This window comes from Takifugu rubripes, chromosome 2 (genome assembly GCF_901000725.2).
Source record: "Takifugu rubripes chromosome 2, fTakRub1.2, whole genome shotgun sequence".
Lineage (NCBI taxonomy): Eukaryota > Metazoa > Chordata > Actinopteri > Tetraodontiformes > Tetraodontidae > Takifugu > Takifugu rubripes.
In genome coordinates this window covers 9,000,246-9,136,819 of record NC_042286.1, presented here as the reverse complement: position 1 = coordinate 9,136,819, position 136,574 = coordinate 9,000,246, and the positions used below count along the sequence as shown (strand labels likewise).

General features: G+C 47.0%; 13 protein-coding genes and 1 pseudogene across 25 annotated transcripts; 8 read left to right on the top strand and 6 right to left on the bottom strand.

The window, feature by feature from the left end:
- Positions 1-33,032: 33,032 nt before the first annotated feature.
- Positions 33,033-46,759, top strand: c2h14orf180 (chromosome 2 C14orf180 homolog). 2 transcript variants are annotated; one of them, XM_029832635.1, is made up of 11 exons: positions 33,033-33,199; positions 37,213-37,310; positions 37,405-37,681; positions 38,121-38,151; positions 40,518-40,604; positions 41,500-41,620; positions 43,015-43,045; positions 43,118-43,226; positions 44,269-44,429; positions 44,509-44,641; positions 45,278-46,759. In XM_029832635.1, exons 1-11 carry the CDS (start codon positions 33,179-33,181, stop codon positions 45,481-45,483), a joined length of 1,275 nt encoding a protein of 424 aa, XP_029688495.1. In that variant the 5' UTR covers positions 33,033-33,178; the 3' UTR covers positions 45,484-46,759. The 2 variants fall into 2 exon arrangements, with proteins under 2 accessions (XP_029688495.1, XP_029688494.1); XM_029832634.1 differs by having other exon boundaries at positions 41,497-41,620.
- A 124-nt stretch (positions 46,760-46,883) lies between these two features.
- Positions 46,884-48,872, bottom strand: tmem179ab (transmembrane protein 179a, genome duplicate B). Its single transcript, XM_003962650.3, has 4 exons — positions 48,425-48,872; positions 47,993-48,130; positions 47,841-47,919; positions 46,884-47,758 (listed from the first exon to the last, which is right to left on the bottom strand). The coding sequence occupies exons 1-4, from the start codon at positions 48,724-48,726 to the stop codon at positions 47,585-47,587; spliced, it is 693 nt and encodes a 230-aa protein (XP_003962699.1). The 5' UTR covers positions 48,727-48,872; the 3' UTR covers positions 46,884-47,584.
- Positions 48,873-52,102: 3,230 nt separating this feature from the next.
- prph2la (peripherin 2-like a) lies at positions 52,103-56,745 on the top strand. Of its 2 annotated transcripts, none has more exons than XM_029832934.1 (4): positions 52,103-52,157; positions 54,183-54,969; positions 55,107-55,353; positions 55,844-56,745. In XM_029832934.1, exons 2-4 carry the CDS (start codon positions 54,389-54,391, stop codon positions 56,114-56,116), a joined length of 1,101 nt encoding a protein of 366 aa, XP_029688794.1. In that variant the 5' UTR covers positions 52,103-52,157; positions 54,183-54,388; the 3' UTR covers positions 56,117-56,745. The 2 variants fall into 2 exon arrangements, with proteins under 2 accessions (XP_029688794.1, XP_003962700.1); XM_003962651.2 differs by lacking the exon at positions 52,103-52,157 and adding an exon at positions 53,897-54,013.
- Positions 56,746-56,797: 52 nt separating this feature from the next.
- ubr1 (ubiquitin protein ligase E3 component n-recognin 1) lies at positions 56,798-70,437 on the bottom strand. Its single transcript, XM_011617306.2, has 47 exons — positions 70,137-70,437; positions 67,821-68,080; positions 67,652-67,730; positions 67,319-67,429; positions 66,204-66,331; positions 65,981-66,119; positions 65,807-65,869; positions 65,601-65,724; positions 65,395-65,502; positions 65,231-65,319; positions 65,058-65,156; positions 64,802-64,959; positions 64,624-64,723; positions 64,415-64,543; positions 64,111-64,291; positions 63,981-64,027; positions 63,800-63,910; positions 63,636-63,701; positions 63,451-63,552; positions 63,304-63,367; positions 63,096-63,220; positions 62,971-63,023; positions 62,788-62,890; positions 62,643-62,691; positions 62,408-62,550; positions 62,231-62,330; positions 62,032-62,135; positions 61,879-61,959; positions 61,565-61,746; positions 61,262-61,470; positions 61,087-61,183; positions 60,861-61,013; positions 60,669-60,769; positions 60,402-60,501; positions 60,163-60,311; positions 60,028-60,083; positions 59,846-59,942; positions 59,643-59,710; positions 59,363-59,510; positions 59,149-59,236; positions 58,902-59,038; positions 58,717-58,825; positions 58,578-58,634; positions 58,413-58,490; positions 58,165-58,335; positions 57,964-58,065; positions 56,798-57,674 (listed from the first exon to the last, which is right to left on the bottom strand). Exons 1-47 carry the CDS (start codon positions 70,179-70,181, stop codon positions 57,533-57,535), a joined length of 5,205 nt encoding a protein of 1,734 aa, XP_011615608.2. The 5' UTR covers positions 70,182-70,437; the 3' UTR covers positions 56,798-57,532.
- Positions 70,438-70,474: 37 nt separating this feature from the next.
- atxn3 (ataxin 3) lies at positions 70,475-74,684 on the top strand. The gene is made up of 11 exons (XM_011617294.2): positions 70,475-70,613; positions 71,080-71,244; positions 71,319-71,363; positions 71,447-71,532; positions 71,622-71,688; positions 71,756-71,843; positions 71,919-72,048; positions 72,182-72,345; positions 72,532-72,688; positions 72,890-72,951; positions 73,090-74,684. Exons 1-11 carry the CDS (start codon positions 70,590-70,592, stop codon positions 73,134-73,136), a joined length of 1,035 nt encoding a protein of 344 aa, XP_011615596.1. The 5' UTR covers positions 70,475-70,589; the 3' UTR covers positions 73,137-74,684.
- Positions 74,685-74,738: 54 nt separating this feature from the next.
- On the top strand, positions 74,739-76,987 carry LOC101073953 (protein Z-dependent protease inhibitor). 2 transcript variants are annotated; one of them, XM_011617288.2, is made up of 5 exons: positions 74,739-74,878; positions 75,014-75,646; positions 75,733-76,006; positions 76,239-76,386; positions 76,459-76,987. In XM_011617288.2, the coding sequence occupies exons 2-5, from the start codon at positions 75,046-75,048 to the stop codon at positions 76,648-76,650; spliced, it is 1,215 nt and encodes a 404-aa protein (XP_011615590.2). In that variant the 5' UTR covers positions 74,739-74,878; positions 75,014-75,045; the 3' UTR covers positions 76,651-76,987. The 2 variants fall into 2 exon arrangements, with proteins under 2 accessions (XP_011615590.2, XP_003962703.3); XM_003962654.3 differs by having other exon boundaries at positions 74,852-74,939.
- A 78-nt stretch (positions 76,988-77,065) lies between these two features.
- Positions 77,066-80,983, top strand: ddx24 (DEAD (Asp-Glu-Ala-Asp) box helicase 24). Of its 2 annotated transcripts, XM_011617317.2 has the most exons (9): positions 77,069-77,177; positions 77,264-78,185; positions 78,271-78,597; positions 78,685-78,838; positions 79,121-79,627; positions 79,933-80,008; positions 80,115-80,303; positions 80,379-80,508; positions 80,588-80,983. In XM_011617317.2, the coding sequence occupies exons 2-9, from the start codon at positions 77,324-77,326 to the stop codon at positions 80,851-80,853; spliced, it is 2,511 nt and encodes an 836-aa protein (XP_011615619.2). In that variant the 5' UTR covers positions 77,069-77,177; positions 77,264-77,323; the 3' UTR covers positions 80,854-80,983. The 2 variants fall into 2 exon arrangements, with proteins under 2 accessions (XP_011615613.2, XP_011615619.2); XM_011617311.2 differs by having other exon boundaries at positions 77,066-78,185.
- LOC101068966 (ubiquitin thioesterase OTUB2) lies at positions 80,976-82,259 on the bottom strand. The gene is made up of 5 exons (XM_003962465.3): positions 82,036-82,259; positions 81,832-81,950; positions 81,668-81,752; positions 81,300-81,488; positions 80,976-81,221 (listed from the first exon to the last, which is right to left on the bottom strand). Exons 1-5 carry the CDS (start codon positions 82,114-82,116, stop codon positions 81,015-81,017), a joined length of 681 nt encoding a protein of 226 aa, XP_003962514.1. The 5' UTR covers positions 82,117-82,259; the 3' UTR covers positions 80,976-81,014.
- A 490-nt stretch (positions 82,260-82,749) lies between these two features.
- Positions 82,750-85,478, top strand: LOC101074396 (intraflagellar transport protein 140 homolog pseudogene; annotated as a pseudogene).
- Positions 85,479-85,617: 139 nt separating this feature from the next.
- On the bottom strand, positions 85,618-87,670 carry ccdc197 (coiled-coil domain containing 197). Its single transcript, XM_029832933.1, has 9 exons — positions 87,539-87,670; positions 87,426-87,471; positions 87,146-87,322; positions 86,913-87,070; positions 86,733-86,815; positions 86,490-86,662; positions 86,252-86,362; positions 86,061-86,177; positions 85,618-85,987 (listed from the first exon to the last, which is right to left on the bottom strand). The coding sequence occupies exons 1-9, from the start codon at positions 87,640-87,642 to the stop codon at positions 85,844-85,846; spliced, it is 1,113 nt and encodes a 370-aa protein (XP_029688793.1). The 5' UTR covers positions 87,643-87,670; the 3' UTR covers positions 85,618-85,843.
- On the top strand, positions 86,541-93,736 carry LOC101074622 (ankyrin repeat and SOCS box protein 2-like). 4 transcript variants are annotated; one of them, XM_029832932.1, is made up of 9 exons: positions 86,541-86,657; positions 90,100-90,307; positions 91,380-91,552; positions 91,634-91,789; positions 91,872-92,117; positions 92,192-92,363; positions 92,446-93,028; positions 93,108-93,261; positions 93,345-93,736. In XM_029832932.1, exons 2-9 carry the CDS (start codon positions 90,192-90,194, stop codon positions 93,473-93,475), a joined length of 1,731 nt encoding a protein of 576 aa, XP_029688792.1. In that variant the 5' UTR covers positions 86,541-86,657; positions 90,100-90,191; the 3' UTR covers positions 93,476-93,736. The 4 variants fall into 4 exon arrangements, with proteins under 4 accessions (XP_029688792.1, XP_011615634.2, XP_029688790.1 ...); XM_011617332.2 differs by lacking the exon at positions 86,541-86,657 and adding an exon at positions 89,430-89,780; XM_029832930.1 differs by lacking the exon at positions 86,541-86,657 and adding an exon at positions 89,802-90,017.
- Positions 93,688-95,127, bottom strand: LOC101074845 (protein FAM181A-like). Its single transcript, XM_003962657.2, has 2 exons — positions 94,974-95,127; positions 93,688-94,898 (listed from the first exon to the last, which is right to left on the bottom strand). Exon 2 carries the CDS (start codon positions 94,842-94,844, stop codon positions 94,083-94,085), a length of 762 nt encoding a protein of 253 aa, XP_003962706.1. The 5' UTR covers positions 94,845-94,898; positions 94,974-95,127; the 3' UTR covers positions 93,688-94,082.
- Positions 95,128-98,913: 3,786 nt separating this feature from the next.
- On the top strand, positions 98,914-109,482 carry prima1 (proline rich membrane anchor 1). 4 transcript variants are annotated; one of them, XM_029832946.1, is made up of 5 exons: positions 98,914-99,240; positions 100,494-100,635; positions 102,676-102,802; positions 107,346-107,462; positions 107,574-109,482. In XM_029832946.1, the coding sequence occupies exons 1-4, from the start codon at positions 99,214-99,216 to the stop codon at positions 107,443-107,445; spliced, it is 396 nt and encodes a 131-aa protein (XP_029688806.1). In that variant the 5' UTR covers positions 98,914-99,213; the 3' UTR covers positions 107,446-107,462; positions 107,574-109,482. The 4 variants fall into 4 exon arrangements, with proteins under 4 accessions (XP_029688806.1, XP_029688805.1, XP_029688804.1 ...); XM_029832945.1 differs by having other exon boundaries at positions 98,914-99,473; XM_029832944.1 differs by having other exon boundaries at positions 98,914-99,653; positions 108,505-109,482.
- Positions 109,483-111,672: 2,190 nt separating this feature from the next.
- Positions 111,673-136,358, bottom strand: LOC101075065 (protein unc-79 homolog). Of its 3 annotated transcripts, none has more exons than XM_029832889.1 (50): positions 136,218-136,358; positions 134,963-135,083; positions 131,952-132,265; positions 131,079-131,249; positions 130,831-130,982; positions 130,522-130,651; positions 130,332-130,396; positions 129,664-129,752; positions 129,288-129,328; positions 129,114-129,142; positions 128,209-128,438; positions 127,935-128,106; positions 127,568-127,798; positions 127,293-127,483; positions 127,061-127,184; positions 126,424-126,564; positions 125,869-126,084; positions 125,386-125,613; positions 125,062-125,206; positions 124,539-124,618; positions 124,313-124,461; positions 124,073-124,230; positions 123,102-123,283; positions 122,741-122,942; positions 122,483-122,665; positions 121,880-121,948; positions 121,194-121,531; positions 120,931-121,113; positions 120,638-120,800; positions 120,264-120,413; positions 118,853-120,130; positions 118,008-118,109; positions 117,438-117,554; positions 117,266-117,368; positions 117,049-117,189; positions 116,898-116,936; positions 116,675-116,787; positions 116,497-116,582; positions 115,985-116,158; positions 115,624-115,692; positions 115,426-115,536; positions 114,102-114,206; positions 113,915-113,992; positions 113,704-113,793; positions 113,440-113,615; positions 113,059-113,242; positions 112,752-112,952; positions 112,504-112,581; positions 112,378-112,419; positions 111,673-112,273 (listed from the first exon to the last, which is right to left on the bottom strand). In XM_029832889.1, the coding sequence occupies exons 1-50, from the start codon at positions 136,237-136,239 to the stop codon at positions 112,088-112,090; spliced, it is 8,142 nt and encodes a 2,713-aa protein (XP_029688749.1). In that variant the 5' UTR covers positions 136,240-136,358; the 3' UTR covers positions 111,673-112,087. The 3 variants fall into 3 exon arrangements, with proteins under 3 accessions (XP_029688749.1, XP_029688748.1, XP_029688750.1); XM_029832888.1 differs by having other exon boundaries at positions 112,088-112,273; positions 112,749-112,952; XM_029832890.1 differs by lacking the exon at positions 118,008-118,109 and having other exon boundaries at positions 112,088-112,273; positions 112,749-112,952.
- Between the last annotated feature and the right edge of the window lie 216 nt (positions 136,359-136,574).

The window sequence follows — 136,574 nt, the reverse complement described above, 5'->3', positions numbered from 1 at the left end:
ACGTGTCCGTTACCGTCCGCTGAGTCTGAGCAGACGCCACGCTGGTGAGAAGTGCATCATGGGAGATTTGTCTCCTTACAGGCAGCTGGATACGAGCCTCTCTCTCAACCCAACAGTCCCACTTTGGCTGCTGGTGCAGTTTAAGACTTTGATAACTGATCAATTAGCAGCGGAATTAACAGATTGATGCAAACCCATCGTATCAGGTTGTGTTTCCCCATATCAGAAAAGGATGCTGGGAACAGGCTCCCAGTGGCCCCAGGGTGAACCGGTCCACAGTCCTGATTCAGCGGCTATAAACAGGGACGAGGCTGATTACACGCTACCTTCAGGTGGGGTGAGAAGCATCTGCATGTCGTGAAAGGATCTTCTCACAGGAGACGCGTACCAACACCCCCCCAAACTGCGGTGCGAGAGACGCTGCATGATCCAACAAGATCGGCGTTTACAGGCTACGCAAGCAACCTAACAATATGGGACATTTGTAATTATTGTTCACGACTATCATTATCTGCTGCGTGAGCTCTGTTCTTTTCTAGGCTGTCACACATTTTTGTATCTCAGCAGGTATTTTTATGAGGCGTATACACACTCTATAAAAGGGTGAAGTGTTTCTCCAGGGCATGGAGGGAAAACTATACCCCCTTTTGTTCCTTTTTTTCCCCGCAAGTGAACCCTCTGACCTGTAATTGTACCAGAAGCAGCATTTAACTCACTAAACAAAACTAAAAAGAATTGCCTGCAGGAAAAACAGGATTGCTTTCAAATTGCTGGAGAGTTTAGTTTATTCAAGTCAACCTCAGGTCTTCTCTGTCTGTTTAAGTCACATATTAACTCTTTTCTCTGGAAAAATTATCCAGTTTGCAGGATTTATAAGCAAAATCATGTGCAGACATTCACAAGGGATGAAGTGCCATGACTTTATAAAATATCTGGGGGTTTCATCTGCACGGGATTCGGACATGTATTTTGGACCAAAAGGGAGATTTAAGGCATTCCTCAGTGAAAAATGTGCACATACCTATAATAACCCTTTTAGTTTTCTGCTACTTTCTTTCTGATGACATCTTCAAACTTGAATTCGCAGTCTGAATTCACACAGCTTCCACTTAGCGTTACATAAAGACACACGACGGTTGTATAAACATGAAAGCTCAACGTGATCGCAGCGTGTGTTAGCATTCGTTAGCATGTGTCTTTCTGTAAACACAATGCCATCACCGCGCACAGGTGACCTAAATAAGCTGCTGGGAATGATGACAGAATCATAAAGGAATCACATTTGTGATAGACAATGACCCCATCCTCTGTTTTACAACCTCAGTCCTTGCGGTCTTACAGTGGATGTCAGCCATCAATGTTGCTGCTAAACAACATGCAGGCGTGAGCGTGCGGCGGTGGAGCTACTGCCTTTATCTCCTTTATGCGCTCGCTTCTCTCCCTGGGATATGATTGCTGAGACGGAGGCATGAGGACCATCGGTGTGTGTCTGGAGGTGACCTCTGTGCAGGAGGGGCTGTTTGTTGACAGGTCCTGGTTGAGGGAGGAGTGAGCAGTGATAAGAGCCAGGACGAGCGCACAGGCTCTGCCATCAAGACGGAGCAGAGAATTCTCCATCTCAAAGACACATTTCCTGTCTCATAATGTTTACTGAAGGAGGCTGATATCTTATTTAACTTAAAACTGGGCACTCTCGCGGTGACCAGTGCTGCCTCTGCTGGTGCTCTCTTATCTGCTGGAGTCAAGGGTGCGATAAGGGGGAAATTACACGCTGATGTGTTTGCGGCCAGAAACAAACACTTAGCACAAGTTATAACTCTCCCGGTCGGGCCTTTGTTCCCCAGCAGAGGACGACGCACGCATCGCTCCGCGGCGCTGTCTCTTTTGGCAGTCGCCGGAGTGAAAGATCACAACATAATTTCCAGGCAGGAAGGAACACGCTGGTGGAACATGCATGAGGCAGAAGGCCACCGAACAGGCGTGAACATTTACACAAGCGCTGCCAGTCAAAATGACTGATTACCACAGAGGACGTGCTGTGAAAAGTCAATTCAGCTTTCAGGCCCCCTCCTGCCCCCCCTCCCAGCCTTTAAAACCCAGCCCACAAGCCTTTGTGTGCGCGTCCCTGGAGTATTCAAAATGTATAATCATTACAACACAACCAGTGGCTGCCTTCATTGTGATTTCCAAGCAGTGTGGACCAAAACTCCTTCTGCTGATGCATCTGCTCTTGTGTTATGATACTAAACCTCTTTTCAATGACCCTCGTGTAGGTCTTGACTTAAAAATGAATGGAGCATTTGTCCAAAAAAATGGATCACGGTGAAATTATAGCACCAAACGATATATAAAAGCACTTCGAAGGGCACAATCCCAACAACGTTAGCGAACAATATGGCGACTTTTCCCCTCAGAGCTGCAGCCTGCATGTCAATTTAACTGTAAGTGCTCGGCTACAAGTTGAGCATCACTCCCGCTGGACCTGCTCAGGGCCTCTGTTGCCTGGTCTGTATTTATAGACTGTTTTCTAGCCGTCCTCAAAATGCCCTTCATATCTGCAGAAACTCTAAACTTGTCCCGCGGTTGCAGCGTGGACCCTGGTGTATCACGTTCTCGTCTGTGAACTCGCTGACACTTGCAGCCATTTTAATCTTACAAGAATACTGAGCCGCCTCCTTTTGAATAAGAAGTGAACAGGGAGAGAGGGACTGTGGATTAGCCAGTAGAAATACTGTCTGTGTGTTAGCTTTGATGCTATATGTTTTTGTCCTCGACCGATGATGAAAAAAGGATTTGCCACTTTTGGACTGACCAAAGACCAAGGCCAGGGGAGTCGCGCAACAAGCATAAATGGCCGGCAGTCAATCAATATCCTCCATCAGGAACGCTCGGGTGCATTGATTGTCGTTGCTTGGATGAGTTTGTTTTGAGAGAAGGGAACTATGGTGGAGCCGAGCTTGTTTCAGACGGGAGACACTCTGAGTAATGGTCACTGTAATGTCACCAGATGTGCATCGGATCAGGATGAAACACACATTTATGGCCGACCTGTTTCATCCAGCAGCTTTTTTGCGTATACACTCTAATTGAGGAGTTCCTTCTCAGAGCAGAAAGGGAAAAAAAATACAATCTCATTTCTATTACGGTCCCCGTTGTAAATGCAAAAGAATTCTTTAACTTCTTGCCCATACGGCTTCTCTTAGCAATTTCCTGCCTGGAGCCTTTTGCCAGTGATGGTGTCAAACTGCCGTCTGTGGATCGGGCCCTTTGACAGGAGAATAGATTGCATGTATTTATATTTCACAGGAAAAAGCTGCTCTTGCCCGAGGGTTCGCTTGCCTGTCAACGTCCTTCACGATTGTTGGAGAGGGAATGTGTCACACTTTCATATGTCAGCGTGGACAGGAAAAATGTTGTTTCAGGTTTCAAATGGAAGCATTCGGTAAATAAAGTCTCCAGGCCAGGGTCGTTGGTGCAGTTAGCCCATCCATCCATCCACCACATGTTCCATAATGGATAAGCATAAGCTCCTATGCTTACCTTATATATCTGCCACTTATGTGACTTATAATCCCACGTAAAATCATACAACCATTACCTCACACGTCTTCCGAGGAGCTTCGAAGTGGGACAAAAGGCATGTCCCTGTATATCTCCTTCACTGTGCATCCGCTCTCCTACACCTTGACAATGTAATCATGGACCAGGACAGCGTTTTATGGGGGCTTCTTTAATAACCGCCAGTGCCGCTTGACCTCTGTGTGTCCCCCAAATGCACCATCTTTTCCATCCATCCCCCACGGTCCCCCCAGGTTGGCCGTCCGCCTCGCGTCAACAAACATACCCCAGGAATCCATCCTCCCCTCCTGACATGCTCAGATGCTCCAGTAATGTCTTGTAGGTCGAAAGGTCATGCCTGGGCTGTCACAGTGGATCGGTGCTGCCACATAACAGCCGTCCACAGGGGACCGCCTTTCCTGCCTCCACTTACTTCTCACCAGCAAAAGATTGAGTAACCACGCGCCGCATGTGAAGTTAAAACTCCCGATTTTGCCCCCGACAGTCGTAACTAATAGCTTCCTGTTTTGAGGTTATCAATCTTAACTAATTGAACGGCAGGGGAAAGGCCCAGACATTCCCACTTGGAAATATGTCCTACATTTTGATGGATTTCTCTTAGAAATCTGAAGAGATTCCACATTTCACAACAAAGCTGTAGTGGCTGATAGAAACTAGCTGCACGGGGGACCGTTGAAAGTTGAAGTGCAGCCGGGACACATGCTGGGATGTTGTGCTGTCTTTGAAAACTACAAAGCAGCTCCCAGCTCCTCGGAGGGCGAAGATCTGACCCGGCGCAAAGCCTCTGCAAAACGTGCTCCTGGGGCGAACAACTCAGATTTGTGCGCGATGCATCCAGCCGTGTCGGGGGCAGTGATTTAGCACCTTGTTCCGGTGTTATTGTTTCCCGAATTTTTGTAAGACAGCGGTGAGTTTTGTTGTTTGCTCACGCCTTGTGCTGCTTTGGGGTTGTTTGCCTAAGATGTAGAAACACAGCAGAGACCCCTCCACCATTATGTGTGGGAGCCCAGAGCCTCTCTCAGTCAATACTCTGAATACTGACCCGAGAGCGGTTGGGAAGCAGGCGCAGCCATGCCGGACTCACACAGAATGCCTGCCTGACTACAGATGGATACAGATGTTTCCGTTTCCTCTGGATCCACTGGCAGGTCATCTATCCTCAAACAATTTGGCGGTGCCCTCAGAGCTGAAACAAACGACGGGCTCACACGGCTGACAGTAGCTTTAATGAAAGACTCATCGGAGGCTCCAGGCGGCCGGGAGCCAAATGGCTTCACTGTCAGGGACGGAGTGAACAATAACGGGCTGTCAGGTACGGGTGGTCACTGAGGTAGGAGGACATTACAAGATGTCCTTCTGCTGTCTGGGCTGGACTGCCAGTCGAGTTGTGGACGATGTCTGCGAAAGTCATATGATATGAAAGTCATCTGATATGGTCACAGCATGAAATGTAATGAGTCTTTTATTATGCTTCTGCTGATGCGGTACCACGGTTTGTATATGCAACATGTGCAAGCGGTGCATAAAACCTCCGGGTCATTGTCAGGCGTGGAGATTGATGTGGCACAGCTGCGCAAAGTTGCCTTTTGTGTCTCTGTCAGTGCTCCAGCTCTTAACGCGCGGCTAGATGTCTGATGGATTGCTGAGAGTAAATCAGGTTAAAAGTCACTTCTACTCACTCCCCGGTGGAAGCAGACGTTAATCGCAAACCTGCCTATAATACAGCCGCCCCTGCTCCTAATGAACCACACGAGGACCGTGGCTCCTGTCCACCTCCGCAGATTTCCCATCTGCCCTCTTCACGGGCAGGATACACAATCATGATCCCCGCGCCTCTCTGGTAATAACACACAAAATCACCTGTAAACGACGGAGCAAAGTCTCAGCAAGAGAATCCCAGATTTTGTTTTGATTTTCCACACTGTCGACTGTGATTTTGTGTGTGTGCAGAGACGTGGGGGGGGGGGGGGGGAGAGTAAGCCAAAGAAGACAGGTGATAAAAGCGGCATTAGAGAGCTAATTAGGCTACAAGGCTACTTGGGCAGTACAAATCATCTCATCCCATCTTTCACTGCAGGACGCCGCGGCTCTTCGGAGGAGCGGTATTTTACAGCCCCTCTCCTTCGCCTCGGCCGCGTTCACCAAATTCTGTCAATAAATCTCCTCATATCCATATTTATTGAGCTGAGAGTTGGGGCCCAGGGGTGCTGGCCTCAATAACGAGGAGACTGTTTCTGTATGAATTCAGATTCCACAGTGAGGTTCAGCTCATCCGCTCAGCGGCCTTCTACAATTGGCCGATGCATCCACAGACCCGCACAGATCTCATGTCTGCTCCCTGCCTTGCCTGGTGATTTACTTTAGGGTTTCAGGGTCGTGCATGCGTGTGTTTTCCGCGTGTTTGTGGCGGGAACATTGTCCAGGCCCCTGCGTTTAGTGCAGAAGCTGCTCTGCATTAATTCCGCCTGTGCGTGGGTGCAGTTTCTAGTGTCAGATAATGGCCTTCTTGATGAAAACCAACATACCCGTTTGCCATTACGTGCAGTAAATGCTGTGGGAGTGTTCCCATTAGAGTCTGGGATCTGCAGTCCAGCCCAGATTGAATCTAGCAGAAATCCGCTCCTCCAGTATCTTTGAGTGGAGATAACAGGTACGCTTGTGCAGCCCCTGCGCGCCCCCGGCATCCATATCCATGCGCGGGTAGGCTTGCTTTCCCTGTGAGAGAAAGTGGGATTATGCGTCTTAGCCTTTCAGAGTCTCTGTCCCCTCCCCTGCATGTTCTTTTCCCTCTCAATGGAAGGTCACCCGAAGGAGGTAATTCCTATTCCTCTATCATTTCTCTGTCTTTTATCTAAGAGGCTTTGTGGCTCATCCGGTGATCGCCACAGCCAAAGCCGGCACACAAACGGAGAGGCTCGATGCAAGATTGTTGCCTTTTATCCCACTGCTGTGAAGAGCGGAATAAGGCCTCCTTCCTGTAAAAGATTCAGTGATGGCGGGATTTAAAATATGCATGAGTTCAGGTTTTGTGTGAAATACTAATCCGACGTGACCAGCAGGTTCCTCCTCATTAAAAACAACTGTTTGTTCACGTGTGTGCGGCAACGGATGGAACCTGTTTCCAGAGGGAAAACCCTCGGGATCAGAAGGTGCATTCATATTCTGCTGGTTTCCACAAGACTAACGCCTCAGCGTGATTGGTTCACATCTGTCTGTACAGTGCGTGTCGGTGGAGGATGCAGCCAGAAAGGCCACGGAGAAGCAGTGCCTGCTGGGAGCTGCACTGTCCATCAAAGCGAGTATGTGTGTGTGCGTGTGTGTGTGTGTGTGTCTGCTCACTTTCCTTACATATTGAGTACCAGAATACTTATTGTACTATCAAAGTGGGGTCCTGCTGGGGGGTTAGTTGGATGGGTTAAGATAAGGAGCTCAGTTATGTATTATGTCTATGACCGTCATAACAAAGGCTGAAACGTGTGTGTGTGCGTTCCTGTTCACCTTTAGCCAAGACAGAAACCCATCAGCATGTGAGGATTTAAAAACTCCCGGACAGTAATGTCACCAGCAGGACATTGGTTGTTTTACCCGTTTGGCACCGCCGCTCGCCGTGATGACTGATGGGGCTTTCTAAAATGAATCACCGCTGCAGGAGAGCAAAGGGTCAGCCGTCAGGGTTCTGCTGAGAGCATTACCCTCCTGTGTATGTAATGAAACGTATTTAAAACAGCAATCATCACTACCTTTGAACAGCGGGTCGCGGCACAGAATCAATCGGCGACAGACCACATGCGCGTCAGCCTGAACCAAGGTCAGACGTGGCGCGCGCCGTCCTTGTGCGGGATTGATGCGGTCTTCCAGGCCCTGAGAGTGATTAAACATGGGAATCTCACCCCGACTCCAAACCACTGGCCAGATCATTAAGTAAACCGCAGGTCTGTTCCCTTTGATTGAATTAGCGTATTATTCCGAATAATTTGGTTTGGAGATGAACGCGCCGCACAGGCTCGCGTCCCCGTAATTGCTTTAGGATGAACAAGGAATAAAGAAACCAGAAATCATTTAATTTCCGAGAGATTTTCGCAAAACATTTATGCCGCTTGGAAGCTTATTTTACAATGAAGCTTTGGCTCGGTAATAATTCAAACGCATGCTTCGCGGAATATTTGTGGTTCGAAGACATTTACCCGAGAGGTTTGGCATGGTGAGCATGAGCAGAAATGCATTAATGTATCCGCAGTCAGTCACAAATTAGACCATCCTGAATTTGCTCTTATTCCTTACCCAGCTGATTAACATGCTACACACACACAGCAGCACAGACGCTGCTGTAGCAAAGATTCACAGCATCCGCGTGGCAAGGAAGACACTTTCACGCTATCTTGGCGGCACATATTTGCCCGCTATACGACTGCAATCAGGAGCGAGAGAGGCATTAAAACCCTGCCAGGAAAGCAAGATGATAGCGATGTAAGTGAATTTGTAGAGGTGTTAACACACTGGCCGCTAATTAACAGATGGGAGAGATTTCATTCTGGAAAGGTCACAAATGCTGTTGTGGGAAAAGAGAGTAAACTTTGACTCATCAAACACTTTTAGAGTCACCTGCATTCGATCCGTCTGAGGCATCGGGGGAGACATTTCCTGCTGTCCGTCGGCCGTTGACTGAAACGCTGAGGAGCGAAGGAATAAATCTCCCCAACTGGATAGCCATCATAAACACAGAGAGCTATACTACTGTGATAATGAACTGACAAGACCGGCTCTGCTGCTGCCCTTGTCATAAACCCCGCCGGCAATTTATGAATGCAGAGCAGCCGCGCCTCTTCCCGCTTCCACAGATAACTACCCCAGCCTTGGAGATCACCGTGTCAGCGAACGCGCTATGAGAAAAAGCCCGTTGAAGACATAATGTGCAACAGCCATGAGCGCAGGCATAAGAGTTCATATTTAGCCAGCTCGGCATCGGCACCTATTGACCGCGCGGCCACGTTTTAAGTCTCCCGGAGACGGCTGAAGAGAGGCAGCACATAAAAACCCCATGACATATAAAGTGATGTAATATTGAACATTCGGCCAGATGAACTTATAGCCAGAGGAGGGCGATTTCAATTATTCAGTGGAATGTAATTACATACTTCAGCAGCCGGCGTTGGGCGCCGCAGCGGCGTGGTTTCGCCACAAGCAAAGTTCATCCGGGGTCTGTTTTTATTGATACTCTCATTTCTGCCCCAGTCAGGGATTTCAGCAACCCTGCCCCACAGATCCGCCGGGCCCAGCCCAGCTTGGCCGTCCAGAGAGCCTGGATAACAAGGTAATACTGAATTACTAATATGGTCAATAAAACCCCGGCGGGATGCAAATCACAATATGTCAACAGGTAGAGGTGGCCTTCAGAGGGCCGGGAGTTAGGATGGAAAAAAATCTTGTGAATGTTATTGATCCTGAATTTCTGAACAGCAGGCGGCGGCTCTTGCATGCATCTGCATCCCATAATATATGGATCTTTTTAAATTTATTATGAACGATTCAGTACAACATTTTAGAAACACAGCTTCTCTTTTTTAACAGTTGGAAACCGAGACGGAGGCGAACGAACCAAATCTGCTAACACGTGTTTTATATAATGCGTACGTAGATGCGTATTCTATGTAATATTGTTAGATGTACTACGGTTCTCTCCAGACGCTTGAATCCTGATATTATTGTTGATTAAAAGGCGCCTCTGAGCCGCGAGGAGCCGTTATTGTCAGCGAGAGGACGTTTGGCGCGTTTCCGTGGCAAACCGAGGCCATCCGTGATGCATCCGTACGTCTGTCTCCTCTCGTCCTCCCTCCATTAGCGTGGATGAAATGGCGCCGCGCAGCCTTGCGTGAACGCATGATCTCACCACCACGCCGTCACAGGATGCTTTGGCTGATCGGGGATGGCAGCGTATCCAAGGCGACAGACCTCAGCATCCAAACATGCAACAGATCCGCGTTTTAAGGGACGATAAAGTGGCTTCGCCGTGTTGCGTGTCTGGACTCACCTTTATGAAGCCTGCTTTGCTGAGGAAATACGGCCCCCCAGGAAGCCATTGGGCACCTAATGGAGCAGTCCTATTACTTTCCTCTCCCTTCAGACGCTGACTTGAAAGAGACCGTGTTGCAGCAGTGAGCACGTGCGTTTCAGTGACTTTGTTGCCACCACGCGTGGGTGTGTGTTTGTGCACGTGTGCTGTCATCGACCGTCCCGGTGACTCTGGTGAAGCTGCAGTCCTCGTTTGAACGTGTTTATGCACGATTTCAGCTGACAGTTCAGCAGTTTCCCAGGCTGCTCGTGGGCCTCACAAACCCTGTAAAACCTTCTGCTTATCTCATGGTCACTGATTTGTTCTTCCTCACCAGGAGATAACAGATTACACTAAAACTCCCTTCACACACATCTGGAGAGCATGCTTTGTTCATTGAGTTAACACTGTGTGTGTGTGTGTGTGTGTATGTGTGTGTGTGTGTGTGTGTGCTTGTCCATGTACTTGCTACATACCATTCTACTAGCAAAGTGAGGACATTTTTGGGAAGTGGTGGTTAGGGTTAAGGGTAATTAGCCTAACCCCAACCATCACAGGTTAGGGTTAGGCTAACGATATGGGGAATACATTATGCCTAAGAACGTTCTCACAAAGACAGAAGCACATGGGTGTGTGTGTGTGTGTGTGTGTGTGTGTGTGTGTGTGTGTGTGTGTGTGTGTGTTTTCTTTCCAGGAGCAAGAACAGATAATTGTTAAATGCAGTTACAAACAACCCCTGCATGAATGTATGTGCAGCACCTACTGTGTAATATATGTAAGGGAATTTCCACTTGTAGAATAAATATTCATCCTCATTCATATTTATCACACACACACACACACGCACACACACACACACGCACACACACGAGTTGCTTCAGGTCTTCAGGTAAACTAGATCATTTGCATGTCAGCAGTTTGGTGTCAGATTCAGGTCTTCCAGACACAACACAGATGTTCATTCCCAGGATTCATTGTTAGCTGTTGAAATGCTCCTGAATCCCTGCGGAAAACGTACCGGACTTGATGCGGACTGCTTAAAAACATTCCCAATCCTGCCCCAGTTATATCAGCTGGTTATAAAGTTAGGATGCTTCACCTGAAGATGCAAATGGCAAGTGGTTAGTTCAGTATTTCTTCTCCCATTTCCGTAATCTGACACCTCAGAGCAGAATTGAGTTGGAATCTTTCCCGCTCTAAAATATGCGCAGACACTCTTAGAGATGATCAAATAATCTTCAATCAGCATTTAGCCGGCGTGCTCCTAATCTGGGAACAGGGAACGGATCCTCTGGAGGAAGACGTGTCTCCTTTGTAGCGAGATGTACACGTTGGCTCCTGGAGCGCACACGCCCGTGTTCCTAAAGATGCCCCTTTGGCCACCACGTGCACAGCTAGCGCCTCGGTCTGGCAGCAGATTGAAAGAAATAAGAACCCCCAAACTTGAAACGTGACACCATGTGTTGATGTGGATGCATGCAGCTGTTGCAGGACGCTGAAGAGGAGACTAGTGCTGCATTCTGATGGAGGCTCTGGGTTTATCTCCACGGGGGACCGTCGGGGCCTCGGAAACGTGGCTTCCATACCGGAGCTCCGTGCGCTCGCTCTTCCTTTGTCCTCTGCTTCATTTTATAAATAAATCGCCGGGGATGGAAGACAAAAACCTGCCCTGTCTCTCTTCCTGCCGATGTCGGTGGTCGTGTCAAGTGCGCAGAACACCTCGCTGCATAATTTAGCAGGCTTGATTAAGTTTGAATTTCCCAGCCTTATTCATTCTATTTAAATATACGGCCAAATCCCGGTAATTGCAGGAGTCTGTGAATAGGAATGCAGGACTTGTGCTCGCTTCACCGCGTGAATCCAGGGCAGAGCGACGCCGCGGACCGAGGCTTTCAGCTTCAATTTTGTTTGAACAATATAAATGATTTTGACTCAGCTCATTTCCTCTGCCTGTGGCCGCTAATGTCTTGATCCATGGCAAGATAGCCTGGAAGCTCTAATTACTCAACGCGCGCTTGATGTATTAGCTCACATTCAGTGCTGGAGAAAAGACTTTTCCCAAATTGAACCGTTCGCCTCTCTTTTCACTGAAACATTAATGCTGTTGCTTAAAAAAAAATCTCTCATTCTTCTTTCAACTCCTCTGTTAAATCAATTTGCCTCACAGTGGATACCGTTCTCCCTTTTTTTGTTATACCTGTAGAAAAGTTGGAGCCCTTAAAAGTCTCTGCCTCTGTGCAGTAACGTGGGAGCTTGCAGGAGCTTCCATGCTGAGGCTGCCTGGAACCAAACCCAGCGACCCAGCAGCAGGTGAGTTAGCAATAATTAGCCCGATTATTTAGCTAAGCTAAACCATGATCATGTGGGGTTTTGTGAAATATACAGAACAAAGGCATTAGCTCTACTGCCAGATGGTAAATGGAGTGGACCAGTGGATGGAGAAACTGAGCCCAGTACCCAGGCTTAGTCTGAATGGGTCCAGTACTCTTTCAGGGCAATTTCGAGGCGTCAATTATTTCCGCCACTTGCTCCTAGGCTGTAATTGTAGCACGGCAGGGGGCTTGTTTATTCATGCGGTGGTGCACCAGTGGCCTTTCACCTGTGGGAATCGCTCCTGAATATTTATCTCTTCACCCCCGCGACCCCAGAGCCCGCGCGCTCCAGGTAAGCTGAGAACATTGGCGACGACCCCCCCCCTGGGCTGAACCCGTCCGTGCTTCAAACAGACCTCAATCTAACTGAGGATGAGGACGATGTCCAAAGGGAGGCTGCTTATGGACACTTTAGGGGCTCCAATTTGCAGCAGAAGACAAACGCATCAAATATTCTGCTGAATATTTTATATGTATGATAAAAATGTGATTTTACTGATGAATTAAGAAGCATAACTCAGGGAGGAAAAACAGACCATTAAGCAGGTGATCGCGCCTGGAGCTCCCCCGCTCTGTCTGTCACCTCCCCCAACCGCACGCTGGGAGTGATAATGGCTGGACAAGGTCCCATCTCTGGCACTCTGCTGCTCTCTGGACAGGGCCAGTAAACGGGAGGGGGCACGAGAGGGCGAGGCGGGATGGGGGGGGATTTGAGCGGCCAACAGTCAGCGGCAGACCTGGTCGCCGTCCAGGTTCAGAATTCAAATGTCCAGTCCTGACCCCCAGAAGAGACCGAGAGCTGCTAACGTGAATCAAAATCATCCAGGATGAGTGTGTGATGTGAACATCCTGGCTCCCCTGGATAACCTGGCTCCCCTGGATAACCTGGCTCCCCTGGATAACCTGGCTCCCTTGGATAACCTGGCTCCCCTGGATAACCTGGCTCCCCTGGATAACCTTGCTCCCCTGGCATTTGGGACTGTGATGGAGATCCTGAGGCAGCAAAGCCCCTCCCACTGCAGGCTGAAGCCCCGACATCCTCCCTGACCCTGTAATTTGCCGCAGACGGGCTGATTATTCATGTTCAGGTTCCCTCCACGTGTGTAAAAGGCTCTTCCAGGCGCAGCTGCACCCCCACGTCCCCACGCACGTGCCAACCCGTCCCGCGGTCACACTCTGCCGACGGGGACACCCTCTGTTTAACATCACACTGTATGCCAACAATGGTTTGCATCATCCATAGGTACTGTGAGGGGTGGGGTGGGGGGGGGGGGGGGGGGGGGGGGGGGGGATGTTCTTTAAAGCTGAGACACATCAGACTTCATTAACGCTGATAAGCAAACGGGCAGCGGCGTCCTTCTTTTAATCTAGCGGCCACTACGTCTCACATCTGTTGTGGGTAATTGGTGGGAGACGTTCTGGGGCCGACTGTTTATTTTCCTCCTTTATTTACCCCCCCCCCCAAGTGAACATGTGATGTGCAAATCCTGGGAGAGCAGAGACTGTCAGGAGTCTCGTGTTGCCAAAAACACGTCTGTTTCATCTGCGAAGCGGCGCAGGTTAACATGGAAGCGAGATCAAACGCACACTTTGAGACTCACGCTCCAACGTCTGGTGAAACCTAAACTTTGGCGCGGCAGACGCTTTTTTGAATGTTCTCATAAATTTGGGGGGGGGGTTCTGAAGAGAAACATCAGGTGACGGGAGCTGAGCTGCAGCTCAGAAGATCCCAACAGACGTGAGAGCTTTAATTACATCTGCTCAAAGGCCCTGCTGGGAGGGGGGGGGGGGGGGGGGGGGGGGGGGGTGCTGGAGCAACACTCAAGGTCATTGGTGACACACCAGCAGAACCAAGAATGCCAACGCTCGCCCCACAAGTCTGTGCGAAGAGACGGTGGAGATTCAGTTTCACACCGTGACGTCGGCTCCACATTCGCAGGAAACCGATTCTGAAAAATTAATGGCGCCGTCTGGCATCGCCGACGCGCCCGTTCTGACTCGGATCGATTATACAGGCCGGGAGACAAACGGGATGACAGTATTGGAACAACTGCGGGGAAAAGTGGGACATTACGGCGCTGGAGAATCGAGCCCGAGGTTGTTAATGGCAGCGTGCAGCCGACAGTTTTGTGAAGCTCTAAGAGGATTACAGGTTGTTTGTTACGCTGGCAGCCTGGGTAACGGCGATAAGGCTGGGAGAGCGTTTCAGGTGCACACGCTAGCTGCCAGCCAAGGTGAGGCGGGTTCGAGGGCGCAGTTTTCAGGGACGGTTGGGATTGACACGCTGTGTCACGGGCTGTTTTGCAGTGATAATTAAAAAATGGAGCCCGTGTGTGGGTAATTAGATGGTGTCTGAGTGGTTTTGCAGAGTGCGACAAAGATGACAAGTGTTACGCCGTGAAAACAACTTTTCCTGATTGTGGTTAAAAACAAACAGATCCAGATATTTCTGAAGCGTCCACGGCCGCCCTGTTGGCCCGGCCTGGGTTCTTGGCCCAGTGAGAAGGAGCGGGACCTTGTCTGGCTGATAAGGAATTACTGGATGGACCGACCGCAGCATCAGAAGAAACGGAAGCGCTGACTCATCCGAGCTTTCGTGTGATCCTCCTCCACAAAGGGGAAACACGCCGCAGAAAAGAACGCTTTTCCCACGACTTTGCCGCAGCAGATCCTCTTTGATGGTGAGTTCTGGCTCCTCTGATGTGGTCTGCTTTGAGAGGAAGGGTGAAGACAGAGCACAGAAGACTTTAATAAATCTTAAACGGAGTCGCGGCAGATAAAGTGCTCCTGCTAATGCTGCTTCAGCCTGACACCGTCGTCGTGGCAACCCTGATAAGGATATTATATACGATGACTGGCACAGGACAGATGAAATAAAGCGTGAACATGCAAATTCTTTTTGATGGCTGCCCCGTATTTACCAGCTCAGTTGAGCAGAGGCGCTGCTGGTGGATGGAGAGCGGGGGCGACCGTCATCATTAGGGCCTTTCCTTCTGCTCCCTGGGGCCCCCCCCCACATCATTGGGCTCAGTCCAGTGCTAATAGCTCTGTCTAAGGGCCAGCGAGGAACCTTTTGGAGGTACTGTTCCCTGCTGCAATTTTGCGTGCCACTCAGCTGTGACATCTCCCGCGCAACACAGGAAATTACCGAAGAGTGCTGACGTGGGGAAATCCCCCCCCAGGAAAGACTATATACCTGCTGCTGATGGAACTATGAATGATGCATGCTGGACGAGTCAATCAGAGCACCATATGCGCGTGTGTGTGTGTGTGTGTGTGTGTGTGTGTGTGTGTGTGTGTGTGTGTGTGTGACTACATGCACCATGTGTGGCCCCCACCATGTTTTCTGCTGAGCACACAACAAACGCCAGCTAATCAAAATTCAAGAAGCGCCCTTCTGCAGCCCCCCCCCCCCCCCCCCCCCCCAACACACACACACCCACACACCTCCGTACGTGAGCATGAATTCTGCCGCCGTGTGTGAACTGAAAGCAGTTGATAAATGTTGGCCTACCGTCACCCAGCACTGACCCCACAGACAGTGGGGGGGGGGGGGGGGGGGGTGCTCTAAAATGCCCTCAGCCAGCAGGGCTGCAGGCTCGGCTGAGCTGAGCTGGGGAGCTCTCTGAGCTCAGCCTGTGGATTACTTCTCAATATGGGATTACGCTCCGGTGAATGAGCGAAGACACAATAGCGGCGCCTCACTTCTGAATCGTACAATAGAGATTTAGCGATGGAGCGGCAGCGGGAGATCAGCGGATCTGGTGTCGGCTGGCTGAGATGCTGCTTCCTGTCACTCAGCCCATCTTCCTAATGAGATGCCAATTCAGATTTAACCCTCACAGACAGGTCTGCTGTGGGGTCTAATGTCCTCCGATTCCATGAAGGTTGGTCACAATCACAGTGCAAAGGACGACCGATCCTAATGGGTCAGGTTTCGGTGGGGAACCCGCCACCCGTAAATGTTGTGACATCTGTTGGTTGGACGCCACCAGCGGTTTGGTCTGGTCTGATGTTTCTGTTTCTGCACCTTCGTGCACCATAAAGGTCCATTATGGACCTATTCACTAGAAATTAAGTCTGGTTGTGGGTAACTCAGAGACATGATGTCATTTATACAGCCTGGTTACACTCAGAGGGAGCGTAGTAATTCTATATATTACATAAGGTGATACGTAGTCCGGCTGAGAAGTGATGCGTTGGAGCAGCTCGTTGTTTCCCTCCTCGTTCATCCGTCGCCTGTATCTCTCGCCTGCCTGCTTGCCGTCGTTTCACTCCCCAATTTAGCTTTTGAAGGATGTAAGAGGCGCCCTCGCCCGTGCGTCCTCATCCCTTGAAGCGGTTGAGCAGTTCTCAAAATCATCCTGCGTCTGGAGTTTATCAATTTCACATTGCCATTTAAAAAGAGAGGCAGAAAAGGCCTCCAATTAACTGCCTGTCGACAGAGGGATGGAGATGCAGCGGATGCATCTAGAAGGAGAAGAAGAGGGTCGTTGTGGCGTCGGGGATGAAGCAGCGAGCACCTGAAACGCCTGAACACAGCGGGCTCGTTGGCTCTGATCAGATGTTTCACGTATGTCTCAGTTGCTCCACGAAACGTGAGGTTTAATCCACCCAAACTGCACTACAGAGCAACTGAGCCCATGTGCAGCCCCTCTGCAGCGTGTGCCACATGTTTGGGTGTCTGGTTCCTCTTCCTGCTTCCTGTCATCTGTTAGCACAGCAGAGGAATGGTGTTAATTTGCTCTAATTCCTCATTATCACATAATTGATACAGAATTTCAATGGAGTCATCAGGAGGTAATTACCTGTCATTCTGTTTGACTAACACAGAATCCATTTGGAATCTACAGAGGCAGAGAAATCGAATGAAAAAGCAGAATGATGAGAATAAATAAAACCTCTCCATGAGCATGGTGGGAATCATTTCAGTCCTTCCTATCAGACTAAATTAAAGACCCCTTTTATCTAAACATTAGAATCTTCCTGAAGCCTGAAATGATCCCCTCACGTTTACCCACAATCATGTGAAATTTTTGAATTGAGTGGCAAACTCTAGGAGCAGCGTGCGGAATTATACAACAAGTTACAAGACATATTCCAGGAACCCTGCAGTTTCACTGCCAAGCACAAAAATCATGTCCATTTTCCCTCAGATTGACTCCCAGGTGCCTCTGAAAACACATGACATATACAGCACGTTTCTAAGCGGGGACACTGGAAAAAGAGACCATTTGCTGCAAAAAGGATCCCGGCATTTGCAGGAAACCCGCTGCCTCTAATGAACTCTGCACTCATTAGGTTTCATATAAAATAATAGCCTGCGCTCCGTGCTGCAACACATGTAGCCGAGCCTCCAGCAAAGTTCAACCTCATAATCCACATGTAGATATTAATAAGTGGAGGATGAGTTCGTCTGTCATTCCCCATTTTGTGCATGTCGGTCTTCATCCATAAAACAATCAATCAGTTGACTGGTGGGGCACCGGGTTGTTGTCCGGCGAGACTGTGTTTTGAATGGCTGCTCATCAAATAAACACATCATTTCCCCTCACTGGCTCCGTAATCCACAATTTATTTTAGATAAATACTGAAAATGGTGCAGGTCATAATGGCTGTGACTGAAATAGAAACAGAACATTTTTCAAGCAGGCGGACTGTCTCCCCCTAGTGGCGGCTGAGGGAATATAACGTAAAATGACGGATATTTAATGGCCTGTAAAAATAATCTGTTTGGACATTGTAGTGTGATACCAGTCTGTATATTCTTAAACATTGTTTCTTCATTGCTCTTCTACCAATCCTCTTCTCTTTTCTCTTACATATTTCCTGTGATGTCCCATAGTCCTCACTCTGCAGACTACTCGCGTGTGCCTAATGAACAGCATTCATCAAAGTCCCATCGCTTTGATCAGAGCAAACCCAGTGTGCCGCGGCTCCCTCCTGACTCCCTACTGTAGCCGCGGACACTCCCTTTGAGCAGCCACTCATATGTCTTCATGTTCAAACAAAACAAGGGCTCACACACACACACACACACACGACTCATTAGAGGACCAGCCTCTGCTTGTAATGATGCTTCTTCAGTGTGAAGCTTGTTACTGTGTGATGGACTGCATCTCCATAACACTGGCTGCAGTCTGAAGTGACGCAACACGCCTCATGGAGCCTGTCGCACGGTTATTTTCTATATTTTTGAGGCTATCCTAGGTTTTTTTTTTTTTTTTTACAGATGGCTGGATAATGACCCCTGGATCTTCTTAGAGAAAAAGAGTCCAAGTCATTCTTTTCCCACTGGTGAAGGAGCGAGTGAGACTGCGGGGGAATGGAAACAGGAGTGTGACAGATTGCAAACTGGTCTGGGGGATCAGGACAGGTGGAGAGAGGAGGCTCCCTTTGGATGCATAAATCTATTATCTAGTTGAACAGTTACCCTCCGCTGCACCCGTCCAGCCGGCTCCAGTTACCACCATTATCTGACCCTGCACCGCATTACAAGCTCCGCATCCACCATTAGCATTCATCAAAGCCGCAAAGAGTCAGTAGCGGGTAGCTGCAGTTGGAGGTGGGAACCGTCACAGCCCAAGCCTCTAATGAGGGTGGAGGTACACTACATCAATGTAAGCATTTATTAGGCAAGTCCAGTGAATGGGAACCACTTTAAATCTCTGGCAGAACACTGGTTTCACTGTAGACCGAGACAACGCCATCAATAGTGTGATTATCTCCAGATTTAAAGGCTCCATTTTCTCTGCCTTTATTAAGAGGTTTAATGTAATTAGTGGGACGGGCAGTGGACAGCAGATCCAGACCGTCTCCAGTACGTCTGCCCAACTGTGTGAATGAGCTGCTGGAGAGTGAAGGTCCACGTGAAGGACCGGATAATAACATTCAAAACACTCTGCACGCTCCTCTGGGTAGAGCTGAGCTGAGGGCTGTAAAGCTTCATAAATAGGCTCTGGTAATACATTTTATGGCATGATTTGCTGGCGCTTCTGAGCTCGGGCTTTGGGCCGACGCCGAGGGTGCCCACCAACCGAGTGTGACCGAGCAATCAAAGTCAACATTTTGCAAAGCGTCTCTTTCGAAATGTCACAGGAAACAGTGACATGCTGTCCGTGAAAAGCAGATTAGCTCGCTCAGATTCCCAGACACCCCCCAAAAGTCGTTCATTAAAGCAGGTGAGGCTTGAGTTATTATCATATGGATGTACGAGAGTCTGCATATTAATGGCCGGTGCTGTGCCTCTGGAAGAGATCAGGAGAACTGGCTTGTGGCTAAATACAAGTAGTGAATATGCCATCCCATTTATTGGTAAAGTAGAAGAGCTCTGGTATTAGGCCCCAATTAGCCATGAAAACAATGAAAGAACCTTCATGGCTAACATAGTAGCCGCTCGGCCGCTTGTACGTGTGTGAACATCCGAGGCAACAACATCTCGATCTTCCTAATGACTCCATGTTCTTGTAAACCAGTTTCCAAAGGGTAGAGTCGTAAATCCAGTGTTTTTTATTGAATCCCTGCGTTGCTGAGGCTGACAGTAGATCCAGCAGGAGCCATCGGCCCGACCTGCTAACAGCCTGGTTGTGTCCTACTACTCAACTCATAAACTCAAAGCTTCCAATGAAACATCAATTAAGCCGGAGGGAAGGCCTGATGCTACATTTATGAGAGCAGAGCTTGTTGAAAGCACCGCTGACGTTGTCTGGAGCTCATCTCCTCATTCTCTGCTCATAATCCGGTTAGTCCACAACCATCTTCTCCTGGCTGGGACCCTTTGTTGCCGGAGTTGCGTCTTGCTGCACCGCGACATCCGGAGATGAGCTGCTGGGGTGGAACAGGAATCCTGGACTGTTGATCATTACCTGAGAAATCCAGTGTTTTGAAGTGGGGAACCTGGAGAGTTCTGTCTGGACAATCCCTCCGCTCTATTTGTTTTTGGCCAACATCTCTGCAACACTGATTTTCTGATTCTGCTGGATGTGGAAAAACAATAAGAAAACATCTATTTTTAATCAGGCTTTTTTTAAAATTCCCCTCCCCGTGCTCACTGACCTTCAGCCCGTGAAAATTCGACTCAATAATTCAGTACGTTCTGCGTTTCCCACCCCCCTCTGGTACACACACACGTGGTGCAGGCACACACACATGATGGGCTTCCAGCAGTATGATTTATGGATTGTGATTGCTGCATGTGGGCAATATGTTTTCACCCGACAGCTGACTTGTATCTGGCTCTACATTTTGTATTTCGATTCTGATTGTTTTCCTTCCATGCTTCCTTCTTCCTTATCTTCTCCCACTCCGGCGCTCTGGCTGCAAAGTTCTCCCATTTTCCACAGCTGACATCCAACCATTTCTGAAAAAGATGTTTTTTTCTCTCCCTTTCTATCCGAGACCACGTCTTCTAGATTCTGCCGGCTTACTTTATGCGTCATCACGTGTCTTTTTCCTGTTTAATTTCACACCTGAGCGTCTCGGCGCCGCCGCAGCCGCTTCGGTGGCGTGTTCGTCTCCAGCAGACGGTAACATCCCCGCGCTCTCATTTAAGGCGGCGGGTCCTCACCTCACAATCCAGGGAACCTTTGCTTCTCCTAAAAATTAAAATTTCAGTCGATAAAAACATTCCTAATGCAGTAAACATTGCATATGTAAATAAAGGCCTCCTAATTGTGCTGTGGTGTTGTAAACAATGCTCTCTGAGGTGGGAGTCACCCAATGGATCCACCCTGAGAGATGCATGCAGTGTGTGATTATGTGTCTTTATGAGGACCGGGCAGCCCCGCTGCTGCGCCGGTCCTCTCCGACGCATCTTTGCCATCTTTCCATGGACGCCACACCTGGCAGGAACAGCGAGACCTTTTTCCTGGTTCGGCGGCGGCTTTAATGTCACGCGGGCGCCTCTTTGCTGGCCTTCTCTTTAATCTCAGCTGATTTCCCGCCGTTTGCGCTTGTCACGTGTCCCGTCACACACGCTCGCAGAGACGCTGAACATTCAGGTCAGTGGGCGGCTCTGGGTGGGCAGAGGCGCCGTGGCAACAGGATGCTCCTTCTACAGCATCCTGGGGGAGAGAAAACAGCGGAATTAGGGATCGTTGACGGCTGAGTACAGCAGGTTGTGACGCTGGCACAAATGACATCACCCAAAAATGGCTTGGACGCGGATGAAATCAATAATAGATAAGAATAACAAATGATGCAGAAGCTGCCGCGAAAATGTTGCAGCGCCGGAGAAGAATCGGAGGAGGCGAAATCCGCGTTCGAGCCATTTTGGGTTGGGGTGATGAATCGCGTGGCTTCGCTTCATCTGTTACATGTTATATGTGTTTTGGCGCCTCGCGTTTCAGCTTATCTGTAGTTTAGCGACGGTGACAGGCTATTTTCCTGAAGCTGAGGCCATTTATAAAAGCAGAATTCCAGCTCACTGAGGAGAAAACAGTGCTGAGAGGAAGCAAAAGCATCTGAGGGTCCACCAAACTCCTCACCCCACACGGCTTTTCTCTGGCGAAGACACCAACATCCTCTTGGATTGATTGGCTGCATAATAACCCCACTTTCATCCCCCGTCAGCCGAGGGCTGAGGACGCCGCTGAGATCAACATACCTATGATTAGGGCATGAGCAGCCAGTCCTGTTCATAACTCGTCTGAGACTCGCTCCTCCATCCCAGCCTGTCTTTTAGATAATGTCCTATTTAATTAGAAACTGGAGATATCACATTGTTTTTTTAATGAGCGGAGCACTTTAGCCGAGCGTACGAGGCATCAGAGAATCATACGGGAGCATAATGGCTGCAGGCGGGAGCTTGAGGGATTCAGACGAGACGTATTCCCGCGCAGCCGCTTTTTATTCCCTCATATCCGTCATAACGCTTCCCTTAATATACCTTAAGAGCGAGAGCGCTTCAGATGATCTTTTGTGTGGCAGACTTGTAAAACTTCCACCTTTCCTGCCCATTTAACGCAGCGATACTCGCTCACGTGAGCTCTTTTGTTCTGTGATTTGGGTCTGGGGTGCAACCGCATGAGTCTGCGGGGGAGGGAGGGGGGGCATGAGAGGGAGGTGGGCGCCAATTCCTGCAGCAGCTCACAGGCTCTGACCTTTCACTGTCAGTACGGGGATGCACAATCACACACCTCTTTCACGACTGAATACCACAAAAAAAAAAAAAAAACAAGCCCCCTAAAAAATGCCCCCACGTAGTTTCATTTAATGTGCTCATCCTCCGAAACAGACCCTGGAGATGCTGAGGGCATATCGGGGTTTAAATGCTGGAAAATGCCCCTCTGACTGCTGGTGCATCTCAGTTAATAAGGCCAGTTAATGACTTGTCAGCCTGCAAAGGTTAATGTATGATAGATCAGCAGCGCAAATGGGAATTTATGAGAGAAATACCTTTTTAGGGGGGAAGCGTGCACATTTAGGTTTTATATTCAATTAGCAACACCAACCAAGTGAAAACAAGCCCAGGGAGCTTGATTCCCTGAAAATAGAGATGGGTTTTAACACCAGCTTTTGTGAACATCGGGATTTTTTACTCTTCAGACATAACATGATTATCTCAAACACATCGAGGTGTGAGAGTCACCGCGCATGATTTGTGCTCGAGACGTCGATGCTGTCGACATAACGATAAGAACTCTGTCCGCATCTCAGGATGCTAACTGCTAAACGGAAGAGCGCTATCATCGAGGCAGCGACCGGCGGGCCCCCGGAATGTCAGTGACAGCAGAGTGACTCGAATAAGCAATGTGTTTGTGAGCAGCGTGGCTGGAGTCATCAAAGTGTGATCACTTCTGGTCGGGGATGAAGCGGGTGTGCAGCCGCTGACAGCGCGCTGACAGATACCCGGCGCTGCCTCACGCCGCTGCGCTGTGATTTGTCACCTCGGTGACATCATTGTGTCACCACCTGCGGGGGAATAAATTATGATGGTCACCTGTCCCCGAGTGAAAAAAACGCGAGTTGTCCTCGAACACTTGCCAAACACGCTAGCTGGTATCTGACGATAGCTTGAAGAAAATCGTCTGTTTGACGTTTCCTTGTGGTGCGTCTGTGTTGAACAAAGCTGGTTCCAATGAGATTTTGGTCTTACTTTCTCCTGATTTGACGTGATTGCGGCTGCCCGCAATCAAAGCAACTTATCAACTTATGACTGGTGGGATTGCTCCATATTATAGTCGTCATTTTTAGTGCCATTTGAGTTGATTCAATTCCTGAAAATACCAGGGTTTAGGGGCCATTGTCTCCTCCGGTTCTGCCTCTCCTCCGTCTTTTTCCATGACACTGCAGGCTCCCTCAAGATTAGATTTGAATTTATGAAGATTGGCTCACCTGGAACGCCGCTGTAATCCACGCCGCTGTAGTAATTCACGTTTAGGCCCTCGTTTCCGAGGCGCTAGAGCGGTGCGATATTTCACCCTGACAATGTAATCACAGTTCCACATTAAAAAGTCATTATTGTTTAAAAATCGGAGGCCTGCCTGAGAAAACACTGACTGCACCAGAGCTGTCTCGTATTTACGTGCATGTTTACCCTGAAACGGGGGTCGGCCTGATTTAAACGCATGCTTACCACCTTATTGATCACACCAGGCTTTGAACTCGCGTCCACGCGCTCACCGAGTCGTATCATTGTCTGCATGAGCCGCTTGTGCTGTCTGCGCTGATTAGCAGGTAATCTAGCTAACAAGCTTTGATCCCCGCAGATCATCTGAACGTGCCTGTTCCAATAGCTCAGGCCTCACCTAATCCATCTTTGCTCCGTTTCCCAGTAGTCTTAGATATGAAGACTTTACTGCATTTTTATGCATTTAGCCACGTTGAATCCCAGCTTTTCTTGGCGCTGCAGGTCAGGCTATGTGGTTTTTACAAACAATAGATCCGACTTGGTGTTTTGTGGCCCTGGAAACAAAACGCTGCTGTGATCTAAGCGAGCGTTTAAGTGGGATTTATTCCAGTAGTTCCTGATTTTCATTTGCAAGCGTGTTGGGAACAAGCGTAGCATTCCGCGGCTGAATGGTGAGCACGCCGGGCCTGCTTTGATCCTGACCCCGGAGGTCTTTTATCTCACATTCTTTTGAGCAACAAAGTGAAATTTAAAGAGCAGGGACCAGGTAGTCTCACCTCATATTGTGAAATCGCATCTGAAGGGCAGATGTTCGATGTGCAGACATTCATCATATAAGTGATAAAACATGTCTTCTTTTTTCCCCCGCTTGTCTTATCAAGACCATTCCAGGTCTGAACTGTTATTGAACTCCCTCTTTGCCCAGGTTTTAATCAGCGTGATGTCAGCGCGGGATCAATAGCATCTTTTCATGTCCCACACTTTTCACCTCTTTTTTTGCGCCGATCAATACGCCGTTGTTGTCCCGGCGCCTCGTTCTGCCGACGCCGACCCGGGGCCATCGGAACGCCAGGTATAATTGGCGCGATCTGGAAGGTTTCAGACCCGGGACGAGGCCATTGAAGGTGGGATTGCTCCGAGTGGGGCAGGAGGCTCCGTTGGCAGAAGGTTTGACGGTTCGAGACGGATTTAAAGAATTCTTTCAAATCCCACCTCAGATCTGAGGGGGATCGCAGCGCCTTTGTTGGTGCTGAACCTTTGTTTTCCTGGAGATTTATGATGGTTGCAGGGAGGTGGCAGGAGCTGGTGTGATTACCGCTTACACCCTGATTTATACCTCTCTTTTAATTATCTCAGGGTGTCTGCAGCGTGCTGATGCCAGTACATCCCATGTTTGGGGAGCAGCAGAGGGGTCCTCTACGGTTTCCACACCACCCGGTCCTCCCCTGACGGGTGGCTCCGACGTTCGCGGCCGGCGTGGGAGCAGAAATCTGAAGCCGCAGAACATGAAACCGCCTTTTCCCATCAGGTCAAGAAACACACACGGATCCCACCCTCAGCTCGACTTCTGGACTTTCTCTTTTCTCTTAAACATCTGAAAAATCACCCTCGATGGCCTCATTTCAGCAACAAGCTGCTGTTTTTTTCCGTTTGCAGCCCCAGTTGGTGGGAAGCCCCATTACTGCCCCATTACTGCCCCATTACTGCCCCTTAACTCTGAGACTTAACAGCTGCAATAGGTTTCTAATTTATTTCATATTTTATTTTATATATTACTCCTAAGCCTCAATACGTGCATAAACACGGCACTTAGAAATGTTTTTAGTTAAATACCTGGACAAACTGAAGCCTTATTTACTTAAATTTATCTTTTAGAGGATAAGTCCAGGCTTTATTCTTTATCAAACGAATTATGTATCCAGAGATGCTTTTTTAAAATCTGATTCCTAATTAGTGCCATAAGCTTCTGGAAAGGATGTGACATTTTGAGTGAAAAGTGTTCTAACCTCGCTAATCCTGATTCCACAGCCTGAATGCTGCTCACACGGGGACGTGGATTTGATTTAAGCAAGGTTCATTTCAAGTCGGCCTGCTTTGTCTCTCCTAATCATTTTTAATGTCTGTCATTAAGCTGTCCCCCAGAGGGGGAGGCGTCCCGTCCTTCCACCGTTTCAGCCCAGATCAGCAGCCAAGGTTGCCTCCCCATTAATCCTTCTTTTGTCCCCCCGACCCTGACGAGTCTCCAGCCACGACACAGAGACGTTCAGGAGCTGAAGCTAAACAGACAATCACCGAAGCCCTTTTCAATCCTGCTCATGCTATTATCCACTAATTAAATCTCAGCCAGGCAACAGCTTCAATATCACAGGAGATATTAAAAATCAGACAAACCTCAAATAAATGTATTCACTCCACTATTTTTTTTTTCTTTTTGGGGGAATTTGGAACAGGAGAAGGGATTAAAACAGAATTATCCCAATATGTCACGCAGATTTTGTCAGCGCTGTCAACAAAAAAAGGCTTAGAATTAAATGAAAGGATTTGTGAAGATGGATCATTTTAGGCTTTTAGAGACCCTCCGTGTCACCCTTCAGCCCTGCCTGGTGCTGACTGAGTCCCTGTGTTGTGACAGCAGACGGAGCCCATCATGGATCCAGCACTGTCTCGTTTCCACACACGGTCTCTTCCTCGCCATTTCCTCCGTCTCTGCTCTACAGTCTCCTTCGATTCCCACTCAGGATCTCCGTGTAGGAAATCGATGATATTAGATCAGGTGGCGGACCTTAGTGAAATTAGTGGGGTCTGCAGGACCTCATGGGGGATGTGGTAATCCAGTGAGATGTGCAGGATGCTGTAACTTTTAAAGGGGTGTGTGTGTGTGTGTGTGTGTTCTTGTATTAGCTACATAGTGAGGACCAAAATCTCCGTTCAACCAGCCAAAATGGGACCTGTTGGCAAAGTGGGTCCGTTTTGGCTGGTCCCCACAACTTCAATGGTCTGTTGCAGATTTAAGATGTGTGTGTGTGTGTGTGTGTGTGTGTGTGTGTGTGTGTGTGTGTGTTTATAAACCCTCACACAGAAGTGTTTCCTGTCACAGCCACGATTGTCTCAGCGTGTGGTGACGGCGGGGGGGAGTGGGGCGACCGGGGGTGTCATTGATGGATTAGTCTGCTCAGCGCTCGCTCCAGCGGTGAGGTCAGTGGCCCAGGAGACAGCAACATGTCTTCACACAAAATGCTGATGCTGGACTTATTTCGAAGTCGCTGCATTAGCGCCAACGCCCTCAGAGAGTCGCGCGGGGCCGTCGGAGAGCCGCAGCTGATATTGTCTCCATCTCGGCAGCTCTTATCCTGCAAACCGGCGTCTGTCCTTTCTCTCATACATACAGCACTTAAACCCTCCACCTCTGAAGTAATTCCTTTCTTCCCCAGCAGCCCATTTCCATTGGACGCTCCGGCTCTTAAACTGAAGGATTGACTGCAATACTTGTCAAGCTTTTATCTTCTGCCCTGATTCATTTCCATTCCCAGTATGAGCAGGAGGACACAGCAGCATCCGCTCCCATTACTGCGGATCATCTAGTCTGAGTCGTGCCATTGCTTCAAAAGCAGCATTACCGCACTAAAAGAGATGGCTATAAAAGAGTTTAATGGGAGCGACGGTGTGATGTCAGGTTTAACACCACACACATGTAATTACTTTGGAGAAACTGTTTACTCCTCTTTTATTACCACAATATTGTTGTCGGAAATATTCTAATTTCCTATAAATGGGGCATTTAGCACATTTTGTTGGACATTCGTCTCCTCTGTCTTTGAAGGTAGGACATTTTCGGAAGGACGGCGCCGTGCTTCGCTTGTTTCCAGTGACGCCGTCGGCCCCTTCAGCACCGGCTGCAGAGCGAAAATTTGATATTTGTCTACTTTGGTACCAATTAGTTGACACATAAATCAAAAACCTTAACAAACTAGTTCAGTTCTGGGTTTACGCCTATCCAACATGACGGTAAATGCTAATAAACATCCTGACTAATGTCCCTTCACCTTCATACAGGACATCTTTTTTTCATTTCCGTAGCATTTAGATAACCGTGGCCTGAGCCGTACATCAAATCCTACGACTTTTATTAACATATTTACACGAGGACGATTCGTCTCTGTGCACATTTAGAGCCCGGCCTTTCATCTTTGCGTGCACACGTCCATAAATGGTGATTACACGCTTGCGGACATGAACCGACCTGTATAGGACACAAAAGGATGTGAACGAGGGGGAACTCCTGCCTCCTCCACCAGGAGCCCGTAAAGATAAGGAGACAGCTGTCGCCGCTGCACTCAGGCCGTGTCCCCATGTTGACTATTGTCTCAACACACACACACACACGCACACACACATGTTACGATATGTTTTTATGGTCCACATTTTGGACGAAAACACTTCATTTCCTGTGCTGGCGCGTGAGGCGTTCATGGACGCCATTGTCGCAGTGTCACCATAAGTCTGGTTAAATTCTGGTGAATTGTCTTTATTAATTCCTCTCATTCTAAATGCTGCTGCTGTGTCAGCTTGTCCTCCAGGCTCGAGGGCGTGAGCGTGAGAGGCACCCCGAGGCGCAGTGCCGACCAGCAGCAATTACCCACAGGTGTAACACAGGTGTATCTCAGCAGTTGAGTGTTTCTGTCCCCCCCCCCCCCCAGGATATTAAACTGAACTCACCATGTAACTTGTTTGCCATTAGATTTTTTTCCCACTCGCCCCATTTCTTCCCATCAGCATCTGCAGCTGCTGCTGGAGCCAATTACTCCCCAAATAACATAAAAAGAAGAAGAAGCAGCAAAAAGGAGGTCCGTGTGTGTGTGTGTGTGTGTGTGTGTGTGTGTGTTTAGCAGTACATCTGCGATTTGTGGCAGTTCCCATCCAGAGGCCGGGGTTCTCTGGGGGACGACCAGAAAATTACACTTTGCTCCTCTATCATTCCATCTTTTCCGAGCCTGTTGAGCTGCCCCCCCTCCCCCCCCACACACACCCCCCCACACACACACACACACACACACACACACACACACAGACTCTGACCCCGCTGGAGCTGACACAGTTACTCCACCACTCTATTGGGCTAAAATGTTACAGCAGCCTACTTTTTGAAAAGCCATTTCATTTTGCAGCCTTGTGTGGGACCTGCAGTAATGGGCTCCTCTCACCGCTCACAGCTCCATCAGCCCGATCCTCCCCGTGACCCCAGACAGCACATCCATTTATGACTGGCCTAATGCCCCACTGGACTGCACTCCCAGACTGGCTTTATCGAGGTGCGGACAGCCTTCACGCTGTGGAATTCTCCCTTTTGGCTCCCTTCAGGGTGTCGATAAGCTGCAGGGCGAAATGGGAAAATGAAGCAGTTCATCTCAGAAGCTGCACAAGTCCGCTCCGAACGAGCCAGGAAACGAGCGTTTCCCAGAGAAGAGCAGGCTGTGTTTACACATGCTGTCTAATTCTGCGCCGATGCTGATTTGATAGGATGTTTAGGATGACGGAGGGGTTTAATGCGTGCTGTTTTGGCAGCGCAGCGTCAACATCGTGAGTATTTTTCAGTAAATTACACCAAAATCCCCCCCAAATGTCCACGGAAGCTTCAGATGTGAAACCAGGGAACGAACTTCTGCTGCAGTGGAACCTGTTGATGTTGTGGCACTGGCCGCGGGGCTGGAGCGCCGCACGCCGTTAATCAGGAAACAGAACAATTCCACGGACTCAGGAGGTCTCCTGACTCCAGGATAACGCTGACATTTGATACTCGGTTAACTGAGGGATCGCCATCATTTTTTATGGTCGCGCTGATGTCTGCTCGGGGGGGAATCTGCTCACTTTTCCTCATCCTCCGCTGTCGGATCAGCCGTGTAACACGGGGGGGGGGGGGGGTGGGGGGGTGGGTATAAACACACAAAATGAGCCAAGGTTAAGAGAAGCCGCCACACTTTCTGGATTTGATTTGTAATTCATCCAACTGGGGACAAAATCTTTTTCTTTTTCCAATTATTTCTCTCTGCAGGAAAAATGTCTGCTTGTGTTCTAATAAACGAAGGCATAAACCTTACTTTGATCTTTGAATATATCACTGAATTATGGGCTGCGTGATGCTACAGGCTAACTCCACACTCCTAATCCTGCTGATATACTGTAGAAACTGTATAGTAGCAGGAAAGGAAAGAATGTTCCACATTGTTAAAAGCACAATCCCTCATTTCAATTCACAAAGACACTGACGTTAATGTTTACGTCCCGATTGTGAGTCCTCGCCGCTCCGCTCCGTCCCACAGAGTTGGTCCAGACTGCTCCATTGTTGTTTTTTTGTATACGTGTGATTTTCCCCTCATGTTATAGCGGCGAAGCATTGCGATCTGGACACATCCTCCAGTAATAAAAACTAATATTGCGAGATAATTATCTTGGATTTTACAATACGCCCACTGCGTCCCCCTGGAGGGGAAGCTGTCAAGCCACTGCAGATGAATTTTTGCTTTTTATTAGCTCACGTTCCAAACCCGCCTCACTATCTTAGATGTAACACAGTAGCTGAGCTTTATAGCGAAGGCAACACGCTATAAAAAATTAATGGATCAGCGGTCGCATGCTAATGGAATGGGGAACATAATGCGTGTTTTGCAGTACGAGTCCTGTTTTGGGAAGCGCAGCACAACTTCAACAACCTGCAGATGCTGAGATGCACATTTCAAAAATAAAAAAACCAAGATGTTTCTTTGTTGCTGCTCTTTGTGGAGAAAAGAGAGCCTGAATTTTCTACCCCCAGACAGACTCCTTTGCCCCCGGTGTCAAAATATTCACACACCTCTGATCTTGATAGCTGTCAGAGGCTGATAAAATATAAATAAGTCTCAGTCTTGAAGACAGTGGCATGTTTGTGGGCGAGGACGTGACCAGAGGCTGCCAGGATCTGACATGTCAGGGGGCCGCTGCATTAACTCTGAATCACTGTTATCTCCTCACACGTGCTCCGAACTTCTAGTAGAGCGACAGCTTCTCCTTCCTAATTTGGGAGGTAATTCAGAGGCTTGAGTGTGTTTCTGGCTAGGATTAGGATTAGGATTAGGGTTGGGGTTAGGGTTACGGTTAGGGTTAGGATTAGGGTTGGGGTTAGGGTTACGGTTAGGGTTAAGATTAGGGTTAGGGTTAGATTTAGGATTAGGGTTAGGGTTAGGATTAGGGTTAGCGTTAGGGTTAGGATTAGGGTTAGGGTTAGGGCTAGGGTTAGGATTAGGATTAGGGTTAGGGTTAGGATTAGGATTAGGGTTAGGATTAGGATTAGGGTTAGGATTAGGGTTAGGGTTAGGGTTAGGATTAGGATTAGGATTAGGGTTAGGATTAGGATTAGGATTAGTATTAGGGTTAGACAGGGGCCGCTGGTTAGCCCCTCTCTCCACTCCTCCAGGGTCAGCCTGAACCATCCCTAGAAGGTGGGACTGTCCCACCACAGAAATGCTCCAGGAAGCTGTAAATCCTCCTCTGTCTTCAGTTTGTTTACCCCTCCTGTTTCCCACCAAACAAAGTGCAAGATTTCCCACGGGAGCGCCCCCCACCCCCCACCCCGCCCCCCTCCGCATGGCGTCCTCTGCGGACATGCTTTACAGGCGTGGCAGCAGATGAAAACACTTAAAACATCATTTTGAAAAAAGGTCTGCTGCTGCCGCGAGACGAGCGAGGCTCTGATGCGGCGCGGAACAAGCGGGCGCATTTGAAAAATGATCGGCCATCTTGTCCGACACTCTTTCGGTCCAGCGCGGTCATTCATTTCACCTCTGAGCCATGAAGCTCATTTTGTTTTGACCCGTCTCATCAAAACCCACAAGGTCGGATCAGGATTAATACCTGGCATAAGGACAGAGGAGGATTTTGCATTTCAATAGGCAGATTATGAACCGTCTGCTGTTCTCCTCTTTGGGAACACGATGCTGATTCCCTTTGTTGTCAAGCACGAGCTCATTATCGGCAGAACGCGCCGTCGTCCTCGCCCGGAAACGTGAACTTCCAAAAGGCGTCAAAGCCGCCATCCGACGCGGAACACCAGCACCAGCACCTCTGCACTCCATTCACGCTGATTTGAGATGGGCGGACCGAGGCTAAATCCGGAACCCCCCCACGCCTGCACCTAATATTTGACTTTTATATCTCGGTGCCAGAGTGTTTTATTGGGGCTTTGCCTCCGCCGCGGAGATGGCGTATTTCACCAGCGAAGGACACGACTCCGGCTGTTTATTTCCCATGATGAAATTGTCCAGAGGTTGATGACTTCGTAAATAAACAGTTGGCAGAGCAGAGCTTCCTCTGAGCGGCGTAATATCGCTGCGCTCATCGCAGCTGTGCAGGCCGCCGCCGTCGGTTCATCTTTTTAAACGATCAAACCTTTCGAAACAGGAAACACCCCGCGGGTTTCATATTTACATGAATTCCTTTGATTATAGCTGCGTGTGAACACAACCCGCACCGGCTGTGCTGCTCACAACAATCAGAATCACAACCGCCGCACACGCCCGGCCATCATGCCAGGGAGTGAGACCTCACTTTCTCGGTTATTACATTTACGCTTCATGCTTGCATGGGCTAATGAAATACTCGTAGATGGGTGCTCTCATTCAACGCAACCATGATTTCCTCACCGTGAGGACAACACGTCACAGGGGCATCGCAAATTCAATTACAGCCCATATGCAGACCTGGTCATACAGGATTTAATCGGATTTGGCCACAATTAAAGGCCATCACGTGGCAGGAGCTGTCTGTTGACACTAGCTTAAACCTGGGCAACGGCACAGAAACAGGAAATCTGGCAAACGCAGCGTCCATTAGCATCCTCTCGTTCCTGTTTGCAAAACTCCGGTGACATCATTAGCATTTTGCTATTGTTATCAATATTGGAAAACAGCAGAACTGTGTTAAATCCTTCACTTCCTGGGGTGTGTTTTTAACAAAACTGATGTAATCTTTGTACTCGCCAACCTTATTCTCCCGTCTTAATTGAGTTGCGTGGGTAATTTCTCAACCCAGCCACCTCGCCGTGCTTTGTCAGCACAATTTACTGCCTATAGATCGTCTGTATGGACAATCTATAAAACCCTTCCTGCGCACGCCCACGCAGCTGTTAGAAACTGTGTTGCAGAGGGAGAAATTAAACCAAACGGGGATCCATAAACATATTATGTCCTGTTGTTAATGGAAATGTCATCAGCAAGAATCTCTCGACGCCACCGAGCAGAGGGTCAATTTCGCAGATTTTGTGGGAGCCACAGTGGATAAAGTCTCATCAGTTTGCCACTAAAGAAAACAAAATGGACGAATTTTCCATCCAATTGAGTTTAAAAGCCTCTTAATCCACTTCTGAATGGACCACAATAAAAAAGGGAATATGAAAGTAGAGGTGCTGTGCTGTTCTCAGAGGATGAACAGTAGCACATAAATATTTACTGTGTTGTTGCCAGTCCCCGCTCGTCCTCTGCCCTCCCATAATAACCTCCATTTTATCAGGTTAAGCGTGTGTCTCTGAAGTGTGTATCAGCATTTGATTGAGCGTGACGCCGGCCACAGCACCTCCCCAGGCGGGCCTCATGGCTGCGGGTCACTGACCGGAGAAAGAGGCGACATTTGACCTCCCTCGACTCTGGTGAAATGAAGCCACGCAGGAGACGCAGATTAAATTAAAGTTTCTGCGGAACCACGTTAAAGACCAGCACTTAGTCTGCCTCTCTCCAGCCACACGAACGGAAGGATGAAACAACCCGGAATTCCCGAGGACCGTCGCCTGATCGGATTTGAGATATGAAACATTCCCTGAAAACGGTGAGACAATAGACGGCGGCAGATGGAAATACTGTGATGTTTAAAAGTTGTTGGTGAAGGTGAAATTGTCAATGCTCACATTGTCAATTTAAAATCTAGAGTATTAGCAGAGACCTGCAATGTGCAGATTAGCATCCCTGTGCTAATGCTAATTTCAGCAGTTTTACAGGTTACATCAGCTGAATGTTTTAAGAGGAGGAATGTGGGGGAAGCACTGGTTGAGGATGATTTGATGAGCGTAATCACGTTGTTTGCTTCGTCTTTGAGTCCTGTTTGAAGCGTGTTGTCCCTCCGTGTCTCTGCCGTGGCTGCTTCTCTGTGGCTCGCTTTAGACTCCTAGTGGAGAACCAGTGGAACAGTTTTGCGTGTGTGTGTGTGTGTGCGTGTGTGTGTGCGTGTGTGTGTGTGTTATCGCCATCACATCTGTCCTGCAGCCCAGTGTTGACTGAAGTGGCCTGTTTGTCTTTGGCTGGGTTTGTCACGAAAGCGGCACAGATCCAATCAGCAACGCTCCTCTCACACACCCCGAAGCGGCTGAACGCAGCCAACTGTTGCTGCCACGACGGAGCGGCCCACGCCTGCCCGGTCACGCAGGAAGAGGGCGACCGCGGAGGGGAGGATGGAAGGATGAGGCTGCAGGAGTCTTGTTAACTCTGGAGCCTGTTTGACACGCCGCTGACACACAAACATTGATGCAGTGAATGTTTAACTGACATCGGCTTGGATGATCGAAAAACCTCTGTTCTGTCGCCACTTTTTTAACATCTCTGCTTTCACCTTGATTTTCCTTCTCTCTCAAGGACCAACCTGAGGACCCAGGTGTGGTTTGTAATGGCTGGGTGCAGCATGACCTCGCTGTGCAAAATGGTGTGAAATGGGCTCATGTTGTGTGGGAAGGTTCTGGCAGCGATCCTGTAACAACAGAGGATTTTCCTATCATGCGGCTGAGCGTGTGGTCAGTAGTTCTGTCCTGCGATTCTTCACCCAGTGCCTGCTGGGAAAGACTCCAGCACCCCCTCCTGACCCTGATTAGTGGATTAGTGGAGGTGAGCAGAAGACAGTATAGATGGATGGATTTTAAATTGTAAAGATAATCTGTCCTCAATACTGCTGTTTTGAGGTCTTTATTTTCATGACCGTGCAAATATGTGCGTGGATACCCAACACACGTTTCAGACTTGCTTCCATTCACAAATTGGTCGCTAGAGGGCGCAAGAGTGGAGCAAAAAGACTCCCGGGGCTAAACGTAATAAATGTGATATTACATTTCTGAATTTTCTCATGGTTATTAATGAATTGGTTTCAGCTGAATCTCAACTGACACAGACTCCAAATCTTTAATGAAAGTTCATTCATTTTGGGTGAGGTATTAGCTGAGTAGCTACACTGTAATAACACAATTATGGCTGTAATTGCACAAAAGCTATCTCGGGTCTCAGAACGAAGAGCACATCGCTCACATTCATTGCAGCACCTGAAAGTGATTGAGAAAAGAAAAACTGAGATGCATCATAACTGTAGCTGGAGGATGTGTTCCACCATGTTTACCTGGACTCTTTTTATCAGTGAAAGTCACTGGATCAGATAATTGGGTAAAAAGAGACAGATGGTGGCAGCATTTACTGCTGATTACATCGAGCCTATAAACAGTCAGTGGCTTCGGGGGGGTGGGGGGGTGGATCTGAGCTTTGAGGCTGTGGTGGCAGGACAGAGGAGCAGTTTCAACTGTGGCTCTTTTGTTCATATCCTGCTGTTGTGGGTGAAAGATCTGCAATAATCAGTTTGGAGGAAAGCACGTGTGTCTAGCGTACTATTACATTCCTATCACAAGTTCCTGAGCTTGTTCCTCTCATCATTGGAGCTGCCAGAGAACATTTAGCCACTCCAACAGAGTGAAATCTTCACAGCAAATGCCTTGCAGCACCAGCACCAGCAGAACCATGTGAAGCCGCTGTCTGTGCACAACACAGGAAATATAAATAGTATCTGCTGATGTTAGGAGATGCGCATTGATGTGACACCACATAGGAAGAGAAGGAACGCTCCTCTGCTGGCCTGCTGGAAAGATGTATTATTCTAAAAGAGCCGTTACAGTAAGATTTATGAGCTCGTGGATAAATGCCCACGTGATTTAATTCTGCAGGACTGGACAGAATCATCCCAAAGGCCACATCTGATGTCAGACCCGTAAATATCTGTCCCTTCTGCCGTTCATACAGTCTGATATTTACACCAAATGAAGATCTACTTGTGGTCAAATGCAGCCATTGCAACGACCATTAGAACTAATTGGATGTATTGCGCTTTATTACTTTGCCTGTTGCTGTTTGATTCATATCTGTGCCTACGTCGCGATGCCCTCCTTCCCTGCATTCTGCTGCAGTGCCTGTTTACCATTCATTTACATTAGCCTGGTCTATCTACCCCACCAGTGTTTACCCCTCAGACAGATGGATGTGTCCACCCACTCCAAGAGACACATAATCAATATTCTAGTTCCAGGTAGGTCCCGTCCTCGCAGCACGGACAGACATCGGCGGTTAACATTCCTGCCCATGGAAAGATGCTGGGAGAAGCCAGGCTGGTCTATTGTCCAAAGAATCACTATTTCAGATTCAAATCCGTTTGTTTTGTAAAGATAAGCTGTTTAAAAGTCTCTGTCCATCCATTTGTCCATTCATCAGAAACCCTGGAGACAGACGACCATCAACTCAGCTGGGAATCAAATCAATAAAGTGTCATTTTAACCTCATAAATTCATCTCCGATAAACAGAATCTTGTTCTCGGGGGTTTCCCATAATGCACCAGTTCTGTAACAGACTTGTGTTATAAAATATGTGTTATAAACAGGGACCTGCCTCTACCAAAAACTTTTAAATACCCACTTTATTAAAATACTTTTGATAAGAGGTGATTAAAAATGCCTTAAATGTTGAATGCGTTTCCATGCAAAGTAAAGCTCCATCTTTCTTGTACAACGTTTCACTTTGTTCCTTCTATTTTTGCACGGACAGGTAACTGAACAGCGTGTTTGCTTTCCACGTTTCCACGGACTTCACCTGGTGGCAGAATGATGTCATCATAATGCATCACTTGTCGTGCGTCATTGTCATTGAAGGTCTCTCCAGCCCGAAACATCGGGCTTTTGGGGGTTGGGTTTTTTGTCCTGTGTTGAGAACATGGAGACGGGAACTGCCGGCATCTGCGTGTCTGTTCAGCCTGACTGGTCGGACAAATCCACTGGCCTTTATTTGGGGCTGAGCGCTGGGACCCAGCCGGCGGGTCACTCTGCCCTCTCGGCGCCACGATAAAGTGGGTTTAATCGCCCGTTGGAGGACACGGAGTGACCCTGCATCATCACGCTGCAGGTGGAACGCTCCTTTATCTCCGTCCACTGGCTTCCTTGGCCATTAGAATCCCGTCTCCCACCACAGCTGTGCCTCCTGACGGTGGGGCTGGGGGGTGTGATTCCCCAGCAGGCTCAAGGGCTGCTCCCTCTGTCTCCTCTCTCCCTCTCTGTCCTCAGGCACAGATTGGCCTCACGTTAATGCTGATTATTAGTACCTGAAGGGAACTGAGCAAACACCCAGAGGAGGAGCTCCTCCTAAATAAACATTTGTTTTAGGTATTTGGACAGCGAGGAGCTCTGGGATGTGTTTGGAAACATGGTTTCTCACAGATAGTTTGTCGACGCATTTACTCCTGTTTAGTTGGCGATTAACAGCAGCCGTGCACGCCCTCTCAGCTACACAGCAGCGGGAAACACGCACGCATGCACAACCCATGAAAACTGGGTCACCCCTTTGCATATGCATCACACAGATGTGCACCACAGAGCGCGCGCACCGCCATCCTTACTTTACATTATTGACACCTACAGCTTTGCGGGGGTTGGGGGGAGCCGCTGGTGGAGCTAGAGTGCCTGAGCGGAGCAGGGATTGGCTGAGAGCTCTGCCGCTCAGGCAGCCGACGCTCTCCCACTTCCTCTGTCCTCCTTTTCTGTTCCAGTCAGAGAGGGGAGGGGAATGGATGTTTCCTGAGAGTCAGCGCCGCTGCTCAAGCCTGCTCCGCGCCACCTGTCCTTGACTTACAGTGCTTACAGGAAACTGAGTGAGTGTGTGCAGCTCTCGTCCCTCTTCTGGCACCTCTGCGTCTGTGTTTATGTCGGCCGCTGTGTCTTCTTCACTCCCTGTGAATCTGTCAGTGTGTGTGGAGCTGCTTCTCTCCACCTGTGTGGCTTCAGCGAAGAGGCAAGGAGGAGAGGAGACCCGTCCCCGGCCGGCGAAAGCCCTGATGGGAGGCGCTGCTGGTCCTGCCTGGAGCTGGGGATGCTGAACAAGGGGAGAGAGGGCCTGTTCGAGCTGGGACAGCAGCTCCAGCAGCAGGGGGAGTACCAGGCCGCCCTCCACTGCTTCCTCAGCTGCCTGCTGGGTCTAACTCACGTGCAGAGCTTCACTTCTCTGCCCAACTGCCTCCACCAGGTGAGCCACAGATGACCAGACACATGGAGCCGAAAACTCCTGCACGCGCACCGGCGTCGACTCGCAGCCTCACTGCATGCGTCCATCAAATCTGCTGTATCATGTGCTCATTTAGATCAGCATCACATAGCACAGCACAGCAAGGCAGATTCAACCTTGACATGACAGGCAGCAATGTCAACTGTGACAGTTTGTCACGTACATCCTGCACTGACAGGAGATGATGATGTCAGTCTCACCAAGATTGAGGAAGTGTTCCTGGTGATAAATTATCCAGCACGCACAGTCATAGTGTCAGTATTGATTGTCTAAATCAAGAAAATATCTGGTTTATGTTCTCATTTTTGTCTTTTTTTGCTAATGATCAGACATATTCACGCCTGAATAACGATTAAAGTCATTAACTTCAGCGTCTCCCTTGTTTTTCTCTGCTTCACAGATTGCAGAACTCTTCATCACAAAAAAGAATTGTATCCTTGACTCTTCAGGGAGGGTGTCTCTTGCATTACTTGTGCTAGCCTAAACAGCTAACCTAGCATCATGCCAGGACACCCACCCTTGGGTGGGTTTGAGTGGGCATTTCTGGGGCCGGTTCATAATAACGCAGTCGCCACACTTGTGCGCTCATCCTGTGTGTGCTTCTTAAGAGGATTTGTAGACTCTTATCTCTGCACACCAGAGAGAAGAGCAGTGCTAATTAACCTGCAGTGACTAGTCTTTCACCCACTTCACCGGCTCTATAAACTAAAGCCGTATGGGAGGTGGACATAATAGAGAGGTGTTGTGTTACAGGATACGTTACTGCTGGGTTCTTCTCTCTGTTACTGACACAATCACACACTTAGCTTCTCAGGTCATGATTCACCTCAGTAATGGTCTTCCTCTCACTGCCGGGTTTCCAAAAAAGGTCAATTTGACGGGCTTTGTTTACAAAAGCAGAGAGCGGGGCCCCTTCTTGACACCTGCTTCATTCAAGCCATTCAAACAGGATTCGAGATAATCGCCGAGCACATGTTGTTTCACGGATTCAACTTCAGGCTGTTCCACGGAACGTTTTCTGGAGATGTTTCCGTTTCTTTTTCCATTCGGCTCTCACAACAACACGGTCGGCCCGCCCTCGAGGGAGGGAAGGGTCAACGCACACCAGCTGAGGATGTGGGAATGCTGGAGAGATGTTTACAACATCGTTACTTCTGCTGCAGCCAGATCCCAAAACAGGAAAGCTACACACAGATATTCCAGGCATGTTGTTGTCATGGTGAAGCCCTGGACTTGCGGACAGATCTACTATTAGTCGCAGCTGATGGAGACAGTGACCAGGTTGTGGCCCCTTAGATCCCAAGCTAAGGTTATCAGAGCTGGCGGCGTTCCACGGGCCTTTGTACAGGTGCCAGAAGAGCACTTTTAGCTGCTGAGTGTTCATGGATATATGATTCTTGGAAGGTGTGTTGACCCAGACAGTTTGACTTTAGTCTGAATTAAAGGGGGAAGCCGATAGATTAATGAACTTTATAGAGCGGATGTGCAGTGGAGGGCACACAGGAGCTGAAAGGTGCGTTCAGCAGAGGACCGTGAAGCCAATTTTTGATCACATGATATAATTACAGAGGAAAGCCCACACCCCTTCTGGGAAGATAAGATAGTGAGCTTTATGAGTTTATTTCTGTGCACTGTTGGCACACGGCACGTGTCGAGCAACGTCCATGCGAGTCGTTGCAGAGCTTCGCCGGTTGGCGGTAGGGTTCATAGTGTGTGCAGCGGCGAAGTAGAGCACGCGTCCCCTGGAGCGGATGGTGGTGTGGTCCTGCCAGGCTAAAAATATCAGACAGAAGTAGTGCCCTGACCTTTGGTTGTGGCTGCTCCCCTAATCCTCCCTCCCAGATGGTCCAGCACATGCAGCACTCGCATCCTTTCCGGAGCGACTTCCACGAGGCGGCCACGGTGCGCCGCATTTCCCTCCATTAGCTCACAACAGATGGTTGTCAGGAATCAATATTTGTTCCTCCCTCGGTGTCCATCTTCTTTCTTAGAATGCCTGCTTGTGTCTTACTCTTGAGCATCACCAGAGGATCAGGAGAGCTTTAATGGCACCATGTTGTGGTTTTCTTTTGTTTTACAGCCGACAAACAAAGGAAAACAGCTGTTCCCATTCAAGCTCGGCTGCTCGGAAAAAAGTGGAAAATATTGTGCAGAGGTTTTATTTGATATATGTCCGTCGCCTTAGCAGGGAAGAAATGTGAGCTCCTGAGAATGATGAAGTTGCTCATGGGGTTTCTGGTGTGAAGCGGGACATTTCCACCAGCAGTTCTGTGTTTATTTTAAGCATTCTTCATCCCGTCGGGCTGTAAATTCACCAAACGGCTGCGGTGTCATTTTACAGCGGGATGGACTCTCAGGAGCTTTTAAAGGTTCTAATTTTAGGAGGCTTTTTATAGAATCTCTTCATGAAAGCGACACAGGAATTCAGCATCAAACGGAACTTTCAAAGCGGGCGCTTTAAAGGCACTTCTGAAGAGAAGCATGTGAGACCAGATCACATTAGATGTAATCGGCCGCGGCTGTAGACGTCACAAGCGCGAGCAGCAAAAATGTGCAATTTACTGACACAGGTGCCATTTATTTAATGAAGCGCAGAGTTCCGGATTCAAGGTCGGCGGCGTGCCTTGTCCCCTGCATCAGCAGCAACACGTTCAGTTTGTGTGAAAGGGGGTCATTGCTCAAGATAGATTGGAAAACAATGGGGCAAAAATAGCACCAGGCTAGGCAACCGGGCTGTTTTTAAAGCCCTGACTAATCCTGATGACGACTGAGACCGCTCCTTCACCCGTATAAACAGATGGGAAGGCCCTCCAGTTCATCCAGGCTGAGAAAATGTTCTATGAGGTGGCGCTGATCGAGCTCACAGCTCTGCAGGGGAGCGCAGGCAAGTACATCACACTGTTGCTGGCGCTGTACAGCTTTGCATGAATCCAAACTCAATCCAAAAAAAAAAACTTTCAAAAATGCTTCACCCTCAGATTGACATTGGGGTTAAGTATTAATTTATTATGATGGAGGAAACTGGGGTCTGGTATTAAAGTCTACTGCTGTTTACGTTGAACCCGGTGGAGGATTAATGGCCCCACGTTCCCTGAACAGCTGCTGGTTCTTTACCTGCTGGTGCTCCAGACATTTGAGTCCTTCTGCCTGCTGCTGAGGCAGCATTTCGGCGTGCTGGGCGCAGCGTCAGAGGAAAGGCAAACTGGAAGACAAATGGTGGCCCTTTCTGTGAGAGCTGAGAGGATGGTTTACAGCAGCGGACCCCCTGATTCAGCACTCGCTGGGGCTGAGCGCTGGGCGCCGTCAGCACCGCTGCTGTTACTGCTTCTTCTCCACAGGTTTTTTTTTTCCTGCTGCGAGATAATTAGATGCTTGTGTGATGACAAGCCTTTCAGAGCGCCGCAGGGAAAATGGAGCTCCTCTTGTCCTGGTACTCGTGGGTCTCACGCTGTGTGTTTGTGGTTTGTCACTGTTTGCACGAGTGTGTCTGAGTGGGCGTGGCGTGTTGTGTGACTCCCTTATCTGCTGTGTCCTGCCCTCATCTGTGCTCTCACGTCTCCAGTCCTCCGTCAGCCTCCCTCTGCTGCTCAGACAGCCAGGACAGCCAGACAGGAGGACAGACAGACCCTTTTTTGTTGCTATTGTTTTGTTTCGGCCTCTCACAGGGCGGTAAAGGGCAGGGAGGAGAGAGAGAGAGAGAGAGACAGAAAAGAGGGCAAAGGTATAAAGTGTTTGGCGGAGGGCCGACGGTGAATCCATGCCCTGTGTTTGTGTAGCAGGGCCTCAGGAGGAGGCGACACTGGGCTCTGTAGGATGGAGCGGCCCAGAGGAGCTGTCGGAGCAGGCCTCCCAGGCTCAGCAGCTCGAGCGTCTGGCCCAGCTGTGCATCATGAGCAAACAGTAGGTAAAACAGCACCCCGCCGGAGCTGGATTCCTCTTCCTCTGTTCCTCTTCTTCTAGTATGATTATCATTGTTGATGTTATCCTATTAATTAATAGAGTGTTAGATGCATCATTTCCTGACTTGTTGGAATGCTTTGCTCCAACTGATGTATGTCTCTAATATAGGTGTGTCTATGTTGTGCGAGTATTTTCCATGCTAATTGAGTTGTGACTATGTAAACAATTCACCTAGATTACCTTAATTTTTGTGTTGACTCATATTACATAAGCTGTAGCTGGATGGAAGTAACAGCTCATTTGTTTGTTTAGTAATCCGCCCTTTCTAATACCCAGATCAGATTTGTGTAATCGAGTGAGAAGTATTTTGCTGCAGACAAGACTGGAAGAATTTTTGTGACCCACTATGAGCCCTCTGTGTTTGTCGTCATGCAGTTTGGGCATCCGAAATATCGCGTTTTACACACGCCTGATTGACCTTTCTGCAGTGAAAATCTTCCAATCCGTCTTTTCAGGGAGAGTTGAGTTTCCCTGTGGACATGCAGAAAAGGGACACCACCCTGTACGTGTCACGGAAGGAACTCCTTCCGGAATCTGGTGGCTCCTGTTGCAGGGCCACGGTGGGGGGTTGGGCTCTGTGATAATCTTAAATCAGATAGGAGACTGTGGCACAGAAGCTTGAGCCCCCGCTCCTGTAGGTCTCTGTCAAAATTGCCCAGCTGATCAGGAAGTTGAAAGACTTCCTGAATCTTTCAGCAATGTCGCAGGAAGTCCTTTAAACCGCCGATGTGCAGATCTGTCCGTGCCTATCAGATTTCCCATGAGAAGCACCTCCTAAAGTGCAAATAGACACCCGGCCATTACTAATTGAAGGGAAGTGTGGGTTTTGAACAGCGAAGTTGACATCTGTTGCACTAAACTGAGCTTGCCCTACATCAGAGGGGCCCCCGTGAGGGTGATGACTGCCCTTGGATTCATTTTTAGGGCAGAGATGAGCGGAACGGCTGGCAGATTGTCACTTCAGCGTGTCACGGTGGCCCAGCTTAGTGGTAACAGTGGCCTTCTGTAAGCCTGAACAATGGCAGCGCCTGTCAGTGCTGGCAGCAATGGAAGGTTTCCGCTTCCTCCCGCCTGCTCTCCAGGTCTAATCAAAACAGACTGGGATTTATCAAGCTGCCACTGAAACAGATCTGCCCAACCTGATCTCACCAGCACAGGCTGAGGCCGCCTTTCAAAGTACCCGTGAAGGAGAGAGACGGAAGTGGTAGCTGGATTCTTCTTTTACAAGGCTGCTTTTGTTTGCAGAAGGCACATAATGTGCTGTTCCAGCCTCACAATAAAAGCAGCTTAATGTTTGCCCAACTGTGCCAACCTCTTTTCCCTTTTCTTCGCAGACCTCATCTGGCTCTAGAGTACAGTGGTAAGGTATGTCACCCCTCCACCGCCGTCTTTCCTTCACTGTAGGTGTCACGATCCCATGATGCTTTTGCCTTTCAGGCTACAAAGATCCATCAGAGGACCTTCGGTAATGATCACCCCGTGACAGCCAAAAGCCTGGAGCTGATGGCCACCGTCTACGCTGAGATCGGCAAGACGGAATATTCAGGTAAGAGGTCACCTGGAACTGCAGGCATCAGGCCATGTGGGGCAAAACAACACAGGTGGTGCTCGATCATCGTATCAGTGAACTCTGACGGCATTCAGCTTGAAGAATGGGGGCGGAGTCTTCCTCACGTGAGGCAGGACATGCACCAGAAATGACAAGAGGGTCTGTGTTTTATAGAGGTCAGCACGGAGAGGAAAGGCACTAAAGCCCTGCAGTAATCTTAAAACCATGTTAGGCTATTTAAATGTTAAATGAAGGAACACATCCAACATGCCAGACAGAGGAGGTCTTTTAAACATGGACAAAGGATGAATGTGCCGGCTCTGGTGTGCGGTTAAACAGGGCTGCACTCTCCTGGTTCTGCATTCTTCCTCCTTCTGAATTATGAATTATTCTGACTGCTGTGATGTTTTTATGTGTGCAGTCTAAACCAGTTTAGTTTAGTTTTGCTGAGTCAGGATGCTGAACAGGGCTAAATAAAGACAGGAGCCCTCTGCATGGGGAACAAAAACATAGTGTTGTTGTCTCTTGCTGTGTTCGGGGTCAGGAGGCGTCGATGGGCTGAGCACAAACAAGTCTTTGCACATGCGTGCGTGACCTTTCCTTTCGTATTGTACACACAGAAATCCGCTTTGACCAACAGCGAGACACTTCAACTCAACCAGGCTTAGCTGTTTACACATTGCAGCTGCCGTATGTCAGATAAACAGCTCTTTCATTCAAGTTCGCAGAGTAACTCAGGTTTTGTTATACTTCTTAAGTTGTAGCTTGGTTGTTGTTTTTGTAGTAGTTGTAAAAATAGTGGCTGTTATTGTAATAATAGCAGTTGTGGTATTAGTGAGAGTCACTCTCTCAATGACTTTTCCACTGATTGAATCACTGATGCCTTCACTGTCAGTGCCGACACAGTTAACTGCAGCGTCTTTCCTCTGGCACATTTGCATGTGGAAGTTGGCCTTGTTTGTTTTCACCTCGCCCGTCAGCCTTCAGACTGTTGCGGCGAGTGATCGCTGCTCATGTATGGTCATGGTTCTCTCGCTAGACTCCCTGGGTCAGTGTGTGTCCGCGCTCTCCAAGCGCTTTGCCGCGGCCGAGTCCATCCGAGATTCAGCCGTCAACTGTCTCTCTCATTCCCACCGGGAGAAGAACTCAGAGATCCTCCACAGAAAGGACGCCCACCACCTACAGGAGGACGCACCAAAGGTCAGGGTTCAGGAAGTGTCAACATGCCCACGATGTAGTACAAACATCGAACCTTGAGCCCGAGCTGTGTCTGCTGCAGGTAACCAGCAGCAAAGTCCCCACTTCCATTCTAAAGAGGCCGAGTTCCATCTACGGGACGGACGTAGAGCCCGCCCACAGACGGAGAGGCGAGAGGAGGGTTCGATTCAGGGATCCAGAGACCACTGTGCACGGTGAGAGTGCAGCCTGTCCCGTCAGGCATTATAACTACGTTTGTAGAGGAGAAAACAACAAAGAATGTTGTCTGCCATTAGCTTAAAGAGAAAGTGCTGCCTTTGGGGGAGGGGGGTTGCTGCTAATAAATATAGTAATGATACTGTAGTTAAACCTTCATTAATATACATGCAAATAAGTGCCAGTGGAACCTATTTCAGGCCGATAATGGAGTCTGCAAGGGCGCAGCATGGCTCCTTTTCATTGACAGGCGTCTTCTCTCTTGGTTTCACAGACATTCCTTATTGTGACTGTGTAGGTGGTAAGTGTGTCTGAGAGCGACCGTTAAATCATGCATGACAAACTGTCCGCACCTTTTATACGAAACAGTGTACTTAGAGGTAAAAGCTCAAAAGCCTGATTTGGATGTAATTTGGTTGCCAAGCAAAGTAGGGCCTGCCGCTCTCATCCACTTTCTAACAATGGTAGAAACACAGCGTGTGTGATGCCTCACTGTAAACATGTATTCACACCAAATCTTCCACCAAAACATGGAGGTCTTTGAGGGGGCAGGAGCGGGGAAGACACATCTGAGGGCAGAATGGCTGAAACGCCCACTTGCAGCAGCCCAGTAAACTCCTCTCTTCTGTTCCCAGCCTATGAGACGACTCCATCCCACCCCCACCTCGCCCTCTTCACTACCCTCTTCCTGCTGATGTCATTCATGGGCGTGGCCATGTACTGCACAGACCGCCGGCACCAACAGCGCTTGTGTGACGAGCTGGAGGCCGCTCTGGCTGTCTACCTGCTGCACGTGAAACAGCTTCTGTGGGGCTGCTGGATATGGCTGACCATGCAGTGACGCAATAGGACCACCGGGGGAGTGGAGGAGCCTGCTTTACAGTTTTCCAGGCCTCTTCTTTTTTTTCCTATTTTGGAAAGATAGCAGGCCCAGTGTTAATCCACTCTCAGAGTGAAGAAGGAAAATAATATGTAACCTCAGAAATATGTAGCTTCCATATTTGTATATACGACCTGTACAAAGGTGGCGCTAAACCACTCATTATTAAGCTGTAAGGACTTTGCACACCGTGATGCTAATACCAACATAACACCTAATCATCTAAGATTCATGAGTGAATGTTTCCTGGAATGTATTTATTTATTCTGTCATGCCCAACCAATTGTGTGTGTAAGGACGACGGCAGGATTCAGTCCAGTAAATGCCACCGCGGGAATGTAGAAACAGCTCTGGGTGGTGAGGAGGAGGAGGGAGGTACACGTGTGCTAACAATTGAAGATAAGGAAGGATAGCAGGGAGTTGCCTCACCTCCTCGGAAAAGGCTGGATGACTATTGAGTGAGAAACATCTCTTTTTTCCATCTCCTCCTCGTGGACGACTGTCTCCGGCTGATTCCCGGTGCAGCTAAACTGCAGCACAACCTCTTTCATTCTCTCTACTTATCTGTCACACAAATGTATCAATATCGAATGATGGCGACCGCTTTCAACCTAACAGCGCAGATACCACAAATATCCTTTAATGTAAACGTTATATACTCTTCTGAGAGATGTAGCTGTGTCTGTTCAAATATCAGTCTTCAAATGGCTCCAGATATTTTTTAACTTTTTGTTATTTGTTGCATTTCTATGTCAAAGTATTTATATTGAGGTTTTAACTTACAGGTTATGTTCCGGCATTTATATGGACACAGAAAATAATGAGGCCAAACGCAGAAGTATGAGAGAATCTTCTCAGTCCCAATGTGCAAAACGGTTACTGTCGGTCAAAGTGATGCACAGTCCTCGCACAATGAGCAATAACACACTTCACATAGTTTCCACTGACACCTCGTTCTTTTTGAACCGTTTCAGGACATTAGAATGCCAAAGCAATACTAATGTGGCCTGAACAGAAGGAAAAAGTAGACGTCTCCACTCTGTACTGTCAAACGAAAGCATTGTTAGCAATAAACCCAACAACCAGTGAACCTGTATCTCTCATATTTACATTAGAGGCTGTTTCACAGCAGTTCATGGCCACTTTGGAAGAAGTGCCTTTACAGAGGGATTTATTGCTTTTTATGAGTTGATGATTTCACTTGTTTTAAATAAAATAAATCAAATGTTACAGATCGGATCTGCTCTGTCTTCTTGTGTGGTCGATGGGAGAGTGTGAGAAAGGCTGTTAGAGGAACTAGAGCAGGTATATCTGCATCTGTTCAATGACTCTTGTCCTGAAAAAGAAGAGAAGCCTCAGAGTAATTGGCACAAAATATATATATTTGTTTGAATTTCACACATGGCGGCCTGGTACATGAAGACTCTGAACTATAGTTTGTCCTTTTTACAAAACCTTTTTACTCTTGTAACTGTTGATAAAAGTGTAAATACACTGTAAAAGCAGACAAATTTGGCTGCAACATGCAAACAAAAAAAAAAAAAAGGATTCAAGTATGTGCAGCGTGTAGCATACGTCGGGGTATATTTATCAGTGTAGAAAAACAATGAATGTCCCCGTAGGTCTACAAACCAGCAGCCTAGTACTTGATCATGCAGTACATCCATGCAGAAGTTTCACAAAGACACAACGATCCCTCCAGGAATCTGTCTGAGCTGTTAATACTGTACTGAGACCAGGAAAGAAGGGCGTGTATTTCCATTAAATGCTTTAGGAGATGGTGTGTGTGTGTGTGTGTGTGTGTGTGTGTGTGTGTGTGTGTGTGTGTGTGTGTGTGTGTGTGTGCGTGCGTGTGTGTTGAGGAGCAGTTCACACGCTGGATGAAGAGCAAAGCAGGAGTCTGATATAACATCACAACCCACTGGTCAACACACAAGTTACAACCTTCAGTCTGATTCAGCCAGCAATGGGAGCAAAAGCCAATTTGATACGATTGTCTACATGAGTCTGGTGTTATGATGATGGTGTGCATGTGTGTGTTTGTTTAGGCATCCTCTGGTTTCTAGATGAGGCCAGTTTTGAGGTCAGAGCCACGGCGTGTGGAGCGTCCCAGCAGGAGGTCCTTCTCGTGGATCAGGCTGTCCAGCAGGTCTTCTTGCCTGTAGTTGTGATACACCTTCAGGAACGCCATCGCCGCGATCCCCAGCCAGGTGAGCCAAGCAGCCCACAGCCCAAACTGTGGAGGAGGGGGGGGGGTCATTACTTGAAAATGTGACTCATTCACCTCATAATCGGGTTGAATAAGGAATCCGTCTCACCTGAGCGATGGCAAACTGGTCGTAGAAGGCCGAGTTGTTCAAGCCCAGCTCCAGATCCGTGTCCTGCAGGTCCTCGCAGCTGAAATGAGACGGGGGCTGGTGTTTAGGGAGTAAAGCCTGGGCAGTTTTACATGAGACGGGTGGCAGCTCACCTGCTGGGCAGGGTGCCGCCCTCCGTGACGGAGTCGCACCACATGTTGAACCCCACGCTGATGATGGTGCTGGACAGGAAGACAGTGAACACCACCACGGAGCTGATCAGGAGGTTTAGGAAGGCGTTGAAGATGGTGCTGGGAGAAGACAACAGCATGAGCAATCTTTGATGAATTCCATCCCTTCTGACACATGATGTCAGTGTAGATTCTCAATCACTTGATGTTGTACTTATGGAGGCTGGTTCAGGGCATCAATATTTCTGTCCTCCATCTTTTTGATGGAGGACATGACTAATCAGTTTTACAGCACGTATCATAGCATGTTGTACAGTAGCTTATGCGTGCACAGGCGTTCAAGAACAGATTTAAATTAGGACGCAACCTCCTCCATGATTATTTTTTCTTAAATGCAGAGACCGGAGCACTCACTCATCGTGTCCTTTGCACAGGAGGAATAGCAGCCTCCAGGCCTGCACCGCGGACAGGATGAGCGACGCTATCCCGACGAAAGTGACGAAGCTGCAGGAGGACTCGGGTCCCCACTCCTCCACGATGAAGCGCTGCTTCGACACGGTGATGTTCTCGTTTTGCCACATCCCCCGCGTGAACAGCAGACATTTCCCCCCGAAATCTTCCGTGTTCTCGGACAGAGGCACCACGGCGATGAAACCGAACACAAAAGCTAAAAAATAAAGGATGCACTGAGCGAAAATTAAATTATCCAGGGCCATTTTTCGCCGTCTCCCTCTGCTGCACCGCGCGTCCTGCAGATGTGCGCATGCGCGGTGGATGCAGACGGATGCGCAGGCTGCGGCCCTCGGGGCTCCGCATCCTTCCCGACTACACCCAGGCTGGGACACATTCCCTCTTGCAACAACTTAAATATTGAATCACTGCTTCATCCCCCCACCCCCCACACACACTAAAAGCAAGAGGATATTTTTAATGAAGGTTAAAGCTTTATGATTGACAATAAAATAAATGATCTATTCTTTGTATTGTTCTGTCATATTTCTAGTCATATTTTGCTTCCGTGTTACACTTGATTGCGCTTCATTTTTGCTTTCACCCCAAATAATTTTAGGAATATAGACAGTGAAGACAAGGAAATAGATTTTCCAGTGACAAAACACAATAAGACGTGGTCACAAGCAGTGGGGGATGCTCCCTCTGAGTCTCTTGTGGGTGAGTGCGAAATAGAGTAATGGTTTGTTTATAAGAAAGGAGAGTCTTTAAGGAAAAGCAGGTAGCTGTCAAGGCCATCTGACACACTCCACTGAGCCCATCTGCTGAGCAGGCCAAGGTGTCTTTCAGTGTCCCTGAACCTGTCAGGAACTGCTGCTCACAGCGCCCCCCAGTGGACACTTCAATAAATCAATGTGCACAGTTGCGGGATGTTTTTTGTTTATTTTTTACAGACAAACGTTTTAAATTATTTAAATATCAAAGTTTGGGCCTACAAAATAATGGCCTTTGCTCATTCTATATGGACTGCACATGATTTATGTCACATGTTTGCAGCAAATCAGCTCTGTTTGCATGTCAGTAACTTGAAAGGTGATGTTAGTGTCAGGGCCAGACCAGAGGGTTTACTACATCATCACTATTTTATTTTTTAATATACTTTTATATACTTTTTTTGGGGGGGGGGGGGGGGGGCAACATCTGAAAAGTGCTGCAACATCTGAAAGATCCTATTAAAACATCCAATTACTCAATAAGACACTCCTCCTTGATAAAACAGCAGATTATACACTCACTCACACACACACACACTCACACACACACACACACACACACAGAGGAAGAGAGAGAGAGAGGGATAGGAATCTAAAGCACTCTTAAATAATACAACATGTGTGGGCTGCAGAATTGAGCACCCAGGGGACACTCAGAGCAGAAGTGTGTCAGGCTGAAATATGTGTTACGATATTCAACCCCAGAAAAGCTGGGGGGGTTGGTCGGAGGAGGAGGAAGCTAACCTGAATACAGTCCAAAGGTGGGGGGGGGGGGGCAGCAAGCAGCATAAAACATCGGGAGGTCATCCATTTTTCATGAGACACAATGGCGTCCAAGCAAACATCCTTTTTCTTTAAAGAGGAAAAACCAACAAAGAGTCACAAGTGGGGACTGAAAGGACACCCCCTGAGGTTTTTAAATCTGGTCCCGGTACATGGAACACTGACAAGAGCCTCAGCAATTGGAGCGGGATTCTTTATGGAGTGTGTGTTCCTGACACACAGAGGAGGAGCAGGGCGTGGCAGGACGGTGGCGGGTGAAGCTGCAGCGGTCAGGACCATCAGACACGGTGATGAACGAGGGAGGAGAAACAGGAGCCATTGTTTCTTTATCAGAACACCAAACCAGTCCCACCTGCAGCAGCTTTTTTGTCCTCCTCTGACATAAAACAATGGCCAAAGAGACACAATTCCCATCTCACATCCTGGGCAGTGATGTGGGGATGCCTGATGAAATATCCTGTAACCTTTTATCTTTCCTGGGGGTAGGGGGGCATGGGGAAGGAAGGGGGTGTCACCAAACCAGCAGCACTGATTAAATGCCCCTAATAGGGCCTATTAGTCTCTGTTTGGATCTGTAGTGTTTCAACATGCAGCATCAGCCGGGCCACAACGCCCTCTTCCTCGCCTCTAAAGCCATTTTCATAATGATGCCAAAATCGATGGTATTTCATTTTTCTGATATCTCGCTCAAATGGCCTAATCTCTTTGCGAGCATCTGCAGTTTGATCGATGACTTTGTTTTTGTGCGGCGAACATCCCATTTATAACCGTGCCAGTAGGACTGTCTCCAAGCATCACGCACCAGGTCAGATGGGGGAAGAGCGGAATTCATAACTATCTTTAATACTGTGACTCCTCGTTCGTCGGCAGATATGAAATCCGCCGTTGTCTTGAACTGATTTAAACTCATTTGTCAACACTATATCTCTGTAACTAAACCAATCACTTCTGGGCAGGAGGAAAATCACCACTTTTCTTAAACTCATTCTGAAACCGAGAGGTAATAAAAGAAGTAGATTATGAGCAGATACTTCAGCCAAACCAGGCCATCTCTAGTTAACGAGCTCCAAGTTAGAATCCTCATGAATTAATTTAGAGCTATTATTGTTTCGCCAATAGCCTCACCTGCTTCTAAATTCTCTGGAAAACAATTACCTTTCTGCATCTCCACTGAATAATTAGCCAGTAAAACCTCAGTAAAACAATTACCTGGGCACATCCCTGCAGCAAGAATATTACCCTGCTTATTAGGGTTAATATCCAGGTCAATGAACATTACAGCGGTAAATTCATTCATCAAAAATAGATGAATATGTTACTGTCAACTCCTCTGGCCAAACAAAGCGACATCATCGTTGTATCATGCACCGAGTGATGTATTCTGAGGTACAAGTGATTCACGTGGCCCTGAAACACTGTTCAGATCTGGAGAATGACATCATTGTGTTGCAGGGGTCTTAAAAGCAATGGTGTTTATTCTGGAGAACCGGAGGATGAGGGGAGTAAAGAGGACACCTGCTGGGTTGTGATGAAGAAATATCCTCAGGGGAGCTGAAATGAGATCATCCAAGGCGGAGGCGCTGTCAGACTGCTTACTGGAGCAACAGCGCCCCCTACTGACCGCCCCTGTGTCCTCACAGTCGAACCTGCCGCAGGTTTGATGTTTGTTTTAGCTCTTTGTTCTTGTTTTTGCAGTGAGATCCGTGAAGCTTAGTAGACTGTAAGAATATTGTGGACTTCTTACAGACTTATTACGTAACGCTTCTTTTCATAGGTGAATGGGTAAAGTATAGAATATAAATTGCCCTCTGTTATTGCATTTTAATTCAAGTGACATTTGGCCATTTCTATTTATTTTTAGGCACCATTCCTACAATCTTATGCACATTAACTTTTGTTCTAGTGACCATTTTGGCGCATCGGCTTGGGGGCATGAGCTAGGATCCCTGAAGCCCAGCGGTGATCAGCACAACACAGACGGACGGAGGTGTGCTCACAGTCACGGATTATACACCCCCAACCCATGCGTGGGGGGGGGGGGGGGTGTCATGGATGAGCGACTGCTGCACGCTTAAAAGGAGCCAATGTGACACTTCACTTCCTGAATCGCCTCCATCTCCCTGCAGCTAAGATGTCCCACTGTGGGTACACACACCTGTGCCCGGCTCCTGCAGAGCACAGCAGCAGCACTGACATGCAATTATGTTGGGCCACTGCATAAACACTGATTATTCAGCTTACAACCCGCACACACGTTCACTAAACATGCCTGCCAATTAGCATTCTGCTAATGGACATTTGCATTTTACTCTGCGTGGAAGCTCTAATTGCCAAGGCCTGGGTTCCTTTTCCGTGACCTCGCTAAAACTGAAAAAAAATGCAAGGCACCTTTTTCTTTCTTATTTTCAAATATTCCGCAAAACACGAAACTCTGTCCAGAGCGCACACGGTCATCCGGTGTCCTGTTTTGCCTTTGAGCAGCTCTTCCTGGAGACACAAAGCTGGGTTTGATGCTGCAGAGCCGGAGCACTGCACCAAAGAGCTGCAGCCACGACTTCAAGCAGGCCAAATTCTCTGCGGACAGTATCCAACACAAGTCATTTGCTCAGACAAACAAACTTCATTTGTGATGCATACACTGCCGAATGGGGTGTATAGCTCCCTCTAGTGTTACATTGTGGTCAGGACAAGGGAAGACAACACCCTTCCCAGAGAGTAATTGTCCATCTTGGTTAGGCATTTAAGTGGAGATATTCCCAGAGACATTAAGAAAAATAACACAAAGGCTAATTCATTTAACCAAAATAAATGCTATAAAGCCAAAATACTCAACTGTGTGTTTCAAGCATCCTCAGGGACTAGATCACTCCCAGAGTGTGTCTGGTCCAGGGAATATGCAGCTGCAGGAAACATCTGCTCCAGAGCTCGGTTATTAGTTTTAAAGCCTTTTGCGACCTGAGGCAGGGCGGCCTTCCTCAGTCAGTCTCATCTCTCTTTCTCGTTGTCGTGGTGAGAAAACAGGCAACTTTCTGATCTGCCATTAAAAAATCTCTTCTAAAATAGATCATAGTGTGAGATCGAGAATGATTATTCCTTCAGCCAGATGAGCTTCTCGAGACAAAGTGATCCATTAGTGTCACTTGCAGACGATTATGGCTGAAATGTGATCTATGGGAGGGTTAACTGCTCCGCTAACATGATAATCATCCTCGATAGCTTCATTTTAATTCATCAAAACCAGTTAGCGGAGCATTTTGTCCTTCAGTTTGCTCAGAAAAAATGGGGGGAATCTCAAAGACGTGTCTTCTTTAGATCACAAGACCAGTGATTAAAGCATTTATAATTCTGAATGAATGAAACATATGAATGTCTGGTGGACATGTGACCTCTGAGGGGACACAGTTCGTCCTGTGTTCTCCGTTGGGGTCTCCTCTGCTCTGGAGGCTTGACTCTTCTTAAGATAATTTGATGCCCGTTAATCCACTGCCCTTTATATATATATATATATATATATATATATATAAAATCGATCATTTTTGTCCTCGTTTTGTAAAATCCAAAGGTATTTAGGAATGACAGGAATAATTAGGTTGACCAACCCTTTTCATACGAGAAACGATCCAGAAATTGTAATTCATTAACTCACTTGCCAAGATGCTGGGTGGCCTTTTAGAGTTACTAGAGTTGTTTAGCACCAACCCACAACAACCGTGGTTCACTTTCTCAGTGACAGTGTGCAGATTTGTGCAGGTGACAGAAGGTAGGTCCAAATCCCTCATGGAGGCCCAGGGATGATTAATGATTAAAGGGGATTAGTAGGTGGGTCAGGACTGGCCTACTCGTCACTCTGTGATTCTGCCGTGTCTGCCGCCGTGCTGCATGTGGCCCCACAGCCACGCTCCTCTGGCCACTGGATCTGCCCGCCTGTGGGAAGGACACCAGACAAATCCAAGCGGAATGGCAACAGAGTCTCAGGGTGGCTGAAGACGAAGATCAGGTCTGTATTCCGTTTGTTAAACCGACAGAAGTGCAACAACCGCTCTGTCGTGCAGTTTCAGCGGGCCTCGGGTGTAGATTCATTCGGGTGTATTTTCCCCGTTTTCTGTTCTGTTTTTGCGTGATCATGTTGTTGTTTCATCTGTTTTTATTCTTTTATCCTCTTGCAGAGAGTAACAGTGCAACCAGAATGCAGCGTCCACAAGATCTCCATGCTGACTACCAGGCTAATCTGCTTAGAACCCTTCAGAGAACGCCCCCCTCTCTGTCTTGCACACCCCCTGGAGCATAACCTGTTCCTCTACTCAGCCTTATCTGCAGCCCACCTTCACTTGCCCCCCCCAGACAGATCTACTTGCGGGTGGAGATATAAGCCATGGCGGTTTTGAAAGTGAAGTTTACCAAGACCAAGAGGGACAAGCTGGCCCAGCTGCTTTGGATCCTGAACTGGATCTCAGTGGTGACGGGGGTCATCCTGTTCAGTCTGGGGATCTACCTCAAGGTGGAGCTCATCAAGCGTGAGGAGCTGATGGCTCAGCGAGCCATCCAGTATGTGCCCAACATGCTGATCGCTGTGGGCCTCATCGCCTGTGCCATAAACTTCCTGGGTGGGAAGATCTGCTACGACTGCGTGGACAGCACCAAGTTCCTGCGCTGGAAGCTGATTTTGCTGCCCTACATCATCTGCACCTTCTTCTTCACCTTCTGCGTGCTGGCGGGGGCGCTGATGTGTTACAGCATGCGCGGGGAGCTGGAGGAGTCACTGAACCAGGGGTTGGCGGAGGCCATGAAGTTCTACAAGGACACCGACACGCCGGGCCGGTGCTTCCTGAAACGCACCGTGGACATGCTGCAGATTGAGTTCCAGTGCTGCGGAAACAACGGCTATAAGGACTGGTTTCAAATCCAGTGGATCAGCAGCCGTTACCTGGACATGTCCAAAAAAGAGGTGGTGGAGTAAGTGTAAGCTAAGTGATCATAAAAATGCTCATCAATCTGTCATCATCGTTCTCATTTTAATGTTGCTACTGACACATCAAAGGAAATGGAAAAATGTCTAAACGTCTCCGACCCTTCCTCTTCCTGGTTTGTAGCCGGTTGAGGAGCAACGTCGAGGGGAGGTACCTGATGGATGGTGTTCCGTTCAGCTGCTGCAACACCTTCTCCCCTCGTCCCTGCATCCAGCAGCACATCACCAACAACTCGGCCCACTTCAACTACGAGCACCAGACGGAGATCCTGAACCTGTGGATGAAAGGCTGCCGCCAGGCCCTGCTGGAGCACTACACCCACATCATGCAGTCCATCGGGCTCACCGTCCTCATCACCTGGCTGTTTGAGGTGAGGCCCTGGAGGAAATCCTCCCTTTGTCTCACAGCAAATGAGAAATAATCCCTGTTGTTTCTTTGAATGTCAACTGTGGAGGTGGAGACATGATCACGTCCCTGCCTCCACACTTAGCGCACGCTAGTGCTAATCCTTCCATAAATCCATGTGGTTATTATCTGTAGGCCACCACGACTGAACGTGTCATGAACTCTCTTCATAAAATGGGGAACTTTTCTTACAGCAGGAAGTCTGTGTGGGGATCCTTCCACACACCAAGAACATGAGCATTAGGCTGATTGGTGTCCTGTCTCTCAACTAGTGAGTCCTGGGATAGACTCCAAGTGCCCTTTGACCCTAATTAGGATTAAATATCAGATTACAGAAGATGGATGGATGGATGGATGGATGGATGGATGGATGGATGGATGGATGGATGGATGGATGGATGGATGGTGGTTTGCCTCAGATTCCGTGTCAAACGTGTCCGTCTGTCTTGTTCCAGCTCTCCGTGTTAACAGGGGTCCGCTTCCTTCAGACCTCCCTGGAGAATGTGCTGAAGCACGGCGACCCCAACTCTGAATCCGAAGGCTGGCTGCTGGAGAACAGCTTGATGGAAACGGCCCGGATCAACCTGAACATCATCAAAAACCTCGGCAAATGCAACCAGATCGACACGGCCACCAACGGAGACCCCAACATTAACGTCCCCTGCAGCTCCAAAGCGCATTACGGGCCTGACAACCTTCCCTGCAAGCAAACGCCTGACGCCAGCTGACCCCGGGGTCTCCATCCAGAATTCATCAACCGTAAACGTACTTTTCTGTACTGTAACCTGAACTGTGCAGGTGTTTACAATATCGTGTTGCCTGGATATGGTGATTTAGCAACAGTTGTCCAAAGAAGGTTCACTCACCTTTCAGTTTTACCATGAAAATGACCACTTGATGAAGGGTAGATGACGTAGCGGTTGAGTTCAGGGGGTTTGGTTGTCCACATAGCGCTGAGTTGGCCTTAACCTTTATTAGGTTTTGCAGTGAGAGGCCTAAAACCAATCATTAACTAGTATCGGAGCTGTCACTACGTGTCATGTGCCTCATCAACGCCACCCTGCTCTTATTAAAAATACCTTTCCTGGAGGCTGGACCCTGTAACCTGCCGAGGGCTGCTCTCAGTGTGGAACCTTGCTAGATGTGATCGCATATCTGACTCGTCTGCCTGTTTTTCAGTATTTATAGAGCGCAGGGCAGACAAGGAGGCTCATAGATTTCAGGGTTTTTTGGCAGTTTGTAGTTAAAATCAAAAGATAATTGCTTTTTCTGCTGGCTGAGATAACAGAGGGTGGCCTATTATGGTGACATGGAGTTTTACTTGATGGATGAAACCACATTAAGGACAATTTAAATGATACTGAACCATAACCACGAGGTCATTTTCAAACTGTGACATCACACTCGGATGCATTCAGGGCAAACGAACCGTTCACTTTATTTCCTGCCTAAAAGTGATGGAATAAAACCAGTTTTATATTCACATATTTCTTTTTCTTGAGTGACACTTAAAGGTGTACATTAGATGGGTCCCCCCCAAAAAACATTACATATCTTTCATCAACAGGATCACAAAATGTGCTTTAACTGGGCTGTCTTTCATGAAACAGCATTCTGATCTGCTCAGCAATGGTACCTAGAGTAGGCTTATTAATTACAAACATTGGTGGCTGTTACCACATATATATATATATATTACATGGGTGTTTTCATCTAAAAAAAAAAAAAAAAATCTGAAATAAACTGAATCTTCTCCCTGAATACTGACTTTTTCAGTCACCATTGAAAAGAATGCATATTCTTGGAGTAATGAAACCAGCAAACCAGTCAAATACAACTCAGTATAGAAAAGAGCAAAGACATCACAGCATTGCTTATAAGAGAAAAGAAATACAGAAACTGAAAACATGTTACTGTACGTATGTTGTAAGTCTTTATTGTGGTTGCAGACTGGTCAAAAAACTCACAGCAGATAATCAAACAAGGCCAAATGGGTTTGTGTCATCCTCTTTATCTGCCTCTCCTCTTGCGTCTCAACGGTTGGATGATCGGTCTGTGGACTGTACACGGTTTATGTTCTTGTCATGGAGCGCTCAGTTCAGTTCGTTTTCTCCGGCCGCTGCCCGCCGTGGCTGGAGCGCTCATCACAACATCTGCCACTCGAAAGCAAACATAACGTTGACCACTTCGAGGCGGCGGGCGATCTCTTCCAGGATGCAATGGTGCTGCCATAGCTGGTTCAGCTTCCTGTAGCGCTCAGGGCAAAGATGCAGTGGGTTGCCTCTCCTGCAACCGAACGAGACAGGAAGGAGAAGAATGCAAATCATAGGCAGTTCCAAGAAAGAAGGAACAATTAATGGAACGCATACAAAAAATATAAATCTTCCGCATTCAAATTGATTTTGTTATGAAAAATAAACATGATATAACCTCTCCCCAATTTTGAAACTCAAAATTAGCTGCTGCAGATAATCATCAGTTGATTAGCAGTGGGGGATGGGGGGGGGTTATTAAATGAATGCATGTCAGCACAGATAAAAAGTATCATTAACCAAGGAAGAAAGCTATAGATTACCCCAGATGAGGATCAGTCTCTCCATAGTCGTCCAGGTATGGCGCTGGGTATGTGCATCCTCGAGTGGTATTAGCCATTAGCACGATTTCACACTCTCTCACCCTGTCCAAGACAAAACCATCCTTATTACAGTGCGCTTTTTGCACATGTTTAAAAAAAAGAAGCTAAAACACTGAAAAATAAAGCCTAGAATTGACTGACCTGAGGAACATTCCCACTCCAGCTCCACAACTGGCAGCATGGGCGTTGCAAGCCCCCACATCCTCCCCATCCACCTGGCTCAGACAGCAGAAGCTCTGGGAACACAGCATGGCCCCACAGAACAGACACAGAGTGGGATGCTTCTTCTCATCATCTGTGGACTTGGGACACCTGAAGACCACACAGGAGGTAAAGATGTTAATCAGCTGCAGTGGGAATTCCATTAAAATGTAACTTTAACTGCTTACTGGAAATGGCTGGCTTGATTAAGGAGAGCACTGTAATCCTCTGGGAGATCAATCAATCGGTTTCTTCTCCGGGGATATCTAGAGAAAAATATTTCAAAAGAAATCACATCACGTCTCTGAATTTAGAAAAAAAAAAAGGTTAAAAGAGTAACAGAAAGGCTGTACCTGACCGTCTGGAATTTGTCCTTTGGAGCCTTATTTAAAGTTAAAATGTTACACCACCTTAAGAAGAAAACAAATAAGCATCATAAAAATCTCTCACTGATCAAAACACAGGGAGAGATCTTCAATAATCACCAGCTACCTCTGTAACAGGGGAGAAATAACATCCCTGTGCTCTTGGAAGAGCTGGAACAGATTAGAGGGCAAAGCCAAATAGTTGCACAGCGCCTCCCTCTGTCCTTGTGGCGTAACTACAAGGAGCCAGAAGCTTTTATTAATTGCTTTATTCAGCACTACATCGAGACATAAACCTTCTACGTGACTAACCAGCAGCACTAAAGAGTTCCTCTGGAGGATGGACTCCTGTCAGGCAATTGAAGAAGAGAGCAGCACAGCGAAGGAAAGGTTCAATTCCTTTCTTCACTCTCTCTGCCACAGAACTGCTGGACACATCTGGGATCAGTCTGAAAAGCAAAACAGTCCACTTTGTTCAAAGGAGACCGTCTGAAGCTAAATCAAACAAATACCACGCTTGATTAACATGCTGTATGTTGTCCAACGGAAGAAGCTGTACCTCCCAGTGTGTTGTGACACAGTGCTGCACAGCTCTGCTGCTGCTCTCGCCTCCACCGTCTCCTCGCCTCCGGCAACAGATGGGAAATCTAAACAGAAATGTCACCAGTGTCCAAATCCATACATCCCCACGCTTACTGCTCCACAATCAGCACACTTGATATCTGTTGTGCTTTCAGATCAGGGTGTAAGATAGCAGCTTTCATCGTCTCTACCTGTAGAGGACAGGAGGATCTGCAGCATGTGGGCCATGGTGACCAGATGCAGGATGTGCATGTGATTGTAGGCGGAGCTGACGGCAGATGGCTGCAGGTCCACAGTCTCCTCCTGGTACAGAGAGGGAATAGACAACACCAACCCCACCTGAAGAAATACACGGGAACATTCAGCCCCAAAGCAAGAAACCTGTTTGATTAGAGATTAAAGACTTGTGCAAGGTAGAGGGCAATAATGTAGAATTATACATTTTAAAAGGAACCCCTGCACCGGACGTACCAGGAGGTGGAAGAAATCCACATCCAAAACAGAAGGAGTGTGCTCTCTGCGGATGACTGGCAGCAGGACTGTGGAAAGAGGTGGAAGATGGGGGCAGGTGTTATGTCCAGACTACTGATATTTGAAAGGAATGAGTGTCCGTGTCGAACCAAAGTCCAAATTAAACACAGTGCCCTTAGATATGGCCTCCACCATCCACACACCTGCCAACATTTCACTGAAGTGGCTCTGAATAACAGCCTGAGAGCACTTCAGTCTCTGAACAGCTGAGAACTGGACAATGGCTTTCAGACCTGCGAGCTGGAATGGAGAAATGTTGCTTCAGAAATGCAGAGACAGAGACAGAAATGCATTTGGTAACAGATTTTGACTTGCAGCTTCCCACCTGTCTGTTCTGCAAGGACCCAAAGAGGGGTTTTTCCTCTTCTTGCAGTATGTTTTCTGCCATGGCAAGAAAATAGATTTGGAAAATGAAAATGATAAAAAAGAATTAGTGGCACAAAGCCAATTCTAACAGTACCTATAGCTTGAATGGTAAAAGCACACGTGATCCAAGCCATTAGTGGTACCCGTGGGCACAGCTCGTTGGGCGCCGTCTGCAGTCCCACCCTGTGAACTGTGGTGGCGCACACACCAAGCATCTCCATTATGCTGTCCGAGAACTTCATCCTAAATCAACCAGCGACAGAAAATTCAGACTGCTAGACAATGTGAAGTGTGTTTGGGAGATGCCAAATCTGAAGTAACTGCTTCACTCACGGTTCCTGTACCCCGTAGCTCAGGATAGATCTATAATCTGGTTGGCTTTCTCCCCCCAGCAAGGCATCAACATCAGCACTACGGTCCTCTGTTGTGCAATCTTTACAGCATACGGGAAATCATCAATTAGCACATCTGTTCACATCAACTATTTGGATTTTAATCTGGGCAATTTGCAGAATTTAGAAGCATATTACTAAGATAATAAAGAAAGTTTGTGTCTATGATTATTACTGGTGTGAAGAGATACGATGACTCTAATCTTACCATTATCCTGACTGACTGATTTCAGTCCTTTAATCCTAGCGGAGATTATTTGGATCCAGCGATGCAGGGTCAAATGTTGCCCAATTATCTCTGCATTTTCACTGCACAGGGGAAATGGGAAGGGAAATTTGTTTTTAGTTATCACTTTAGTTATCACTGCAGACTGGTCTGAAGAGGGTCATTTGGACTCACTAGTTAAATGTCAGTGGTTCCAGTGGGATGAGGGGAATGACTGTATTGCACAGAGATTTGCACAGGGGACACAAGTACTCCCCATTCTCGAGATCAATGATCATCTCTGCATGGAGTCGGTTTCTTGACGTATTCTGAACAGCTTCAAAATATCTGGGAGGCACAGATAAATAAAATGTCAGCGGAGTCTCCAAGAAAGGTCAGATTTTGTTGTGCAATGACTCACTTCTGCCAACACGTGGCATGCATGACGTGTCCACAGCTGCCAGTGTGCGTCCCAAGGGCCAGGTATGGTGACATAAACAGTGGATATGGGCCCACCCCTTTAAGACACAATAAAAACGCTGCCTTTTCACCATGAAATAACAGATTATTTGTCCTAGAAGTGACTCAACACTGACCATCTGCACTACTGACGGGAATTTTTCCTCTGCATTGCGTCAGCACTGTAGATCTCTGGACACATGCAGTCAGTACCATAGCCTGGGCCTTGGCCCCTACTTCCTGTTCTTCTTGGCAAAGAATGCAGGTGAGCACCTCCCTTTCAGCAGGAGTGGAGCCCCTGTGCGGACCGATGGCTACACACAGGTCCATTTGCGCCATCGCACAGCTGGAGGAGTCAAAGCAAACTACAGTTAGTCAAACTCAAGTTTTGGACTTGATGTCAAGACAACAAACGCCATTTTTAAACAGGCCCACCTCACCTCTCAGAAGCTGGAGTGGACTCACCCTGCTGTCCACTCTCTGGCATGTTTTCATAAAGCATCTTGTTGGACTCAATAAAGTTTTTCTGCATTGCTGACATCTGGGCCATGATTTTCTGTCGGTGGAGTTTGGCTGCCTCTGCCTTCCTCTTGCGCTCAGCTTTTTCTTTGTCCTGCGCACGCTGTAGTCCGTCAGAGCACACCGTTAGTCATGTTGCTCTATTTTCACGTCTAAGACTTTGGTTGGGATGCTACAGCCTGGGGATAGTGACTCATGTATATCATTTTAGTCTCAACTGTATTAGCATATTTACCTCCTCGGGCTTGGCTGGCTCCATGCTCACTGAGGCCGTTGGACTAGACTTGTCTCTAAGGCACTTAACGATTTCAAACATCTAGCAAAAAATAAAACCATAATTTGAAAATGTAAGGGGTCAGAAATGAACCTAACGACGTGATTAGTTTACCTGCAGGAGCCATTTGACCATGTCTTTCTGAGCTTCAAGAGAAGGAACTTCCTTAAGCCTTGACAGCATATGGAACACCGACTTGCCATGTTCTGAACCAATTTCTGAAAAGTATTTATTGTACATCACAAAATCCAACCAAAGCCCTGAGCACTGCAATGTTTTTTTTACATGAACAAATGACATCGCTTTCACTTACTTCGTGCCTTCAGGGTAAAATCAAAGGTTACGTCCTCCACAGTCCTGTCTTCCAGCTGTGTTTTCTCTTCAAGAAGAGCCTGACCTATTAGGTGCAGGGCCTGCATGATAAAGACACATCAATTGTGTTGCTGCAAAGACAGGCAAACCCAATAAAGTCAACGCATGGAGCACGTACTCGCTGGACCATGGCTTCTGTCCGATCTTCCGTAGCTTTTTGCAGGACACGTCTCAGGATGTGGATGAAAATGTCACAATGGAGCAAATGAACTACACTGGAGAAAGCTGGACAGAAGGCCGGGGGGACTGGAGGACACAGCGCTGATAAATGCAGAGGGGAGGAACAGCACATGTTAAAGATTCTCACATCAAAGATTCTCACAATTGCCTATTTAGGGCAAAGTTTGGATCACCTTTATCATTACACTCCTGAGCTCTCCTTTTTTTCTGGGACTCTTCAGCCTGCAAAACAAGTAAAAGAAATGAGAAAGTCATGAAATAAATATTTCAAAAGTTGGCGTATTTAACTTTTAGAACCACGGTGAGCCACTATCACACCTTGCTGTGTTGAATTCTTGAATAGTGATAGAAGAAAGGATTAAATTCTACTAGACACTCCTTTTTCACTTCATATAATCCATGACCAGAAACTCCCGGTTTTCTAGGAAAAGATGCAGAAGATACTCACTCACAAATGACTACATCAAAAACAAAAACTTAAACCTTTGGGGCTTTACATACTTGAAGGTGGCAACTTTGGTAATTACAGACTCTAGGCCCGTTTCATGATATTCCTGCAAAGATAATCATTCTTTAGATGTTGCAACTCTTTATGAATGAAAGGTGTAATTAAATTGGTAGCTTACATTCTCTGGTAGACCCTTGACCAGGCTACTATGAGCCATTGGCTCAATGCACAGCAGGTGAATAACCTCCCTCATTGTCACATCTTCTTTGGTCACATAACTGACACCAGGCACATAGCGTTCACCTGAAAAACAACACCGTTCAGCCACGAATGTGCGTTCCCATTTCCAACCAAACATCTTTTCTATTTTTACTGGCAGATTATACCGATAATCACGATGAGGAGATACAGCATCTCTTCAATCAAACGATTCCACTGAAAGAGTTCATCCTGCAAAATAGGTTCCATTCAATCAGTAATTACAGCAGCAATTAGCAACACATTGTTTTTAACATGAAACCAAAAGTGATTACTTGGTCTTTGCTTGAAAAATTTCCGTTGAAGTGATCAAACAGTTCAAATCTCAACAGGATCCACATGAGAAAGTGGTTGGGCTCCATCCTGGAGGCAGCAATCTGTAAATCATTTATAACATAGTTCAGAATACGTGTTTAGGAATAAGTCACGGGGACAACAATCGTGTTGGACTGCAACAAACCTGAAGCATGAGAATGTCCTTGTCATACATCTCGTCCCTGCATTTTACATCCTGGTAGTAGTAGACCTGCCCACATGAGCGTGCATGGATGCATTAACTCATGAGGAAAATTCATAATACAGAATGAAAAGAATACAACCAAGTATGAAAATGATTGAATGTACCTGGCTGACCAGTGAAAGCCCATTTCTTCGCCACATTTCCGCAGATACCTGTGCAGCCAAAACCACGCAGCGTAACGCAGGCTCTGCTAGCTGAGTGTAGTCCAAACTCATCTGCAACAAAAACTACACTTAATGATCATTCACTGAGAAAAACCCAACAGACACGTACGGGCAGGCTTACTTCCACCTGGTTAATGGCCCCCATTCTGCACAAAAGAAGATACAAGCCTGTGGATGTACAAAGCACTTAAGCAGACAGCTAAAAAAACCAAACTGAATTATTTCAAGAGTTTGAATGTTGGTGTTCCTACCAGCTAGCAGCCTGGTGATGGGCAGGTGTATGCTGACAGGCTGCTGAGATACTTTGTACGGCCGGACATTGAGGATGTGTTTACACATGTAGTAGTCAACAGATTCTTGTTGGAAGGGCTGATTAGTGCACTGCATCAAGACTTTATGGCATTCTTTAAACGCGAGTGTTAAGATCTCATCCTATGGGGAGCAAGAAAAATATTCAGCCACAGTATTTTTTATTTATTTTTCCATCTCGTGCTTCGAAGGTAAAAGAGTTCAAGGTTTGGGACAGCTTAACAACAGAGGAGGAACCAGACTCACATCAGAGGAACACCAGTCTTGAAACATGGCAAGGATGTGGCGGAGCTGGATCTGAAGATAAAAGCCTGCTTCCCATTCCGGTTCTAATGCAATGTGTTGACCAAACTGCCGTTTGACTTCCTCCATGCCCTTATAAAGAAAAAGGACCATGATGTAAAGTCTTAATATCACACACCTTAACAAAGGAAATGATCAGAAACATTATTTACCTGCATGCATTTGAGAAGCTTCAGAAATACTTTGAAGCCTTCTACAAACTGTGTCCGCAGTTCTTCAGTCCACACTGAGGGTTTACTGATCAGGATGTACCTGAGAGAGACATAATCATATTTTAATTTAGATAAAGACAATAAATAAGGTTGGTTCATTTGCGCTGTATTTAATGACCTGAGGTCATGGAAGATTAGCCGGATACGAGAAAACTTGTCCGGGCTGTAGCCGGGGAAGAAGAAGTGGTTACTGGCATCCAGATGTTCTCGGAGCAATTCCATGACTGTGTCAACAATTACTTTGATGACGTTGGCCTCCTCTATCAACTGTCTAGCCTTAAGAACAGATACCGTGTGAGAGAGAGAAGAAAGATAACCATTAACGTCCTGGAAAATGACATGCAATGCTAGCCGGACCGCCCAGCAACACTTACCAGTGTGGGCACAGTGAAAATCTGGACCGACAGCGCTGTGATGGATACACTCCTCTCATGGTCATCATTTATGAAGTCTTTTTGTAGCTGCGTAAAGTGCTGAAAACATGAAGACGGGACGTGTTGATTTCAGCACGTGGATTCGTCTCTTTACAATACTTCACTTTTCTTACCTTTGTGAACTCAAGTGCAAAAATTCTTTTGAACTCGGTCTCCATCAGCATGCTGCAGAAAATCAGTTCATGCACTATCTTCCGAGCCCCTTGAGAAAATAATTATGTTAATATCACATGTGACTGAGATGGAATCGAGCTTGGGTGAACATCAGGTCCCTTGCCTTTGAACATTCTGGCATCGTGGAGCATGAGTCTGCTGATGAGGCACGGCTGGTCACTGCCCGTGTTATTATCTAGCGCCACCTGACAGAAGGCCTGCCTGAATCCAGCTGAGCAAAAACCAATGGAAGTTCACACTTATGAACAGATAGGCTCCGGAATGTATGGATTCATATCTATTAACTATTCTGTGATTTGAGGGCGGCACCTGAGTAGCCAATGATCTTTTGGAACCAGGAGCCGAGGCGCAGGGCAAACGTTTGATGAGCCATCACTGCCGAGTGAAGGATTTCTACACGGAGCGGTTGCAGGGAAATGTGCTCCGAGTTGGACTGTTACACAGCAGTGGCAAATAGGTTGGACCCCTTTTAATGTACATTTTCATTTCCTAAATATGCTCTTAGTGCCATTTACCTTGATCAGGTCCTTTGTATGTTGACAGGAACGAAGAGCTCCCATCTTTACTGCGCGTCGACCCTGTGCAACGGTTAAGAGTTTCTATATTTGCCCCTATGTGACATATGTTATATACAGTATGGTCTACAAGAATAGAATACCAAGGGAAGTGCATGGAAAAACAAAATATACCTCCTTGTCAATAACCGATGTGTGTATTTGAGCTACAACTTCTTCACAGTTGATGGAGCGCTGCAGTGTGTAGATGACGTGGTCAAATGAGTGGTGCTCATCATTGTACAGGACACAGTAGTACACATTGTCTTTTGTCCTATGTGGATTGAGAGAGACATGATTAATGCAGTCTGAGTGGTTTAAAATTGCCGTGTCTGTGTGAAGTTTTCATGAATCATACTGTGGCTGGAGTTCCACCGGCAACTCCGAGTTCTCCTCCCACAATAGCAAATCCGTGACATAGGGCAGCAGTTCCCGGAACAGCTTTTCAGCACGCTCGTACAACTCTGGCTCCAAAGATCCCTCGTCCTGGAAACACATGGGACACAGTTGAACACTTTAATAATGTCAGATATGACAAAATAAACAAAGCATCTGATTACGTGGCATTAATATATTTAATCCAATATAAAACTGCTTAATTACATGGAAAACGATTCTTAAACACCAGAAAGCCACTATTCTCAGCTGGTTTGTTTTAACAAATAATTTTTTGTTTCCTGTGTCACCAGCACTAACCCCGAAATATAAAAAGGAAGTGAATAGTTTGTGTTCATAACAGCTATACAGGCAGGAAAGTTTATAGAAAGTTCAAGATGGACAAACATTCCCAACTGCAGCAAAGTATTTAATACAATCTTTGACATTTTGTCACACAAACCAAACACTGTCTGTGTACTTAAACTAGCCTCTACATGCCACAGCTGTGTGAGAAAAGGCAGTAAAATCTCCACTGAGGAAAGCGAAACTGAATGCGGGCAGTGGAAATGCTGCTCCCGGGTAAAAGGTGTGGCTGCTTGTTGATCACAGGTTCAGGTCTGGTGCGGCTGATACCAGCGAGCTCTCTGTTACAGAAGCACCTGCTGTTTATTGTCACCATGTTGACAGGCTGTGTGTCCGAATAAAGCCTGGGGTGATTTTATCAGAGGAAGTGCAGACATTGTTACCATCAGCAAAGAAAGGCCTGAAAATTAGCTAACCCAAACAACCAGCACTCACATGGGTTCTGAATGGGAAACTACAAATGCATCCTCACACAGTTCAAAAAAGCTTTGCAAGCTTTGTCCACCAGCTTTCACATGGTAAATCCTTTTCCCAAGAGCTTTAATCTACTAATAAATTTCCTCAGTTGGTGCAGGTCAACAGAGTTCTGTTCTTCTTAAGTTCCAGAGCCAAAGGCAAATGATGGACATCCGGAGCGGAGATGGGAAAATAAGCACTCTGGGGTTCACTGACACAGAGTGGGACATAGACGGCCCTCCCACCTCCCTCTGTACTCTCCATTAAATGACTCACTGTTGCTATAGAAGTAGCAGCCCCTGGGTCGTGTTTTGAGCAATATGGTCCAATCTTCCAGGCTTCCACATCCCCACAATCACAGAAGCCTCCACCTGACGATGGGTGCATCTGGGAATACAATCGTGCATTTCAATAAAACTTTCCATTTCATGTTTTGCTTACAATAAACCAACATAGATTTTACCACAGTATATTTTGCAGGCATGTTTACTGTTACATTGCATTGTCGGAAACGGATGCTTCTTAAAAAGTACAAACAAAAATTGCACACATTTCCATTAGTTCCATTTTTTTTCCACATTAACGTAGAAACATTTCTTTGACTTCAACCTTGTAACGATGGCCTTTATGAACGCTGCCTTGGAAACAGTCCATGCACATGACACAAGTGGGGTCTATTGCACAATCTCTGCAAGGACAGTGGAAGCAGATCTGTTATTTCAACACATAAATGTCCAATCAATACGGTTCTCTGGCTGGAAACCTACGGTACACTGACCTGCAAGAGTAGACAGTCTCCCCCTCTTTGAAGACGCGTCCACAGAGCTGGGGGGAAGAGCAGCCCTGCTTCAGTTTCTCCAGGCCTTCCCGAGGATCTTCGCCAAACAGGAAACACTCCAGAGGGTGAAGGAGATCCACCTGCATGAACTCATCTTCCTCCTCAGGACTGGGCTCCGTCTTCAGACAGAAATTCTGCGGCACCTGCTCCTTCAGGTATCGGAGCAGCTCCACTCTGATGTCTGCAGCTTCCAGCCATTCCTGCACCGCAAAAACAACTTGTTTCGGAATAATTGCTGTGATACGTGAACAATAGCAACGGTCTTCCATTTCCCTCGATCATCTTTGAGATGTTTCTAAGCTTTGATGCACCACCTGTAGTAAGTTAATTTGGTTCAATAAGACACACGCCTGTCTGTCTAATGTCTCATAGCTGAAAATACCAATCAGAGTAGAAGCCAAGCATGAGGTCAAAACCATTAAAATAAAAGTTTGGCATAAGCAAGACTCTTCCCCAGGCTGGCCATCAGACCTAACCTGGGGGGATGTGAGTACACAGTAGTCACTCTGGGAGTGTGTACATTTTTCTTCAGAACATGCAATAAAGTCAAAATAGGCACTTCTTCCTCGTGGAGTACAAAGCCCATATAAAATATGCGCTCAGGGAAATAGTTTCACTTCCTCTATTTTTACTTTATTTTGCAACATTTCTGTTGGAGTCTCATTGTGTCAACTTATAGCAGGTAGGTGAAAGAAATTCCTTCTAATTGCCTGATTTATTTCATTATACTGTACATGGAGCTTTACATAGCATCCTCCCCCACATTCTACTGGGGGTCATAAATTTCTGGGGGGTTTTTTTAAAAAGGAAAAAACTTCAGCTGTCCCTTCGTATCAAAACTTTTCTTTATTAAAAAGAGAATCCACATTCATTGAAGAGGAGTTGACAGGTCAGCCCAACTTATGAGCTCCTCATATCAAACCACCTGGAGACACCACCATACAACAGCTGCTCTGGTTCTTTTTAAATACGGTAATATTCATGACCTACAAACATTGCAAAGGTTAAACACAAGTCTTGAGTGACCCAGACAGAGCCCTGACTCCTCACCAATTCCCATCCTATCTCATCTCATCTAACAGAACCAGAAAGGCCTCTGCAGGCAGGAACAACAGAATATGCCCTCATCCATGAATGCACAGCTTGTGGCGTCATGCCCAAGAATACTGAAGGCTACGATTGCAGCCAAAGGCATTTCAACTCAGCACTAGCTAAAAGTATTATTCTCGAATAAACTTGCAAACATTTCAAAAATTCTGTCCTCACGGCCATTCTGGTGAAGAGCCTGAAAACGTTCTAACTACTCTGAAAATCTATCGAGGTAGATGGATGGATAGAAAAATATCAGTGACAGAATTTTAAAAATGTTTGCACAGATGCCACAATTGTGACAATTATTTGGGGTACAAATGCACAGATACCCAAAGATTTAAAAATTATATTGAAATACTGATAATTCCACCTCACAGTTATACAGCATAAATAAACGTGGCACTTTATGCAGAATGAACAAACAGGGATTGTACGTACTCATTGAGAGGGAGCATGTGCATCATTTTTATGAAGAAATATATAACAATAATTAAGAAACATAGTTTAAAATGCCTTTATTAACAGAATCTATGGCTAAATCTATGGCTATAATTAGACTTTTTAACCACTCACCTGGTTAGATGCAAGTTAAGAAATTGAAATCAATTGATTGTGCATCATTTTGTTGTGTATTTTATTTGTAATTTTATGGAATACTTAATTATCCTAGTGAAGAATATACTTGCAGCACAGAATAATCTACTCTTTTTGCTGAGGAACCACCTTTTTGTAAAACTTTGACGTAATGCGTTAAAGCGTTTAAGTTCTGGTGGTAAAAGTCGAATTCACATGAGATTAAAATAAAAATGTCAAGGTTAGAAATGCACTCGTCCCAACTGGAATCCAGGAATTTGCGACAATTCCGGACAACACTGCTAAAACAAAGGAATTATGCTGCAGAGAACGGTGGCATTTCCCTCGCTGTTATGGCAACACGGAGACGTTAAAAACAGTATTTTAATACGGATTCCACAGAGACAATTAGACCATTTTGGGGGCAATTAGCTCAGCAGCTAACAACAAATGCTATCCTCGTGAACTGAAACCATTTAAATGCGCAGTAAAATCGCGTAGGCGTAAAGGAATTAACGCCTCATTGCCAAATATTCTGACCCCCAACGTCGACTGGAACTGTCAGTACCATCCACGATTCCAGAAACATACCTTGCTGAGCTCCAATCCGTCTACTGATTTCTCGCCCTCCGCCATGTTTCACTTGCCGTAAAGGAGGAGGTGTCTCCGGGAGAGGAGTCCCACATAGACGGCTCTGCTACGCAACCAGGCCTCGGTGCTAAAACCCTACAAACACACGACTGAGTAGACAAACCCAAATACGCTACACCGATTCGACCATCATCACATTTATTTCCTCCGTGTGAACAAAGCCGAAAATGCTTGTAATAGAAAATAAAATGCTTTTTCCATTGAATTATCGCTTTGTGCGGGGTGTGCAGGTCCTCACGGCCGTTAAATCAAACGCATCCATGTTTTGGGAGTAAATGAAGCCGCCAGGCGGAGCCGGGCCACTAGGGGGCGCTGAGCGATCGTTTCCACGGTCGTTTCTGAAGACAACGGGGCCAGCGAGGTCATAGTTGAGTGTTTGACAACAAGCTGAACATGGATTCCATATTTCACGAGAAAGTAAGCTAAAATCTCATATTCCCAATTAGTCCTCCGCTTGGTTTCCAAAGGCACACACCTACCGACGTCAGTCGGTTGGCGTTTGATGCCGGGCGGTCGAGAACATTGTTGCTGTGCTGGTTTCCCACTATTGTTGTGAAGACAGCTAACATGCTAATCCCATTTGCCAGCAATTGGTTAGGAAATGAGAATTTTCAAGTCGGAGTCTCAAAACAGTCAACGTCTGCGCAGATGAAAACGCGTCACATCGCTGCCTAGTTTGTAAGCTAATGTCCAAGTTATCTGATCGGTAAAACGTGTATTAGTGTACTTGGGTTTAGTTCTGCTGGATCTGTTTACTAGCTGTCACCATTGAACCAGGGCAGGAAAGAACCAGAAGTTTTTTCCGCACGTTCCCTTGTCAGCGATGCAGTTTCTGACCTGTCGTCTCCCCGGTTCTAATGGCAACGTTTCCGCTGTTTTGCAGCAAGAGGGCTCCCTTTGTGCCCAGCATTGTCTCAACAACCTCCTGCAGGGGGAATATTTCACACCTGTGGATCTGTCATCCATTGCCCATCAGCTGGATGAAGAGGAGAGAATGAGGATGGCTGAAGGCGGCATGGCCAGTGAAGAATATAGGACTTTCTTACAGGTGCGGCTATTTGGCTGTAATGTAATGATTGAATGGAACACTGCCCCGTCTAACATTTCCCGATCTCATTCCAGCAACCTTCTGGGAACATGGACGATAGTGGGTTCTTTTCAATACAAGTGAGTGCAACTATGCTTTATTCTTACTGAGTGATTTAGGACAGGTCAGATACCAATATGTAATGGTCTGTCCCCTCTTGCAGGTAATCAGCAATGCTTTGAAAGTGTGGGGTTTGGAGATAATCCTCTTCAACAGCCGGGAGTATCAGAGCCTGATGATTAATCCAATGTAAAGTTTGTTTAATCATTTTCATCTTTATTCAGACAAGAATTTAACAATTTTATAAGGTCACCTTTATTCATATTTTTATATTTTAGAAATGAAAAAGCTTTTATTTGCAACTACAAGGAACACTGGTTTACTATACGTAAACTTGGACAACAGGTATGAGGCTCATACCATCTGTTAACAGTTGGAGAAGAATTGCACAGTAAATATAGTTTTATTGCAGTGGTTTAACCTGAACTCCCTCCTGACTGGACCAGAGTTGATATCAGACACCTATTTAGCACTTTTTCTTGCACAATTACAACAAGAAGGTATGTTCAAATGCTCCTGGATTCAGTCAATATTTTGGCGATCAGAGAAATATACTAAGGGATTGTTTTGTACAGGTTACTCCATATTTGTCATCAGAGGAAACCTCCCTGAATGTGAAGCAGAGCAGATCCTTAAGATCATGAGAGTGCAGCAGCAGCGGCGGCCAAAACTTATCGGAGAGGAGGAGGCCCAGACAAGTGCTGGGTATGGACAATGTTTGCAAAGAAAATAGTTCAGGTCATCCATGACCCATCCTGAATGACCCAGAAAGAGCTTTTGGTTTATTTCAGGCCATGACTTACTATAGGTAGCTGATGAATCTTTGTGCTGTGAGCAGCAGGTCAGCAGCTCTGGCCCAGAGAGATATGGGCTTTGTTCTGGAGGATGAGGTTGGGGAAGAAGATGAAGAGCTGAAGAGAGCTCTGGCACTCAGCAGACAGGACATAGATGTGGAAGATGAAGAAGCAGATCTTCGCAGAGCGATACAGCTCAGCATGCAGGGTGAGGAATGGGTTATAACGTGACTTTAGAATTTAAATTTTCACTTTTTTAATTGGACTTAAACAGACTTTTAATTGTATCACAGGCATTAAGTGTATTTTTGTTATTATACGTCTATTTTTGCATGCGTTCTCAAGTAAAAGTTCATTAATATGTATTTTATTTACATGTATGATAATGTTATAGGAGCAGTGATGTGCAACGTGTCCTCGGAATCTGAAAAGGGAAACGTTAAATCATCTAGTCAAGCTGTGGAGAGTCCTGTAGGAGGACAGAGAGGAGGCCAGAACGAAACGCTCACAGCCGAGGAGCTGCGAAAGCGCAGGCAGGCTTATTTTGATCGGTGGGTTGAGTTGCACATCCTGTCAGAGAGATTCTACATTGGCTCTAAGCCATTTCCATAACCAACCCAGATCCTAGGGTCAAACATTGTGCCCCCTATATGATATTTGTTGCTGACAGAAATGCTCGTGTTGTTGCATGAGCCCCTAATTATTGTAAGAATGAATCCATGGGATATAAAGTCGTTCTGTTTACGTTTTAGGCAGCAGCAACAAGCTCAGCCAAACATTCCTCAACCGGACACAAAATCAACAGGCGGCTCGGGTAAGACGACTACAACCGAGGATGCAGAAAAGCCTTCTGCTGCGTTGCTATCTTTTCAGAATTCTGTAATGTCTTTGTGTAAAGGAATCATTCTGAATGTAATCAGTATGTTAACCTCGGCCTTCTTCCTTCCTGTAGGATCAGCCCACGCTGGGGAGGACCAGCAACACAAGCCCAGTCAGTGAAGGTGTGGAAAGTGCGCCTGTGTCGTTGACCAGCTACCTGGTTTAGCAAACCCTGCACGGGGTTAGCTTTGCTCCTTCTTCTAACCTTTTGCACAGGCAAACATAAGGACAGTCAGAAGGCTGACATGTTTGCTCCCTGGTTAGTTTGCAGTCGGCAACAGAGAGAAGAACAGTGGCAAAGAGATAAAGGTAGACTAATCCAACTCACTTGATGCTGGGAAAAGCGTGACCACAGAATTCTTGATGCAGTTAAACCAAGATTGCAATTGCCTTTTTTTACCATGGCGCCTTCAATTTCTGGTGTGTACTGTTTTTTGGGGTTTTTTGGTTTTTTTGTTTGTTTGTTTTTTAATTCTTGTTTGTTCATGAAGTAATAGAAAGGACTTTCCACCACACAAAGCATGTGTTTACCTGAGGGGGTGATTGCATATAAAGTCTGTCCACAGATAAATGTTTGAGAAATGATGAAAGAGCATTCCTTATGTGTTATTCCAGTGTCCTTTCCACTGGAATAACATGAAATGGCAGCATTTCATGTTGCAGTGAAGTGAAAAATCTTATAAACAGCTTGACTAACAGGCTGATCATCACACAGATCTTGAGGTATTAGGATGACAACATGTTTTTGATGTTGTGAGTTTGGTTGTACCTTTAGATGTGTAAGTAGGCATTCTGTTTCATCTAAGATGACGCAGCTCAGAAATCCCTGAATGAAGGTTATTTACCCTTTTTTAGATGGTCCGTGAGCGACATTCTTCTAAAAGATTTTCAGAGGAATTTTCTGAAGTTTTCAGGTCTTGTTCATATAATGAACAACAAAGTATTCTAGATTAGATCACATCGATTGTCTCTCCAGCACTGTATGATCACCCAAAACTGAAACTAATCTGAAATCTCCATTATGTCTGTCAGTATTTTCACAGAACTTAACAGACGCTGTAGTTCCACCATCAACTGTAACAGCCAATGAAAGATGCAGCAGATCTGCACTGATTTGACTTTACAGCAGTTTGACTTGACACTCACAACCATGTCAGTCGTACTAAAGAACAGCGTATTCACTTGCAGTGTGGTTGGCAAAGATGGCTGATTGGTGACCCTTTTTGATATAATAAACTCAGCAATGAATGAAAGGAGACTGTTTAGAGTACAATTTAAAATCCAAAGAAAACACAAACTGTTGAAATGTCTAATTTGTTCCGTTTTTATCTCAAAACTCCCATTTTGGCATGTATAGTCACATTTATTTACAGTTAATAGCTGTAAAGATATACATTTAAAGTGCATGTCAAGGGTTTTAATGCTCTGGCTGGTCAATGTATCTCAATACCGTCATTCCAAGTCTTTGTGTGTGTATCCTCTAAATTTTGGACCTTTTCGTTGCTTTATTTTTATTTAATACACGTGAAAGAGGTTGTACCTTTGCATTATTGTCACTCCCCCCATGTTCTTACAGAGAACATCTGACGTATTCTGCTATATTTTGTTTAACTTTAGCACACTCATGCATTGAACATGTTAGTTCTGGAATTAAAGAGTTGTTGTTTCCTGGCGTCTGCGAGTCTTTTTTTTTTTTTTAGGGGGGTTAATAATGATAATTTTTCTGACATCGCCTCTTGAAAAAGGCTCTAAATGTTTGAAAAACAGATCATAGTTAATGTGTAACTATCAGAGCACACTTGCACTTTGTATCCCCAAATAAAAGAAGGAGCTTTTCGACACAATTCTGGCTGAGCTGAATGGTACGTATGACTGTTATTTTCAAGAGAAAATATTTGCGCTATTTGGTACTGAAAAATACTGGTAGGTTTCTGTTCTGCCCAAGTTTGTGCTTCTTTGATGTGTATTTAACGTCCTCTGATAACTGTGTGTCTCAGGTTGTGCTTACACAATCTGGACTCCAAATGCGATGTTTCACAAAATGAAGATGGGATTTATCTTCTTTTTCATCTCTGCGTTCATCTGCGCTTATGCCCAAAGAGTGCAACTCCCCAGTGCCACCATCTCAGACCTTTCTTTCAAAAATATGGACTTTGCCATGAATCTTTACAGAACAATATCTAGTTTCCATGACAAGAACATATTTTTCTCCCCGCTCAGCATCTCTACAAGCTTTGCAGCTCTCCTGATGGCGTCCGATGGCGTCACGTACAAGGAGATCCTGGAGGGGCTCAACCTGCATCAGCTGGAGCAAGCTGGCCAGCTAGACCTCATCCCAGGGCTTTTTAAACTCCTCAACAACAACATTACTCAGAATGGATCACTGCGACTGGACCAAGGGATGGCTCTCTTCATGCACCCCAAGTTTAGGGTGGAGAAGACCTTTCAAGACCAGCTTAAGACATTTTTTGATGCAGACATCAAGAGTGTCAACTTTACCAACACAAGGGGATCTGTTAAATTTATTAATGAGTATATCAAAAGAAAGAGTCACGACAAAATATCAAATATGGTTTCCAGCTTAGATCCCATGACCGGACTGATGCTTACCAACACTATTTTCTTCCAGGGTGAGTTGAATCTCTGAATTATACAAACTTTAGGCAAATTCCGGGGTTTGTTGGGAGGAAAAAAATGTGCCATGTTTCTTCAACAGGATCTTGGGAGTTGCCTTTTAATCCAAATATCACCGTAAATGCACCATTCTACATTGACAACTACAGTGTTGTGCAAGTGCCAATGATGTTCTTAGAGGATAAGTTCTACATGATGGTAGATACTTTCCTTGGCGTCAAAGTGCTGAAGCTCCCATATAAGGAAGGTGTCTCCATGCTTATTGTGCTTCCAAATAAAAATGTGGACTACACCGAAACTGATGACGAGATCACCGCAGACAGGATCTTCAGATGGACCAAAATGCTACGAAAAGTGTAAGTTTCAGGAGAAAACAGTCATGTTTCTTTTTGTTTGGTCGTGTTTTATCACATGCAGCTTATCTTGGATATGAGTAAGTCATCATTAGTCACTGTGAGTTAAATATGCAAACACACAAGGTCAAATCTCCAGTGCAATTGATAAAATGTGTATGTGTGTGTGTGTGTGTGTGTGTGTGTGTGTGTGTGTGTGTGTGTGTGTGTGTGTGTGTGCTCAACGCATTTGCAGCAAACTGGAAGTACACTTGCCAAAATTTAAAATGGAGCATTCTTACTCCCTGCATGAGATTCTACCAGATATGGGCATGGCAAGTGTATTTGATGATTCGGCCAATTTATCAAAGCTCAGTAAGGACCAAGGCATCAAAGTTTCAGAGGTTAGTGACTATTTTTGCCAAACTGTTACATACAGTCAGCTAGGATGCCTGACCTTTTACATATCTCTAAAGGTGCTACATAAAGCTGTGATTGAGGTAGATGAGACCGGGACCACTGCAGCAGCTGCCACAATCATTGGGATTACTCCATTCTCCTTACCAAGGACCTTTACTGTCAACAGACCATTCTTCTTCTTCATTTACCATGAAAAAACAAATTGCATGTTGTTCATGGGAAGGGTGATAGACCCCACTAAAAACTAGCTGACCGTCGTGAAACCGCAGGAATGTTTTCACTATTAAAAGGTTTGGGTTTTTTTTTTTTTTTGTATATTAATACAAAAATTGTCTTTTAATGTTGACTGATTTCTTATGTAAGTCCATGTGTTTTTTGTTGATAAAATATTGAATATTAAATATAAAAATCTTTTTTTTTATTAATCAAAATGTTTCCTTGTTGCGTGCAAAACGTTCAATTTTTGCAACCTATACGATAGTTTTGTAAGAAGTAAACGAAGACCTTGGAAAACAACAGATGTATATTGTAAACCTTATACGTATCAACTGATAAACCATTTAAATAAAGTACAGGAAGAAAGAACGACATATTATTTTATTAATGACTAAGGACACGACAGTTAGCAGACAAATGTTAACGCTGGTTGACAAATAAAGTTTGTTCAAAGCACGTGATCAACACTGTCATGGCGGCGCCCTCGTGTCATGCGTGGTTGTTAGCCTGTGCTATCTAGTGCAAAATATTAACGTTTCATACACCGAAAACAGTAAAGGTAATAACTTGTTTAATTGGTTTTCGTATTACTTAGTTTTACGAGCAACTGAGAAACGTTAACTTAGTTTCTTCGTGTTGAACTAGAGCTGAGCTACTAGCTAACCTCACGCATATTGACGTTTGGTGAACTTGGAAATAGAAAAAATGAAGACGAAGAAGGTAAACCCGAGAAACAAGCGCATGTTTCACGGACTGAAGAAAACCAAGCGGAGTATAAACGTGGAAGGCAAATGGAAAGCTGTTGAATTAGATCCCAGCCTGTTCGCAGAAGAAGGCATGGAGGGTCTTGTGTGTTTTGAAGAGCTTACAAATTACAGCATGCTAGATTCTGAGAAAATGGCCAATGACGTGGAAAAACAACCGAAAAAGAATAAAAAAGCCAAGAAAAGAAAATCCACTGGGGAAGAGGAAGCTGTAGTTAAGGTAGATGCGGAGAGCAAAGAAGCAGATGAAACAGTGGAACCTGCAAAGAAAAAAGCCAAGAAGAAAAATAAATCAAAAACTAAAAAGCTGAATAGTGAAGAATCGGACCTTCAAGATGACACTTCTGCAAAAGACAAAACACAGGACGGTGTTGACAAAAGTGAAGCGGAAGGGAAGAATCAAGCGACTCATGAAGATATTGTAAAATGTGTGAATTCCACAATCTCAGAGCCTGATGCCTCCCCAAAGCCCTCCAAAAGAAGCAAGAAGAGAAAGAAGTCTGAAAAGGGTACTGTGACAGTGGAAGGTTCCAACTGTGAGTCTCACTCAGAACATCAGGATGTTATAAAAGATAAAATGCCAAAGCCTGTCAAAAGGCAGCAGAAGAACTGGACAGAGGTGGTGCTTGATGGATGTAATGACAGAAAAACTGACGTGAGTGCCTGGAAAGATCTATTTGTTCCTGCCCCTGTGCTGAAGGCACTGAGTAGTCTTGGATTTGGTTCACCAACCCCTATTCAAGCACTGACATTACCTTCAGCTATCAGGGACCATAAGGACATCCTTGGTGCAGCAGAAACAGGTAAACTAAATAGATTTTTGCCCTTCTTTATCTTTCTGTTTGTACATTTTATTAAATAAATTTAATGGGTACATGTTCAACACAGGAAGTGGAAAGACCCTGGCGTTTGGCATTCCCATGATCCACACCATCCTGGAGTGGAAGAAGAATTCAGCAGAGCTTGTTGAGGACAACATTGAAGCCACCATACCAATGAAGAGTTTGTATTTACCAGAGCCTACAGCATCGGAGAATTATTCAGTAGAAGAAGAAGTTATAAAAGATGCAGAGACTGAATCTGAAGATATGACTAAAGAGGAAGAGAATGCTGCTGGTAGCTTCTCTCAGCCTCTGCTCGGACTGGTGCTGACACCCACCAGAGAGCTGGCGGTCCAGGTTAAGCATCACATTGATGCCGTCTCAAAATTCACAGGTGAGTCTTTACAGTTCAAAAGTAGGCTTTAGTATAGTAAATCACAATTCCAAATGTCAATATACTTAAAATGATACTGCTGTGCAGACATCAAAACAGCTATCGTGGTGGGTGGACTGTCACAGGAGAAGCAAAGAAGGATGCTGAAACTTCGACCAGAGATTATTATTGCCACTCCGGGTCGTCTTTGGGACCTAATTAAAGAAAAACATCCGCATTTGCAAAACTTGAGACAAGTCCGGTTAGTTGGAATTCACACTCCTGTTATATGTGCTTCATGATTCCTATTTTTTTGGATTAGAGCAGCTTTGTTTGTTTCTGATCAGATTTATTCTCTTCTTTTGCCCTATTTATCACAGGCCTTTTGCAATTTATCAATAACTGTGCAGCATCTTTTCATTGTGCTTCTATTTTTACACCACATAATTCCTGACAAGTTGGGAACAAACCCACTTGCAAGTTCTCTTTGATGTGTTTTTTTTTTAGAAACATTTTGTGATTGAATTGTGTGGTTATTTTACAGATGCCTGGTCATTGATGAAGCAGATCGCATGGTAGAGAGAGGTCACTTTGCAGAGCTGGAGAATTTATTGGAGATGCTGAAAACTGCACACTTCAACCCTTTGAGGCAAATGTTTGTGTTCTCTGCCACACTGACCACAAAACATAGCCTGCCCACTCGCCTCTTACAGAAGAGGAGTCTGGACCAAAGGAGCCGGCTGGAAATCCTCATAGATAAAGTGGGAATTAAGGCTAAACCCAAGATCGTTGACCTGACACGCAAAGAGGCGACTGTGGAGACCCTGACAGAAACGTGCATCCAGTGTCAGAAAGAGGAGAAGGACTTCTATCTGTATTACTTCTTACTGCGGTATCCTGGGCGCACCATGGTGTTCGCCAACAGCATAGACTGCATCAAGAGGCTGAACTCTCTGCTGGTGATCCTGGACTGTGACACTCTGCCGCTTCATGCCAACATGCACCAGAAGCAACGGCTGAAAAATCTGGAACGGTTCGCCGAAAGGGATAGGTGAGTTTCCCAAGGACGGGTAGCTTTGCTTGGAAGGTTTTTACTTCAGGATGCAGGTGTGTTGTCATGGTGAAACAAAGGCACGTGCTCTGGAACTGTCCTACCCAAAGTGTCTGAACTAGCGGGATGGTTGAGAATATTCTGCTGCTCTGCATTATACAGTTTTGCACCTACACATGGTCCTGCAACACATCCACCAAGTTTCCTCACACTGCACAAAGCTCAGCGCTGTAGGCTAATTTCACATCCTATTTTTAGTTCTCAAACTACAGATTTTGCATATCTTTGCTACACTGTTTTCACAGATGTGTTCTGTTAACTACTGATGTGGCAGCAAGAGGACTGGACATCCCCAATGTGCAGCATGTTATTCACTACCAGGTAGGCATCCATCCCATTATTTTTTGGCCTTAATGATTTTACACTTTAAGTTTGTGTAGTTGAACTTGGCACAAGCACTATTTACACAAACTTGAATACCAACCAGGTCCCAAGGACATCTGAGACTTATGTCCATCGGAGTGGGAGAACTGCAAGAGCCACCAAAGAGGGTCTCAGTTTGCTGCTCATCGGCCCAGACGACATGATGAACTTCAAAAAGATTTACAGAACTCTCGGCAAGGATGAGGAGCTTCCAATGTTTCCCATAGAAACCAAATGCATGGAAGCTATAAAGGTACCAGTCAGAATAAGGTCACGCCTCGTTGTACCTCTTATGCAGTAATTTATTGCTGAGTTTGTTCCTCCACAGGAGCGCGTAAACTTGGCTAGACAGATAGAGAAGGTGGAGTTTCATAACAGCAGGAAGAAGCACCATAACTCTTGGCTGAAACAAGCAGCAGAAGACATGGAAATTGACCTGGATGATGATCTTTTAATAGGTAATAAAAACATAGTGTAGTACATTTGATTGAGGAAAAAAAATAAAAAAAGAATCTTACACCAACTGCATGTCCCCAGGCAAAGGAAATGATGAGGAACAGGACAGAGAGCAGAAGATGATGGTGAAGGGGATGAAAAAGCACCTGAAACATTTGATCTCCCAGCCTGTGTTCAAGAGCACGATGAAGACCAAGTACCCCACGCAAATGGGGAAGCTCCTCCTGCCTCACACAACCCTGACAGGGAGGAAAAATGCCCTCAGCATGGTTTCAATGCAGGAAAAGAAAAAGCTCAACAAGCTTGTCTCGTCACAGCAGCAGAAAAAGGGAAAAAAGCAAAAGTGACATGTTAAAAACAGAAGTCTTTACTGCAGCAATAATGTGTAATTTTAACAATTCCTGGTTTGTATCTTGTAGATAAATTCCACACACTGCAGGATTTTATGAAAATATAAAGCTCCAATATTTGTTCAGGTCCAAGTTTCTGTGTCCTGTTGGATTTCTGGTCAGTTTTGAGGTGGTGGATAGAGAATGCTATAGTGTGATGATCGATGGAGGAGGTGCAGGGACGGTTCAGCGCCCTCTGGAATGACGTGGTGAGCCAAATGCTCCTGTTCCCCATCCATAGAGACAATGTGGATGGAAATATCCAGAGCTTGTGACAGAGCTAGAATTTCCACATGGTCACCCTCCATCGCCATGTTCTCCACTTCCTAAACACAAAGATAAGTTACTCTTTTATAAACTGTATGGCTAAAAGTATTTCACACGTGGTGGCACGCTGGAATGACCTGGTGACAGTAGACCCGCAGGTCGGGCGCCTCCACAAAATTGCTGAAAAAGTCAGCGTGGTTTTGCAGATGTGCTGAGGTGAGCAGCCTGAGATACTTCACCAGGCCATCGGAGACGGTCCGCTCATTGAAGAGATGGAGAAGCCGGTCCTCCTGCTCACCCTGGCATCGCTCCACAACATCAACCACCTTCAACACAATAGACATCAGTTCTGAGATCAGGCTCCATATTGCTCATATTTTCAGCTAAGTGTGGGTTCTCCCCTACATGTTTCCTATATAGAATAGTAAGTTGTCTTTAAAGAGTTCCAGGTCTAGAATTGATCTATTTTTTGTGGATATTAACTGGCTGTAAAGGGGACATTTACTGTGTTCAGGTGATGCATAAAGGAGCTCTCCTTAAATCCTGCCGAGAAAAACTCCTTGGAGGTTTGCGCGATCTTTTCCTTGAATCTGGAAGTGAACCACACAAAACGGAGAGTATTTATTAGAAATTCTGAATAGACGCCTCGCAGTGTTCGGCATCGCTGACCTCTGCAAAGCCCTGGCATTGTGTACCATCGATTCCAAGTGTGCGAAGAAGAGGGCTCTGTACAGACAGTTTCCGTCCCCTTGGACTCGTCGGACATGAGGAAACTGACACCTTAATTCCTGATAAAGAGCAACGGGTTCGGTTAAAACGGTTTGCAAAAGTACGCGCATTTATGACGACGTGCAGTGCGTCATGACATCCTACTTTGTCTTTAGGACGCGACGTTTTCTCAGGAAACAACGACGAAATGTCATCTTTGCAAGACACCAGGGTGGCAGCTTCCATCTGTCGACAAAAGCAGAGCAAATCGGACGATTCACGACACACCTTCCACTGCCGACATACTGGAAACAACACGGCGCTTAAAGAGGTATCGCAAGTCTTATTCCAGCCCAACAAAACCGGATGTTTGTGCGTCCCACGTGTTCTTTTTAAAGGGACAGTACGGGCGTGGAAAGCGGAAGTCCAGTGTTAATGACAAACATGGCAACGCACAGGGGAATTCATCCCCCATTTTATTATCAGAGAGAAATAACTGAGTAACGGTGGGTAGTGTGCAAAGACACATACCTAGAAAATTTGTAATCCTTAAAAAATGTAAGTCAAAGTTTAATAGGAGGGTTATATCATTAACTTCATATTGACACAATATGAACAGTGTTTTTAGGTGCGAGAGACACACTAAAATGTTCTTTATCATCCTATCTAAAATATTAACTCTTGATGAGCTAAACATTTAAAAAAAAATATTTACATAGAGATTAATATTAATTGTACAAGAAAAATATTGTAAATTGGCAGATTCAGAACAGACCTCTTCAGCAGACACTTTCTCTATTCATAAACATACAGTTTGAACATATTAAAAAATCCGATACCGGTTGATAGCTAGCTTTATGTTGGTACTCAAGTGGCTAGATGGGTCGAAAGGTACGTTTGACACAGTCGTGTTTAAATCCACATTTGTTCGTCCCTATGTTGTTATGTTGAATAGCATCATCAAGGTGAAACTAAGCTAAGAGCAAAGGACACATCCAAAGGAATTGAAGATAACCCTCAAACATGAAAGCCTTTTATCATACAAGCTAGCCTTTCATCTACGGTCTATTGAATACCACTGCCACACTGACGTCACTATAGTCTCCAGCAAAGACTTTGATATCTAGTTACATTTATTACATCCAGTTGTGTTTTCTACTAAAACATATTAAAGACTTTAAAAGTTCATCGAAGACATGGAAGCATACCAAACTGCACATTGTAGGTGCCATGTCAAAGTAAGCGCGATCAGTGGAGCATCAGGAGAGGGAAAGACAAAAACCAAGCATCCCCCCCCAAAATGACTGTGAGGTAAATGGAAGGATTCTAAATCAGCTTTTTCCAAATGCTACACTCATCCCGAGAGAGCGTCACATGTCGGCTGGCTACAGTCAGCAGATGGCAGCAGTGCAGCTTAGCTCAAGCCAGCTCAGCATCACTCAGTTCTCCACAGGAGCACACCTGGCACTGCTGTCTGACATACACATCGAGGGAGTGTGTGTCGGCAAGGATTCTGTGACAGTCTGGAGTGGCAAGCAAGTCGCTGTATATGAGTTGTCAGGAACCACTTTTAACATTAAAGGGTCCTTTCCTTGTGACTCTAAAATTGTAGGTGTATACGGTGAGAACCTCTACACGGTGGAAGCTAACAGGGTCCAGAGACGCACACAACAGGGCACAGTGAAGCAGCTGCTGGCCTTTTCCAAAGCAGAAGGTAATCCTGTACCTTGCAATAGGCACAGACACCGCACACGTCTGTTTGTTGGACCTTTCCTGAAGGAAAGCCAGAGCTCAATGCCGTGCAAAGGATCTGACTCAACTAATTCCCAGACTGGGAGCTTTAAGTTCAGTCAAATGTAATTCCAATGGCAGCCAAGTCAGCATCTTAATCTCTCTAGTTAATGGACGGCCTGATTCTAAGGTCTACTTTTATGATGTTGAGATGGACACCTTGACACATTTTGTCTTCTTCTGCGGTCTGAGGGTATGTCGCAATCAGAAGAAAGCAAAAAGCAGCACTGTGAGAAGATGAATTATAGTCGGCGCTGCCCAATATCGCAATTTTGGGATGAGAAAGACCCTCGACTTTTCGTTTGTGAAACGGTGCCAATCTGCTTTGAATCCTCAACAAAATGCCTTTTGGATATGAAAGATGTATCAGTAGTGACACTTCTGTGCTCAAGAGCACGGGATCCTCCTGCAGGACCGCTTCCTGGAGCCTTCAGGCCTGAAGACGTTGGTCCCTATAGATGTGCCCTACTATTATTTCAGCTGCAAACCTGCTGAAAGAGATCCTTGTTTACCCGACAATACAATATCTGCAGCTTCACACCAGAGCAACTATTGAACCTGGCTCTGCTCAGCAACCCCAAGGACATGATGGAGGCTGCGCACTACTATAAGGAGAAAGGTGTCTGAACTGTTGCACTCTACCACAAGGCTGGCTGCGTCTCCAAGGCTTTAGAGTTAGCAGGTTCCACACAACAATTCCCTGCAATTCAGCTGATTGTGGAGGATCTGAAGGACCCAGCCCTTCTCAAACGCTACTGTGACTTCTTCATCACACAATCCCAGTATGACGAGTTGCTGGTAGCGGCCAAAAAGTATCATCAAGCCTTGGAGTCGTGCATTTCTCAGAAATTGACCGTGACAGAGGAACTGGCAGAGAAGCTGACTGCAACTGACTCGATAGAGGCTCGGAAGGAGCTGCTGCAGCGCATAGCCGAGTGCTACGTGCGTCAGGGCAATTATCGTCCGGCAGCAAAGAGGTACACACAGGCGGGCAACAAGCTCAAGGCCATGAGTGTGCTCCTTAAGTCTGGAGATACAGAGAAAATAGTACTATGCTAGTTTCTCTTGTCAGAGGGAACTCTTTATCATGGCAGCCAACTACCTCCAGTCCAGAGACTGGAGGGAAAATCCTGAGATCTTTAAAACAATCATTACTTTTTACACGAAAGGCAGAGCGTCAGAGCAGCTGGCTGATTTCTTTGAAGTCTGTGCTCAGGTGGAGATCAATGATTTTCTATGAGAAGGCGCTTCATGCTTTAACTGGGGCCTTTGAGTGTGTCTCAAAATCAAAGGACTCGCCGGCAGGCAAACAAAAAGCAAGACTTTGTGACCTGCAGCATAAGATCGCGCTCATCAAGACGTGCATAAAGGCACGGGGTTTATATGAGGAAGATTCCTGGGAGGCCATCAGGATGTGTGAAGCCCTGCTGGAGGAACCAAATGTGGAGGATTACAGATGTATATGGCTTTCTGGTGGATCGCTACTGTCAGCAGGTTCATTTCAAAATGGCCTCACAGAAGCTGGAAGTCCTGCGGAAACATGTGTCATAACAGGAAGTGCAGTGCTACATCAGCCCAGTCAGCCTAAAGGCCCTACAGAAACTCACCGGTCTAACGTTGGAGCTCAACCCTAATGTGAAAGAGGAGGATGAAGAGGAGGACTGAAAATATATCGTCACATTCTCAATTACTTCATAGTTTTCTTTATACTGTTTGAGCTATGCTATGGCAAAACGTAAAGATAAATAAATCAATCCTGGATACACTTACTAATCACCCATCATTTTATGTCATCTGACAATAGTGAAAGTATAAAAAAATGCAGCCTTTGACCGGCTAAATATTAAAAAATAGTGTTCTATAAACTAAAATTTACTTTGTCCATGCCACACTTTTTCATTTCTATCATGTGAAACCAAGAATCTACATTTACACCATCAAGTCGTGGTCATATTCTTCATGTACAGACTGATTTATTCACCTGTAACCATGAGCAACACCACAGACAACTGCAAGGTTTGGTTACTTATAAATAAAAGTGCCAAAGCTTGGAAAGACAAAGAAAGAAAAAAGTCTGGTTTCCTATTTGTAGAAAATTCTATTTTTCACAGGTCAAAGCCTGAATCACCAGGTTAATAACAGTAAATAGCTACATTAGCTCATGACTTCATTCTTGACGAGCTTAGCTTCTGATTTGTTTGTTACTGTTGTTTTTTATGGACTCCCTCTTCTTCTCTGTTGGAGCTGTCCGGCTGGTCTCCGCAGACTCCAGCTCCATCAGCCTCCTTGCTCTCTTCTCTGTCTCTGATTTGTCTGTCACGTACTCCTGAAATCAGTTCCACAAAGGTTAGGGCGACAGAGCGACGCTAAAACATATCGCTATAACTGTGTAACACTACCTTCACCATGTCCATCATGGAGAGCACGGTCATATTTTGCAGAGGTCCATGTGCGGTGAGGTAACACTGCTCTGCAAGATTATTGATGCCCATGAGCAACCTGCCAACCTCCTCCACCTAAAAGATGATGGCACATGACAGCGGTAGGCATCTGAGTCGCTTCTGACACATAAAGACACTTGTTAGCAAACCTTGTCCCTGGACAGGCCATGCTGCATCAGTAATTTATCCTCCATCTGCTTGTTCTCCTCTTTCAGGGAGTCTAACTCACTCTGGAGCTCAGACAGTTCTTTAATGCCCATCTGCAACACACACAAACACCCCAGCATGGCCCCAGCCCTGACTAAGAAGATGCTACTGTAGCCCCACCAGTGTGTTTTTAGATACAGTTTAAGCAGCGCGGTGGCTTCGATTCCAGCCACGCCTCACCAGTTTTTTCACATTGTGTTCCCTTTTCATGCTCTGCAGCTGTTGGCTGCCTTGTTGCACCTCCTCCTCCGCATGTCCCAAACGCTTGCGTAGCTCCCGGTTTGTGACCGACAGGGCCTCGTGGCGGCGAATGATGGACATCACAGAGGGCTGAGAGCCATGATCAAGGTATGCTGGAATAAAGTATATGCTGTGGAATCACACCAGGAGCTCAAGTGGGTTAGCAGAGGGGCGCTAACTTACAGCTGGGGAAGTAATCGAGAGTTTTCAGCAGGTAGTCTTCGTAGATTTTGTATTTTCCTATTTTCTCCTTTAAAACTTGTTGCCTGTAAGAAAAAATCTTGGTTTATGCCAGTTCCTCCTCACAGACAGAGCTAACCGATGCCTTCTGGCTGCTCCTTCTGGCTGGTTTCATGTCCCCACCTGATTTTGAGAAGTTTGAGCTCCTCTGTCAGCTCTTCTATCTCGCTCTGTTTGGAAATGTTCTCCTCTTGTGCAGCCTCATACTTCTTCAGAGCTCGATTTCTTTTCGCTTCATTGTCCGCAACAAACTTCTCAAACTTCATCACGGTCTCTCTATTCTGATAAGAAGAACCGGACAGTGATGCAGACCCACTTCTGGGTTTTTTCTTGTGTTGCTGAAGGTTTCATCTCACCTGTTGTTGTTTTAACTTGAGTTCAGACCTTTTGTTCGCTAAATCCTCCATACGGCTCGTGAATTCATCCCGCTTGCGTGAGAGCTGTTCATCGACTTGGTCTAATTCTGCCTTTTTCTTCAGAAGCAGGGTTCTCTGCAGAGTGTTCACTCCAGCCTCAAGAACTCTGCTGGAAGACTGCAAAGTATGCTTCGATGAATAAATGCTAAAAACTTTCAATCTGTGTTTTGTTAAATCGCACAAGTGAGAGGTTAGTCCAACAAAATCTTTATTTTCCGACCTCTTTTACGACAGGGATGTATTTGACCTTTTCTTTCTGTTCATGTCTGTGGAGAAAATGGAGACAAGAGTTAAATGGAGGGAGATGGAAGTGCTGCGTAAAAGCGCGCTCACCTCACGTCCGACTGCGTTACAAACACGTTTCTCACGCTGTTGTGAAGCGTCAGTTCTAGACGAGGGTCGCCGCTCTCCAAGATTGGAAGAGGACAAGACGCCATCGTTGTTGGTTCGTGCCCTGTTGTTGTTCGGAAGGTCCGAATGGCGAGTTTAATCTCCGGAAGTTTGTGTCCCCGTTGCTCTGGAAACGCAGGAGGAGACGTCAGGAACTAGCCGGGAGCCTGTCCGCTTCTGTTTATTATGGGATGATCGCGGTGCAGGACGTGGAGAGAAATATAGACCATTTTTCCTGATTAAACTTTTAGGATGTTGTGGAATTACTTAGGTTAGCTTTAAAATTATTTTGGGATCACAAATTTGCTACACACAAATTCAGAACAAAAACAATGTGAACTTTGATCTGACTAGATTTATCTGTATTTTATCTACTGCGGAAATGTGTTGATGTTGAGAAAGAGAGAGAAGAACGGGAAATATAAACGTTAGTTTAGTTTCTAAATATAAGTTATGAGATATTTAAGTGAAGGAAAGCATTTCGCACCATGTGTAAGTGTGGATGTAGATGGAATTGAAATTAATTTAATGATTATATTCATTTTAACGACCTAATTTGCTTTACCAATAATGTATTTTCTCTTCCTAGGCCAGCAGGGGGCACAATTCTATAGGAAACCATAACCTTTAAGGTCAAATGTAATAAAACAATTTGGTCAAAAATATTAAAATGTTTTCTCTCACAATTCAGGACATTTTATCTGGGTATTTTCGGAGCAGATTGAGTTCAAGCATCCCTACTCTAATGCAAAAGTACAGATGAGGAATATCAAAACAATGTCAGTCATTTTTTTGTTAAATTCTGAGTGAGTCATGAGTTTACGTGCACATACACTTGCAGCATGACTTTTAACTTAAGTAACCAGGGTCAAATGTTTCAGATGGCCTCTCTCAAGCTTTCTCAAGCTCCATTGGTGACCAAAACAAATGTTTTCTTCTCTTGTTCTGACATTTAGTTGCATTTTGGTTGCAGTAAAGAGCATCTCACTGCTGATCTTATTGTTCATTGTGTCATATTATACAGGTAATGGTAGTTTCAGAGTAAAAGGCACTCAAGGATGAATCAGAACTACAGAAGGATGAGGTCTTGCTTGACTTTTTATAGTCTCAACCGCAAAAGAGTAAAGTTGACTCACACGTTTTCAATTAAACTCTCAGCAGCTAAAACATGAGACAAATTTTTGGACTTCTTCAAATCATATGACAGAAGTTGTGGTATAGCTAATTATAGTTGAAACTTGTGACCAACTGTTGTTTTAGAGCCTTCTGGCTCTGTCCTTTGGCATCGCTCAGCATATTTTCAACAGCTCCTCTTTGGAATAGAACCCCCTGTAAGTGTCATTTGTGTTGTACTTCTGCATATTTTACTGCATTAAGGTCTAACGAGGCACTAGCTGGTTCAGAATTTCACCATGTTTGTTGATTAAAATCCAGGACTGATATGCAGTTATGGGACCAGATAGGAAAAAATGGTCCTCAAAGGCATTAACACAATCACTCGGTTACCCTTCTTCACCGGTAAAGGTCCTCCTTTTCTCTCTTCAGCCTTGTACTGAATTTCCACATCACCCTTTGACGCAGTCACATATTACTTACCAAACACATGAGCGTGCACGTGTATGTGCCAATGGGTCTGACGTTGTGCGAGGAAATTCCTCTTTCGGCACCTGATTGTACAGTCACTGATCGCTGGCGTCTGTTTCGTAGGTGTTTTTAGAATCTGTGCAGTGGAGGTCAAACATCTGAGTGATGTCGCAATACTGAGTAGAAGTTCTGGCAATGGATGTGATATAGATTATTAGACACGGATGACCCTGCAGGTGCACCATGGGAAGATTAGCATCAAAACTGTAGCTCACGCTGACGTTTGATTTTGCTTCGGCCTCCGATAAAACCAAACTTGCAACAGTTCTGGGAGAAGGAGAAAAAATTTGTCTAGACGTGTTTGCGAGGAGTGACGTACAGCGGCAACTTCCAGTTCAGATGCAAGACTTTATGTTGCAGACGCTTCCTGAGTGACAGCTTGTGAAATCTGCCGTCACGCTGGTGTGTTTTCACACATGAAAATCGCAGAGCTGACACAACAGGAGGAAGTAGGAGGGGGGGTATTAATGTTGTAGAGGTGGATGGTGTTGTATAAGAGCAGCTTTTTCTGAATGAAGAGTCTCTCGGATGGACTTGTGTGGTGAGTAAGATCTTCACATTTGATGAGGTTATTGGCTGATTTCTTCTCGGGAAATGGTGCGTCCAGGTTGAACAAATGACAGAGTTCTGCTGTGGAACTGACTGAAGCACTGGCTTTAACCTCGGTCAGTGCAGCCCCCAGAGCCCCTGAGCAGCAGAATCAGGAGGACTCAGTTGAACATGCCCTTAAAAGGCTTCTCTCCCTCTGGCTGGAGCCGCTGCTGTCTGATGACTGCCAGTACTGAAATCTCTCCGCTTTACACAGCGCGGCTCCATACGTGTGCTGGAATCACACCTGCATTTGGCTGTTTTTTTCCAAGGATCTGGCCTGAGCAACCGGCACTGTTTGTTTGGAGAGAGGACCCCAGGACGCTGCTGGCCACTCCGGCTGGACCACACGTCTCCCGCTGTGATGATTGCAGTCAGCAGATCCAGGTCTCTGTACCACAGGCTGAACAGCGATGTTAAAGACACACTGGCTGTCTTCTCCCTTTATGGCTCAGACACCTCAACAGTAAATCTGTCCAGGTGAGCAAAGATGATGATGAAACACTGTCAGCATATTGGCTGTCTCACCTTTTAACTGCATAATTCACCGGAATCGTTAAAAGGAATTATAACTCATGTGTGCTGAGCATTGGCAGACGTGATGGGATAAAAGGCCTTTATTAAAGTTGCTTCTCCATTAACAACCCCGACATGCTGCACAGACAAAATCCTTTATTTAGACACCAAAGAGGATGCATCTGCTGTGGTCGCTCGACCTCAAAAGAACTCATAACTCGCACGGATCGTATAGCTAGAGGAAGTTCAGAGGGTGAAGAAAGAGAGCATGTGACACTTCTGAGACCACAATCTTGGTGGAATCGTGCAGAGAAACCAGTTTAGTTTATAAAGGTTTTGTTTTTTTAATTAGAGGAACCTCACTGTCAGAAACTATAGATAATTCTGCATCGGCGTCATATTGTGATCAGTAATTGCTTAGTATAGGCTTTCAAACAAGGGGACATGTCTCAAATGTTGTCTCTACCCTGATCATCACATAAGATAAGTGGGGGTTTTTTTTTTTATCGTGTTGAGAAATAGCTAAACAAGTGCAACCTCCCGAGTGTGTCCCTTTGGTTCTGCCTTGCCCCCAGCGCCGTATCTCTGCGTGTCCGAGTGTCCTGACATATATGGACAGAGTCGTCACTGTGACAATGCGCTCCCAAAATAATCGGAGCTGAGCACAGCTGAGCCCGGCTCGGCACAACGCGCCGCCGCTGCGCCCTGCGTTGGACTCCCGCAGCTCTCGGCAGCAATGACCAAATTCAGCTATTCCGAGTACCTGTCTCAGTTCCGTAGTGCGGGAGGCAAATTTAGTAACGCTCAGTCGCGACTGAGAGGAGACAGATCGGGGGAGGAGAGAGACGTAACGGAGCCGGAGTGAGTCCTTTGTTGTTAGGCTGAGGCTGTTTGCGTGCGTGCGTGTGTGTGCATGCGTGCGTGCGCGCGTATGTAAATTCCCAAACCTCCACTGTAAAGAGTAACTGGACCCAAACACCCCTTTAATGTAACACTTTGTAAGAGCAAATCTCAGCTTTTGCTTGCTTTTGTCCAGGGACGATGATGACCCGCTGGTCTGTGCCATCAGGCGGGGGGACCTGAAGGCTTTCAATGATGTGGCAACATCCGCCGCTCACCGCCTACTGAAGGAGAACAAAGATGGTTGGATGCCCTTGCATGATGCCGCCTTCTGTGGGCAGACAGAGTGTCTAAAGACAATCCTGAAGGGTAGGACATCATTACCGAACTGAACCATCTATACAAAGAGGCGCAGCGTCGGTCCAATGTGTGTTATCTTCCCTGGCGCAGCTCACCCAGGCTTGGTCGACAAACGCACGCTGCAGGAGCAGACGGCGTTGCTGCTCGCAGTGTCATGTGAACACTTGTCATGTGCGCGGTGTCTTCTGGAGGGGGGCGCCGACCCCGACATTAGCAGCAAGAACAAAGAAACCCCTTTGTACAAAGGTCAGGGGTAGGACAAAAGCAGGCATACATCCCTCCAGCTGTGATTGGATTTCAATAACTAAACATGTGTTTGCGTCTGCAGCCTGTGAGCTGGAAAACATGGACATGGTGCGGCTGATTCTGTCGTACGGGGCTACTGTAAACCAACGCTGCGCGCAGGGTTGGACAGCCCTCCATGAGGCCGTGTCCAGGGACAACACAGAGATCTGTGAGACACTGATAAGAGCCGGAGCCTCAATCAACCCCCCCAATACCTACAGCATCGCGCCGCTCACTGTCGCCGCTCAGAGAGGACAGATGAGAGCGCTGTGTCACCTCATTGAGAAAGGTACGTTTCGCCGCTAAATTCCTCCGCGGTTAGCGTGTTTCAGCCACTAACGGCGGCGTACATCATCCCTTTAGGCGCAGACGTGAACGCGCAGGCATGTGATGGGGTCACGGCGCTGTATGAGGCCAGCAAAAATGGCCACAGGGAAGCCGTCTCGGTGTTGTTGGCCAAAAATGCGGACGCCAACAAATCCACCACGGCAGGACTGCTGCCGCTGCACGCCGCCGCCCAGCACGGTGACCACCAGTAAGTCGCAGCCGCTAAGGACGTTTTCAAATGAGGATGGCCTTTGTAAAGACGTCTGTGCTTTTTATAAAACACCCTTCAGGATTGTGTCCCTGCTTGTCCCGGTGACAAGTCGAGCCAGGCTCCGCCACAGTTGCGTCAGCCCGCTGCACCTGGCAGCAGAGCGCAACAGGCACGCGGCGGCAGCTGTGCTGCTGAAGACAGGTGCGGACGTAAACGCCACGCTGGCCTGCAGCCGCTCCCTGCTGTACGCGGATCGGCGCGCCACGGCCCTCTACATCGCGGTCGCCAGCGGCGGCACAGAGACGGCAGAGGTGCTGCTGAATGCCGGCGCCAGCCTGACCCTTGATCCCGTCAGTCCCTTACTGATGGCGGTCCGGCAGGGCTCCGTCAGAAGCGTCTCCTTGCTGCTGGAGCGAGGGGCCGACGCCAACACCAGGATCTCCTCTTTCACCACTTTCCCCACAGCTGTCGCACTCTGCATGAACAATCGACCTCTTCTGAAGTGTCTTTTGGACAACGGCTGCGACGCCCTGTCCTGCTTCTCATGCACACGAGGACGTGCTCCTCACACGGGACCCGAAGAATCCCAGCCAAGAAACCTCAATGGCGGACATATTTTTCACAGCGTAAACTGCGGCGAGCCGCCAGGGAGGCCGATGCAGGTGGGAGGGGGGGGAGACAAATGAATGTCAACATCCAATGGATCATTTGCACTTGACGAATTCTCGTTTGCTTTCTAAGTTCTGCGAGTGGATCTCGACGGCGGACATGCGGCGGTGGGCAGGACCAGTCCTGGAGCTGCTGCTGCAGCACGTGGCTCAGGTTCAGCTGTGCGGCAGGCTCCTGGAGCTGCTGGACAGCCGGGAAGAATGGCACGCCGTGAAGCGGACGACACGTAAGCATGAGGCAACCGTTTCAATCACATGCACAGGCACCCCGATTAACCCTGACCCTGTCCCCCCCCCGTCCCCCCCACAGTGTCGCCCCGGCCACTGCAGCACCTCTGCAGGTTACAGATACGGACCCAGATGGGCAGATACAGACTGAAGTGGGTCAGGAGCCTGCCTCTGCCAGACAGACTGATCAGATACCTCAGCCTGGCTGAGTGACAGTAGGATATAGGCATCAGAGATGGCTAAATTTAGCATTCCCTGCCTCTTATTTTAGCTTCATGTCATGCCTTGAATCTGTAAATGGGATTTTCAAAGGAATCCTCTATGTATAAAATATCTATTTATAACTTTGTGGAGTGTGACGTTGAATGTCTTTAATCGTTCTGTTTGTTTGAATGAATACTCAAGGTAAAAATGAACTAACGCTCAAAGGAATTCTCAGTTGTTTAATTGCAAATAAAAGTCATTGCATTCAAATGAGTCCATCAAACATTACTTTTGCAAGGGGTGGGGGCATCTATGTCCAATTTTCTATTCTCATCTCCGGAAGAAACGTCTAAAATAGGATCCTTTTATGCATTCGTATAAATTTTAGGTAAACAGGAGCCATTCTGAGAGCCTAAAAGTAGAACCCTGTGAACTTGCTCTGTAAAGAAACGTGAAATCTGCGAGTGCAACTTAAAAATCTAAAAATGTAAACAAGAAAAACAAATGTCTAAGTGCTCTCGTCGAGGCCTTAAAAAAGGAAGAGATGGCTTGAACAGCAGAAGGAAGAGAATTAGTCATATTTACATATCTCCAAGACAGGTCCAGCTGGGGGTCATCAAATGAATCCAAACACGCTGAAGATTGATGACTGGACGGCGGGTTTGGTCGGGATGGGTTTGACCACGACGTGCGTGTGTATTTGCGGTCCATATGGATGCTCGGGTCTCCCCGCGTTAGTCACTGCTGCTTTGCTCCACGGGGGCGAGTGTGGGAACACGATGTGGCCGTGAAGGATGTGGTGTCCGTGGTACTGGAAGGGGCAGCAGCCGCACACGCTCACGCAGTGGCCAGAGGTCAAATCCAGTTTCAGCGAGCTTTTGTCCGCGGAGCCGCGTCGGCCGGACGCGGACAGAGAGGCCAGCGCGTCTGCGTCACGGCTCCTCTTCCTCGTTTCGCGTTCGCTTACCTCGGGATCGCCTCCGGCGTCTTCTCGCAACCCCAAGAGTTCCCTCCTGGTTTGGGTCAGCTTGGGTTCCTCCCAGAACGAGGCGGGGAGCTGACGTTTCCTCATCGGCACCTGTTCCGACGCACCGGTCGTCTTCTCCGCGACTGGAACATCGAAGTCGGTCTTCATTGCAAGCTTCTGGTAAACAGCGCCGGCCGGCTTGGCGCAACCGTGGTCCGTGGACCTGTGCATGTGGCATCTCGGCATCCTGGAGTATTTCTGGGAGAAGCGCTTGAGCTGTTTCTGCAGGTATTTCCTATGATCCACGGAGCGTCGGCACGGAGCCGATTTGTCCAAGGCCGCCTTGATGTCGCTGGATGCCAGATTCACAAAATTCAGCAACGTCTTGACCTCACTGTCTGCATTTGCCATGTTTCTTTTCGGAGACTTGCGCAAACTCAGTCCATATCAAACACAACTGGCCACCTACAAGACACCAGATGTATCTGTGCGTAAATATGCGCTTCTCGTCAGCATTTGAAGTAACAAGACTGTGCTCACCGCCGCAGGCTGAGGCCGGACTCTGTCCCAGCAGTCTTCTCTCTCCGGGCTGCAGCGGGGAGCACTTCAACAAGTTGAATGAATATAAACTCCTTGTAGTTATGGTGCTTTCTTTGAACCAATCAGCGACCCCAGGCCCCTCACAATGCACCCCAATCAGCCTCTAAGCGCCCTGGTATCGAATTCTTCACAATTGCAAATTGTTGTCATGGAGATCGGAGAGGTGGGGGTGAGGGGACGCGATATATCTCATATTCTGTGATTTCTGCGCCTTGGTCAAACTTCACAAATATGGTGTAAATAAACACCATCGCCTTTTTGTCCTGAAATACGCACGCGTTATAGATATTTTCCCCAGAGGTGGCTGTTTGGTTTACACCAAAAATACCCCCGACACCCTCCCCAACAGTGATGTCAGCTGTAGATTTTGGTGAGGGGGGATCTAAAGAGTGCATAACCATGGAAAGGGGCTTGAACGCTCAAGAATCTTGTCTTTCTGTTTGCCCCCTCAATCGAAGGACACAAAGGCTGAATTACTCATTCAAACCTCGCGGGACAAAGGGGAAGGAGCTGGATAGCACTCCTGCATTTGTAGTCAAACATTTAGAGACTTAAATCGAGTCGTCATGAAGGAGAAAGAGTCGGACAAAGCCCATAGAATTGCCATCAGCAAACATTTTCCTGTGTCATATTATGGGGTCTCCATGGCTCCTTCTGGCTCGCGGACAATGGCACAAGTTTGCACACTCGAATACTGTCACCCTGCCAACGGCAACAAGGACCCAAAACGGGACAATCCCAAGAGAAAGCATGAGCTCCGCGGGGAAGAGCGCAATAGACGAGGGAAAGGGGGACTTGTGAAATGCTAATTGAGCTTCATCCCCTTATTGAAGTGGAACAAGAGTACCTATCCTTTCAGTCTGAGCAGCTCAGAGACATGTGAGGAAACTGTTGTCCTGGTTAGCAACACCTTATATGTGTGCACTATGAAGCACTCCATCATCAGGACAATCCGGAATATCCCAGTCTACATCACAGCTACAGGCCATTTATTTAAAGGGAGGCCTGGACTCCATGATTGATTGCCTCATTCTCTCAGCATGGTGTTGTCAGAGGAGAGGGCTGCAGGTCTATATCAGCTCTCGCCGGTCTATCTTTTCGTAGGCAGTGCATCCCTCTTGTTATGGAGAAGCAATAGAGCCCCATTGTCGCCCTTTTCTTCTCCGTCTTTACCTCTCCGTCCAGCTGAAAAGCTCCACTGACAATGGGGCTCTCCTCCCTGGCCTCTCACCCCTGCTCCTGCGCTTTTGAAGCGAGGGGGAGGAAGTGGAAGCTTGGAGGCAGCCACAAAGCCCCTGTGCCAGAACAGGTGGAAAGGTTCTTCAAGAGATCATAATATGTCTGTCTGCAGGAACACCATCTGACCGACATACTGTCACTCCTGCACGTGCATCCAATATCTCTGCACAAGCTGCTGATTGGAATTCTGTATTCTGGGGACAGATAATGCTGCATTTGAATGGTGTTTTTTAGCAGCAGTGAGTCAAAAAGAATTCACTACTGTTTTATTTTGCTGTCAAGTATGCAGGTCTGCAGGCTGCGTGAAATAAGATAGTTCAAATGGTGTTAAATTCTAGAATTTCTTACCTGCACAAAATTCAAAAGACTGCATTGACAATACATTTCCCTTATTCTCATCGTTTCTAATAAGAAATTTGTCATAATCCGGCCAAATATTTGGAAATAATTATAACAGAATTCACCTCAGAAAAAACATTCGAAATTCTGGATCCTAGAAGGAGTATGGAAAATATTATATTGGAAAATCTGACCCCAAAACAGATGTCAGTGTTTTTGTGCTTTTATTTCGCTCTCCCATGAGCTGATAAGAGTGACACTATGCAGCTGAAACGACCACAGTAAATTATAGCACAATGCGTTTTATTCAAAAACGTTTTATTCTATTTTAATGTCGTATTTAGTGGCGCCTCAGGTCAAACTGTCTGAAAACGGAGCGCCGCCGTCTCACCTGTTTCCAGACTGTCCACTAGATGGCACTCTACCTCCGCTGTGACACGCACAGGACTACGCAATTAAGTAGAAACAGGAATAAATACAGTGTAGTTAATGTTTTTGAAACATAAATATTCCCCGAACGACGCTCTGTTCTTAAATGCCGCATTGTCTGATGTGATATGTTGGAGCACTTTTTCTCTGCGGTTGTGCTGATTAAGTAGCTTGGCATGAATAATAACAGCAAAAGACCACAGTAATCTTATTAAGAGGTTTGCTTATCTGGCTTTAAAGGGGATGTGATCTATGTTGTGGCTGATCGAGGCAGCAGGAAGGAACCAGGAGGATGTAGTGCTTTTCTCTTGTCAGATAATCAATACTGGGCAGACTCGGAGAGGATGGATCTGCTAGGCACATTATATGCCAAGCCGGGATTGTTGTGCACTTCAGAAACTCTTCTGAAATCTCTGCATTGCACATGCAAATGCTGTTTAACGGCAGCTGTAGAACACCCCCCCCCCCCCTCCAAACACACACACACACACGCACACACACACACACACACACACACACACACACACACTACAAATCATCCACAGCTCTTGTGGATGAGCTCCCTCCATTACACCGCCTCTGAAGAGCTTTCTGGTCCTGATGGGAGAGGGATGTGATCAACGCTGAGCCTCGACAAAAGGCTGCTGCACAAAATTCAGATCTTCATCCAAAATTGCCAGTGGTGACGTTTTGGAATGCCATTTTCTGCCACTTTGTGAACTACGAGGTTCGTGCAGAATAGTTTATATGGATGTTGCCGTGTTGGTTCTGAAAAGGGGGAAACTAAAATCCATTTTTTAATGACAGACAACAGACTGTGGAACGTTAAAGATAATAATGATGCTGCAGGACACTTTGCACTTGAATGTAGCAGAAGCAATCAAGCCAGTAGCCCACACGGAGGAGAGGAGCTTTAAAGCAAGCTGATTAAAGGAGGAATAATCATTTAAAATAGACAAAGTAGGACTCCGTCATGCCTCTTGTGCATGTGTGGAGGAGGTTCCTTCCCACTGCCAGGTAACTGCTTTAGCAAAATTCCGATCAACTGTGACTGTCACGTTGGATCCCGAGCAGCGCGTCGCTGCGGGCTGTGGGGTAATTTCATAACTGTGCTGCTTAGCAGAGGCCACCAACAACATTACGCAACCCTGTTGTTTGGAAAAGCTGCCCGCCGATTCTCTCTCGCGCTCTCTGCCCTTTGGGCCCACGGCGTCACCTCTGGTGTCAAAGGTGTCGCCAAAAAAATAAAATAAAATAAAAAAAGGGAAGAAATGACACGAGGGGAGCTATTTTTAGCCACCTTCCTTCGTGCACATAAGCGACATAATCACATTTCAGCTCAGTTTTGAACATCATGCCAGACACACACACACACACACGCACACACATACACACACACACACACACACACGCACACACACACACACGCACACACACACACACACACACACACACACCAAACATGGTTATGAGAATGTTTCCAGTCTGCAAGCGTCTTGCGCTCGCCCCTTCCATATCTCTCTCTCTCCCCTCTCTCTCCATGTCCGTCTTCCTCTCTCTCCCTTCCTCTCTCTCTCTCTCTCCAGTTGACTTCAATTCGGTCCACGCGTCATCCAAACGGACTCGCCTCCTCGTATCGTGGGTTTACTTTCTGACTAGAGTACTTTAAGAACGTATGTACATATATTAAAATAAATAAACAAATAAAAACAACAGCAAGAAAAATCATTGCTGGCATGCACCGACGCCCGTGCAACCACATCCCCTTCGCATTTTTGCGCGTGTGCGTGCGTGCGTGTGTGTGGAAGGGGGTGGGGGGGTGGGGTAGGAGGCAGGAGGCAGGAGGCAGGAGGAGGGAGGGAGGGCTGGGACCTTTAAGGGAGCGGAGGGTGAATTTGTTGGAGCACACGCTGTCAGGACCGCAGCCGACGTGAACGCCGCACGGTGATGCTCCTGCGCGAACCGGACCGCCGTGTTTTGGCCCAGGGGGGGATGCATCCGTTGAACCCTCGCTTCTACCCCGCGGACTCGCCCCGGCAGCATTCAGACTAGATAAGTTGAAGGGGATGCGTGATGGTGCCGTGAGGAATCCTGCCGCACGACACCTCCGAGGAGCTTCTCCCCGCTCGCTTTTGCGCGCAACTTCGATGGCTTGAGTGGCCCGTTTGCACTCATGCTTGCAGCCGAGGAGGGATGTGAGGTACGGGCCGTCCACCGCCTTCGCATTGCACGGAGTAGCGACGCGATTTGAGTCCCTTTCAGACCAAAATAAACTTGTCGAGATGTGAATTGTCGAGATTGGCTCCTCATCCCACCGACACCGCCTGTCCTATGCGATCGACAACGGGAATTCAAGAGGAAAATGATTGTGGCATAAACTATTTCTGGAGACGCTTGTCACAGATCCCGCCGCGGAGCCGGACAGGTTGGATGGTAATTCCCCAAACTGCTCAAGTCTATGTGTACTGCATTCATTGGTTGGAAACGCTGCCTAGTGTCTGCGAGAACAGCGCAGGAGGAATGTTGCTCCAAGATCTGCTTCCATTCACTTTAAGTTTCTGGCCCCTTTTCGTCGGTCACTGCCTTCTCTCGTTGTTTTTGCTCTCGTGTCAGGTAAGCACCGCGCGTCAGGCGCGCCGCTTGTCAGTTCACGCATGAGGACTTGCAGGCTTGCACTGTTAGTGATGGAGCCCAGATAAGAGCAGCAGAGCCGCGCGCGTTTTGCAGGCTGCTTATGTGAGATGTTGCAGCAGCTGCACTTAATATTTCATGTGTGTTTACACGGGGGTCCAGGGTAACACCTGTGTTTGGGACAGATAGGCGCCCATGAAGCCCTGCACGCACACGCACACGCACACACACACACTGCTCTCTAGTAGTGAGAACAGAGAGTAGCTGTGTTTCATGTTATTATTCAGTGATCCCACCAGGATCCCTGCAGCAGGCATATGCTAGTGATGAGTATTCTAACCTCTGCCCCGCGCTGCTGCCTACAGATAGTGGTGAGCTGTTGTTCACACACACGCACACAAGCGCACACAGTGTTGCCAGGGTTCATGTGTAATGAGATCTGCTTGAGTTTCCAAGTCCACCCACCCACACACACACACAGATACACAGACACATACACACGCTCCTCGGGGCAGCCTGCTGCCCACTCTGTTGGTGGGTGGTTTCTTACAGGGGAACGGGCAGCAGCCATCGATGTGATACTATTCTCCATGTACTACACACACACACACACACGCACACACAGCGGCCCTGGTGACAACAAAACCGGAGCCGTGATATGAAAAGAAAGCTGAAAGGATATTCCTCTGTGTTGCCATCTAAGAGGCTGCTGAGTGCTGGAAGCGTCTCCGTGCGTGCTGCACAGCTTCTGAGTAATGCACTGAAGGATGCAGCCTCAGTCATTTCCCTGTCTCTCTCCCCCTCTCTCTCCCTCACCATAAGGGAGAACTCCAGAGGTCATGCTCACGGGCCGTGGCGGAGAAAGTTAGCGAACAGTGCCAGCTGGCGTGCCACTGTCGAAGGTACCCTCCCCTTCCTCCTCCGCCGCCTCCACCGCCTCCCCCAAGGCTTCTGAGCACCACAGGTAAGTGGCCCAGCCTGGCGATGCACCTGTCTCACCCCGAGTGTGCCCGTCTCGCCCTGTCCCCACATCCACCCCTCGTCCTGATACCTCGACGCTAGCTAGCGCGCAGAACAGCCTTAGTCTGACGAATTTTCTTATGAGCTGCAAAGAAAAATGTACCTTCACCCCCCCGCCCAAGATGGCCCTGTGAGGGCCCGTGCATGAGCGCCGGCTCGCATGTGAGACTCAGCGTGTGTGATGGAGCCAGCAGGATGTTGACAGCTGAACACAAGACTAATTTATGCTGGGTCTGACCTTGGGGAGTACCCAGCTGCCTGTGATATCCATGCCTGCTAGGCTGCCAAGCTCGGTGCTTCAGTGGTCGGGTTTCCCCCGGAGGACCCCTGATTAAAACACAGACGAGTTAATTAAATTAGCTTTAATTTGTTAAAGAACAGGGGCTAATGAACCACCCCAGTAGTTCCAGCTTCGTTTTGAAGTGGAGCCCTCGGCGCTAAGTGCGTGTGTGTGTTAAGTTGTGCCGATAAAGCGCCTCTTGTGCGGCCTGTTTCCTCTCCCGCGCGCACCCCGATGGTAAACAGGCGGGCATCACTCACCAGCCTGCCCGCTCGCTAAAACTGGCTATGATTTGTAGGTGGTTGCACGCGGCCTAATGAGTGCTACACTGAGATATGGGACAGGCGCTGCTGATGATGCAGCCATTCTGAGGCATTACTGTGACGCTTTCGAATCCCTCACGCTCTGCCCTTTACATCAGGAGCAGACGGAGGAACGCTACATCATTAACCTCTCCACAGAAACGCAACAGCAACGCTTTAATCAATCAGATCCAGAAATGGGCTTTTTTTTTCAGTTTAGAACTGTGTGAACTGAGTTGCAGCCCCCCCCCCCCCCCTCGTGAGGGTTTGTCCCCGCATGAATGCTGCCAGGAACATCTGACTGTAAGATAAGTTAGGAGATTGAATGTCCGAGTGTGTCGACGTGGGGACGTCCTGAAGAATACCCCCCACCCCCACCCGTGATATCCGAATTTGATCTATACAAGTGCAACATTATCTTAGCAATTATCTCGTCCGTGGCACAAATTCCAAAATGGTTTGTCCTTAAATTTGGCTTCACACCACGTCCCATAATGATGCAGTGAATATGCATAGCTACACCAAAAACTGGGACACGAGACCTTATCTATCTTCTAAAAGTGCGGGGGAAAAAAGAGTAAAAAAAAAATTGGCGATGGGAAGGGTGAGCTAAAAATGGCCCCTCAGAGGAGTGCGCTTTATCACAACACAGTAGATCCTTACCGCCGACTGAATTAAATCCTACAGCTCGTTGACGAAGCGCAGGATTAAAAAGGAAGTTTGGCTGAGAAGAGCTTTTAAATTTACGGTGACTTACGACACGGCGTGCTGGAGAGCCGGGGCTGTGATTTGCTATCCTGCAAATGTTGCTGGGCTAGAAAACAGTGACCGGCGCCACTGTGGAGTTGGTGTTGCCTCTCATTCATAACAAATATAGCTGCACACGAGCTAGGAGGGAGTTACGCTATCGTTCCCTCCAGAGTTCCAAAACTGGAACCCGTCAGACAGCAGATAAACAGATATGCACGCGGCTAAAGTGACTGCACGGAGGGAGCTTTGCAGACAAGGAGGAGAAAAGTTTTGCTTTGTGGACGCGAGGTTGCCGATGCGCATCATGTTATTCAACGTTCCTGGTGAGCCGCCCCGCTCCATGGATCTAATGTGGAAAGAGAACGTGGGCCTGGCAACGCTAATTGGTATAGACAGGATTGCCGGTGTAAGGACGGCTGACGGGACCTTAAATGATTCGAGTTGTCAGGATGGATATCTTGGGATGTCGGACCCAAGACCTTCAAAACAGACAAGAACACCACGTACGCAGAGCTCGCAGAGCTGGAATCAGCCCCGTGCTGCTCCGTTACTGTGTTGTGTAATACACAAAGTAGTGTAGGGAACAAGATTTTTGCTTTTATTATTCATTCTGCCATGTTTCTCCTCCTCCCTCTTCTTCTTCTCCTCCAAGTGGCAGAGCCCATGGTGCCTTTGGTGCAGCCCTGGTGGATGGACTTTCTAGTACTTGGAACGGTGGGCTGCGCCTCAGTCGTCTTCCTCCTCTCAGCCATCATCATTTGCTACAAGGCCATCAAGAGGTGGGAGGTTTTCTGCCTTACGTGTGAATCTTAATGTAGGCGATGAGTCAATAACAGTAAATTTGGCGCCTTCGCAGTCAGACCACATCCTGTAATGCGACCTGCGGGACTGTTAATTGTCCCTCCTGTCTTGGTCTCCGAGTGACTCAGGTGGCTGCATTGACCCTGTCGTCGCCATGCTGGGTGTGCAGTAAGGTCAGAGGTTGAATAATGGAGTGGGCTGTAAATGTCAGCGAGGAAGAAGCACGACACTGAGTCACCCAGAAACATTCCCTATGCTAAATTAATTAGCTAGCATGTGCGCGGTGGCCTGGCTCTGCAACAGTGCCTCGATTTCCCATTTTCATAAGTGTCCAAAGTGGCCCAGAAGAGCAGCCGGGCTCATAAAAGTGAAGCCAAGACTCGAGCGGAGGAATCCCGCGACGCTGCCGCTGCAGCGCCAACTGGGTGCCCCCCCCCCTTTCCCTCCGATTGGCTTATTAGAGAAAAGGCTGCATGAGACTTTAGCCTGCAGCACAACCCAGACCCAATTCTCTGTGTGACATTCATGCAGCACGGTGTCACACATGCACTCTGACATCCACGTTAATGTTAACAAACACACACACACACACACAACACAGCGCATGCACGAGAGAGAGAGAGAAAGAGGGAGAGAGCTGCACGGTAGATACTCGCGTGCACCCATCCGTAAACACACAACATCTTCACATACATCATTTTGGCATTTCCATACATTTGGAGGGAAAATACGGCATTCCCTCCACATGGCCGTCCGTCGCGGAATATGTGTCCGCTCTGTTTTTGTGTGTATTAAATTGATTTTAGCTTCATGCAGCCGGGGAGCTGCATCACATCCAAATTGTACTTATAGCGTTTCTCAGCAGCCTTCTTTCTTTAAACAACAAACAGTCAAAGTCAGGCAGCAGAAGTAATAGGTGGTTGGCTCAGGAATTCATTATGGCACTTCTCCAGCCCCCTGTATAGCCAAGGGGCACCTTTTTTAATGCAGCAGTGGTAGAAAAGTGTTTTTGCAATACGGGCTCTAGCCCCAAACCCAAGTCATTATTTATGAATTAATTTGCGCAGTCATTCAGTCGCAGGCAGCATCTTTTATACATGCGAGCGGGTCGTGTCCTGAAGCTTTGTGGGCTCTAGACTGCAGACTTTGTTCCATGCCAACCTGCCCTTCGCTTTCAGTGAGACGGGGAGGAAAATAAACAAAACCAAACAAAAACGCTACGATTCCCAGCCAGACTGGCTTCATTAGACATTCAGAAGCCGCCGACCAATAGGAGAGCGGTCCGGGGAAAATGTGATTCCTTTATGGTTTGTCATGGATGCTCTAATCAGCTATTGTTCTCGGGAGGAACCGAGAGCAAACAGCTCACTGGGAAGAACAAAAAAAAAAGAGAAGGACAGGAAAAGCAGTGTCTGCCAAGGCAAGCAAAGGCAGTAATTGAGCGTCTAAGTCAATATGAATGTGAGAGAGGGTTTGTCAGTGAGAAAAACACAGCCAGTTATATATAGCCCTTCCAGCCACTCTCTGCTCCGGGCTTTCCCAAAGAAAATCAGCTGGCTGAGAGCCGAGGCCTGAGCTCCGCAGACAACGGAGGAGCTGGTTCTGCCCAGTTCAGTCCCACTTCTCCTGGCCTTTTGCTGGTTTTCTGCTTCTTCGCCTTCTTCTTTCTTCTTTTTTGCATTATCTTTGTCTGCCACTCATCCGTCAGAAGCAAAGGGGCAGAATGGGGGGGGGGGGGCTAAAACGCTCCCATACAATTTCTCTTCAGCATCGGCGGCACCAGGGAGGCTGGTGCGTGCAAGCATAAAGAGGAGGATTCAGACACACGCTGCGCCTCCGTGTTGCCGTGCCATCCGAGGCAAAAGACACGGTGCTGCAGTCCGGGCTGTCGGCCGTCCAACACAAACACAACTCAGACCGAGGGAGTGATGAAGCCCGCTGCGTTCTCCCCAATCGCCCACCGCAGGGAGGCTCGGATCATACATCACCGGTAGGCCCGCGCCGCCCGCCACCTCCCGATTACCCAAGGAGAGGGGACACAAATCCTGTTCACTGTTGCACCATCGCCGTCGTCTACATCAAACTGCCTGTTCTGGAACGCTCGCTCCCCCCCTCTGAACCATGGAACATTACTATGAGTTCCAGATGGCCGGAGTAAGCGTAAACAGCTTAACACGTGTCCCAATTTTTCCGCCGATCCATTCCCCAAACTTCAAACGGGCGCGTGTGCTGTGATTGCACAGCTTTGCTATGAAATATTCATCCGACCTGCGAAGTGTTGTGTTGCCACCTGCCGCGTGTCAACGGCGGCGCATCTATTATTGAAAGACCCAGATAGAGGTCGGTCTCGTCAGGCCCGACGATTATTGACCACGGCGGCGAAAAGATGGCGGCAGCCGGGAACATCGTGGCTGAGACAACCCGCCGCGTGCCATTTTCTCAGGCTGCTGCAAATCGGCCGGTCATTTTCCTCCCAGCCCGGCGTTGTTGTTTCCAGCCTCGGGCCAAACGCCAGCGCTTTCCAGGTGTTCCACAGTTCCCAGTAGGAGCCGGACAGCAGGCCTCCCTGGTGGTCCCGAGCCACAGCTACCCCCCCCCCCCCACACCCCCCCACACCCCACCTGGCAGGATCCCACAGGAAATCTTCGCTGCACCTCACAGCAACTCCGACAACAGATAAGGAAACTTTTCTCTAATTTAAGCCTTCTGTGTTTTTAGAGAAGGACGCCGCCTCGTTTATTCAACAGATGAGGCGACGACAGCGACGTGACGGGAGGAAAAACTGTTTGATCACATTTCAAAAAACGACATGCCCAGATTGGAAGAGGCAGCTTTAATTTCCTCTTAAGACTTCCAGTAGTTTGCGGTTCCAGAGGGAGGCTGCTCGACAGTTTAGGGACACAAAAACAGAAGGTAGCAGAGTTCTCAGGAGACTCGCTGGAACTTCTAAAAGAAAGGAAGTTGAAGAGCTCCTGTTGGGGAATAAAAGGAAATAACAGACAGCTGTGGCTGTTTAAAGATTAAAAGGCATTAAGAGACATAGAAAAGATATTGATTAGCCATCAAAGAGGGTTCAATTGGTGGGTAAAGAGTTTATTTTTCAAATGAGCAACTGGGTGTGAAGCAGGATTTGTGAGGCGGAGGCGGGTGACAGGCCTGAAATGGCAGCTGAGAAAAGGGAGAGACAGGGAGCCGCAGGTAGTTTGGCAGGTGCGGCGGAATTACATCGGAACGGGAGCAACCACGGAACAGACAGCTGACAAATTGAGCTGACAGCGAGGGGAGACGAAGGCAATCTGTGCAGGGAAACGTCCAAACGGAGCGTCCCGGAGACAGCGGACGTCTGTGTTCATGCTGCCGGTTGTACAAACTGCAATGGATTTTTCTATCAAGCTACAGCCTATTTCCATTCAGATCAGGGTTTAGTTCATGGGCAGAAAGAGAACCAACCTGGAAATCGATCGTGTAGCAACCTAGAGGAAAATGGTGTTTTCTGTCTCCCGCTAACAATAATCTTACACTCATGCTACATTAGCCATTAGCTAAAGTGTGTGTATGCGTGTGTGTGGAGGTGGCTGCATCTGCACATCTCAGGATGACACAAACACGTTGTGTAAACAGCATTTGAGGGCAATAACATACACATGCATACAAATAAACACAATATTCTGAAAATGGAAAAAGTCGACACGACACAACTCCAAAAGTGGGCGTGGCTAAAGTGCATCACATGTTAAGTGAGACTTACTGTGTACAGATTATTATTCATCTTAAAATGAAAACCAGGACCCTAATCTCATCCAAAAGCAGCCCATGAAAGGTGTAACCAGCGGTCGGATCTTGACATTAACTGGTTCTTCCGAGTTCTGGACTCGACTGGGAACGACCGTCTTTCCGACCGTCCAGCCAAGGCTTCAATAGGGGGGGAGAAGAGATGTGGCTCAAGGGGCCTCCATGGCAGTAAGGGCACTGTACAGTGTGGGGCGGGACAATGACTGTACTCACTGTATTCAGATCTGTCTCTGCTCTTACATAAACCCGAGCAGGGGACAGCAGCTGAGGGGGGTCGCTGCAGAAGCCACAGTACACTGGACAAATATAATAACAAGCAAGGCACCAAGGAGCGCATGAAAGGGGCTGTATTGAATGATAATGGCCTTCGCAGGCCAGGAGCGGCCAGGGAATCGTGCGGCTCAGCTTTAGTTTGCAGTGCACTGCCACCAGGGTGGGGGGGAAAGCACGGCAGGTTGCGTATTGATGTCGTCCCCAAGTTCTTTTGACAGCCATACACATATTCATTACTCAGAAGATCGCATCTTCCAGCCCGGGATGGTAATTGTCTTATCGCCTCCGTGTTGCGACCTATCTTTTACTGTCTGCTGGCAAAAATGACCTTTGAGCGGGGCGCTTATTAGGAAGGATTGCTGAGCCCACCTAGCTCGGCCTGTCCAATCAAATCATCCTAAAGGTTAACAGTCTTGGTGGCGGCTGTCTTCACTCTGTGGAAATGTCCCTTCGCAGGAAACCACTGCGGAAGGAGGAGAACGGGACGAGTCGCAGGGAATACGCCATGAGCATCCGGAACAAGAAAGCCATGGGCACCAACAACACTGTGGTATAGACTGCTCCCCAGAGGAGGTGACGTCCCCCCCAACCCCACCCCTGCAACCCCCCCCCCCCACACACACACATACACACACACACACACGCATACTCACCACCTGCTACACCAATCCCCTTTGCACCCAGAATGCAGCTGGGCTCGCTCAAGGTTCTCACACAGGTAAACCCGCTCGCTTTGCTTTGGCATGTTGACTGAAGACGGCGTCCGTCTCGGGGCACGCCGTGAGAGACGGAAGGAAAAGCAGCAGGGCGTCACAGGCGGCGCGGCAGACTGAACATTGTGTCCTCGGTAACAGCGAGTGTTGCTGACAGGCTGGTTGGCCGCTGACTGGAGAGGGACCGTCTGCCAGTCTGCTGCAGATCCAGGCCTCCACATACTGTTGACATCTGCAAGGGAACAACAGACAATATCGCCCCCCCCCCCATGGGCGGCCGCGCAGGACACCAACTACAATAAATACCGTGCATGCAGTTTTTACAGCGAATGCAATGCTTTCTTTTTTATATATTCCAGTCCGACACGCCACTCATGGTTCATCGTTTGGGGTTCTTTTTTGAGACAGATGCTTTGCGAGAGGCACGACGTCGCTCTGTGGATTCATCTGACTATGCAATTTCAAGTCCACTTTGAAACAGGGCAGGAAGGAGATCAGCGCGGATGATTTGACCACAGAAACTTTGACTTGACGCAACGCTCCTTAGTCTCTCACCGACTCCGCCCCACCCCTGGTTTATTTATGTACCCCTGAATTTATTTTTCTACTTGAAATTTTAAATATAAGGCTGTAATTTACGAACATCGTTGCAGATCTTGTACACCCGCACTGATTCCTTTCATTTCCTGATGGCTGTGTTTTCTTTGAGGTGAATTATTCATAAACCACGTGTGACGCTCCAAGGCTTCATGTCAACCTGCTCAGACACTGTTCTGGAAAGAGTTTTGGCATCGGGACTGTCTTTATAAGTGATACGAGTGTGTGTGTGTGTGTGTGTGTGTGTGTGTGTGTGTGTGTGTGTGTGTGTGTGTGTGTGACATCACTTCTGTGACATCATTCAGAACCTGTTGGCAGCAGTCACATGATCTGACCCTCGGGGGTGAGTCCGATGCCGTCAGCCATGTTTTGTTTTGGGGTTTGTTTGGGGTTTTATTTTTCATCTACATTTTTTTTTTATCTGTCAAGAAGAGGCAAGAGCCCATCGCTGTAGAATCAGGGGACGCGAGCCCAGCGCTGACCTTGGTGACTGGTGAGAGACGGGAGATTCAGCCAATAGCCAGAGATCAGGTTGCACAGAGGATGGCCTCCGCTGGGCCGTGTGTGACTAAGTGCTGTCACAGGCATCCAGCACATCCCTGCTGCACACACACACACACACACACACACACACACACACACACACCAACTGAGCTGAACTGGAGCATCACTCAGCCTTGCTCTGCTTTTTTTCCCCCCTGTTTTTCTTTTTTTTTTTAACTTTAATTCTGTGTGTGCACTCATGCATGTGTGTGTGAGTGAGTGAGTGAGGGTGTGCGTGCGTGTCTAAGTGTGCATGCAGATGAGGGTACTCAGAGAGAGTGGGTTGTACTACTCCATGGCTGCCAGCTGAGTCTAGATATTGGCTAAACAGTGGAAATTTGGAGAGAAAAAAAAGGAAATAAACACATGCTTGCATCTAAACATGCACAGGTTATTAGCTAACAATATATCCCATCATGTACGTATACGAGAGAAATGATTGATGCATGAATGTAAATATTGGTATTTAAATATTTGCCTTCTGGACTGTTAATTCATGTACAGTGTAACAGAAAAGATGTTTATACATGGTAAAAACCTAAGCGATGTGCTACCATTTAGAATTATGTTATCAATGTTGTCATGTTGATGGAGCAAGCCATTAATGTATACAGTATATGGCAATCAGTACTACACACACAATTTATGCATTATACCAAACAGATACAGAGACGTGCATAAGTTGACTTCATTGCTGAGTTTTTCAGTTGTAAATAAAAGTGTACATAACTACAGAGCGGCGCCCGTCTGTGTGTTGAAACTGGTGTCGAGGTCTGTCGCCGTGGCAGCGTGAGACAGAATGTTGGCCAAAAAACAGGCGGAGGTCACGTAAGTCGGCCTGGCCACCGGCTTCTTCTGTTCACGTCCTGGGCCTGAGCTGCGCTGGCTGAGTGTGTGTGTGTGTGTGTGTGTGTGTGTGTGTGTGTGTGTGTGCCCCCGCTGCAGTCCGTCTCACATGGCGCCTCTTTAACAGATTACGACGCAAAAGCGAAGCGTTGTAGGTCAAACGGGCCTGATCGATTCGGATGAGGCTGGAGTTGCCCTGGAGAAAGGAGCCGCCGCCGGTTCGATGGGCAGCGTTCCGTTTCTATCTTTATTCCCACATTATACGCGAAGGCACCAAAGCGCCCAGACCTGTATTATACAAGCCGAAGCAGAGGTGCACTGAAGAGGAATGTCAATGAATTACAACGTGAATGAGGGCCCGCACTGAGTGCTCTGCCTTCCCCGGCTTTAGATGTGCCACTTGATGATAATGCCAATGGACACTCAAGCAATTTAAACATTCATGCATTGTCCAGCAAGCGCACCGAGGATTTCACTGTAATAAAATCGATGTGACAGCACGAGGCAGTGGGACCAGGGCCTGTCACTGTCTCAACAGGCTTTGCCGAGCTCTCCGTAGGTATTTCAGACCAGCATAGCGACGCTAAGACAAAGCGCTCCGGCCAAACACATCGGAGCGGTTGTTTTTGGAAAACTGCCCTCTATTTATGTTTTCTGCAGCCTTTTTCGGTCTGTGCTTTCATCAGGAAACATCACCTGGCGGATGAGTGTGTGTGTGTGTGTGTGTGTGCGTGTGTGTGTGTGTGTGTGCTTTCCAAACTGACCTTCACCATCTCTGAGGACCCACTCATTCCCTCTCTGACTGAGAGGCCTTTGGTCAGAGTTAATTACCCCCGGTGCCTACAGCTGCCTGCTCATCAGGTCAGTGCTCCCATATGGTCCTTCAGTAGGTAGCGGACAGACAGACAGACAGGCGGACAGGCAGGCGGGCAGGGGTGGGGAAAGTGCTGGATACCTGTGGGACACTGATTACATAAGCTGCTGCTAATGAGGGAGGTTTTTTCGGGAAAAGGGCTGCGAGTTCAAACGATCGCCACGGCAGGTAGGGGCTGACAGATGCAACCCCAGACGAAGGGGGACGTGATTAAAAACACACACACTGGCGGGAGCCCACGCACAGAAGAAGAAGAAAAAAAACAACCCCTGCATCCGTCATCACTTAAATTCACAATCACACACACGGAGACGAACAGCAGGAGAGGAGCTCTTTGATGAGCCCAGGCTAGAGGTTGATGAGAAGGGGCACTGCAGCCTGATTCAGCTGTGTGTGTGTGTGTGTGTGTGTGTGTGTGTGTCTGCACTATATGGCCGAGTCATCTGTCACCCACCTCTCGTAGACACATTTGCTACAAAAGTTGAAACCACATAAACATAAAACTTGGCTCGTTTTCGTCCGTGGACGCCCATTTCCCCTGGACAGACACACATCACGTCTAATTCATCTTACAGCTTCGGTAATAAAATCCTTCCAGCAGCGGAGATCACAACAAAGACCGATGCCTCTCTGGCCCTGCTGTCGTGTCATCTGTTATTCTCAGAAAAGGGCTTCGTTGTAACGCTTAATCTCCACAAACCACATTAGGCCAAAGGTAATTGTGTTTTCGTGGTATGTGTGGTCCAATCTGTTTCCCTGTTGCCAGTGAAGAGGGGAATGGAAAAGCAATGGTGGGTGGGTGGGTGGGTGGGGGGGGGGGGGGGTGCTCTGTGGAAGGGCTGGCCAACCAAAATAGTCTTGTTTGCCTCCAACGTCTGGCTCCACCTTATTGAGTTACAAAGCCGCTGCTGCAACCCAGATCGGACCTCTGATGGATCTGAGCTCTGATGGCGAGAGGCAGCATGACTGACAGACTGACAACAATCTCTGTCGGGAGATGACTAATGCATGTTCCGTTGGGACTTTTGGAGGGTTTTTTTCTTTCCAGAGACACCTGAGGTTGGGTTTACCGTCCAGAGGAGCTGATTTTATCGCCTGAATTACGGCAGGTTGGATATTTTCCGTACAGTCGAGACGCCGAAAAGGGCAGAATAAATGTCACATTTGAATTTTAAAGGGGTGGCAATTCATCTGAAATGACAGAAAGTCTCAGTGTTTAGAAAATCTCTTACTTTATTATCTGGCTTGAGACCAAGCAAATTAAAAAGAGGGAATATGAATGTCAAAGGGTGAACATATCTAAGATCCAACTCACAGTTGCTTTCAGACCCTCACGAGTATCAACACGGGTTTATTCCCTTCAGCATTGATCGACCCTTTAAATCGGTCCAAAACAACAGGGAGGCACCTGACACAAACATCCCCCACACGCCTGTCAAACCTGTACTCATTCTTTACAATAGCATAGATAGACTGTACATATTTAGAGATTTTACTAAATGTGCTAAAAATGATTTTGTGCCACACAGCATGAATGCAGATATTAGTCCTTTTATCGGCTGGAAGTCAGTCTGAGACGACACAAGGGGGCCTGAGGACCCGCACGGAACCGGAGGCCAGCACGGTCACATAGGGTAGAACTGCGAGGCGGCCTCAGATGACTGAATCTCCACCTGAGCCATCTTGAACTGGGTGCACTGCAGCCATTTTCGCAGAGCGAATGGAGGCGCCGATAACTGACCCTGCAGACACTGGTGGTTGACCCGGTTCTGGATGGCCTGGAGACGCAACTGCAGCCCCGCAGACAGATGCTGGGGGAAAAAAACAATGAAGGAAAATAATACAGCACTGTTAAAAAAAAAACCAAAAACGTGTCACTTTACTACTAAAAATAACACCACAAAAGAGAGCTCACTTTTAGGTTTGACTGAATCATGGGTAGCCACATGGGAATTAGCTACGAGACAGAAAAATAATGATTATATTATTATATCTAAATGTGAATATATGTTGATCGCGTGGAAATGGATTCAGAGCAAACCTTGACAAAGATGGTTGAGTTGCACTCCTGCAGGGCTTCCATCAAGCTAATGACATGAAGACAGACCATCTCTACCATCTAAAGCAAAAGCCACAGTTAGTTCATTTCTTAACTTCTTCCTCACCAGTGCGTTAAAATACGACATTTAGCTTTAGCTAACCCTAACCCTAACTACATTTCACCATTAGCGTTAACCTGACCTAGCGTAAACTGTTAAATCCCAGGCAAACCGACAAAGCACTCACCACCTTGTTGTGGGCCATGAGCTGCAGGATGCTGGGTGTAACCCGACTCCAGAACTCCAGCCCAGTGAGGATGGCACCGGAGGAAAACTCAGTTTGATTGTGGTTGAGCAGCGATGGTGCGGCAGCTGCCTGCTCACAGTAGATGGTCCACAGCTGGGCAAACATAAAGGCATGGAACAGGGAGCACATGTGCAGCACCGATGTCTGGGGATGGAGACCAAAATAGAAGAAAGGGGCCAGTAAGGTGATTAAACATCGGATTAACAAAACCTGGGTTGACTCAAGTAAGAGGAGTTTATTTCTGCCAGACCTTTGACTGTTCTGGGAAACCAATTAGGATGACAATAAGATGATCTGCAATGTGGGAGCCGGCGTCCAGAGGGATGGGCATGCAGGAGGTGGATCCTTGGTGCAGGGCACAGTGTGTCAGGGAGCCTAAGAGCAGCCAGGACAGCTGACGGATGTGAGAGACACACTCGATAAATTCTTTTGGTCTGCAAAGTGGGGGGAAAAAAGAGATTATATGTTACTATGCTACTTTCATCACAGCTCTTTGGACAATATTTGACATTCTTGATTTTGTAAACACTATCAAGAACGGGAAAGCCGTCTAGAACATTACACACACACATCCGCTGCATTTGAATTAATCATTAATAAACTCTCAGTAAATCAGCTTTCGGGTTCTCACCCCTGTTGCATGGCAGATGGTGGATGATAGAGCCAGGGGAGGTAGCGGACCACAGCCTTGTTGTCACGGTGATTGCCCTTGCTGATCTCCATGGCAGCCACTTGTGCCAGACCCACCTTCAGGTTCCCCCCAAACGTGTCCTCGTGCAGTGGCTGACAGCAGGCCTTCATGTGGCTCTGGAGAGCAGAAAATAAATCACACACTACCCCCAATGCAATATACATATTAAAAAAAATAATCATCTATGTGAGTTCCAGTACCCACTTTAAGCTTAGTTAGCGTGTGCATATCTGCAATGAAGTCCAGCAGTTCACTGATGTACTGCCTCATGCATTCCATGGCTGCGGTTGTGCACTGTTGGGAACAAAACCACTTCATCCATTAGGACCAATCACAATCTGGTCTGCTTTTGTTCCTGCTGTTTTACTGGGTTAAATCTAATAAGAATCCAAACACACGGCGGCTAAAGTCTTACCCCTGGCAATGTTGCGATCATGTGCTTTTGGATGATGGTGGATTCCGCCAGGCGTGTGCCAATATCTGCACAAACAAACTGAGAAATTCCCCACTAAGCTCCAGCCTTGTGTTTGGGGGGGGGGGGGGGGGCGTGCTTGCTCCTCAAGACTTCATGTTTATTTATGTTTGTTTTTCTTTCTATTTACCTGGACAAGCAGTAACAAGTTTGTGTCGGGCAGGGGAGACTTGAACTTGAGAGCCTGCAGGAGCTCCAACACCACAATGCGGGACATGTAGAACTTATCTCTCTCCTGGATGGGGGGGGCAGAAAAAAAGTGGAGTAAACGTACTGATGCAGCGAGGCTGCCTTGTTCTATTATCACTCTCCCTTACTCATGCTGTGAGGGGAGCATAAACTCCATAGTCTGAATAGAGGCGGGGGAGAAGTGGAGGGGAGACGGGGAGACAGAGAATAGACAGAGAATAGCAAAGCTGAGGAGTAGATTTAGGCCAGTCCAGATCTCTTCTCCCAGAGTCCCAGGCAGCTCAGATGAGGCTGTCAGGCTGCCTTCTCCCTCCCCGAGGACAGGCTGCTATCTTTGTTCAGCCCCTCCACACAAAGCCCAGCTGCCTGTTTACAAACCACACTGTCATCTTCTGGCTTCTACTTTGCCTCCCTCTTTCTCCACACCATCATGTCTGTTTCAGTTGGAAGCGAGCGCGTGTTCGTTTACAGAACGCAACGCCACCGCTGACACTTCTCACCATACCTGTCTGCCGCGCTCTCATAATTAAAACTTAATGGCCCTTGGTCGCGTGGTAAATAGGAAATGATAGGATTTCTAAAAGCTACAGGGCCTATTACGCATAGCTCTGATTATAAACGTAGCCTGGTGATTCCAACTTTTGTAGTCTGTCCTCCAAAGACAAGTGGAGGGGAAAAAAACCCACACGCCGCACTTCCCAGAGACCTCAAGTCTCCATAAAACAACTGCACGACGCTTGTTCCAAGAACAATTTTTCACTGTGACTCCGGGTTCTCGAAAAGTGGATGTTATATGGCGAGGGATTAAAGAGGGTGCAGAAAATCAATACTGCAGGAGGCATAAAGCATGCAGTGTTGACAGTAGTGAAGGAGCGAGGATCCATCTGGCCCAACTGTGCAGACAGCCCCGGGTCCATCCCCGTCCGACACAGCCACTGAGTAACACGCCGTGCATCTTCTGGCCTCGCACACCAACTAATCATGTTAATCAATACTGGCTGATTGCCTACTTAATCATCTGTGACATGTAGCCACATCTCTGGCTGACTGGAGAGTTGGGTGAGTAGGCGCAGCACCCAAAAGACTGATGATCTCAGAGGCCTGCAGAGAGGAACTTACATTTTTAACACCGCAGATCGGTTTAAGAGGTTCCGCTCTTTAAAGGCTGCGTAGGGACAGGCTGTCAGCACATCCTCTATGCCAGCAAATGAACCCCCGGCCTTTTACACTCAGAGGAGCCGTCATGCAAACACGCTCGCAAGTACCTTGTTGAAGGCTTTGTAACACAGTCCACACAGTTCTATGAGGTAGGAAAGGCTGAACATCCCATACTGGATGACAAAGCTCAGCAGCTTGGAGAAAGGGTCCAGAAGACTCTGTGCGTGTTTGATGAAGAGGAGACAACAGATTAGTGGCCACAATTTGGACATATTTATATATTTCACAACCCTCGCTGGGCTTACCCGTGTAGCATTTGTAGTTGGGATTTTCAGCAAACAAATGATGATCCTCAAACTGGAATCCATTTGGCACTAATGAGAAAATCCGAACTGTCAACAGGCTTTGGGATGCGATACTTCTGACTATCTCTGCAGGATTCATTGCCATATTTCCAGACTTTAAATTTGTCCATGCTGATGAATTGAGTAGAGCACAATAATCTGTTCTACAAGGTCAAAAGAATCGGAGTCGAATCAATTACGATTTTAAGTCCCGCTCCAATTGAACCCGACAAGGGCACCTCTAGATGCTTTTCCCTCAAGCCATAATCACATTTAAACCATATCAGACCATGACCAAATGAACGGCAGAGTCGATAGCTACCTTGAGAGGAAGCACTGAGGGCAGTTTTGTAAGGAATGTCTGGAACTGGTTGCAGATGGTTGTCCACAGGTTGCTGGGAGACTCCATGGGAAGAGCCTCCATGAAGGAGGCAATGTTCTCCAAGCAGTGCAGCATTGTTCCCCCTGCTGGCAGACTCTTCTTGTTGTTCAAACCCTACAAGGCAGAAAGGCAAACCAGCTCATACAATGAAATCCTAGAAGCAAATATACTTCCATTAACCTAATTATTCAGTAATGATCAATCACCTTGTCCATGAGATAAACATTGACTGGCCATCTCGTGCACTACTGGGTGTGTGTGTGTGTTCCCTTTATTTATCTTATCTGTAATACTAAACTGCAGTGGGGCGGATATTAGACCTGGTTAATCTGTTAACCCTGATGATTCGTTTGAGTTTTGTTTCTGCTGTTTGTTTGTTGGAGTCACAAGTTTCTACTTGGACAAGAGCTCCGCCTGCTGGCGACATGACACATTGCAGAGCGGCGACCCACCTCCAGGAGCATGTTCAGGGCTGCAACAGAGCTGAGCTCGTTAAAATCTATCAGGGAAGATGCAAGTGTCCGCAGGAAACTGCCATCTGCAAAAAGAAAAAGCACGCGCGCGTCGACCACATTGTGCAGCTCTCTGCTGGTGTATTTTAAGGACAGTGGGTTGTTGGTACGAGCAAACCTTTAATGTTACTCTGGAAGAGTTGGGGCAGGATGCCATTGGGGGCCAGCTGGTGAAACATGCAGCGGAGGAACTGCTTTGCTACCCCTGCAACATTCCCTGGGATCAACATACTGCAAAACACCAAAGAACGACAACGGTGGACAGCCAGTCGCACTCCATGACTCTTTATAAACCTCGTATACGTATGTGCTGCAAATATGACAGCTTTGGGGTCTCATACCTCTCAGCTTGACCGGAAAAATTGGCACTAGATGCCAACCTGAAAGAAGTTAAAACAGCGGATTAGTGCTGAATATGCATGAGCTGTAGGGGCGGGTTATGAAACTTCATTTATTGGTGAAGTGCTGTGTGGATGGAGATTGATGTAATACCTGCCCACAGACTGCATGATGTCGAGAAGCATTGGAGCAGCTAAATCTGGGCTGAGGTGGATGAACATGGATAAAACTACCACGGCCAGGCTGAGAGTCTCCTCGTCGTATTCCTCCAGCACAGCCGAGCAGTCCCTACACCTGGATAATACATTGAATTAAATTAGTGAAACATTGCTTCCTGGAGACCTGCTATAAACGTGGATCGTCCATCCACCTGTCAGACATGGTGGTAGGCTGCTCGTCAATGAACTCCTCAGGCGCAGGGACGAACATGCTGACTGTGCTCGGTGCAGACAGCAGACTGGTCTTTGTGGGGCCTACAGAGGAACAACCGGAGTCGAGTTTCCTGTCTTTAGATCTTTAAGGAGGGCATTTTAAGGACTGACCCGTCTCCCAGGTGCTGATGTTGTGAGGCGCGCTGGACTGATGCTCCAGTTGTCTCTTCATTAGCTGGCTCATGGTCAGAGCTCCCAAAGAGCCTCGCTTCACCTGACGGTACTGAGCTAAAGGTCAGACACAGAGAACAACGTCTGGGTTAATGTAGCCGCCACGAGCAGTTCAGCGGCAGCAACCAGAATGTATGAATACATGAAAATAGAAAACACAGACAAGGAAAAGATGGACACTGTGGTTCTGTTTTGTCATGGTTTAAAAAAAAAATGCTTTTTTAAATGTATTTTTGGGTATTTTGCTTTTGGTGAGGGGCTCAAACTTTAGAAATTCTACTGAAATTCTTACAAAAAAGAATCCATGATGATTTTTGTGCCTAATTTATAAAATAAAATAATAACAGTATAACATATTTCTACATCTAGTCAGGATCATTGGACGATAGAAATCAGAGATGACAATAATACCAATTTTTAAAAAAAGGTAAGTTAAGGTTTTCAAAGTGTTACCACAGCTTTCACATTTATTGTACTTTACAAGACGACTACAAAGTAGTTGGATCCTACTTGACACTGAAGAGCGATGGCTTGTTTCAGGCATCACAGCTTCAAGTGTTGGAGCTGAGGCTGATTCTCGTGGTTTTTCCAATGTAGACAGAACTTTATGATCTGCAAGGCAATATGGGTGGGGCATTGGCATCAAAACTGCCATTTATTGCCAGGAATTAACAGAAGACGAAGTAAATCTGCACTTAGATTAGCGTCAACTGTCTCAGGTTTCTTGTGAAAACTGAGCATTTTGTTGGAATCTGCATCTCCTCTCCTCTTCTTTGACCTCTTTTACCTTTCAAAGCTCTTTTAATATGAATGGAAGAGACGACCAAACACACAAACACACCACAGGATGCAGCGGAAGTGTAACTCGCACATTTCTCAACACACATTGGAATGAAAGTGCAATGAAGGAACATAATTGCTGCTTAGACACAATGCTGGTTGAGTTAACCCGGCAACAGTCGTTCGCTCCCCATCGCGCCTACAGAAAAACACACTTAGCTAAATCTATAAGCTTTCATTAAGGACAACTCAAGTAGCGAGCTTTGAAAACTGCAGGTGAGCAGCATTATAGCGGATCTACGGGGGGCGATGCTTCCAAATCAACTTAATCAACTTAATCCCCGCTGGCTCCGGTTCCAAACAAAGTCAGCAGGCTGTGAAGTGATCTGGGACTGATGCCATCCAAGTTTTCGAAATCTCCTAATTGAATTTTATATTGCACATCGAGTTAATAGGTGCCTGGAGACAACGGAAAACACTTCAGCCTTGTCAGCACAATGGCCGCACGTTATGTAGCTCATATGTTAAAAAGGAGACGAGAGCCGAGCAGAGATGAATGTCAGCAATGTTCGTACCTGCTTCGGTGGCCTGCTCACCGCCCAGTTTGTCGAACATATTGAAGGTGATGTCCAGGTATTCCCTCTGGATGGCACTGACCGCTATCTTCCTTTGCTTCCGTTGACGCGGTACGATCTGGATTTTGAACTCGGTTTCATCATTCCCATCGTCGGCCTTGGTTTCGCTGTCCCCTTCGTCGCCCATATCGTCTTCTTCTTCGTCGTCCCCGTCTTCTTCGTCCTCGTCGTTGCTGTTGCTGTTTTTGCTTTTTTCTGGCGAGGAGAGCGGCTCTGCTTTGTCTTCTGGGATATCCAAGAATATGGTGCGGCCAGAGGGGCTCGTCCCTGCTCCCATCCCGGTCCTTGCTTCCTCTGCGGTGACAGGCATATCGTCCAGAGATGTGTAAGGAACATGGGCGGTCTTCCTCAACAGGTCTCGCTTTTGCTTCAGTGTCATTGGGCTTTCGTGGCAGACATTTTCTAGTCGGTCTGGGAATTCCAGAGAGGCGCTGGGAGTCACACTGTTTAGCCTCTTTTTCACAAGCTGTTGGTCTAAGATGCCCTCTGGAAGGTCGGGGGCCTTTTTGTCATCACAGCCCTCATCCACACTCACGTGAACAACAGGAGACAGTCTCAAGGTGTTGCTGCTGGCAGGTGAGGCGGAAAACTTTGGGCTCCCGCTGAGCTTTGAAGCTATGATGGTGTTGAGGTCAAACTCCTCGTCACTCTCAACGATGCGCAGCGGAGGCAAGGGTTCAAACACCAGAGAGTCGCTGTCGGACATGGAGAGCAACGAGTGCTTCTCTGGGATGGAGGTGCAGTCTGAGGAGAGGTCAATGAGGTCTTGGTCCTCCTTCCCTTGAGCTGATCCCCCTAGTGAGCTCTGGTCCAACTTGTCTTCAAAGGTCTCCATGCAGCTGAGGCGAACCTCTGGAATGACAGGCTTGGAGACATCAGAATGGCCTCCCCGGGAGCCTCGTCGGTCCAGGCCATCGCTGCCCTCCACCCTAACGGAAGAGCCATCAGATGACCCTTTGCCGCGACGCCTGCTATGGGACGTGGATGATGATGGAGGAAGGACGACAGGCGGCACTTGCAAGTCACAGCGATCGATGCAGGATTTTCGTCGGTGTTCATCCAGGTTAAATAAGATGGAATCGGTGTTGGAAATGTCTAAAGACTTCTGCTTGTGCATGGCCTGCAGCCGTTTCTTCCTGGTGCTCTCCTCCCTCACACAGTGCAGAATGCTGTCCTGAAGAGCGCTGGCTTCTCGATACTCTGACAGCTCAATTTCACCTAATGAGCAAGGGAAAAATGAGAAGTTGTCCAAAGTAAGGGATGCTGAAATTTCATACGGTCTCCAGGGAAAAGCTTCAGTCCATGTGGTAAGTAATATGCTATGAGTACTCTGAGTGTGGCTGTTTCTTACTTTTCCTAGCATTCAGCTCTACTGGCTGGTACTTTACAGACTTGCTGCCACCAATCCTCTTTAGACGAGCAAAGAAGGTCTGCGACTCCTTATTGGCAGCACCGGTCGGAGTGTCATGGACATCTGACTCATCAAACACACTATCTTCTTCTGAGATAGGGGGAAAAAAATGACATGAGTCCAGCATTTATGAGGAAAACAAACCTAGACTTTGACTGTGAGATCTTATCATCTTGACATCTCATCCAGTTCCCTGGATTGAAGAATTTGACTATGAACTTAAATAATACAACTTTCAAATCAATTGGGAACGGATCCAGGTTCAATTCCAGCAAATAAATTATCATTTGTTGCGCCCTTCTTTTATGCTTGACCTTTTTCTTTCTCGCTGTAGCGACTCATGTTGGAGTTGTCGCTGTAGAGAGGCCCTGCCGTGGCGTGGGGACGGCAGCTATGGTACTGAGCGTTCAGCGTGTTGATAGTGATGTGAATCAGATGAAGGACCACTTTACTACCATCCATGTCTCTGTAAGGGTACTGTAGTGCAAAGAAAACCCCGACCAGCCCCTGTTATCTCTTTTTAATGATACGATGCAGACAAAAATGATTTCCTAATGAGAAAATGAGATTTAAATGTAAACACTGACACAGATGAGTGAAAGGGTACCTTATAGAGGATAACTAGCAGGGCTTTGAGCCACATCTGTCTTATATGTGGCCTCAGCGCCCACAGCGAGCACCGTGGCGGCTGCTGAAAATAGTGCCTCAGCTGAGGACACGTACAGTACTTCAACACTTGCACCACTAGGGGGAGCAGCTGCTTCCCTAAACCAATGTTGTAATCCATCACCTGGAAGAAACAAAAGACTAAATCGTGAGGATAACCATCACACTACAATACCAAATGTGCCGATATTGGATTTCCGTGACCTGTGCAATGCCAGCAATGAAGGCATTGAAGCAGGTAGAGGTGCGCATCTTCTGAGGCGCAATCATGAAGCAGCCCTCCTGCTGATCGTAACCCAGCAGCACATACAGGTGACGCTTCACCGTGTTGAAAGCTTTGGCACTGCCGATGTCAGCCTCGGCGCTGCTCTTGTCTTTGGACATAAATTTCATCAGCACCATCATCAGCTGATGGACCGTCTGGTGATCTATGCCGGCATCCTCAGGGAGCAGGTCTCTGATAATGGTGTCGTCCTCAGGGGACGGCGTCTGGCCTACAAGAGGGGCTGAAGCGTCAGGGTTAAAATGCGGGAGGAAACGTGCTGCAGACAGGGGAGAAGATGGCAAGAGGTTACGGCACAGGAGCAGGGGAGGAGTGACAACACGCAAGTGGGGGATTCAAGATGAGCGGAGACGTAGTCGTGCAATAAAACAGAGAAAAGGAATACGTGAGTGGACCCTTGTGACCAGCTAGTTATTAGCAGGGGGCATTCCCATCGTGTTTGAGTTAGAAATCGTATAAATAAGATACAAAATAAATCATGTCACTATAGGAGAGACCCCATTTCTTTCATTGAATGTGAAAAACTATGTAAAAGACAATATATAGACATTTCCTCCTATGTAATTTCTGGGAAAACTGTATGTTTCATATTTTGGTCGTTATTTACCTGGCAGGACTTTCTCTATCATATCTCCCAGTGTTGGAGCAGAATGCTCTTGCCTTGTAAGCCTTAGAGCTAAAAATCACATATGAAGAACACAATTTAGCAGAGTGTACAGGGAAGTAGTAGAGGAGTCTGACTTTTCATTGTCATGTCAACAGTGATGAAAAAGGCCACACCACAAGGCTTCAGTGGTGTTGAGACGAATTAGAGTTATGAGGCATAAGAAAATATCTAAGGATGGTTAAAGCCCACACAGATGGCACTACAGAAACTCAGATATTCTTTTCTTCAGAGGCAACATGTGAGCCTTATTCAACTGTGTGATAAGACATTTAAATGAAATGGTGTTTAGGAACAAACGAGGGAGGAGAGACATTAGGGAAGTGACAAAAGGCTGTGATCAAATAGTATTTGTAAAAACTTGTTTCACCCAGAGGAAATAAAAAAGGGCAATGATGAAGATATTTTGCTTTAAACATATTGTCATTTTTAAAAAAATTTTTTTTTAAAGAATTAATGCATTAAATGATGTTTGCAAACACCGTTAGACCACAGACTGAGTGACAGTGCTTTAGGTTCAGCTTCAGAAGGATCGGTGATACTCACGAAGCCGGTTGCTGAGCGACTCGGGGAGGGAAAAAGCTCGTTTCGATTCTGGCGGGCCCCCCTTCACGCTGTCCCGGAGGGAACGCACGCTCTTCTGCCGATTCCTGGCAAAACGGGCCCTCCGAATCTTCCACATGGCTGCGTCACTGAGGTTAGCCACGTTGGTCCTTACAGCTGTGATGGCTGTTAAATAAAAGATGGCAAACCTGAAGGTGTGTATAGCTGGTGTAGAACTATGAGCACACATCAGTGACATACTGGTAGGGAACGGGAATTCCTTGTTACAGTCCAGATGTAACTGAGCCTCCAGAGACAGAGTTTCAAAACGATTAACAAAGAACTCCCAGCTGAGTGCAGGGATGTCTTTCTTCAGGGAGTGCAGCAGCAGCAGCTTGCTGAGAATGATGGGCCGATCCCTCACCACAGTGTCGAACTGGAAATCCAGGCATAAGCACAACCCCTGGACAGCACACACACGTAAAAACATCATCTTAGACCCATAGAAAAGTGGTGCCTGTGTGTAATGTAGACATTTTTAGAATATGGCCTTATGTCTCAGTGATTACTTCTTTAATATGTGGTTCTTTAACGGCTGCAAAGAGTCATAATCTGAGGTCACCTGCAGGGCCGGCCTCTTGATTGTGTCTAGCAGCAGTCGGGCTCGGGTGGCCACTGCTGGGTTGACGTCTTCCACAGAGGTCAAGAAGCAGCAGAAGGCGTGAGCCAGCGCATACTTCAGCAAGTGGTTCTTTGTTACGGCACCAATGTCCAGGAACCGACAAAGCACTGCTACCTTCTCCACTGGAATTTTAAAAAACAGAGTTAAACATAGTTTCCTTTATACGATACATTAAATTACACTTATGCATATGATATGCATGTATTGTGAAATAGCGGCGAGTGTATATTGCAGCTGGGACATAAACTAGAAACAGGGCTCAAAATGTACAGATATTCTGTAACGTCTGTGATAACCTGATAGCCTGTGCTTACAAGGAAGAACTGATTACTTATCAATCATGGCTTTGATCAAGATATATATTTAAGGGCTTATTTCTTTAACGTTATGGATAAATATAGGCTCCACAGTCGACCACTAGGTGTCAGTGTGGCAATACTATTTTGCCCGTCAGTTAAAAGCATGATTTAGCATTACACATAACCGTATTTTCTAATTTATTTTTTATTGTTATTGATTTATCTTATTTTTCTGTGGTGTGGTGTGTCAATTCTTCCTATTTGTCTCATATATTAGGTTGGATAAGGTTGGATGACCTGTCCTCTGCTTTGGCCTCAAGGTCATGCAGCTCTTTTCTGCTGATCACAATGTGACAAAAGGCATCAAATCATTTTTTTTCCTGTATGTTTGACTCAGTCAGTTGACTCAGTTACTGCTGATGACAACTGAAGCTGCTGGCTGGCGGCGTTACAGAACCAGGCTGCCACTCTGCTTAATAATTTATTAATACACAACTAAAAAGAACAATGTATTTAGCAACACTAATGCTTCCCTTTATGACGCTGCGGTAAACATTGCAGCCTATATAATCAGCTCTGAGTCATTGCAGACGTGAGTTTTTAGTCTCTGACCTGCTTCAAAGCGTATTTTCCAATCTTTGTTGTTGAAGTTCGAGTTGATGAGGTTCCAGAAGATGTCTGCTCCATGGGACAAAGAGAGAGCGTGGAGAAGCTGAGGCACGGCTAGAGACGCCAGCTGACAAAACTCGGATTTTAGCATGGACCACAAACTGGAACACAAAAAAACATATTCAGCTGGGAAGAGGCTGGCTGAAAGATTGTATTGAACGATTGTACTGAAAACACTGGCACCAGGGAATGAGCATCTTCTCCTGAATGTAGGCCAGGAACTGGGGATGATCTTTGCGGGCAAGATACAAGCACTCTCCATGGAGACAGAGGATCTTCAGACAGTTCATCATGTTGAACAAAATGTCTGGCTCCTCAAACTTTGACATTTCCTGAACACAAAAATGACTTGTGAAGCAGCAACTGAAAGCCTTCAGCGTGGACCTCAGGCTGAATCTGCACTCAGTACCTGCAGAATTGTGTATATTAACTTCAGAGAAACAGGTAGCTGCTGGTAGGAGAACTTCATATCTGAGTTATTTTTAATGGCTGCAAGGAAGAAGAAGGTAAGGTAGTTTCACAAAGGACATCATGGTAATGACAGAAAAGGTAAATGTGCACATTCGATGAAAAACATTATGCTAGATGCACATATGTGAAAGCAAGTGAAGCAGTTAGTTTAAAGCACTTAAAGCACTGTGGATTTAACTTCCCTTTATGGACACAAGTGCTCTGACATTTAATTTTTCCATGCTGGTGAGAAAACTGCAAAATTTTGCATCTACAGGTGTTTTAAAATCATTATTAATGTTCTCCTGCCAAGAAGTGTAACACAACAATTGGAGCCAGTAAGATTAGCTATTAATTTCCCTAAAACAAAGTAGCATATTCCCCAAAGACAATTGTTGGTGTTTTTCATGATACAGTTTAAATGATTAATAGTATTTTGACTGAAAGGTATAATTGCCTGAAAACGCGAAATGGATACGCACGTGCATTATCTGGAGACTGGTTAATGGGGCTGTCAGCATGCAGCAGCCCACTGGGGTTGTCATCTTCCTCGTTTCCATTCTCAGTCTCCAGGGAGAGATCTGGCTGGGATGCGAGCAATGTTTCCTCCAAGCTATCTGTCGGTTCCTGCAGAACAAACAAACACGTCTACTCATATTGTGACTTAAGGGTGAAGCTTAACGGTCAAAAGTGATTTTAGGACCAATTCATTAAAATGATTTATGCTTCATACAATCTGTAGCCTCTTCTCAAACAGGAACACAGGAACCTTTCCTCTATAACAAGAGTTCACGGGCATTTCTCACCACCAGGCGAATCTCTTCCCGGGGGGTCAACCGCTCCAGAAGCTCACATCCCAGCTGGAAACACAGGATGCTGGATTGGCACAGGCTGCACTCCAGGGCCTTCTCATCTTTTTGGCAGGTGTGAGAGCCCCCCCACGGAGCCTGGAATACATTGTTGATGATGCCTACGATATCCTTCCCAAGGCTGCTGTCGAGACCCAGCATCACGCTGTCATCCTGGAGCTCCATCTGCAGCCACGGCAGATAAAATGGTCAAATTAGGACAATGAAAAATGGAGCACAGCGTTTCAACGCCGAAATGAAAAACCTCCAGTTGAAACCGTGACGCTTGCTAAAATAAGCTTCCAACTGACAGGTTTTAAGGTTTTATGTTTTATTTTTGACACACACGTACCCAAATTTAGATAAGTCGTTCCGGGAATAATTTTGGCTTGGAATGTCATAAACATCCTGTTATTGCAGCTGTTAGGAAGGTGCGGTCACCTGCTTTAGGATGAGGTCAAACATAAGGATGAAGCAGCCCAGGTTCATGTCATCGTCCTCACAGTCCAGATCAAGAGCGCAGTTGCCAGCAGCATGGCCCAGGTTTTTAAAGGGGCTACAGCGCAGAGGGCTGCGGAATGGGCTCCGGAAGGGGCTGGGGAAAGGACTGAGGGTGTTATGCTGCCCACGGCGTCCCGGATCAGACACCACACTCACCTATGAGAACAAGACAAATCGCCGTGAAAATGAAATGAAAAATATTCCCATTACTGCCAAATAGAGCAGCATGGCCTGACTATACTTCTCTGTGACAGATCTACATTGCAGTCAAGTTAAATTAAGCCCTTTAAAGAAGCTATATTTAGACACTGGTAGTTACCATAGTAACACACAGTGCATCTCAAAGAATGCCAAAAAAAGGGGAAAAGCGGCAAGACGAGTAGTAATGTTGACCTTTTACTGCTAAACATGCATCCGCTAGTTTGCGTGTGTGAGGTTTTATCAAACTGATATGAAGAACAACGTTTTCTTTTTGTGTCGTAGCATCGCTCTTACCCTCCGTGCACCAGTGTTGTCAGACAGATCGGAGGCATGTGCCTTCCTCTGATTGGCCAGCTCCTTCAGTGAGTTGACGCCATCAGAGAACATTCCGATCAATAGCTGAAGGGGAACCACAATATCCAGCTCCGACAACACCTAGATCGATGCAGGGCATAAAATATGTACAGACCGTTTTACACCCCCCCACACACCAAAAGGGACGTTCTCTCCCGACTCAGCCAGCTTTCAAAATGAAGCTTAAATGAGGAATTCAAATTTTCTATTCTGATGAGTGTTGGCTTCTATTTCCCAAGATTCTGCCTTTAAAGAAAATGACTGTACTCTTTTAATTTATCACTGATAAATTCTGGACTTCCTCTTCATCTCATTGTAATTCTCTCCATAATAACATGTGCAACCTTTACGGTAAGCTATGTCTACAGATGGGAGAAATGCCCAAACGCCCCCCCGCTGCCTCACTATCTGTGACCCAGATCCATTTTCAGCAGGGTCCCTGCCCAGTTTGCCACATTCTGAAACAACCTGTTCAATTAACACCCGCTGCAGACAGAACCGCGGGAATTTAACAGGACAGAGGGAGCGTGAGGACATGCCAGGTAGCGTGTGTTTGCGTCTGCGTCCATGCACTTACGTGCAGCCAGAGCAAAGCCTGCTCCTGTACAGATGCTGGATATCCAGAAAATCGGCAGCTGATGAAACCAAACATTTCCTCCATGGAGAAGGGCAGCGGGCAAAGCTCGATATCAAACATCTTGCTGGAGGACAAACGTACAGCAGAGTGTTATTGCCTTCCCTGGCGTCGCCACGTGTCCTCTCGATATTTTTCATTCATCCATCCAGTACAGGTGAAGGATATTCTTTACCTGAGCACTTCTCGGAACTCTTTGAGTTGTTGGTCGGGCACCTCCGTGCGGATGGATTCCAGCCACTCTGGCATAAAGCACTCCCACAGTGGTTGACTGATGACATTATAAGGTATCAGACAAAGGATCCGGTTCAGGCCCTCCTTCAGTTGGGTCACTGTGGTACAGGACTTGTCCCAGTATCCTCCCACCTGGGGAATGGTGTGAATGGACTTTGGTATATGCTATCAGCAGCTGTGATGCTCGCAGCCCCTTACATTTACTTTTAATCTTACCCTTGCAAACTCAGCTGGTTTGGGCAACAGACACATAACCATGACATCAAACCGTACTTCACACACGGTTTTTAGCCATTTGGTGACAAACTGCGGCTTTAGCTTCTCCACCAGACTTCCGACCTCATCGTCCATCATGTAGGCAGTGGAGTGAAACCACTGGAAGACCATGCTGACCAGTCGGGCCAGGATCTCTGTCGGCGTGTTCTCGTTGGGAGTGCAAAGACTCACCTGCAGGCACGAGCAAACGAATCAATCGGGCAGCCATGGATTCAACAAACAGTGAAAGCAGGCCGTGTTCTGCACACATCCTTATCTCCCAGCTCCCTTTTATTGACAGACAAAGCAAAACCCTGCGCTTACACACCAGGAACCAGATGCCGAACTGACTTAGGAGCCGCTGGTCGTGCTGATCGTCCTCCTTGTTGTCAAACTCGATGTTGTCCAGAGAGTGGTGGGACGTGGACAGGCCCATCTGACGGCGCCTGTTGAGCTCAAACTCACGCTGCTCGGCGTGTATTTCTGCTTCCTTGAGGAGGCTGAGCGAGAGACATAAGAGCAAAGTAGTGACATTAAATGTAGCACTGTTACACGTGTGTAACCAGGACTATGACGTGTCGGTGGAAACGCTGTGGCTGCACCTTATGACAGCCTCCACGGTGCACACCAGCTCCTCTGCCCCGCACTCCCGTGTGTTGATGGGAGGGGGCGACGTCTGGTACAGATGGGTCTCCGCCGCAGCCCCCACCTCACTGCTGTGTTGGTTGGCGTGGCAACGCTTACAGTAGCGGACCGGACGGTTGCCATGACGCCCACAGCAGCCAGCTGAGAAGCAGGTGACCACAGCCCTCCGAACATGAGAGCTACAGTTCTACAAAGCCAAGGAAGAGGAGTAAGTGTGGGAGGATCGATGACTTTCTCTTTCTGTCCTTCTGTGGGACGTAAGCATTAAAATAAAGGGACATATATGTTAAAGTGAAAACAAATCTGTCAATAACGACCCTATCTGCTTTCGCTTAATGAGAAGTGAATATGTCAGCAGTGACAGAAAAGTCTTTATGTGTCCCAGTGGCGTCTCGGGTTTCTAAAAATAAAAAGCATGGCAAAGGAGAGCCATTCTAATCTGATCAGCCTCTAATCTTGTGCCATTAGAGAGATGCAGCGCTCCCTATCAAATTAACATATCTGTCCTCAGATGCTGTGTTCTCTCACCACCCAGCCTGCTTTCATGTCAGAAGCTACTACCCTGATGTTGCCGATGTTTTTGTCATCTATATTGCGGTTTGTTTATCAGAACGTATTCAGAGGGAGGTGAGTCTCAGACCAACTGTAATGTTTCAGGGGCTGGCGATGGTGGCGTTGATATAAACGTAGGAAGGTGTTTAAAGGATTTGCCAAAAAAAATAGTGTGAAAATGGGAAACTGGCTTATGTTCCACGGGGGGGGGACAGGACGGAGGTCACCTCTCCTATCATAGAGAAATACCTGTACCTGTTTACAGATGACAATCAACAGTGAATAATATTCATGGCACACTCAAACTTACCTTCTTTTGACAAATGGCAGAGATCTCTGCTGCAAAAAACAATAAACAATAAATAACTTGCAGACAAACGATGACAGCAACTTATTGTGCTTCAAAACATTCTATATGGTGTATATTGTATAATGAATGTAATATATTAGTCATTTATTTGACCAAACAAGACTGACTTCTCACCTTGAGGCAAGAGTACATCAACCAGCCATTCAGCATGGTCTCTGAAAACATAAACCATACGTGATCTATTAATCCAGCATATTGTAGGCATGTTTTTCCCACCGCGTGACAAAGCATTACACTGGATAAAACAGACAAAACAGTGGGGACCATGTAATTATAACACACCACACAGGAGAAAAGAGAAACAAGTGGCTGCGCGGTTTTGTGATGATGATCTCATTATCAGCATGAGGGAATTATGTAACCATGGCGACGTATTTCCCCTGGGTTAAAGTGCAGAATAATGAGGTAGGCAGTACAGGATGCCTGCTTGGAATGGCAACTTACTGTACTGAAAGAAAACAGAGGAAAAAGCAGATAAACACACGCATACCCTGCAATCCTCTGGCTGCACTCTTCACATATATAGAGAGGTGGTGGCTTGTCTCCCAGGGCAACAGAAAGAGTGGGATCTATACACATCTGCAACATAAAACAGATACTGTTGGCTTTTACCTATGATCTATTTTGATGCAAACACAACAAATACAAATAGTGGAGTGTTGAATGTTGCAATAGTTTTTAAAGAATTTCCATCTATTAATCTATATATTAATTAAGTAGGTTAAGATTTCTTCATGTGAACTCTATAACTCTATAACACGTGGTGTGAATCCTGTGACACATATACTGTACCTACCCCCTTCGTGACTCTACGTGGATCACCGCCTGCATATGCTGCACTCTGTTCTCTCGTAACCTGTATTTCACCCACGGCTAAACCTCAAAATGTCATGGCCTCGGTCTTCAGACAGTGCACTGTAATTTACTGCTATTGTACCCTCAAGGCCTGTTTGGGGTCATCGCTCCCAATTAAGCCCCCTCCTCCTGTACCTCCCTCCCTCGGCAGGTAATTGAAAGTCTGTCTCCGTTCATTCTCTGTGCAGCTCTGAACACAGTGCAGTAAAGACAAAGCTGGAAGCAGCTTGCTGCTAATGTAATCTAGTGATGTAAAGGTTTCTTTTGAAGGATTCAGTGATATAGTTTCTAGGTTGAAATTACCTTGACCGCAGGTTTGTTAATTGCATTGTGACACTCAATGTGTTGACAGTGGATGGGGTTCCAGGCTGATGCAGGAAATTGAACCGAGTAGGGGGGAAGTGAGGAAAAGGAGAGAAGTAATGAATAGGTTAGACATTTAGTCAATTGGCGGGCAGCTCCAGCAGCAGCGAGCACATAAAGAAAGGCTGACCTGTGTACTGCAGCCCCCTATATTCACTGATGGCGCCGGGTGGCTTCAGGTTGGGCCAGTAATGAAAGAGCATCTGCACAGCTGGAGGTTTTACTTGGGATGGGCCATAGGATATAACATAAAGGAGATCCTGCATACGGCACAGATATATGATTACAACTATCCGAGTTCTCTTTTCTCTTTCTGGGTTGAGTAAAGGAGTGTTTTGGGTTTTTTTTTTTTTTTTAAAAAGCATTCATTACAGTAATGATACATTAAGAAAACATTACTGCAGCGTTTTATTTGCAGTTGTTGCCAGTGTTGACATACCTTCCACACTTCCTGTTTGTGCTTCATTAGACACTCCAATAACTGGCAATGATAAACTGGATTTGAGGTGTACTGCATGGCAATCATAAGCATCGAGGATGCAGATAGATTAATGTAAGCAGGGACTCCTCCTTCCCTCCGTGTAGAACCCACTGCAGACACAGAAGGCGAACAGGAATAATAGTAGTAAGTGTGATGTAATGTGACCATTTTAAGTGGGCTTAATCATTTGATTTATGTGTGCTCACATATAGCCATAGGTAGGAAAGAGGTGCTGAGGTACTCAATGATGTCTTTGTGGAGAAAAGGAGGAAATGTAGCTAAAGTGGAGATCATGGTATAGGGCAAGGTGCTGAGAATATCATCACTGAGAAAGGGCAGGAGACATGTTGTTGTGTAAAATATGGACTGTCCCAGATCTGGTAAAAAAAGAGAAAAGGCAAAGAAGACAAAGAGAGAGAGATATACATACACTCATTCAATTAACAGAACATACAGTATTCACATACTGTATGCAGCAACAGAGGTCAAAGTAAGACATATTATTAGCCGTATAAAGAAAGAAATAAAGAATCCTTGGACTATGAGGTCTTTGAGGTTATGTTTAAAAGCTGCTGAAGATTGCCCTCAAGAGAAGTCGAGCATTTAAGTCAAGTAGATGCGCTTTCATGCTTTTGAGCTTTTTTTCCCTAGCAGTCAAATATTAATGAAAAACAAGAGCACAGACTGTGATGCAGCCTTAAGCCCATGAAAAACAGCATGGAAATAAGTCATGTAATCTAAAATGTACTCAGAAGAAGAAAAAAAATACATTTCTTCAATATTAAATTTCTACATCTGCACATGACAACATAAGTAAATCATTTCTCCCACAAACATGCAGTCAGGTATGATACACAGAAGAGGAGCGCCTATGTCTGGAGTGTCCAATGGCTTATGAACGATTAAGTTGACAGGATCCAGCGTGCTCCCAATCACCCCATGCATCCCTCAAGATCCTCAGCAGGACGTCTTTCCTCCAGTTTACAAAAGAGGCCAAAAAAGCAGCAGTGGCTTCATGCAGAGGCCAGACGGCTCGAAGATGATGATGACAAACAGTAGTGCACTGGGCCTTGACTCACCATGCTGACCGTGCTGCAGCAGGGGCACCAGGTCAAGCAGGGTCACGAGGGTCACATAGAGGCCCTGATAGTCCAGAGACGGGTACTCTGAGAGCTGAGCGTCCCGACTCTGCTGCCCCTGCCCCCCGCGGTCTGACGGGGCATCACGCAGAACGCTGTAAAGGAGGGAGCGAGTAACTGTAGGGTTGATGGAACTGACTTGTGGTCTTAGAGATGGGGTGAGTGGGAATGGCACAGGAAAAAGACACATGGTCATGGGCACGGCCAAATTGGAAGCTTCCTGGTTCTCCTTCCTGCCTGTGCGGGACAGAATGCTGCTCCGGGGCGGGAGGGTAGGAGAGGGAGGGTAGGGGAAGGGAACAAGGGAAAAAAAGAGACAACAAAGACACAAAAAAACAGCACATTACATTGAAATGGCACTACAGAGACAGCGTAAATAGAAAAAAACAAACCCAGATAAACCCCACATAGGATGCAGTGTCTATTTGACTGTATCACTAAAGGCACAGGCAATTTTCCCTGCTTTGTCTGTTCAGAGTGACTTTTGACTCCTTTTAACATATTCATTTGACTGCTTTTAAACTTGGAAAACAAAAAAAACATGAGCACAAACTGCGATGATCACTGCATCTCATGCGTATCTGGTGACAAGGAGCAAAAATATAAAAAATGGCATGTTTTCAGTGGCAACCCCATACTTCTCCACAAAGGCACAGCGCAAACCGCCTGTCCCTCAATGGCTGCCAACGGCCAATCACAAAGGTCAAAGGCCACCATGCAAAAAAACAACGCCAATGAGCTGTGAATTTTTTAAAAAGAAAAAAAAAATTCCTTGTCTTTAGTGGGGCTGTCAAGGATGGGAGTGACACTAAATTAGTCTGGGGAAAATACAGAGGTGACACTTTTGAAACATGCTTCAGCCAGTAATAAACATGTGTGTGAGGTTAGATCAAGGGCTCCTAGGTCACAGCACATGTTTATTGCACCAGAGAAATAATGTCCGTATGCATACGTTATGATACTGCGTCAGTATCATCAGGAGAAATAATGAGATCCAACAGGCATATGGATTCAGGTTTCTAAAATAAATGTAACAACTAATCTACGGTAGAGGAGAAACTATAATGACAAAGAAATAGGTTGTGTCACGGGGGGAGATGACTGGTAGCATCATGTTTGTGAACTAATGCAGGATGGACAATTGTGTTTGCTGTCCCCTGGGGGAAAGTGGTGGACATATTCAATTTTAAGGGAGGAGAAACAAAAGGGGGGAAAAAACTAGTTGGGTTGAGTGTGGAGCATCTAGGGCGGAGGAGGAGGGGAAGGGGGCCAGAGAGCATTGCTCTTTTTTTAACTATTGAGGCAGAGCTAAAATACTCTATTGACATTATTGAGATTTATCATGAGAGCCCAGGTCGGAGAGGCTGTTTCATTTTAAAGGGTCACTCAAATAGTTACAGCATTCCTGGCAAGTGAGGAAGGGGATTTCATTCGGCTGATTGACATTAGCTGCACAGTGCTGCCTAACAAACTAAACTGTCAATATAGAGCTAACATTCTCATATATATCCCCTCAAAGTTATACTCTGTAAGATTTTAGTCGGTGTCAACGCTGCATTGGTGTGCAGGAGGAACTGGCGACAACAGACTGTATCTCAGAGTATGACTTTTTCACTGCCAACTCCAAGAGAAAACATCATTACTTTGAACAATGAACAAGGACATCAACAAACTCGCACACGAACGTTGGACATATAGACGCACGCAGACTGTTGTGTGCAAACGTACCCACAGGAAAATATACGGACACAAAACGACACGTAAAACACATGTAGAAATGCACTGGTACGGACATGACATACACTGACTTTCAAACCCTGCACTGAATGTATGTGAGCAATACTTCCTCACACAGTCTCTAACTCTTGGGCGTGTGAGGTGGAAATAAACAAGCCTACACCTCAAGTCATTGCTACTGATGATGCCTTTGTGTGTGTGTGTGTGTGTGTGTGGTGCCCTGTACTCAAACCAAAGCCTGTATTTAAAGCAACATCCACCTCCTCTGGCTAATTTCTTATCTGTCTCCGTGAGACTTTCTTTCCTGGATCCCCTCCCTCTGACTCTCTGTCCTCCTCACCCTGACTTCGGCAGGCACAGGTGGATAATCCTAACTTCCTGTTGAGGCGGCCGGCGAACGACAGGGTGGGGGGTGGGGGGAATCGTTTACTCTGCACCAGCGAGAAAGAGGTGGCCGGTTTCAAGATGCTCTCGCGGAAATGACACCAGCTCTCGGGGGCAACGTCGCCCCTTGAGGCTGCGCTGATTCCCACAGCCGCCTGCGTGGCGGAGGCCGATGCATCCACGGAATACTGAGCATCAGTCAGCAGAGAAATAATCCTTATGGGTGTAGAATTAAGGCCAGCTGCCAATCTCAAATAGATTGCACCCTAAGCTGATGATATTAATAATAAAAATGGGGCATACAAGTTACTCCTTCAGTAATTCCACAGTTTGTGCAAAACTGCTAATAGGTTAAAGTGGTGCCACAATTTCCTCTGACGCCCGTCTGTAAATGTGAACCTAGGGACACAGACACATTTCCTAGCATCACGGTTTAACTGAAAATGTGGGAAATAAGATGGCTGCCTACTTGACCTGGAGGTGGCCTGCACAGCACCCAGGGGAGCAGACTGACCCTGCAACTGCATCGCAGGAGGAGCTGCCCCCACCACCAGACCCATGGGAAAGGACACAACAGGCCACACCAGGGAGGCCTTCATCTAGCAGCTTGCCACTGACTCAACAGACTGAACTGCCCATATCCAATGAAAGGGGTATTTATCCTCCATCTCTCAAAGACAGATGGGGCATTTTCCTGCTCCCCTTTGACTTAATGTGGTTGCTCTCGGTGTGTGTCAGAACAAACTGGTATATCTGATCATGAAGGAAGCTAAAGAACAAACATTCTACAGTCTGTTACTTCACCTGATGGTCCGGAGCAGGGTACTTACCTGAGCAGGGTCTGGGAAAAGTATTTCAGTGTGTTTGCAATGTCTGTTCCAGAGGGCACGGGGTAAATATTGTGTTGCACACGGTTGTGATACTCTTGCAAGTATCGTATCTTAGAGGCAACTGGACAAAATAAAGAGCAGAGTAACAAGACAAATCAACACCAGTCGGACAATGGCGACGGGCACAAAGTCATTTATTATGACTGATGTTCAGCATCAGTTCCAGTGATGAAATCAACGCGCTAGACTCGCTTCCTGTGGCTCTTTGGACTTGAGCAGGTGACCTTTTCTCTCTAACAGGGGAGTCACAGGAAGCCCCGGAGGAAGCAGCGATCTACTGCTTCCAGAAACACGCTTGTGGGACAAAAGGTTGCCAGTTCAAGTCCAAAGACAAGCAGGGTCAGACAGAGGGAGCTTACGCAACTCCTGCAACCACTGGTTTTGTCAGGTTATTCAATTAAACAAAACAAGCCCGACCGGGTGACCGCTGACCCATTTATTCTGACACCTGGCTGTATACTTTAGCTTCCTCTCTGACCTGTAAACAAGGCATCCCAAAATAAAACAGCTGGAGGCTGTGTGGTCAGCGCCAGCGCTGCTTTCTGCTGGTAATTACAGGTGAACGTTGCTAAATCAACGATAGAAATGTAATTTTACACTGTATAGAGGGTGCACACATCTAGTTTAGCAGGAGCAGGGACCTCCAGAAGTGGCCGGTCCTGCTGAAAGTGAGCACAGACGATCCACCGACACACGGCAGCGGCGCCGGCTTTCACCTGTTTTAAAACCAGATGAGTGATCGAGCTGTATGCCACCATGTTGCTCTGTAAAGCATCCCAGCATCCCAGCCCAGGTCGACCTTGAATCCAGGAGCGCCCCCCACCACCACACACAGACAGACACACACACCCCTCCCCACATACAACCACGTCAATCAAACACATGGAAGATTTCCATCTCCAACGTCGGTGCTAGGAACTAAAACGCACCAGCACGCGCGCGCGCACGCACACACAGACACAGGTGGGTTTTTGGTAATTAAAATAAAACGGCTTCCCCTCCCGCTCGAGCCCCCCCCACCCCAGCCATCCACCGCAGTGAGGACGTGTTGCAACCTGCCATGGCAACCGCGGTTTCATCACCAAGGACAGCTCCCCTCAAACGCCTTCTTGGCTGAAGAAAAAAACCACCCGGAGGAAGACAAACGCGCCTCCGCGCGCCGGTGACATGACAGGAGAAACACAGCCGTACTCACACTGCTCCGCTTTAGTAGACATTTCGCAGACACTTGCTGAGACATAAAACCCCAGATTGTCAAGTGTGTTTAGCGGTGTTTTTTTTCTTTCCTCCCCCGGTGTTGTTTCCCTCAGTCGTGAAAAAGTGAACACCCCCCACCCCCCTCTCGCGCACCTCCCCGTCCTCGCGGCGCAGGCACGGCTTGATTGTACCACTGTCGACGACGGGTTTACACACGGTGGGCTTTAATTCTAGTCTTTTCTTTTCCTTATTGATATGTTTCAATGGAAGCAAAAAACGAGGTGTTTGGTCGGAACGTGTTCTTTTTATTTCATGGTTCTTATTCCATCGTGTGGAGGAGGAGCCTTTTTTAACC

Excerpts from the sequence above, each read along its gene's own strand:
- c2h14orf180 (XM_029832634.1), top strand. The coding sequence starts at position 33,179 with ATGAAACATTCCCTGAAAACG. Across the intron at positions 37,311-37,404 it reads CAGTGCTTACAGGAAACTGA|TGTGTGTGGAGCTGCTTCTC; the intron begins GTGAGTGTGTGC and ends TGAATCTGTCAG. Across the intron at positions 40,605-41,496 it reads AGCTCTGCAGGGGAGCGCAG|CAGGGCCTCAGGAGGAGGCG; the intron begins GCAAGTACATCA and ends GTGTTTGTGTAG.
- ccdc197 (XM_029832933.1), bottom strand. The coding sequence starts at position 87,642 with ATGGCGTCTTGTCCTCTTCCAATCTTGGAGAGCGGCGACCCTCGTCTA. Across the intron at positions 86,663-86,732 it reads TCTCGATTACTTCCCCAGCT|CATACCTTGATCATGGCTCT; the intron begins GTAAGTTAGCGC and ends ACTTTATTCCAG. Across the intron at positions 85,988-86,060 it reads CCATGATGGACATGGTGAAG|GAGTACGTGACAGACAAATC; the intron begins GTAGTGTTACAC and ends AACTGATTTCAG.
- LOC101074622 (XM_029832930.1), top strand. The coding sequence starts at position 89,960 with ATGCCCTTAAAAGGCTTCTCTCCCTCTGGCTGGAGCCGCTGCTGTCTG. Across the intron at positions 92,118-92,191 it reads GTGTCACCTCATTGAGAAAG|GCGCAGACGTGAACGCGCAG; the intron begins GTACGTTTCGCC and ends TCATCCCTTTAG. Across the intron at positions 93,262-93,344 it reads CGCCGTGAAGCGGACGACAC|TGTCGCCCCGGCCACTGCAG; the intron begins GTAAGCATGAGG and ends TCCCCCCCACAG.
- LOC101073953 (XM_003962654.3), top strand. The coding sequence starts at position 74,876 with ATGGTACGTATGACTGTTATTTTCAAGAGAAAATATTTGCGCTATTTG. Across the intron at positions 75,647-75,732 it reads CAACACTATTTTCTTCCAGG|GATCTTGGGAGTTGCCTTTT; the intron begins GTGAGTTGAATC and ends TTTCTTCAACAG. Across the intron at positions 76,007-76,238 it reads ACCAAAATGCTACGAAAAGT|CAAACTGGAAGTACACTTGC; the intron begins GTAAGTTTCAGG and ends ACGCATTTGCAG.
- tmem179ab (XM_003962650.3), bottom strand. The coding sequence starts at position 48,726 with ATGGCCCTGGATAATTTAATTTTCGCTCAGTGCATCCTTTATTTTTTA. Across the intron at positions 48,131-48,424 it reads CTGTGCAAAGGACACGATGA|CACCATCTTCAACGCCTTCC; the intron begins GTGAGTGCTCCG and ends GTCTTCTCCCAG. Across the intron at positions 47,920-47,992 it reads GGCGGCACCCTGCCCAGCAG|CTGCGAGGACCTGCAGGACA; the intron begins GTGAGCTGCCAC and ends GTCTCATTTCAG.
- LOC101068966 (XM_003962465.3), bottom strand. The coding sequence starts at position 82,116 with ATGGAAGCTGCCACCCTGGTGTCTTGCAAAGATGACATTTCGTCGTTG. Across the intron at positions 81,753-81,831 it reads AATGCCAGGGCTTTGCAGAG|ATTCAAGGAAAAGATCGCGC; the intron begins GTCAGCGATGCC and ends GTTCACTTCCAG. Across the intron at positions 81,222-81,299 it reads TGCGGGTCTACTGTCACCAG|GAAGTGGAGAACATGGCGAT; the intron begins GTCATTCCAGCG and ends CTTTGTGTTTAG.
- prima1 (XM_029832944.1), top strand. The coding sequence starts at position 99,372 with ATGCGATCGACAACGGGAATTCAAGAGGAAAATGATTGTGGCATAAAC. Across the intron at positions 100,636-102,675 it reads AAGGCTTCTGAGCACCACAG|TGGCAGAGCCCATGGTGCCT; the intron begins GTAAGTGGCCCA and ends TTCTCCTCCAAG. Across the intron at positions 102,803-107,345 it reads TGCTACAAGGCCATCAAGAG|GAAACCACTGCGGAAGGAGG; the intron begins GTGGGAGGTTTT and ends GTCCCTTCGCAG.
- atxn3 (XM_011617294.2), top strand. The coding sequence starts at position 70,590 with ATGGATTCCATATTTCACGAGAAA. Across the intron at positions 72,049-72,181 it reads GAGGCCCAGACAAGTGCTGG|CAGGTCAGCAGCTCTGGCCC; the intron begins GTATGGACAATG and ends TGCTGTGAGCAG. Across the intron at positions 72,346-72,531 it reads GATACAGCTCAGCATGCAGG|GAGCAGTGATGTGCAACGTG; the intron begins GTGAGGAATGGG and ends ATAATGTTATAG.
- LOC101075065 (XM_029832888.1), bottom strand. The coding sequence starts at position 136,239 with ATGTCTACTAAAGCGGAGCAGT. Across the intron at positions 129,753-130,331 it reads TTAACAAACCTGCGGTCAAG|ATGTGTATAGATCCCACTCT; the intron begins GTAATTTCAACC and ends TTTATGTTGCAG. Across the intron at positions 112,953-113,058 it reads GTTTCCCAGAACAGTCAAAG|ACATCGGTGCTGCACATGTG; the intron begins GTCTGGCAGAAA and ends CTCCATCCCCAG.
- LOC101074845 (XM_003962657.2), bottom strand. The coding sequence starts at position 94,844 with ATGGCAAATGCAGACAGTGAGGTCAAGACGTTGCTGAATTTTGTGAAT.
- ddx24 (XM_011617311.2), top strand. The coding sequence starts at position 77,324 with ATGAAGACGAAGAAGGTAAACCCGAGAAACAAGCGCATGTTTCACGGA. Across the intron at positions 80,009-80,114 it reads AGCATGTTATTCACTACCAG|GTCCCAAGGACATCTGAGAC; the intron begins GTAGGCATCCAT and ends AATACCAACCAG. Across the intron at positions 80,509-80,587 it reads GGATGATGATCTTTTAATAG|GCAAAGGAAATGATGAGGAA; the intron begins GTAATAAAAACA and ends GCATGTCCCCAG.
- prph2la (XM_029832934.1), top strand. The coding sequence starts at position 54,389 with ATGGCGGTTTTGAAAGTGAAGTTTACCAAGACCAAGAGGGACAAGCTG. Across the intron at positions 54,970-55,106 it reads TCCAAAAAAGAGGTGGTGGA|CCGGTTGAGGAGCAACGTCG; the intron begins GTAAGTGTAAGC and ends CCTGGTTTGTAG. Across the intron at positions 55,354-55,843 it reads TCATCACCTGGCTGTTTGAG|CTCTCCGTGTTAACAGGGGT; the intron begins GTGAGGCCCTGG and ends GTCTTGTTCCAG.
- ubr1 (XM_011617306.2), bottom strand. The coding sequence starts at position 70,181 with ATGGCGGAGGGCGAGAAATCAGTAGACGGATTGGAGCTCAGCAAG. Across the intron at positions 66,332-67,318 it reads CTGCTACTTCTATAGCAACA|GACGAGGGATCTTTGGAGCC; the intron begins GTGAGTCATTTA and ends ATGTGTTTCCAG. Across the intron at positions 62,891-62,970 it reads ACCAAAGTTGCCACCTTCAA|AAAACCGGGAGTTTCTGGTC; the intron begins GTATGTAAAGCC and ends ATCTTTTCCTAG.